General features: G+C 43.4%; 1 protein-coding gene across 7 annotated transcripts; it reads right to left on the bottom strand.

The window, feature by feature from the left end:
• Positions 1–5,048: 5,048 nt before the first annotated feature.
• Positions 5,049–81,216, bottom strand: Atosa (atos homolog A). 7 transcript variants are annotated; one of them, XR_006074213.2, is made up of 14 exons: positions 80,856–80,997; positions 80,329–80,445; positions 52,183–52,356; positions 27,646–27,830; positions 26,081–26,283; positions 25,695–25,820; positions 22,588–24,412; positions 21,084–21,197; positions 18,499–18,578; positions 17,416–17,524; positions 16,431–16,589; positions 12,054–12,217; positions 9,972–10,168; positions 5,049–5,624 (listed from the first exon to the last, which is right to left on the bottom strand). XR_006074213.2 is itself a non-coding variant. In XM_076576693.1 (14 exons), the coding sequence occupies exons 2-14, from the start codon at positions 80,342–80,344 to the stop codon at positions 5,471–5,473; spliced, it is 3,411 nt and encodes a 1,136-aa protein (XP_076432808.1). In that variant the 5' UTR covers positions 80,345–80,445; positions 81,077–81,216; the 3' UTR covers positions 5,049–5,470. The 7 variants fall into 7 exon arrangements, 5 of the variants coding, with proteins under 5 accessions (XP_076432808.1, XP_042137211.1, XP_076432809.1 ...); XM_076576693.1 differs by lacking the exon at positions 80,856–80,997 and adding an exon at positions 81,077–81,216 and having other exon boundaries at positions 12,149–12,217; XM_042281277.2 differs by having other exon boundaries at positions 12,149–12,217.
• Between the last annotated feature and the right edge of the window lie 25,321 nt (positions 81,217–106,537).

Genomic DNA, 106,537 nt, shown 5'->3' with positions numbered 1-106,537 from the left:
CAAAACATTGAGCTCCATAATGACTTTCTTAATTGCCAAGTCCCGTGGCTTCATATCGACTCGTCATTCTACTAAGCATCTTTTACCTGCTGGCACATCTGGTTCCAATGAAAGGTCCCTGAGATATCTTGGAATAAGGTGGCCTTATATGTTCAGCTAGTAGGAATTGGAAGGTAATGAATGCAGTTCTGGAGGGCAGGAGAACAATCAAAAGATCCTAATTGGATATGGAATTTGGAAGCCATCAAAACCAAAGCTGGGCCCTGTAGTATAGGACTGTAATCCCAGCTGTCTGGGAGGTTGAGACAGAAGGATGGCAAATTTATGCCTGCCTAGGCTATAGAGTAAATAAAAGGCCACCCTGGGCAATTTAATGAGGCCTACATCAAAAGGCAGGGCATGTAGCTCCTCAATGGTAGAGGGTTTGCACAGCATGTGCAAATCCCTGTATTCTGGTCTCTCCAGCACCAGAACAATACACACACACACACACACACACACACACACACACACACACACACACACACACAGAACTTAGCTCAGTAGTAGATGGATCATTTGCCTGGAATGGGTTTGACTTCCAGCACCTCATAAAATCAGTGTGGTGGTGCATGCTTGTAGTCCTAGCACCAGAGGGGTAGAGTCACAAGGATCAAGAAGTTCAAAGTCATCCTCAGCTTGAGCATGAGGCTAGCCTGGGCTATGTGAGGCTCTGTCACTAAAATGAAAGAAAACAAGACAACAACAATAAAAGACAAGCAAACACAAAGCCTCAACAAGATGTAGAATCTCAGACCAGAAGACTTACTGAGACCTCAGTTTGAAAAACAAAAGGAGTCTTAATCCTGAGTTCCCTTCTAAGGAAAGGTTGGTTAGTCAGCCTTAGTCACTTAACCAAGTGCCTGTTTAAGATAAAAGGGCTTAAAAGGCTGACCCTTGGGCAAAGATATCCCCCGAGAATGGCTCAGTTTGTTCACAAATCACCTGTAGTGCACACCTAGAATCCCAGAACTTTGCAAGTGGAGACAGGAAGAGCATCAGTCCAAGGCCAGTCTTAGCCAGCTACGAGTGAGTTCAAGTTCAGTCTACACAACATGGTGTTTCCAGAACCAAAACTGCACAAAAAGAACAAAAAACAACAACTGTGTGTTTGTTATCATTCTATACTGGCGAAGGAACCTTCTGATATTTGCCCCACCCCCATTCTGGTTTTTTGGTTTTTGTTTTCAGACAGAGTCTCTCTATGTATTCTCAGCTGTTCTAGAACTCACAGAAATCTGCCCACCTACATGTGCCACACCTGGCTTCGTTAGTTTGAGACAGGGTCTCACTCTAGCCCATGCTGGCTTGAAACTCACAGCAAACCTCTTGCTTTAGTCTCAGTGCTACAGACTGAAGGAAAAATGTAGTCAGGCTAATGGATGCATCTAACTAGTGTTTTTATTAATCAAATAAAATTCAGAGAGAGAGAGAGAGGGGACAGATATGGGGGAGATGAAGACAGAGACTATAAATATATATCTGGTCCTAAAAGATAGTAGAATTCATGTCAGAAAAATCTGAATTTCTGGGGAACAGGGTGACCAAATAAAAAAATTCCTCAGAGGCAATGTCCTGGAACTGTCTAAGAAGCCATCCTTCCCCAAGTAACACTGTCAACAGGATCACCAGCCATAAAGCCTGGCTCTGGTCCCAGTGCAATGCTCACCCACATTAGGAGAAAAGAAGATGTTAGATGTGGTGGTACACACCTGTAATCTCACTACATGGGAAGCAGGGGCAGTCGGAGCAGGAATTCAAGGCCATCCTGAGCTACACAGTAAGTTTGAGCCAGCTTGGGTTACACGAGACCCATCTCTAAAGAAAGAAAAAGTCTTCATCTGTCTTTGTCTTACTCATATCAGTGTTCCAACATAGGAAGATGAAATAGGAGCCAGGAAATACACATATACAGATTTAGCCCTATGTTCAAGATACCAGAACTGGGAGCTAGAAGGGCCAGGGTTTGGGGCAGGCCATTCTCACTCCCAGTGTGTTATATTCTGTAGGAAGCTGGAGCTGAAAAAAGCAACTTTTGACAAATCTTAATTCCCAGGGCCTGTTAGAACATGATTCTGTACCATTACTCATGTACTTTAATCTTTAAAACTGCACATTGATCCCAAATACTCCACCCCTCAAAATACTCTTTTGACCTCTAGATATTGGCCACTCCTCTTCCTTCCTCTTCCTCCTCCTCCTCCTCCTCCTCCTCCTCCTCCTCCTCCTCCTCCTCCTCCTCCTCCTCCTCCTCCTCCTCCACCTTTTGTTTGATTTAAAAACGGGGACTTACTATGCAGCCAAACAGGCTGGCCTTAGATTTGCTGCAAAGCTCAGTCTGGCCTCAAATTAAATGATTCTCCCTCTTCTGTTTGATGCCTGATGTAACCAGAATCTCAAGTCAGCTGTTTGCCCCTTTTTATCAAGAAACAAAGAGAAAACCAAGAAATGGCGGTTGTTTAAAGGAAAAACGTTTTTGTTTCTACTGTTGGGTGCTTTTCACTTTTCAGTTTGGGCCAAAACTGATCGAGAAACATCCTCAGTTTCTCTCCACCTGGACTGTAGCTACCTACAAGTTATGGAATCCACGAAACACAACTCAAGGAATTTGTATGTGTAGCTATAGCTAAACATGGTTGAAATCTTTGTTTGGGAAACCTTGGGGTTTAGGAATTTGGGCTACTCTGGTTCCCAGCACTGGACTTCCTGATACGTTTTTATTCCCTGTGGCCCCTGTATGTGCTATTGCCCTATCACAGGTATGAGCTACCATTCCTGGCTCTGTCTTGTCCTTTGTTGAGATGAGTGGCCTCACTCTATGGTTCAGGTTGGTCTTGAACTCATGAATTTCCTGGGTTCAACCTTCAGAATGTATCTACAACTTACATGATTTTTGACAAAGGGTCTATGTAACTCAGGCTAGCTTCCAACTTACTATGGAGCTACAGCTAAACTTGAATTCATGGTCCTCCTGCTTCAGGCTTTGGAATTCTGGATTACATGAGCCACTATGCCTGCCTTTTTACCTGGCCCTTTATCCAGCTCTTTGTTTGTTTGTTTTTTTGTCTTGAGACAGACTCATTGTGTAGTCTATATTGAGCTCTAATCCATAAGTCTTCTGTCTTGGTCTCCCAAATGCTGGGATTACAGGTCTGTACCACTACACCTGGCTTTACCTACCTCTTAACAAGAGGATTTTGGAGTTAGTGGGATGGTTTAGTAGGTAAGGCACTTGCCCCCAAGCCTAACAACTTGATTGTGATGTCTTCCTTGAATCTCATTCTCTCTAGTTTTACTCACTTCTGTCCTTGTAGCCTGAGCTGCCGTCAATCCAGAATAGGGCTGTTCCATAGCACTTTCTGTGATGATGTGGGTTGTCTACATTTGTGCTAACACAGTGACTACTAATCATATAGTGCTAAATGCCAGCGAGCATTTAATGTGGCTAGTACAAGGAACTGAATGCTTAACGAATTAGTCATAGAGATTAGGAACATCCACATACTTTTGACAGAGATTCTTACAATTAGGTTCAGTCCAAGAACTGATGCTAATCGAAGCTGCCTCCAGTGGTTCTGATGTGAATGTGCACACAATAGTTGGGATTTAGTAAGCATGTAAAAGCTTTAAAAGGTCAGAAGATCAGAATTTTCTTTTCTTCCCTCCCTTTGTTTTTGAGACACACATGTAGCACAGGTTGGCCTCAAACACTATGAATCAGGAATAAACCTTGAATTCCTGATCCTCCTGCTTCTGCCTCCTTTGTGCTGGGATTACAACATGTACCATGCTTGCCTGGTTCACACTGTGCTGTGGGTTGAACCCAGGGCTTGGTGCATGTCAGACAAGCACTCCATGACCGATCTACAGTTCACTGAAGGAGAAAATAGATTTTTAATTTAAAGGATAAATAATAGGAGACTTAAAAATGATCTGAAACCAAGTGAGATACTGAGTAGTTAGAATGGGAACTCTCGAGAATTCTGGGAAGCGGAAGGCTGAGGAGGAGACACTGCAGCCACCTCCATGACCAGCAGCATGTAAAGACTCCGGTAAGCCACCAGCCACGTGGCAAGGTATAGATTTATAAAAATGGGTTAATTTAAGATAAAAGAACAGTTAGCAAGAAGCCTGCCATGGCCATACAGTTTATAAGTGAAAAAAAAAAAAAAAAAAAAAAAAAAAAAAAAAAGAATGGGAACTCTCTCTCTCTCTCTGAGACAGGGTCTATGTAGTTGTGGCTATCCTGGGGCTCACTATGTAGACCAGCTAGCTTCAAACTTGAAGCAATCCTCCAGCCTCTGCACCCCTAGTGTGGGGATTACAGGAGTGTGTCCCAATCCTGATCTGCAATCCAAATATTCCTGTTGTCTGGTGTGCTGCCCATCACCCCAGCACAAATATCAAGGATGGAACACAGGTTCTATCCATGGCAGGAGGCAGCTTCTGATGCATCCAGTCACGCTCCCTTGCTTGGTAGTCTTTCCCGTTGCCAAATGCCTCTCTCCTTGGCAGCTGTAGAGGTAGATGGAAAACTGTCTGATGTCTAATCCAACAGTTAAACAAATGTCTCATCTCAGAATAAAAGGCAAATACACGTTTTAGGGTTTTTTGCATATATTTACAATATAAATATTAATTTGTTTTCAAAGTACATATTCTTTTTAAAAGTGTGAGAAAATTATTTAGCATGGGACAGCCATTTAAAGTAAAACCTCTACAGTTGTGATTCAGGAAAAATAGAACATTTTTTGGGGGGGGAACCTCAGAAGGGATGAGAATGGGCATGAGGCTGAGAGCTTGCCAGGGGGACAGAGCAGCTTTGTCTGACTGCACCGAGGAACAGCATGTTACTCCAGGGACAGCCCCTGAATGGGTGTTGTAAAAACTAACCTGGAGATATAAAAAGCAGACATGCTTGCATAGTGCATTAATCTTCAAGAAGCCCAACATTTCATTCTCACTTTCAGTAGCTTAAATGAGTAGCACTTAAAACACACCACACAAAATTAAAGACTTGTGCATATATTTCGGATTTCAACATTAATGTCAAAAATACATAGTATGATTTTACAGAGGATTGTGCTACATTAGAACACTAGAGACAAACATCACTTGAGTATTAAGGAAAACATTAAATATTAAATAACAGAAATAAAACGTGTAAACACTAATCTAACGGGGGATTTTGCTATTGCAACTGTCCAATGAAGTGGTTTCAACAGTATGGAAAGGGTGAAGACACGGCTGCTTCCAGTCCACACGGAGTCACAGGTCTCACTCACTTCAGGGGTCCTTTAACAAAGTCTGGTCCAGGACAACAGAGGAGTGCCACTCCCCCGCCGGCTCTGATTTGATGGACTCCATTCTGTGGATGCTCACGTTCAAGCCTGGCTACTGAGCGAATACTTTAAATTGCCCCTCACCCCCATCAACATCTTGGTGAAAACTGAGGGTTTGTTGGCGATTCAGTGTAAGATTTGAGTTCATACGCAGCGCCGCTATCAACCTCCATGGACTTTCTAGAGAACAGGAGCCGTACATCTCTATGGAGGTAGATCTTTCCAGATTTAGAACTCTGGAACCTAAGTAAATACAAAGAAAGAATAATAATGTTAGAGAATGAGTCTTTCAAACAAGTAAACCTAATCATTAAAATGTGAAGCAGGAAGAATCAGTGTTGCTGTACTACAAGATTAACTCGTTCCTTATTTAGGGTCTGAATTGTCAAAAACACACTCCTGGTTCATCACACCCTAAACCACACTCCTGTTCTGTAAGGGGACCAAGGCTTCTTTCTTCTGAGTCTGGGTTTCGACTTCACTGCTCCCCTGACTCTGCTGCACATGCACATTCCTCATCTAAGGTGTCAGTTTCCATGACACCAGCCGATTATATGATTATGCCTTGGGCTTTGTGGTCAGGCAGATCCTAGACACACAGACAGACAGTTCATATAAATTAGCTGCCCATGACTCAGGGTAGATTAAAATGGGTTCCATACCTGAAGAATACTAAAAGTTTTTTCTGGCTATGATTGCTTACATCTGCAATCCCACTATTCAGTAGGCTGAGACAGGAGGACTGTCATGTTTGAGCCCATTATGGACTACATATTGAGTTACAAACCAGTCTGGATTATAGTATAATAATTTGTCTCAAAGCAAAGCAAAATAAAACAGACAAGAGTCAAGTTTTTCTTAAATGTGTATCTGTGTATGTGAGCATTCCTTTCTCTCTCTCTTTCCCCCTCCCTCCCTCCCTCCCTCCCTCCCTCCCTCCCTCTCTCTCTCTCTCTCTCTCTCTCTCTCTCTCTCTCTCTCTCTCTCTCTCTCTCTCTGTGTGTGTGTGTGTGTGTGTGTGTGTGTGTGTGTGTGTGTGAGTGACAGTATCAAAGTATCAGGTATTTTCCTCACTCTCCACTTCATTTATGAGGCAGGGACTCTTGTTGAACCCAGAGCTCACTGAATGGCGAGTCTAGTAGCTTAGTTAGGGTTTCCAATGCTGTGATAAAATTCCGTGACACAAACAACTTGGGGAAGAAAAGGTTTACTTCATCTTACAACTTGTAGTCCATCATCCAGGGAAGCCAGGCTAGGGACTCAAGGCTGGAGCCTAGAGGCAGAAACTGAAGCAGAGGCCATGGAAGAGTGATTACTGGCTCGCTCCTCCTGCTTTTTTGTAGCACCCAGGACCACCAGCCCAGGGGTGGCACTTCCCACAGTGAGCTAGGCCCTTCCTCATCAACTCTCTATCAGGACATGCATCACAAGCTTGCCCACAGATGTAGCCAGAGGCTTTTCTGCATTCTGCCTAGTCCCACAGCCGCTTATAAATAAGCACTCAGAGGCTTATATTAACTATAAATAGTTGGCCGATGGTCAGGCTTATTACCAACTAGCTCTTACAACTTAAATTAACCCATTTCTATGAATCTATGCATTGTCACATGGCTGCGGCATTACTGGTCTGCTGGCATCTTGCTCCTTGGGCGGCTGGATGGCGTATGCGAGGCTCTGCCCTTCTTTTCCTGTACCTCTGCTTGGATTTCCCACCTGGAACTATCCTGCCTTGCCATAGGCCAAGGCAGCTTTATTTATTAACTACCAGGAGCAACACCTATTCACAGCATACAGAAAGACATCTCACACACAGGCCAAGCTGGTGGACGCATTTTCTTAGTCTTCCAAAATGACTCTAACTTATGTCAAGTTGATGTAAATACTAGCCAGAACCTCTAGCCAGCCAGCTCACTCCAGAGATTCCATCTTTGCCTCCCAAGAGCAAGGATTCACCCAGCTTGAATGTGTGTTCTGAACCTCAGATCTGTGCAGCAGATGCTTCACCCACCAAGTCGCCCCGCCCCCCCAAGTCCATAGTTTTTGTTTTGATACTGGGTCTCACCCTGTACTCAGGCTGCCTGGAACTCACTATATAACGAATGCTGGCCTCTAACTTTGAGTAATCTTCCTGCTTTAGCTTCCTTGGTGCAGCAAATATTACAGATGTTAAGCATCGTGCTGGGCAAACTTCAAGTTTTGGGACGATCGCTGCTATTCTTAGCAATTGGTTAAATGAAACCATCAAACCTAAACACCACTAGAAGCAATGACGAAAGTTAGTGGGGAAATGAAAGGGGCTATCAAAAGTTGGCTCGGAGCTGGTTCTATCTTCCACTACCCTTCCCCAGCAGATGCCACCCAGTGCTGATTTCTCCTACTGTCCTTGGCATAGCAGAAATGGTCTGTGTTTATGGACTTTACTCCAAAACTAATGGAAAGGCCTGGTGTGGCAGCATGTGCCAGGGCCCATCTCACTGGCTGGCTCACTTCTCCTCCCTTAAGCTTTCACCTTGGAAAGCTTTGGGGAAGATGCCATTTTTCCAATTAGGCTTTGTATAGCTTGTAAGTATTTAGTTGTGTTATGTGAAGACTGAAAGGAGAGGTCGCTGATTTGGGGTGAATGCTGGCTACACATGCTAAGACTGTTCAACTTCAGGAGGATGGCAATGCAACTCAGCAGCGTTCACCAGGCTCTGGGTTTGATCCCCGATGCCACGAAACAAATACTATCAAACAACCAAACAGAAGGCATCAGGACAACGCTGAGATGGGGGCTGAATCAGAGAACTGCCGGACAGACTGACTTTGCGGTACTCAGGACTGAACCCAGAATCTCATACACACTAGGGAAGTACTCTCAATAAGCTGTATTTTCAGCCCTCGTTTTTCTTTTGACTCTGGCAAGGTCTCACTATGCTGCAAAGGCTGGTCTTGATTGGGCACTGTGGCCCAGGCAGAGTTGAACTTGGGATCCTCCCTCCTCAGCCCCCCAAACTGCTAAAATCACTGTCCCCATCACTGGGCTGGGCTGTCACTGCTTTTTATTATTATTTATTTTGGTAGCACTGAAAAAAAAATCCAGGGCCTTCCTCATACTCTCGTACTAGGGAGATAGTGAGCAGCACTGCCCACCACTGGGAAGTATTGCTGTACTATGTGATTTCATTACACGTCTCCTTTACTTATTTGTTGCCATTTTATTACGCATCTCATTTTATCTATTTGTTTTTTAAGTTTCTTAAATTAGGATATCGCCCTGTAACCTAGGCTTACATGGGATTCACTACATAGTCTAGGATGACCTTGAACTCACAGCAGTCAGTCGTCCTTCCTCTGCCTCTCCAAGTGCTTGGTTTAACCATATCAGGAAACAAAGTTCTTTTACATTTAAAAAGAAAATCTGTGTGTGAGGGGAGGGGAGGGGATACTTGCCACCGTGCAAGTAGTTTTCAGAGGACAACTTGTGTGAGTTGGTTCTTGTACCACGTGAGGCCTATCTCACTGGCCCACATCTCTTCTTCTGACAAAGTTCTCCAAGTCTGTGTTTCACAGGCCGTTTTTCATGCTCATGGCTTATGAACATGATGTAGTACGACGCTCTTGTCAGGCAATGCCAGGGTGAGGGAAACACATTGTCTTCTGGGGACAGAACAAGACGGGGCGAGGCCCACCAGGCAGCGTTCTAAGAGGAGCAGTCAGTCACTGCCTCAGGTGTGGACACCGCATGTCTGACTCATTCCCGACCCAAGCATGGTGCTTACACACTGAAGGACAGCTGGGACCCACAGCGTTCCTGAGAGCCAATCACTGACTTCTGCTTTTGTTTTGCTCAGTGTTCCTGAGGGCTACATAGGGATTGGGGGGGGGGGCAGCGCTTAAAATGCAACTTAGGGATGTTGGCAAAATGAACCAGAAGGACAACAAAACCCAAAGCCCTTCCACGACCTAGAGCTCAGTAACTAGGAGGCTAAGGCATCTTGGGAATGTGTCCTCCATGTAGCACTATTACCTCCTAGATGTCTAGAAGCATGCCTTGCAGGAAATGGTCAAGGAGTGACGGAGAGTCCATTTTCAGAACTCCTCTGTCCAATATGGCCACTAGCTACATGCGGCTAACAGCCACCTGAAATGGGACTACTTCAAATCGACTGTGCCGAGTGTAAAACAAATTGCTGATTTAGAAGATGTAAAGTATCTTGGTGCCTCGACCACTCAGATTCGGGATCACAGGTAAGAGGCTCACTCCATAGTCAGCTTTGGCGGTTTTACTACATGCCTGCTGCTAACTGCAATCCAGGCTGATGGCTCAGTTTAAGTTTCTATCAACATCACTGGTTAAAAACTTACTGCCTCAATTATCAGGCTTCACTCTGACTTTTAGCATTTCCCAGTTAACAGCTACAATTGCGAGCCCCTGACTCCAGTAAGCAGCAAGGGTGGTAGGAATGAATGCCACACGTTCTCCATCCGGGCACGTTGTCAAGAGGCCCCAAGAGCAGAGTACCCGGTACTGGTCCAGTCGGTCAAAAAGTTCGCTTACAAAACAAGTGTAACAATGTTAAATTGTTCTGAAGTAATTTGAAACATTACCTCAGATGTATGAGGTAGCGTAATAACTGTGCTGTGTGCTGGACGCTCTCTTTATTAATACTTCTCTTCATTTCTTGTTTAACAGGAACAGAAAATGTTCTCTGTCGCAGGAATGTCTGGTGATTGGCGGGCATACCTCGTAGGTCATACATCACAACAAACATCTTCACCACAGTCTTATTGGGATTGAATAAGGTCTGAAGAAACAACAGAGGGGTTATTCTTCACAATGATGATTGTTTATATGACTCACAACACCATGTCAGTAATTAAACAGACAGTTTAGTAATTTAATTCCACTGGATAAGTTTCATTTCAGAGGCTAATATTAACATTTCAAAAGTTCACAAAATAATACTCAAAATTCTTTCAAAGATTCAACTTCATTTCTTATGTCACAACAAGATAAAATCCTGTAATAAGTCAAAATCTTTAGCCACAAATTTCATATTTAATAGCAAACCAGATACATTTTTCTCATTGTTCAGATTTTCAGAAACTGTTGTTTTAATTTAAGTAGAATACACTTCTTATGGTGTATTTTGTAATCATATTCTAGGTTCCATCATTTCAAATATTAGCTGGTGATATCAACCGCAAATTCTCAAGGTGGATTATAATTTTTCTTATGTTTTAATGAATTGCAGTTTTAAAAATAAAAATACAAGCTCAGAAAAACTAAGTTTAAAGTAGCTGTTTTAAACTACTTATTGTACAATTATATTGCTATAAATGTTCAAAGGGAGACTTTTCTATTGAAAATATTTCCAGGTCATGATATAAAGCTCACTCTCATTAGCTCCAAAGTCTATAACAACATTATGTTTTCATCTACAAATGATCAGACTTCACAAATCATCAGTATCATTAGAGACCAAAATATGAGAAGGCTGAAGTCATTCAGTTGTTCTTGGCTATGAATAATTTATTTTTTAATACACATTTTTAAATAAAAACCCAGGCTACTGAACTGACTTTAACCAAATTACCAACACATCAATCGGTAACTTGGTGCCATGCTTTCAGAAGCTCATCCCAGGGCTGGCCATCACTCACTGAATCAAAATGAGAAATACATCAACATTATGATCCAAGTTTACAACCTAGCAGTGCTAAGATCAAGGCTGATACATTCAACAAGCACAAGCAGACCCAGAATTTTAAACCATGTAAGAAATAAAATCATGCTTAAAATGGACCACTCAGAGGTGGACTTCTCTTTCTGGGTTAATGTCTTATTACTAGGGCAGCTCACAGCTAGCTCTCCAGTGATTCACACACCCTCATGGGTTCCACAGTCAGGGGCTAGAGAACAGAAGCCTATCACTCTTGAACTTTAAAAAAAGTCTGGGATAAAGAAATCACATTTTAATATGCAGCCATTCTTCGGTGGTACACATGCATATTGCTTACTACTGTCTCACCCCTGTGAGATGCCAGATTAATGCACAGGCTCAGCATAGCACTGAGACAGATGTGATAAGGTGTGACCAGGCTGACAAAAGTGCTGACTCCCTGAGGTCACAGGGCTCAGGAAGCCTGTTGGGCTAGACCAGAGGCTGAGTGCAAGCAGCCAGCCTCAGCCAGATTCTTCCAGTCTGCAAAATCTGAAGCAGATTGAGGACTTTCAGTGTTATCTAGGTCAGATAGAAAGATAACGTAGATCAGGTCTGTCCTGGTTATAAGGGGTATTCTGAGTCCAAATTAGATGAATATACAGATGAAGGGATGCCACCTTCTCTGCTCTGGAATCATCAGATTGTATTGGGTCAGTTTTAGAAACCATTACACTAGTAATAACACCTCATTTCCCATATTTTCCTACCAAAGCAATTCTAATATTTTGGGGTCTTCTTTTATATAGGTCAATCTCAATATGGTTTAATATTTAATAGAAAACACCGGTCAGGATCTAATTATATTGAAAACAGTTTAAGTCATGTAAATGATATGTATCATTTGCCTAAAGCATTCACCTCTATTAGATTATTAATCTTTTCCTTTAATGGAGGTCCCCAAAATGGTCACTCCTGGGGCAGAGCATGGCAACTCCAAACAGAGCTGCAGCCCAGTGTTACTTACCAAGGTTGTTGCAGCAGCAGTAGCAGGAGAAAGGGCTAAGTTCTATATGTGTGTGAGAGAATGATTATTGCAATTGTAGGCTATAAAACACATACCACTTGTATCGTTCCTGAAGGAGGTACTCGATAACCCCTTTTACCAAGGGACTCTAAAGTAATCACACCCTTGAAACAAAAGAAGACAAATTGAGTGCATATGTATATAAAAGATGAAAAGTAACAACACAACACGTTATTACACTTGCAGTAAATTTCTATGGTAAAATATTCCAATTGCATTGAGACATAGTCTGTGAGTACGAAACATTGAGGCTCCCCCTTCTAAAGGAACCATTCACTGCTGCTCTCCTGGACATGTTGTAACAATCAGCATACAGCATTACCTAAGACCACACTGCTGGGAACTGCCACCGAGACAGACTCAGGGTCAGGTTTCCTAGCCATAAGGAAATAAAGTGAGGCTATAGGATTAGTTCCCATCATCCAAGAGAAGAGGGGGAATGGAGAAACAAAGAAATGGCTGGTCTTGAAGTAACGAGTATACAAAGTACCATTTTGGGCCCCAAATGGAAGGAATTCTTCAGTGAGGGAGTCAACAACTTAAACATCAATTTTTTCTAATGACAGACAGAAGAAAAGAACTAAGACAACAGGTAGGTGGGACTAGGGTCCGGGTTCCAGTCTGATGAATTTCCAGCAGAAGGGATGTTCTAAGCAAATGTGAAAAATGAAGGTCTACCAGCAACACAAGGCTGCCTGCTCTGCACCAAAGCCACACAAGTCCCTTTCCAAAAGGAAATGCTACTTCAGACACTGTGTCTTAACTTGTATCTTCTTAAGGTGCTTGGAATGTTTTTTTTTTTTCCATTTTTTTGACACAGGGTCTCTTGTAGTCCAGGCTGGTTTCAAACAGACTATGTTGCCAAGTCTGGCCTTGAACTCCAGATCCTCCTGCTTCTGCTTCCCACGTGTTGGGATTACACCATGTCTGTCACCATGTCCAACTTATTTCTGTTTCTTTTGGTTTGCTTTTTGATTTACGCAAAGCCTTGCTATGTAGCCAAGACTGGGCTGGAACTGATGAAAATCCCCTGCCTTGGCCCCTCAAGTGTTGGGATTCCCAGGCTACTGCCCTTTAGCTGTTTCCTTGTTAAGGAATCTAAGACTTTGAACTAGCTCTGAACCAGAGCACAGTGGCTTGAGAGCTGAGATCCAAGGAGAAGTGAAGCACAGTCATTTCACCACCAGCAGTAGCAGCAGCAGCAGCAGCAGCAGCCACATGATCTTGCTAGAAAAGCAGTCTGCCTAGCCATTCTCCAGATCTGCCAAAGCAAATCTGCCTTTCGACAGGACTTTCCTGATGATATCATTGTAAACCAAGTTTAAGAAAACCTTAAGCATAGGCATTTTGTCTGCAAAGTCCAAACAACGGGGAAGAAAGCAGAAATGCAAAGAAAGTAAATCCAAAGCTCAGATTGAACACACAAAAGCTTCTCAGTAACCAGGGCGACCGTATGGCCATAGGTGGTGACAGTAACGTAACACAGGACCGTGGCACTAGGTGACATCTTTGCTGGGTTTGGAAACTAGACCTGGGTTGGGAGTAAAAAGGAGTGGATCACGGTGAAAAGAGAGTCATACTCTGACACATGCTCCTAACTCCACCTGGAGAGCATGGACATTAGACTTAGGCCCCTGCAATGCAACAGTATTTCCTCACAGTGTGCTCAGCATACTCACTGAGGCGTGTGCTCACCACTTTTCAAGAACAAGCAGTGTGGACAGTTACATGAAAAACACACTCTTCTTTCTAGTTCCAGAAAGGAAAAGTAAAGCATATCAAAATGATAGCTACTTTTATAGTCACACTGGTAGAGCCAGGAGTTGCTGCCCTTTCTCATAACTCCTTCCCACACAAGAAGGAGAAAGCTGGGGGGGGGGGGGGGACAGGACGGGACTGGAACTACAACTGTGACTGTATTTCTTTCTCTAATATACACTTCTAATAGTTTTTAGAACATAACAATATTGCAATTAAGCTGATAGTGACTGAAAAAAATTTAAAAGGTCTTTTATGTTTAGTGCAGCACTCCAATACAAACATTTTCTTTTCTTTTCAACTGGGTGTATTTGTGTGGGTATGTGCATACGAGTACAGTACCCTTGGAGGCCAAAAGAGGGCGTTGGGTCCCCTGGAACTAGCATCAGAGACAGTTGTGAGCTACCTAAGGTGGGTACTGGGAACCAAACTTGGGTCCTCTGGAAGAGCAGCCAGTATTCGTAACTGCTGAGCCTTCGCTCTAGCCTCCAAACAACAATATCGAAGGAGAGAAAACCGGCAGAAGCACTGGACAGTTAGGAATTACACAAAAATACCAGAATTTGATTAACATGACTTGATTTGTTTCATAGGCCAGACTGTTAATATTTACACTTAGGAAATTACCCTATTTAATACAAAGAAACATCTCCTCTGGCATTTTTGTAACAGTAAGGTTAAGATGAACTAAATTTGACAGACTCCTAGCACACATAAAAAAAAAATCTTCAAATTATTGAATTGTAGGGTGTGACGACACACCAGAAATCCCATTACTTGAGATGTAGAGACAAGAAGACCAGGAGTTCAAAGCCAGCCTCAGCTACACAGACTTTGAGGTCAGACTGGTATCTCTGACACTGTTTCCCGGCAGCTGAGTGTTGTGGTGCAGCTCTTGGAGAACATTCTTACTGCTGACTCCAACGGGAAGAATTAATTTTTAAAGAATTGTTTGATGCAAAATCTCACCACAAAGACTGTTCTGTCCTAACATTTTACCTCTGGGGACCATTCAATCTGTGAGGAAAGGTCACACAATTATTAGAGTAACATAAGGGTGCATTACTTCTGGTGGTCTGGGATACGTATCATCTAACAAAACATGATCAGTCCTATCTAACAAAACATGATCAGTCCTTTAAAAGAAGACTGAGCTATCAAAATAGAACAAAATTTAGGAAAGATTTGTAGTGGAATGTTGGAGTGAGCTGCTAATAAAAGGAACCCATACCTACTAAGTAAACAGACTAGGGGAAAAAATGATAGATAGTTGAGTGAAGACCATATCACAGAAAAGGCAGCCAGGCATTGATTTTTAGTTGTTTTAGATTTTTGAGACAGGGTTTTCCTCTGAAGGCAAGGATCTTCTAGAACTTACTACATAGCCCATGCTGGCCCCAAGCCTACTGAGATACGAAGGCAGATATCCTTAAAGGATGAACTAACTTAATCCAGTAGGTTGACTTATCCCTTTTCCAGTAACTATTCAGAGTCTTCTGTTTGTACATATTTGTTCTTCTGTTTGTAATATTTCTCTGTTATTTTCTATCAAAGTCTAAAACACTACCCAGGACCTGGACCAAAATTTCACCCTAAAAATGGAGTAAGCCTAAACTAGCCTCGTTGACAAACTGGGTCAACAATGAGGTGGTCAGATTTAGGGACCTAAAAAGTATAGCATCACCTCCTCTCAGGTATAGGGAAATCCCTTTTCATAGCTTTTATTCTTAACAAAAGACATTGTCACTAGTGTCCTTCAAAGCCCTGAGGCAGGAGAGAGGGAGCCACTGGGCAAGTGTGAAGTCAGGCTGCTGAGTTCTAGGCCTGTGTGAATTTCTGCTTCTCACAGAGAGACTTATGTGACCTGCACTTCACACCGTCACTACAAACTTCTCCCTGGTATTTTGAAGAAGTGTTTATATACACTCCGTGTTCAGAAGCACTTCTGCAGGGTAATGCTTATTTTACCCAGAATCCACTGCAACAGAAAATGGGAAAGGTAAATTTACTGGACCTCAGGCTCAAGGCTGTGTTCTAACTCCCAGAAGCTCGCTTTCTTTCCACTAAGACACTGCTGTAGTGAGAAATAGCTCACACTCCCTAGAACCCCAGGATCAAAAAAGAATGTGCCAAAGACAAACCAAACAGGAGAAGGTGGGGTGAAGGGGCCTCAGGCAGCCACGGGTTCCCAGATCTTACTAAGTGTGACTGAGATAAGAAATGCGTGAGAAGGCAGCCACCTGGAATTAGAGTGTACAGTGAGCACTGGGGGATTTGTGTGAACTTAGCAGGCTGGACTGGCTGTGCCAGTCAGTCATCAGTAAGTCGTGTAGAAATGAGTAAATTTTCAGCACCATTTTCAAATGCAAAACAGGTCACCTGTTATTTAAGCCAACTGAGAAAAAGGTCACGGAGCAGTGGTCTGGCTTACTGATCTATATCAGTTTCTAACTTTCTCTTAGCAATTGTTTCATGTTTTCAAGGACAGGACTGAAGCAGACGTGTGAATTACTAGGTTGGCTGATTCTGGCAGAAAAAGACAGTTAAAAAAGTACTTGCCATATAAGGCGAGGGAGCATTATCATCCGAAACACTGTAGAAAGACACTTCCACGGGCAGAGTTAAGTGCGTGGGGCAGAAAGTACCACTGGCTCCTACCTCGGCAGTAAAGCCATCAACTATGCCGAGGGGGTCTAAACGGTAATTCAGAACAGATTCCTGGAAGACAAGATGACGAGGTGTGTTGTAAAGAGACAGAACAATTAGTAATCAATATCATCTCCTCCCTCTCTTCCTCCCTCCCTCCCTCTTCCAACACAAGACAGGGTTTCTCTGTGTAGCCCTGGCTGTCCTGGAACTCACTCTGTAGACCAGGCTGGCCTGAACTCAGAGATCCTCCTGCCTCCGCCTCCCAAGTGCTGAGATTAAAGGCGTGTACAACTACTGTCCAGCTTTAATTTCATTTGCTATTTAAGGAAATACTTGACTATGCTTTCTAGTTCCCATGGTAGCATGCATCTGCAATCCCAACATTTGGAAGGCCAAGGCAAGAGTATTGTGAGTAGCCACTTGGGAGCCAGACTATGCTAGAGAGTAAGTTCAAGGCTACTCTGGGTGATACAGAGAGATCATGTCTCAAAATGAAAAATGATGTTATAGTGACTCACACCTGTAATCTCAGCACTTAGGTATCTGAGGCAACAGGACTTGCAAAAGTTCAAGGCTAGCCTGGGCTATGTTATATAATAGGCTCTACCAGAGAAGGTATTTGCCCATAACAGAGCACACTAGGAAGGTGCTAGAAGGACTTAAACAGGCCACATACAGAAGTTGCGTTAGAAAGCTAAATCAAGCATTTGTCATGTTGGAAAATGATTGCTTTAAAAAAAAATGCTGTTGTAGAATCTATGGTGTTTTGTTTAGTTTAACTGAAAAAATAAGAGTCTAATTTTCTTCTCAGAAAGATTATTATTAAAGACATAATGATACTGTAGTCCTAGTTGGAGGCACTTCGACTCCTAAAATAGTTTCAAAACAACATTACCTCAAAATTTCCTAGAAGACTAAGACTTGTGACCGGTGGAGCACTCGAACTCAAAAAAGGTTTTTCATGAACATCTGGGTCCTCTTCAATATTCAGACATGGTCGAGAGCTATTTTAAAAAAGCAAAGGAAAAAAGAACACATTAACTGCAATATTTTATTTATATCTGTAAAATGAATTAGAAGCTGATTCGAATTAGAGGAAGTTTATTCAAACTAATATAATAAAATTAATATTATCAAATTTTAAAATGCAAAATTTGTAGTTGAAATTTCAGATTAAATATGTATTGCTAATATTTGGTAAAGAATATATACATATATACACACACACACATAATTCACTGAAAGGTTTCAAGGTATAATTTATAATATATCACATAGTGGAAGCTACTGGAAATGGATGATATTCAGAATTTTACAACCAGCTCACTTTCAAAGACTAAATTATGTGACTGTAATTATGGGGCTGCAGATGTAGCCCCAGGGGCAGAATACTTAACTACTCCATATGAAGCCCTAGGCTGGATCCTAGGACTGACAAAGAAGGAAGGAGGGAGGGAGAGTGAGAGAGGAGGAGGATGAGAGGGAGGGAGGGTGAGAGGGAGGGAGGGAGAGAAGGAGGGAATGCGGGCTAGAAGACAGGTTAAGGAGCAAGAATGAATGAATCCACTTCAAACCTTAAGCCAATGTGATTATGGAGGCGACAAGCACACAGTAGGGCTCACTGTCTCACTCTTTACAACATCACGATGAAAATAAGGCTTTGTAAAAATTTTAATGTCTATAAAATGTATGCACAAGGGTGTTCTGTCTGCATGTTTGTCTGTGCACCACCACGTGTGCCTGGTGTCCATGAAAGCCAGAGAACGGTCAGATTCCATCTGTAAGTTACAGATGGTTGCAAGCCACCATGTGGGTGCTGGGAATCGAACCAGGGTCTCTACAAGAGCGTCCAGTGCTCTTAACCACTGCACTATCTCTCCAGCCCCAAGATAATATTTTATTTTACTACACTTTTGACTCAGAGTCAGCATGTCTGCTGCGTCATTCTACTTCACACACATGCACTTGGAGTAATTACCTTCTAGAGGACAAGCTTCTCAGATGCAGCAGCGAAGTGTCTAGATCAAAGCAACCTGACTGCGTTTTTCTTTGAGGAACCTAAAGACAAAACAATTATTTGTATTTTTTTGTTTGTTTGTTTGCTTGTTTGTTTTCAAGACAGGGTTTCTCTATGTAGCCCTGGCTGTCCTGGAACTCACTCTGTAGACCAGGCTGGCCTTGGACTCACAGGGATCCACCTGCCTCTGCCTCCCAAGTGCTAGGATTAAAGGCATGTGCCACCACCACCCAGATATTATTTGTATTTTTCAAAGGACTACCTTTTAAAAATTATGAAAACACTCAGAAAATCCAAGTTAAGCATACTGTTTTAAATGACATTTATTTTTTATATGTGTATGGGTACATGCATGCTGGAGCACACATGTAGAGGTCAGAGGACAAATATATGAGTTAGTTCTCTTCTTCCATCATGTGGGCCCGAGGGATTGAATTTAGGTCATCTGGTTTGGCAGCAAGCACCTTTACCTGCTGAGCCATCTCGCTGGTCCAAAGCATATCCTTAAAGTAATAATATTTCTCTAAAAACAGTTTACTTTGAATAATGATGCTTATCACATATTTTTCTTTCATTCGCATTTTATTAACTAATATGGAAAAAAAACCCAGATACTCATAAAAGCACTTTGACTAGGTTTTAAGTAGAACTAGGCTTTTCCCAAAACTAAAGCTTACTTGGTATCTCTGTACAGGACTCTTACTCTGTGTGTATATGGTTTTTGTGTTCATGTATAAGTGCAAGTATGTGTTTGCAGGTGTGCACATATGTGTGGAGGTCAGAGGTCAATGTCAGGCATCTTCTTCGGTCACTCTTGACCTCACTGTTGAGTCAGGGTCTCTCACTGAACCTGGGGCCCACTGATTCTCTAGCCTGGCTGGTAAACAAGTGCCACAGCTGCTCCATCTCTGCCCCGCCCCCCATCACTGGGAAGACAGATACTTGCTGTGATGCTTAGCTTTTGTGTGGACACTGAGGATCTGAACTCAGGTTCCCAGGCTTGTGACTGAGCCATCTCTCTACCCCAGGACTGTTATTAACTTATCTGAGCAACTTACCTGCTTTGGGGGGATGTGTGCCTATAACACTTAGAGCTTAAATTAAAAGGGGGGGAAAGAGTGCTGAAATCCTACCCACTGTAACTGAGAAATGTAATACTTTACAGAGAATGGCTTTAAAAAACACTGTTCTGAAGTTTCAATCACTAGCATCTACTAGATTGTACTTCTTACAAAACACATTAAAAAATGAAAGTTCTAAGTTCAAATTAAGGGTAGTCACATATAACATAAGAATTAGATTTGTTTTTTGAATTAAAATATGTATAAAAAGTCTGTGATGCACTGGTCTGAGAAGAAACAGATGAAATCATGGCTAGGAGTGATGGCAACCCAGTAAACTGCACAGGTTGCTGAGGCCAGAGGACAGGAAGCTCAGGGCCAGAATGGACAACTCTAGGAGACCCTGCCTCAAAGAAAAGCCAACCATCCTAGACAAAGATAATAATAACAGGGGAAAAGATTGGCAGGATGCTTTCCTAGCATGTGTGTATTCAAATGGGTTCAACCTTTTAATTCCACAGAAAAAGTCTCTGACTCAATTATGTCCCAGAACCAGACCATATAAAACAAACCAACAAAAACAAACAAATAAGGACTTGTCTGTACAATTCTCAGCATAACTCAGCTCTTTCTTCCTTCACTTCATTCTCCATGCCCTGCCAGGTCTGTGCTTGGAACTTCTGCTAGACATCCTGAGCATTTCACTTTGTTGTCTATGGCCCTTTCAGGATTACCATTCCCTCCCCTTTCTGTCCATCAAGGTAGGTTCTTTCTAAATATCTGTCCAGGCACCTACTAAACTTCTACTCAGTTGATTCCATTTTACTATTTTATCCACGTGGAGTTCATGTGTGTAGTTGCATGGGTGTGGACATGCATGTTTGTGTGTGTGCACACTTCAAGGAAAATAATTTCATATCCAGATGTCTTCTTTCAAACATAACCCCACCCTTTGGAGATGGGGGTCTCACCTTATAGCCCAGGATAGCTCTGATTTGCAGTCATCTAGCCTCACCCTCTCAAATGGTGCTGGAATAGAACCCAGGGCCTCCTACTTGGATCTGTTGTCTCTGAACAACATCTCAAACCCTCCAAAGCTAGATTTTAACCATTGCACTTGAAACTACAGATTTACTTTCTAGATAATACTGCGGCTGGTACCAATATTTACTGAGACTAAGATAAAAACTATTTGTATTAAACTTCATCAAGGTATTTAAAAAATTTTTTTTACACTTAAATTCTTCAGCAAAAGAATTTTAGAAAAATTCCAATACCAGTGAAATACATTTTAAATTTGTTCAACTTATACTCCTTTCCCATATTATCATATAGCCGTTAAATGTACTATCAAAACCCACAAGGCTTTCTAACTGAAAATTTATTTCACAAGTTTTGAAATATTTCTATTAACATTAGCTGAAGTGCTTGCAGGCATCTCAGGGGCCTGCAGGTGCTGGGCACGAGGGAACTCAGGGAACTTACGGGACTTGAGAGGAGAGGCAACCCCGTCTGAGGGTGAAAGGCTCTGGTTGATGTCCCATCCAAGGAATGAAAGTTATGTTTTCTCCAGACACTTGGATGTTTCAGCGTATCCCTCTGCAGGAAAAGGACTAGATTTTAGAGGGGATAGTCAAAGAATGGCAACTTTGTAGATTCATTCCTGATGCAGTCTGAGATACACAGCCTTGGTGGTAAGGCTGAAGAGCCCTATCTATCTTACATGTATCAACACACATGTACATACATCAGCACAGAAAACAATGCTTGTTTTTGATATCATGCTTCAAAAGTTCTGAAGTGAGCCCAAATATAACTGCTTTACCAGCACATCCAAATTATGCTTGAAGGGCCTGCATTCCTGCCAGGGTGGCCTTGAATCCGTATCTCTCTTCCCTCAGTTCTAAAAGCCTGCAACTGTAGGCATGAGCCACTGTGCCTCTCCAAAACATCTAGTGTTGTTAAGGCCACAGTAAGTCTTTGTGACAATTTTAGAGTGTACCTTCCTATTCAAACAATATGTTAAAGTTTATGAACTATGAGGATCGATTATCATTTTCAGAATTATATGGTTAGTTGGTATGACTCAAGGACTAAACTGTGAGGAAAAACCAGGAACTAAGTCCTCTGATTAACCACTTGGTGGAACTCCTGCAGACACCCGGCTCACTACTGTGCAGCATTGGTGACAGGCCGCAGCTGCTTGCCCAGCACATGAAGCTGACAGGGATGGATGTCTGCTTGATTCCTGGCTGTTTCCCACCGATTGTTCGCAACACTGAAGTAAACGAACAGGCAGCAGGAAAATCCAAGTTAGCCGAGCACCTACACAGCCCACAGATTTGTCCTTGATTAATATGAGGGAGCAGCAGAACCCTGGGCCACAAGAACCCTGAAAAGGGGGTAAGGGGTACCGATCAGCCACTGCTCCAGGCATATCCAACACTCTAAGCCTCAGTTTCCTCATGTGCTGTACCTGCCCCTTGGCCAAGTACCAAAAGGAACTGAGTGTTCTATAATCATGTGACATAATGAGAGGAGGCTGTAAAAAAGGCAAAAATGAACTGTTTTTATAAAACATCCACTCCTGCATCCACAGGCCAAACACAAAGTCCAGGTGCTCTGAATGGGAGGAAAAGGTCACGTGGCCTTTAGACAGTGGGTGAGAAACTGATGAAAGGTGGCATGACGGACCTCACAGAGCCTTGAAAAATTCAGTGCTATAACTGTAGATTTTAGAGAAGGGTCCGCGCACTGCATTTTAAACCACAAAATCTGTGATCTACTTCTTCTATTACCTAGTGTTTACTTTCAAGAGAGTGGGGTATTGGCAAGGATATTAATAGTTCTGTAGAAGGCTTATCATGCCAGACTGGGTATTGTACAGATAAGAAGCCCCTTGGGCCTTTATAACCGGATCTCTGGGGAATAAAGTTCAAACCACAGCTAACAACTGGGAATTACACTTAGAATATTACATGTCACCTACCAACACGTCTGCACTTTGCAGTCTTTCGCTTGTAGACAGACAGTGCTTCACACTTTTCCTCTGAGGTTTTCCATCAGCGGGATCTTCTTTTTGCTCCTGTTCCGTTGTTTTCAGCTGCTCTGAGGCTGTGCATCTGAAACCGTCAGTACCTTCGCTGAAGTCACTCCCTGTGCTGAGCTGACTGCTTTGCTCACAGGTCTGTGATCTTTTTGCGTCTTTATTTGAACAATTAGTTTTGTACTTATTGAAACAGTCAGACATTTCCGACACAGTAACTTTTATTCTTGAGTCAACACCTTTTGAGTCATCACATTGGAGATGACTGAGAGATCCGGGGTTATAATTCTCATCTTTTATTTTCTCCGTACGTTTATTTGTGCAAATCTGTTTGTCAATACTGTTGCAATGTGAACACTGTTTCTCAATTTCATGGCTCATTTCTTGCTCCTTAAGTTGTGATTTACAAGGTGTACTTTCCAATCTGCTAATCAAACCCAAGTTACTTTCATTGCAGAGAGTCATATTAGAGGAAGTTAGTAAGCCAGCAGCCTTGTTCTGCGGCTCCTGCCTGGCGCTGTGGGTGATGTCATCAGGATGCTTCTGATGCTGAGTTCTTACTTCATGTTTCAGAGACTTTTCCTGAAGATTGTATTTGGAAGAAATGAAGCATTTACTAGGTTTGGGGCTTTTCCCATCCCCTCTGTCTCCCAGTAAGGACACTTCTGTACGAGAAGCAGAAACCGAGTCACTGTCTCTGTTCTTCTTCCACAAGGCTTTGTCATCATAGGAACTCCTGATCACTTTAGAAGGAATGGAATTGGAGTCGTGCTTGCTGAATGCAGGACGGGGAATGTGAGCTGTGGGGTCGATGTGTTCCAAGTGCTGTGCAATCCTGGCTATGACGTCCTGCCGCTCCTGGAGCAAAGAGCCGATCAGCGGGTTGGCCTCCCCAGCAGACTGGCGAGAGTAAGGGCTGTGAGAGGTGCAGGTCTCTCCTGGAGTAGTTTCCGACTTCCCTCTCACTTTCCCCTCACCGGTGTCCTCTGTGGAGCTAATCTCTGGGCTCCCAAAAGAGACTGAGAATGCTTCTTTGCATCTTCTGACACTCTCGCTTTCCTGGGGAACTCGGTGAAGCTTTGCACTAAGTGAAGTGGACTCCTGGGTGCTGAAGGGGTGTTCAGACATGCGAGAGGAGCTGGGGTCACAGTGAATCAGGTGCTGAGCAATCCTGGCAATGACTTCTTGTCGATCCTGAATCAAGGAGTCGATTAAAGGGTTAGGCTCCCCCACTGACTGCCGGGAGCTCTGACAGCTGGAGACACTGGAATCGATCGCAGAGAGTGATTTCAAAGTTCTCACTGACGCCTCCTGTGACCTTACTTCTCCTGTGGTGCCACCGAAGCCCAGGACACTGGCTTGAGATGCCCCGTGGTCAGACTTGCTGCCCGCTCCTGGGCAGAGCCTGACATTTCTAATGGCTGCAGAGTACTCAGGAGTCAAGATACTTCTTACATGCAGGGCACTCACGGGTGCCATGGTCCACGTGTGTTTGCTACACAGACCCTGTGAGCTGCTGGGACAGCGGTGCTCTATTTCGCCAGGGCCACGGTGTTGATAGGCCTTTAGCTCCTGCTCTTGAATTCTCTTCTCATAAAGAATGTTAGTATGAATACTACAGGTCAAAACCGGATAATGAGCTTGTCTGGGTAGGGACTGAACGCTGACTTTCAAGGCCACATTGTGAGAGACGTTGGGAACAGGAAACACATGCTCAGTTGGAGTCTGTGAAAAACTCCACTGCAAGTCGACATCAGCAGCACTGATTCTAGAGCCAAACAACACAGGTCAGTCACAGCTGCCCTCGGGCTCTCTAAGCCACTTGAGGATCAAAAGCAATCCTATACTCAGCTCTGCACTAAGTCCACCACTCCACCATGCACGCCACCGATAAACCAACATACACGGCACAACAGACTGCACTTGGAAGAAGGTTTGTTTTTATTACTTTGTTCTTTAAGAAAGAGTTTCATAGCCAGGCAGTGGTGGTGCACACCTTTAATCCCAGCACTCGGAGGCAGAGGCAGGAGGATCTCTGAGTTCGAGGATAGCCTGGTTTACAGAGTAAGTTCTAGGACAGCCAGGATTACACAGAGAAACCCTGTCCCCCAAAACAAAAATAAAAACAAAACAAACAAGACAGAATTTCACTCTGTAGCCCAGGATGTCCTGGAATTTACTATGTAGCACAGGTTGGTTTCAAACTTGCAACGATCCTCCTACTTTAGCCTTCTGTGGGATTACAGGCATGAGCCACTGTGCCCAGCTGAGGTATCTTTTTAAGAACTCAAAAAGAAAACGTAAACACTAAAAGAATATTATGATTTAATCATATTTACCAAAATAGAAAGAAAAAAAGGACTTTGTGTTTATTATTAAATAAGTGGGTTCTGTTCATTTTATTGAGCAAGATAATTCAGAGACTGTCACCTGCATAAAGAAATAACGAATCGCTTTGCAGTGTGCATGTTTATTTATGCACACACAAAATACATAATCACACACACATGCACACAGGAACTCACACATGCAAATATACAATCACACACAAACACACATACATGCACATAGGAACTCACACATACAAACACATGTACTTTTTTTTTTTTTTTTAAAGATTTTGCTCAGGTTCAAACTCACTTCTCCTAGCCTAAGCATCCTAGCATCTCCTAGCATCCTAAGTAGCTTGGCGCTGTGGGCACACAGCACTATGTCCCACAATGTTTATGTGTTCTAGATAGAAAACTCCAGGTCATCAATAGAAGTCACAAACCCAGGTGACCTCTGTTTCCACTTCATCATGACATTAAGGCTGGATCACCTTCCTAAACTAAGCTTGAATGCTTTCAAAACCTTCCTCTACACCAAATTTAACCCACCAAGCCATCCTAATGAGATTTAACCCAACAAGATTACCCATATAATAGAACTCTCTTAACTTGTTTTGAGAAAAACCTCAACCTTTACTGATTTTCATTTACAAATGAAGGAAATGTGTTTGTGAGAGCTAAGACACCACTCTGCACTGTCCCTTCCCACCCTGGACATACCTGTAAAGAATATTTCGTGGAATAGCACCATGAGAAACACTCAGCCAAGCACTTAACTGAGAAAAAAACACAAACGATCGGACAGCCAGCAGAAGAGCCTTCTCTTCGATGAATCGGTCGCCATTCCTAAGGGGAGGAAGAAGGTACAATCACATGTCAGCAAATATGGAGTGACTGCTTTTGCAGGAGATAAGCGGGAACAAGCATCTCCTGGGACGTGTGCTCTGAGAGTGCACACATGCACTTCCTAATGTCACTTGGTGTCATAAGTACACAGTAAGCATCTCAACTCTACTACATAAAAAAGAGGGATTCAGAGACATGCTGCAGTATTCCAGAAGGTGTAGGGGGTCTTGGAAACCTTGACACCAAGTTTAACAACTCACTGTCGGGGAACTGGCTCCAAGATCCACCTCTCCAGTAACAGTGCATCCTGCTTGATGGCGGGGTCATTCAGGTCCGGGCCCTCGGTGCTAGGGCCCTCATCACTGTAGCAGCAGTCTGGCAGGAGCATCACTTCCACCATGATTGGAAGATTGTTTTTCCACAACAGCGTGACCTCAGATCTGGTCCGTCTGGCTTGGCGACACTTGAGAGAAAATGAAAATAAACAAATGTCTCAATGACTGCTCTAATTTTGTATTTAAATTTCAAAACTGTAATTGCAGACATCTGCATAAGAAGCGTGACCTATATGGTGGTGCTTGCTCAGGTCTGGCGGTCTCACTTTCTTGTTAAGTGATGCACTCCAGATAGAAAGCTCTGTGCACAGGGCTCAGGGTAGAGGTTGGGGCTGCACAGTTTCTGGGGAAGGGCAATTTTGCTCTACTTATGGGAAAGAATGTCAAATGCAATGTCTGACAGGTCTCTGAGTATTCCCAGTGTGCCTACTTTGTCAGTTTCATCAGTTCATAGGAAAGATTCTGAAACCTAAAGACCAAAATACTAAAAAAAAAATTCATTTTCAATAAACAATCAAAAAAAAAAACCAAGATGATTTTTTAGAGATTTTTTTTTTAAGTTTAAAAATTAGAGTGCTGGAGAGATGGCTCAGCATTTGGGAGCACTGGCTGCTCTTCCAGAGGACCCAGGTTCAATTCCTAGCACCCACATGGTGACTCACAACTATCTGAAATTCTAGTTCCAAGAGATCAGATGCTTTCTTCTGGCTTCTGTGAGCACCCAGTATTCAAGTAGTACACAGACATACACACAGGTAAAACACTTGTATATACTAAATAAAATTAAAAAAAAAATTTAAGCCAGGCAGTGATAGTGCCACATGCCTTTAATCCCAGCACTTGGGAGGCAGAGCCAGGTGGATCTCTGAGTTCGAGGCCAGCCTGATCTACAGAGCGAGTTCCAGGACAGCCAGGACTACAAAGAGAAACCCTGTCTGAAAACAGCAACAACAACAATAAAAAATTTAAAGTTTAAAAATATATTTAAGGGGGCAGGAGAGATGGCTCAGAGGTTAAGAGCACTGACTGCCCTTCCAGAGGACCCGGGTTCAATTCCCAGCATTCACATGGCAGCTCACACCTGTCTATAAACCAGATCCAGGGGACCTAACACTCCCACCTAGACATACATGCAAAGCACCAATGCACATAAAATAAAAAGAAAAAATTTAAAAAAGAAAAATTATAGGGGAAACAGGTAAAGTAGGAAAACCATTGTAACCGTTTATCTAATGGGTAAGAACATAAAAGGGAAGGGTCGGGGTAACTCCACAACTAAAGAAAAGGGAGTCACAGCCACCAGGGTTGCCAACCTCCCTTCCTCTCAGTGAGGTCACCTACTGCACTTTCAAGCACCTGCTTGACACAAAAATCACTGTGACAGAGCAGCAGGGACGCAAAAATTGGAACCAGTTTACAAAAACGATGAACCCCAGCAGCAACGGAACCCGAACCGGTTCACAAAGGACGGACGAACCCCAACAGCTCACCTGGGCCAGCTTGTCGCTGCACTCATGTCTAGCTGTCCCTGGGAAGCGCGACTGCGCTGGAGGACAGTGGAAGCTCTCAGCACGACCTTTCACGGAGCACTCGGGTGTCCGTCCTTCTGTTATCAGCAAGGCCAGAGAAACCAAGAACTCCTCTGCGTCATATTCAAAATACTCGTCCAGGGCATCTGGCATTAAGAAAAAAAAAGGAAAATTCTGCATTGTATTAAAAATTCCATCACTTGAATTAATCACATTTTTTTACAGTGTTTCGTTTATTTGTCTTTGTGGGATTGAACCCAGGGCTATACACACACTAAGCCAGTACTTTGTCATGCTAACAAGTGCTCTACAACTGAGCTATATCCCTAGTTCATTAATTTTTAATTAATTAATTAATTAGTTGTAGACAGAGTCTCATGTAACCCTGGCTGGCCTTGAGTTCACAAGTGGTAGAGGTTGGTCTTGAACTCCTAACCTCCCTGCCTCTGGCTCCTTTTTTTTTTTTTCCGGTTTTTTTGAGACAGGGTTTCTCTGTATAGCCTTGGCTGTCCTGGAATTCACTCTTTAGACCAGGCTGGCCTTGAACTCAGAGATCCACCTGCCTCTGCTGGGATTAAAGGCATGTACCACTGCCTGGCCTGCCTCTGGCTCTTATGGGCTGAGATTACAGGTGTGCAGCTCTATGCCTGGCGACTCCAGCTTACTCTGTCACTGAGATACACCTCAAGCCCTAAAGTACTTAACAGGAGCTCATGTGAGCTGGGCGCAATGGTACATGCCTATAATCACAGCACTCAGAAGGCTAAGACAGGAGAACTTCTGTAAGTTTGTGGCCAGCCTGGGCTACACAGTGAGTTACAGGCTACTACTGGTTACAAAGCAAGATCCCATCTCAAAAATCCAAAACTAACCCCCCCCCCAAAAAAAAAACCCAAACCATTACCTCCAACTAACAATAACTTAGTTATCTCTAACTAAGGGTAGGTAGTAAGTAGTCTAGGTCTAAAACCCCTGCACTGGGGAAGCTGAGGCCGCAGGATGACAGCTGATACTTAGTGACTTAATTGCCATCAAGTGTCACCAGCACTAAGTACTCCCTCTAAGTAAGCTCAGTTCTCAGAGCACTGCAGGGTGAGGACTCCTGCCTGCATCTTACAGGCAATCAAGCCAAGGGGTGAGCTGGCCCACACTCACCCCAGACAATCTGCAACGTCGACAGACGTCTGGCTCCAGAAACTAGGCTCTTAACCACCATAATAATGCTGTGTTCACTGTGACTATGAAATCTATTACATACTTTGTTTCATATATATATCTGACCTACACTTTTATTCATTTGGTATTATTGTGATACAGAAATTTCTGTATTTCTGGAAATGGGACTATAAATTATAATAATGTGCTGATTGGAAGAGAGGGTCTCAAATCTCCTTTGGGAATGAAATTAGGTCATAAATCAAGGGTGTTCACAGATAATCCTATAGATATACAATCATACTTCCTACCTTTAAATTTTTGATTATATTTATTAATTTACTTGTGCGTGTGTGCCGTGTATATGTATGTGCAGGCATGTGTGCCGGTGCCTATGGAGCAGGGGTGTATGCCACAGTGCAAACAGAGGTCAGAGGGCAAATTCCACCAGGTGAGTTCCCGGGACTGAGCTCAGGGTGTCAGGCTTGGTGGCAAAGCCTTTACTTGCAGTCATCTTGCTGCCCCTGCTTTCTAATTTTTTAAAGATCGTGTGTTTACTTATGTAGTAGACAGCTTTTCTTCTCAAAAGTGGGTCTATGGCTTTATTTAGCTGTAACTATGGCATGATCTACTTAATCAGTCCCATACTGTTGGATGTATAGGATGATTCAGTTGTTTTCTAAATAGACGTAAGAATCTTTATTAATATGCTGGAAAACTGAACTCACTATCATTTCTTTGGATTAAATTCACAAAAGAACAACTTTTGTTCATATTAACAGTCTGCCCTCTATGAAGATAAAACAAAATTATCTTCTTAGCAATCTCCCAGGTTGTTCCCTGGCCTCCTTTCCATCTTACTGTGTGGTATGAGTGGCCTGGACTCTTGCTCCTACCCTGGCAGGCTGCAGAAAGAAGTGAGACAGCATGTGTAGCAGCCCAGCCAGCCCCCCACCCCCACCCTCATGCTCCAGGACAGAGCTGTGGCTGCCCAACTGTGTGGGAAGGATGCAAAGGGAGCGATGTGTGATGGAGGGTGCTGGTGCAGTCGGAGGCCCTGCTCCCTCTGCGTCTCTCAGGAAGCATGGCTGTGATCTCTCCTAGGGTCTTCCCGAGCTCCCTCTGCCTCCCCTTCCTCCTTCCTTCTTTCCTTCTTTCCTTCCTTCTTTCCTTCCTTCCTTCCTTCCTTCCTTCCTTCCTTCCTTCCTTCCTTCCTTCCTTCCTTCCCTCCCTCCCTCCGTCCCTCCCTCCCTCCCTCCCTCTCTCTTTCTGTAGGTTCATTAGGTTGTTTTTTTTTTTTAAGATGAATTCTAATTTAGTACGGGCAAGTCTTAGACTCACTACACAGTCAAGGCTGTCCTTAGCCTTCTGATCTTCCTGCTTCTACTTCTCAAATGCTGGGACAGAGGTATGTGTTATACCACACACCCAGATCCACTGCTTCTCAAGAGCGGAGCTTCATAAACTCTAGAAAGTCTAATTCAATCACCCACATAAGCACTCAGATACTGCCCTGGCAACTGTCAGCAGCCTGTCCTTGTACATCTAGTGGGGATCTTCCCAAGTGCCTAAGCTGCTTACTTTTCTTGTTGAAGTGGGCTCAAGTCCGGAGCCTCAAGAACATGGTTCTCCAAAGTCCCAGCCCAGCTCCAGCTCCCAGTCAGATTGCAAGCACAGCGCACAAAGGTGAGGGACCCTGTTCCATCTCCTACCCTAGTGCGAACCCACTCCACTATAATCCTCAGAGTACAAAAGTTTGTTGTCGTTCTTCTTCAGGGGTTGGCTTCCTAATTAATCCACTTACAACCCCTCAAGCTTGACCATGGCCGCGGCTGTCACACAGAGCCAACTATTCTAGCTGGCAATATGACATGTACTCTGACAGGGATGCTGCCCGAGTCCCAGGTCAACTCAGCTTTCACAGCTCCCTGAAAAGTCTCTCCACCCCAAACGCCCATCTACAGATCGAGCTCTTGTCCTTCCCATTCTCTTTCCAACCGTCAGGCATGGCTTTCTCCTCTCCTTTCCATCTACCACAGCTTTGTGAAGAACTGTTCCCTGTGTTGTTCGTGAGAGGCCTCTGCCCTACCTGCTGTCTACATTGACCTCTTACTGACTTGCTTCTCTGCCCAGAGCTTGCATAAGCCACTGACTTTGTGAATGGCAAGATGCTGGCATTCAGCCTAGAGTCATGCCTTCCCCATTCACATGGCTACATGCCACCATTTTCAGTGGTCAGACTATTTCAGACAACCTTCTCCAAAACCTGGGGCACTGACCACTAACGTGACCAGGAGAAAGGACAGGCTGAAGAAGCCAAGTGGCGCTACAGATGAACTCAGATGAACTGTCCTAACAGCTTTGTTATACCCAAAATCCACTTCTTCACAGTGAAAATCTTTACACTTCATCCTTGGAACCCATGGAAATGTGAAACAGAGACCCAACGGCCCACAGTTGTTCTCTAACCTCCCTGTGCACATCATGTACACACACACACACACACACACACACACACACACACACACACACTCCCATATACACTGCACATGTACACACAGCACTGTTTTGTTAATTGTAACAAAAAAAACTTTAAATCTTCAATACATGATCATGAGAAACGGCAGTAACAAACGTACCATGGATTGACTTGGCTTTTGTTTCACTGTATCTATGTGTGGGAATGTGCAGGTGTGTGCTGGTGCCTTCAGAAGCTGGAAGAGGAAAGTGGCTCCATTGGAGCTGGGGTTACAGGCAGTTGTGAGTGGTCCAACATGGATGCTGGGAACTGAACTCTGGTCCTCTGGAAGAACCGCAAGTTCTCTAAACTACAGAACCACCTTCCTAGCCCCATATACAAGTTCTTTATCTCAGCTTTCCCCTTATTATTTGTGTTTTGCATGTGTGTGAGTGCTCCTATGTGTGTGAGGGTGCATGTAGGGGACAGAGGTTGTTGTCTGGTGTCTTTCCTCAACTGCTCTCCATTTTCTGTGAGGTAGGCTCTCTGGCTGAAGCCGGAGCTCACCATGGAGGGAGTGCAGCTGGCCAGCTGGCCTGGGGACCTGCTGTTTCCACTTCCTGAACTGGAGCTGCAGGTGGGTGTCGGCCAGGCCTTTACATGGGCCAAGTGCTTCACCCTCCGAGCCACCTCCTAGCCCTCCTGTCACTTCATTAAGCCGAGACAGTAGCATCCTCCAGCCTCTAGTCACAAGGGTTACTTGTAAATTTTTTAGAAAACTGCCAAGCACATAAGGGACACAATGTAACTACTTGTTAAATTTAAAATAAATACTATTGGACACTACTTCCCCCTTTTACGGATGAAAAGACTTTTTTTTTTTTTTTTTCTGAGACAGGGTTTCTCTGTGTAACAGTCCTGGCTGTCCTGGAACTCACTTTGTAGACCAGGCTGGCCTTGAACTCACAGAGATCCTCCTGCCTCTGCCTCCCTAGAGAACACTAAATTTTAAAGTCATTTTCCCAAGCTTACACACACGATCACTAGTAAGAGAACCATCTTAAAGGTCGCTCTCCAACAGTAGTTCTCATGAACTCTGACTTCTTTTTATTTCAGAAAAAAATTCAAAGGCAACCATCCTAACTTATAGCATGGGTTCTAAGAAGTTCTCTGGACAATTTTCAAAGAGTCCTAGTCTTAAATAACTTAGACAGTTCTCTTGTTTCTTTGGTTAAGAAATAAGGTATTGTTTAAGAAACCTGCAGCTCATAATTAGTTCATCTGCTGGTTATATTTTTTATTTCATTTGTTTTTGTTCTCTCTCTCTCTCTCTCTCTCTCTCTCTCTCTCTCTATCTCTATCTCTATCTCTATCTCTCTGTGTGTGTGTGTGTAGTGCATGTGTCCTAGTGCAAGCTTATGTGTCCCACATGTGTGGAGATCAGATGGCATTTTCTGGAGTCAAGTCTCCCCTCCTGCCATGCTACTGTGGCTTCCAGGGCTGGACCTCAGGCTTGCTGGGCAAATGCCTTTACTTCTGAGCCATCTCATTGGCCCGTTCTGTTGGCTTCTGACAAACAATATTTTAAACATTAATTGTATGCACTAAGGGTTAAATAAGATGCCTAAATTATAATTAATTTTGAACCTGGATTATTACAATGTGATAGTGGAACCCTGTGGCACAAACAGTTGTAAGCTCAGCTACTGAGTGAATGAGCAAGCTGAAATGATATTTTCCCAGTGCTGGGGATCAGAGCCAGGGCCTCAGTCTTGATACAGAGGTGTTCAGATACTAAGTCTCATCCCTAGCCAATGAAATAAAAATTCTTACCTCAGAAACTTCTGAGAAAAAAAGAAAAAAATTGCCTCCTTGTATTTTGGAATATCTTGCTATGTTAGAAACTTGGGTTTGTTTTTAGTTAACAGTCATCTATTAAACAGCAAACCCAGTACAGTCAACAGGCACTTACTTTAGAATACACTCTAACTGTACTTGTTCATACAGTTCATACAGCCAGAAAGACTTTCTTAGTGGCTTTTCTGCACAAAGAACAAGGAGTGTGAATTAAGAAACTATAATTTTCATGAGTATTTCCTTTATGAATATTTGGCTAAAGGAATGTTATGAGGAATTATATATTCCTTCCTTCAGAAATGAAGTTCGGGGGTTAGAGCGCATGCTCAGTAGTTAAGAGAACTGGATGTTCTAGAGGACCCAGGTTCAATTCCCAACACCCACATGATGGCTCACAACCATCTGTAATTGCAGTTACAGGAATCTGATGCCCTCTTCTGGCCTCTGAGGGCACAGAAGTTATGTGGTGTACAGACAGACATGCAGGAAAAACACCCACAGAGAAAATAAAAATTGAAATGAAGCTAGAGTATACTCAACAAAACTAGTAGCCAAAGAGAAGCAGAAATAACATTCATATAAAGAACTGTGTAAAGGTGGTTTCTTTTTCAGGGGATTGGGCACGGTCTTACTCTGTACTCTAGGCTGGCCTGGAACCTGCTATGGAACCCAGTTTGGCCTCTCACTCCAAGCAATCCTGTCTCAGCCACAAAATTGGTCTTTAATTAATATCCGTTTTGGAACAATAATAAAAAGATTCATTGGAGAATTCAGTTTTACACAGAGGCAGTAATATCCAGAGAGTCCAATCTTGGGCAAGTTCAGACTTGTTATTTAATTTCTTTGTTTCTAATGGAGGAATGAAAAATGTTATGAGAGAAAGACCTTGTTTGTCCTTGGGGGAAAGTAGGACTTTCCCACAGGCCTTGTCTTCTCTCCAGGGGATACACTGTAGGGAAACCTGATTTCTATGTTCAGCCCTTCAGGGAACTCTATTTGCTAGCCACTGGGCTGTTTCCAGCCAAGGCAGAGGAAGAGGCATGTGGATTACCCTCACACTACAAACCAATTCAGAGGATGGGCATCTCTGACAGGGAAACAGACAGGAGCAGATCTCCATGCTGAGGCACAGGAAGCAGCAGCATCAGCATCACAGTCCTCAGGAGCGAGGGAAAAGCGATGAGAAGGGAAGTCAGGGTGGTCAGCCACAGAGAGCGGAGATGAGAACAGGGAGCAGGAAGGCACCACACAAAACCTTCTCAACCAAGGGACCATTACAAAAGAAAGCAGAAGCCAGGCGGTGGTGGCGGCGGCGCACGACTTTAATCCCAGCACTCAGGAGGCAGAGCCAGGCGATCTCTGTGAGTTGGAGGCCAGCTTGGTCTATAGCGTGAAATCCAGAACAGGCACCAAAGCTACACAGAGAAGCCCTGTCTCAAAAAACCAAAAAAACAAAAAAAAAAGGCAGAATGATTTTTCAAATGCAGCAAGGCTAAGCATGTGTGGTGGCATACACCATTAATCCCAGCACTTGGGAGGCAAAGGCAGGCAGGTCTGTGTGAGTCTGAGGCTAGTCAGCCCTATACAGTGAGACCTTGTCTCAAAAACAAAACAAAACATACACAGCAAACCTGAAATAAATCACCTGCAGAAGACATGAATAACCAGAGATGTTGAAGCAAGCCGTCCTGAGATAATTCACCTGTTGAAGATATGCAAGCCCTCCTGGCAGAAGAGAATTGTATCATCTGATCCATTCAAATAGCACTGGAAACCTCAAAAGTGCAGATTAATGTAAATAATTTAGTCTCAATCCCCAGAACAAAAACAGCTGGAGAGCTGACTTAGTTGTTAAGAGCATGTACCGCCCTTCTAGAGGACCCAAAATTGGTTACAAGTATACAGGATGGGTAGAGCTCACAAATGCCTATATCTAGCTTGAGATCTGATGCCCTCTTCTGGTCTCTGTGGACACTGCATTCATGTGCACAAACACACACAAACATGTATACAAAATATAAAAAATAAAAACAAACTTAAATGTCCATTGAGAGACATGGTTCAGTGGTTATGAGCACCAGCTGCTCTTCTAGAGGACCCAGGTTCGATTCTTAGCACTCACACATTGGCTCACAATGATTTATAATTCTAGTTCCGGGGACCTGATGCCTTCTTCTGACTTCTGTGGGCACCAAGCACACACATGGTACACAGACATACATGCAGAGAAGACACCCACACTCACATTTAAAAAAAAAAAAGGCCCACTGGTGTGTCATGTGCTTGCAATCTTAGCGCCAGGAAGGCAGAGAGAGAGACAGATCTTTGGGGCTTGGGGCTAGCCTACTTGGTGAGTTCTGGGCCAGTGAGAGAGCCTGTCACAAAAAAATCAAAAACTAGACAGCACCTGAGGAGCATGGACACTCCAGGTTGTGCTTTGGGCTCCACACACATCCAGGCACGTAATCCACCATATACTCATCGTAGGCTGACACAGCACAGAGGATCTTGCTAGATTACAGTAGCTCCACAATCTTTAACTTCTTAGCCGCAAAACTGCAGGAGGTAAATCTGTCCCCTGTCTACTCCAACAAGGTCTCGTTATTTTGTCTATGTTGCCCAGGCTGTTACAATTCTCTTGCCTCAGGTTCTCACAGAGCTGAAACTAAGGTGTATACATACCCCTGTGCTAAGCTAAATGTATATTCTTTTAAAGTCCTGAATTCTGAGGGTTAGTAAGATGACTCAGTAGCTACGGGTACTTGCTGGCAGGCTTGATATTCTGTTTCCTTGGGACCCACATGGTAGAAAAAGAGAACTGATTTCCACAGCTGTCCTGAGACTTCCACACATGTGCTGTGGCATGGGTATACCCATGCACCTACACACACATTCACATGAGTTCAAACGCACAAATAAATGTAACAATTTTTTAAATTATGAAGCCTGAGATCTTGACATAATAGTACAAAACTAAGACATCTTGATTCCTTGTTATTTTAACAGTTAATCATCCAACTACTGTCTAGTTATAATGGTTAGAAATAAGGTAAGCCAAGCATTGATGGTCTCACTTAAATGAAGAAGAATCTGTTCTGTGGTAGGATACATAATGAAACTAAGATAAAGATAGGGAGAGCAAAAAAACCATAAAGACTAAGAGGCAGAGGGAAAAGAAAAACAACCACAGTGTCTATAAAGTACAGTATCACCTGCCACCTTCTCCTGCTCTTGTCCTCCCAGCCCCAAACCTGCTCTTCCTTCTACATTTTCTCTACGTTCTAACAATACACATGCTCCAGGAGCCAAGCTCTAGCTGGTTTTCTTTCCTGCTCTAGGGTTAGAATCTCTTCCAGGGTAACACTAGTACCATGGGTGGTTCTCTGCATCTGGTTTCCTTCCATTCTATCCATTCCTAACCTCCTCAAAAGAATTCTCTACACAGTAAATATGATTATGTTGGATCAAATCTCCACAATGGTTCCTATTACTTATTTTTAATGTCCAAATTTCTGTTAAGAATCAGTCTAGCCGGGCGTGGTGGCGCACGCCTTTAATCCCAGCACTTGGGAGGCAGAGCCTGGTGGATCTCTGTGAGTTCGAGGCCAGCCTGGGCTACCAAGTGAGCTCCAGGAAAGGCGCAAAGCTACACAGAGAAACCCTGTCTCGAAAAAAACCAAAAAAAAAAAAAAAAAAAGAATCAGTCTAGCTGGGCAGTGGTGACACACACCTTTAATCCCAAGCACTTGGGAGGCAGAAGCAGGCAGATCTCTGTAAGTTTGAGGCCATAAAGTAACTGTTAAGTTTTTGTCGAAGAGAGAGAGAGAGAGAGAGAGAGAGAGAGAGAGAGAGAGAGAGAGAGAGAGAGAGAGAGAGAGTCTAAAAATCACTGAATACAGGATACAGCACTGTTATTACCAGGGTGTTCCTGCTCTAACTCATCAACCATAATTACTGCAAATGAGTTTTGCTTCTCTCTCTAGTCTTTATGCTTTAACTTGTTTTTCTCGCCATATTACAATGGCTAGTTACACAACACAGCACAGAAGCAGCAATAGTGGGCATTTTATTTCTAACCTTGGCAACAGTGTTTAATATTTCACAACTAAATATAATAACTAGGTGAATATTTTTCACATACATCATTTGTTGGGTCAAGAAGGTTTGTTTATAAGTTATCTTGATTTGATAAATGCCATGTAAAACAGAATCCTCGTGGAAATGGCATCGATTATTCCATACTGCCCAGCTAGTTTATATCTTTTGTATTGAGGCAGAGCCTCATTATGCACCCCAGGTTGTAACTGGTTATGTATCCCAAGCTGGCCTTAAATTTTCCTGCCTCAGCATCCTGAGGATCAGGATTACAGGTATGTATCATGACCAGCTTTCAATTAGTTTCATTTTTTGTAGGGTTCTGGATTAAGTTTAGGGATTTACAGGTACTGGGCAAGTGCTCTACCACAAAGCTACATCTCTAGTCCTAGTTAAGGACTTAAACCATTGCAGTTGCGGCAAGTATGAACATACAGTACTTACCACTGTCTTCAGTGTCTAAAACCAGGAAAGGTTTGATAGTATGAGAGGAGGAAGGGCTGTATCTTGACTACTTGTTACTAGGCTTGTATTGCAAGCAAAGAGCTGCTAAGCAACTAGGGAAGGGCCTTCCTAAAACAACTTACATTCTCCAAGTCTATTATGAACAGCCTTTCTTTTTGTACAACCTCTAATGCCAAATTTCTTGGGACAAAATTCCATGGATTAGAACAGTGGGTATCACATTTCTGTGTTTTGGAAAAATGTCAGAGCACGAATTTTTAAGGGGCAGCACTCCACACTGCAACGTAGCCATTCAGCCTTCTACAAATGCAGTAGTGTAGGAAACACCCCCGGCATCAGGCAGATTTCTGCGGGCTGAAGGACTTGCCTGCAGCACAAAGCTGTGAGAAGAACCCATCTCCTCCCCTGACCCTGAGGAGCACGTGCGCTGTTCTCTGCACTCGTGTGGACCTCCTGCACAGCTTTACTGCTAAAAGGCCGCAGTAATTCACACTTAGGTGCTTTCTGGAGGCTGGACACCATGATACACATTGTATCTCATTTAATCTCACAATGATATTAATACAGTAAATGTAAAGCTATGTGTGCCAGGGCTAGAGCTGGTTCAGTGGATCTGAGTGTGAGCTGCTCTTAAAGAGAGTGAAGTTCTGTTCCCAGCAACCATGTTGGCTAGCTCAGCTCCCAGGATCCCACACCTCTGGCCTCAACAGGCACCTATGCTCACACACAAACCCACACATGTACATATAATTAAAGATAAAAATGAATCTAAAACATGTGTGCCAAGCCCTGGTCACACTGCACCTCCAAGAAGAGGACATTCATTGTTACTTCATCAAATCTGAAATGTCATTAATTTTAAGATAAACAACTTGTCTTAGGGTTTCATTGCTGTGAAGAGACACCAAGACTACAGCAACTCCTTTTTTGTTTTTGTTTTTGTTTTTATTTTTTGAGACACAGGGTTTCTCTGTGTAGCTTTGCGCCTTTCCTGGAACTCACTTGGTAGCCCAGGCTGGCCTTAAACTCACAGAGATCTGCCTGGCTCTGCCTCCCAATTGCTGGGATTAAAGGCGTGCACCACCACCACTGCCCGGCTACCACAGCAACTCTTGTAAAACAAACAAACAAACAAACAAACATTTAATTGGGGTTCAGTTGAGAGTCCTACACTTTGCAGACAAGAGGAAGTTGACTGAGACACTGGGCAGTATCCTGAGCATAGGAAACCTTAAAGTCTGCCCACACAGTGACACTTCCTCTAACAAGGCTGCACTTCCTAATAGTACCATTCCCTGAGATTATGGGGGGCCAATTACATTCAAACTAATACACAATTATTTTATGCTTCACCAGTTAAGAAAAAAAAAAAGTCCTGCCAATTAAAGCATTGTGTTCCATCAAGAATCCATTTAGGAAGACATGTGCCTGTTAAAATCAACCAAGTGTAGAAATGTAAAGTGATGAATTTTATCTGATTCTGATTTACATACAATATGGCATGATTGACCAAAACCAAAGTAAGCAAACTCTATTAGCTAAATATTTTTCAGCTCCTTTTGAAAAGACACTCAATTTTTGAGTGAAACCATTGAGCCAACAAACATTTTATCTGAAGAAAAAAAGCAATAGTTGCAGACATAGATGCTCATAAAAACTGCATTCCTGGAGCTTACAGATTAAGAACACTGGCTGCTCTTCCAGAGGTCCTGAGTTCGATTCCCAGCAACCACATGGTGGCTCACAACCATCTGCAATGAGATCTGGTGCCCTCTTCTGGCCTGCAGGCATACATGCAGGCAGAACACTATATACATCATAAATAAATAAATCTTAAAAAAAAAAATCTAAAAATAAGAACTGCATTCGTATTTCATGAATGTATGTCATGGATGGATATATTCATAGACAGACATATAGACAGACAGATCGATAGGCAGGCAGAGCTCAATAAGTAACCCAGACTTTCCTCAAACTCACCATGGAACCCAGGGTGGACCGGGGCTCCCACTCCTCCTGCCTCAGCCTCTTACCTGCTAGGATTACAGTGAGCACTGCCACACCCAGCTCTTAGCTGTACATATTTCTAAGGAAACTGTGTACATGAACCAAAGTAAAAAATACAGTCATCAGAAAGAATGCTTAACAAAGATAGGTTAAAAAAACAATCATGCTGTGGATATTGCTCTATATAAATAAAACACTGATGGCCAGTGACCAGGCAGGAAGTAGGTTGCCAGGCAGGAAGTAGGTGGGACAAGGAGAGAGGAGAATTCTGGGAAGCGGAAAGCTGAGGAGAGAGACACTGCAGCCACCGCCAGGACAAGCAGCATGTGAAGACGCCGGTAAGCCACCAGCTACGTGGCAAGGTATAGATTTATAAAAATGGGTTAATTTAAGATAAAAGAACAGTTAGCAAGAAGCCTGCCACGGCCATACAGTTTATAAGTGATATAAGCGTCTGAGTGATTATTTTATAAGTGGATTGTGGGACTGTGGGGCTTGGTGGAACCTGGAGAGAAGCTCTCCAGCAACAAATGGTGCTCAATCTAGCTGGGCGGTGGTGGCACATGCCCTTAATCCCTCCGGAGGCAGAGGCAGGTGGATCTCTGTGAGTTCGAGGCCAGCCTGGTCTATAGAGTGAGTTCCAGGACAGGCTCCAAAGCTATGCAGAGAAACCCTGACTCAAAAAACCAAAAAAAAAAAAAAATCAATCTATATTTCAGAATTGGGTGCATACAGCATTGGTACAGTGGCTGCCTAGTCTGGAGGAAGACCAGGGTTCTATATCCACAGCCATCAAGAATGATGACAAATTATGATTTCATGGTTAAGATCATATCAACATTCTGAGTCTTTACTATACTCTGAGTTGTGTAAGCCAAGAAAATAGTTTTTGTCTGTTTAAAGCTTATTTTCCTGAGAAAGATGGTGACAATATACAGCTTACAGCACTGTTCACTTCAGAGGTAAAGTGTGTTATCTGAACATGATTATGAAATACATGCTATTATGTAACAAGATTTTGCTGTTAATCTCAGAGGAAACTTTTGAAAGTTTGAAATCTTGTGTTTTGAGTTTTAGCAACACATGAAATAAACTGGAAATCTTTGAAAAACAAAAATAGTGGTTGGGCATGTAGCTCAGTGGCAGAGTTTGTGATTCATATTTAAGGCCCTGCATCCAATTCTGAGAGCCCAAACAAAAATACAATAACAGAATAATACTAGGACTCCATTTAAGGCCAAGCATTATATCATTTTTTTTCTTTTTTTTTTTTGTTCAAACATTATATCTTTAAAAAAGGATTCCTAGGAAATTTTGAAGTGCAGCCACTCCACTATAGAATAATGTTTAGTGATTCAGAACTCTTGCTCTTGCTTTTCTTAAAAATTTTTATTTATGTGTATATGTCTGTCTGTATGCCATGTGAGTACAGTGTCCATAGAGGCCAGAAGAGGGCATCATATCTCCTGGGACTGAAGTTATATCATTATGAACTTCCCCATATGGGTGCAGGGAATCAAAAAAAAAAAAAATCCTCTGAAAGATCACTAAGTTTTCTTAACCACTGGGCTCTCTCTCCAGCCCCTAAGACTCCCTGCTCTTTTTTTTATTTCTTTTGAGATAGGGTTTCCTTATGTAGCCGACTGTTCCGGAACTTGCTCTATAAACCAGGCTGGCTTTGAACTCAGAGATTTGCCTGCCTCTGCCAGACTCCCTGCTTTTAACGGAACCTTGAAACCAGGTAATGATTAAGAGAGTGACACCCAAGCAAGGGAGACACAGAAAGGGCGGAAGGAGCTGCGTCATCATGAGAGCACCATTGTTACCGTATACAACAGTCTTGTGTCAGCTGTAGTTACAAACTGCATAGACCAACTAATAACACCTAAGTGAGGAATGGGTATTGTTGTGGGATATTTGTACACTGTGTGAAGACATACTGCTGTAATTGGTGTAATAAACGGCTAAATGGTCAATAGCTAGGCAGGAGGTATAGGTGGGACTTGCGTGCAGAGAGAAACTGGGAGGAGGAATCTAGGTGCACGATTTCACCAGCAGACTCCGAGGGAACTGGGTGTATCATACTAAGAAGAAGTAACTAAGCCATGTGGCAGAACGTGGATTAAAAGAATATGGATTAAGTAAGTTCTAAGAGCTAGTTGAGAAAAAACTTAAGCTAAAGCCAAACTTTCATAGTTAATAATAAGTCTCTGGGTCATTATTTGCAGGTTGGCAGCCCAAAGATAATCCAACAAGAAAGATGGATTCATTCAAAATTAATAAAGATCAGATTTGACTAGGGAAGACCTCTTGAAAATCTTGGCTACAGACATCAAGAAAAACAAACAAAAAACAAACAAAAAAACAAAAACCCATAACACAGGTGATGTATATGCTGATCCTTTGATATAGGAGCAGAATACACAGGATGTCTGGATCCTGTATGGTGCTTTGCTGACTTTAAATTTTTTAAATGCTTATGAAAACAAAATCGCTGCTGAGAGACACTGGACTATGGAAACTGCTAAATAAACCAACCTGTATATTTTAAAAATGTCTTAACTTCAGAATGGAAGTCAGAAAAAACATGTTGTGTTGGGGGAGAAGTTTTGTTTTTGTTTCTACAGGAAAAAAAAAAAGCTATGGATTCCTCCAACATTAATAAAGATCAGATTTGATGAGGAAGACCTGAAAATCTTGGCTACAGACATGAAGAAAAAAAAATTCCCTACAAGACAGGTGATGCATTTGCTGATCCCTCAACACAGGAACAGCTCTGAGACTGAGTGAGACATGATAAATCTTGTTGGCTACAGAGTTCTCATGACTTATAATTACATGCTATGGCATGGATAGAGGTCTGGTTATACAGTCCAGATGGACTTATAAAGTTGACAGATAGATGCCTTTCACCTGTTCAAATATAAAAGAAAAAAAATCATTGTTAGCTGACTTGTATACACCACACATTTCATACTTGTATTAATGCAGATATGTATTTTACCTTTAAAAGTGTATATGATTTCAGAAGAAAAAGACCAGGCACCAATGAAAACAAGTATCCCAGGTGATTCAGCCTCTTAAAATGCCTCTGCTGCAGTTTCCTCAAAATTCTGCATCCAGAACAACTTCAAAGCTGCTAGTTGAGATGGTCCAGCCTCACTGACTACTCCAGTCAAAACTTTAGATAAGCTCTACACTTTCCTATTTCACAGAGATTAAACAAAAAATAATATAGCTAGCTCTCCCAGTACTTGACCAGTATCCCAATTTTCTCAGCATCTCCTAAAGATGCTGTCACCCCAGGTAACAGGAAGCAGTCTAGAGAATATGACATCCACATTCCCAAGAGGGGGAATGAGTTGTTTTTGGTTGTTCAATGGATTATGAATGTTTATCATTTAGGGAGGTTGGTTACAAGTTGTTGTTGGTTATGGTCATAGAGAAAGCTGAGCAAAGGAGATTAGATTCAGGAATCTAGTTCTGGAAAGAAATGGGGTATACAGAAATGATAGGCTAAAAGGCTAAATTATTAAATGTACTTTAAACTAAAAAGCAACTATTAATCTCAAATATTTTATATTGGTGTGGATTTTGTGTATTGATATAAATTTCAGGTCATTTTTGTTATACTGCATTATGTTTCTACTCTTGTTTAAGGTATTGAACCTATGCAGCTCATTTAAAAATGTAATATATAATTAAGAAATATAGGTTAGTAGTTAGTTATTTTTAATAATAAACTTGTAGTCATGTTTGTTATGTTTTCAAGGTTAAACAGACTTTAGATAGATAAATGGTCTTCAAGTACTTCAGAGACCTACAGAATGTAGAATTTAATTTTTTAACATAAGGCTTTTCATTACAGTGAGACACATCTGCTCCTGGCAGCGCCAATTTACTTCAAAAAAGGGTGATGTGCATTGAAGAACATCCATATGGAGCTTGTTTTTATTGTGGCAAAGTTAGTCACTGGGCAAGAAATTGAACTTCCCTCTACTGCTGACAATATGTTGTCCAAATTGGTCAAGCAAGACAAGAAAGAAGGTGGTTGACAAACTTTGCCAAGACAAGATAGGACAGTCCTTCAAAATTCCTGCTTCACAGAAAAGTCTATCCAATGTTCTAGTCTTGTAGGCTGAAGATTGATGCCCCAATGTTGCAGAGAAACCATACGTGACCATCCAGGCAACTAGCTGTTTCTGTCATTTTTATAGTTTTAAGTTGCTTGCTATGAGCTTCCTGTTTACTCAGATAATATTATATCCTTCTCAGGTCTCTGATGGGGTTGAAGGCTAGATAGTTACAGTTACAGTCTTCCTGAGTTATGATAGAAAATAAATTATGTACAAAACTTTGGACTCACCAAGAAAGGACAGATAATGGAATATTTTTTCTAATTTTGCCAAATACAAATGGACTGGACATTGTAAATGTAATTCTTACTTGATAATTGTTCTTATTGTATATAGTTTTATTGTATTAGAGTTAAAACCTTTCCTTTTTATTTAGACAAAAGGAGGAAATGTTGTAGGATATTTGTAAACTGTGTAGATGTATTGTTGTGATTGGTGTAATAAAAAGCTGAACCACCAATAGCTAGGTTGGAGGTAGAGGCAGAGAGAGAACTCTGGGAAGAAGAAAGGCAGAGTTGCCAGACAGACACAAAGGAAGGAGGATTGGCAGTAAGGATGAGGTAATGAGCCACGAGGCAGAATGTAGATTAAGCAAATATCAATACATACAGTATCACAAATATTCCTAACTCTGAAAGACTTGGCCCCTAAAACTGGACCAATCACTGTGCTCATACTTTGATCGGTAACTTTATAATTGTAACATGTCACAATGACTTACAGTGTATTGGTCCTGTAATTTGATTTGCTGTAAAATTGTTAGAGGGCCACCTCTTCTGGCCCTTTCCCATCTACAAACCTACAAGCCTAGTTCCAGATGCATTACCCACAAAAAACAGCCACCTTTCCTTGTTAAGTGTAGCTATCAAAGAAGCCTCTCTTTCTACCAAGTGGAAACCATTACAGAAAACGAAAACTGGACACAATGTAGAAATCAACAGATGATGGGAGCCCATCCCTAGTGGATACACCTCCATCACAGCTTCTGCATCTATGGCTCAAGGAACATCAAAGAAAAGGGGACAGAAAGATTGTAAGAGCCAGAACACCAGGAAGTCTGCTGTCGAACAGTCTCTCCTAGAACCGGCTGCATAAAGAAGACCAGAACAATGGCAACATCAGGAGACATGTTAATGTGGAAAGGGGAAATTCCATAGGGTCCTACCCTTAGACATTTTAAAAGTTACAGGCAACTAACAATTCCTGGAAGAGGGAGAATTAGCCTCTCCTAAGAATGAGACCCTTAGTGGGCTATCCAATGCAATGTGATCAGCTCTGAAACCATATACACACCCAGAAATGGATTCAGAAGGCTGTATTTTTATATACTTGTGAATACACATATACACATGCAACAAAAATAATAAAAGAGAAAGAGGCTATCCAATTGGGAAGGGGGTAGAAGAGGGATTACAGAGAGGGTGGCTAGGAAGGGCTAGAGGGGAAAGGGTGGTAAGATAATTCTATTTCAACTAAAAACGTATTAAAACGCTAACACCTTTGGCTTTATAATTGTATGGGGACTATGTATGTGAATGAAAATTTTTTTACTGAGTCATTTTTCTAAATTGTAACTAAAAATAATTTATGCTAGCCACTTCAATTTTATGTGTTTATCCTTAGGCAGTTGTGAGAGGAGAGGCCTGGAAGACACTGAGTGAATAGGCTCAAATATCAATTTAAGTGATGAGAATGTCTTGAACTTTCTATAAACATTTAACACCTTCTCTTCCTCTTACCTTGAAGTCAGTAAAAGTTATACTTGGCTTTTCTAAATATATGGCAGATTTCTTAATATGGTCTGAATGCTTGTGTCCTTCTGAAATTTTTTATTGAAACCTAGCTCCCAATATGATGGTAGTCAGAGCTGGGCCTCTGGGGCCACCCAAAGGATCCTGTTTGTCCCTTTACTTGAGGATATAACAGGAAGGCTTGTCTCTGCAGCAGAGGTGAGCCTTTTACAGACACTAAATCTTCTGGTGTCTAGATCTTTGGACTCCCAGCCTCCAGAACTCTAAGCAATAAATTTCTCTTCATTATAAATTACTCAGTTTAGTGCATTTTGTTATAGCAGCTGAAATGAAATGACAGTTCCTAAAACCAAGCCAATCTCTGTTTGTTTATTAATTCTCCCTGATAAAACATTAAAGAAGAGGAAGTCTAGACAGGTTATGCAACTTCCCCCAAAATACACAGGAAATGTCTCCAACCAGCACATATTGGTCCCATTTCAGTACTTGGCTCTCCAATCAACGAAGTCCTACAGAGGTGAATGCAGACCTCACTACTAATTTGTCTTTAACAACTGAATCAGAGTTGGTCCAGCTGCAGCCTATAAGTCTCAAGGACTTTGTACTGGGTTGATCCTAAATGTATTTGTTACAAACGACAGTAATTTTACACCATTGAAAATATTTTACTAGCATTTAAAAACAAGGAGAAAAGTATTTTCTTATAACCTCACTTTAAAAACTCAAAATATTAACCATTTACACTACTAAATGTGATTCTGACATGAACATGAGGAAGCTGCTGAGACAGATCCAGTGGAGGAAGTTGAAAAGCAAAGTTTAAACCGTGATCCTTCATTTTTAAAATGCATGCAACATGTGTGTATTTTCTCCACTTCGTTATTTATAAAAACAAAATAACATCCTAAACTCAGGGGATGACACAGGGTAATGGAGAGGCCATTTACTTTATATAAGATTCTAATTATGGTTGCTCAATTTCACAAATAAAAATAAAACTTGCCCAATTACATGGAACTTCAGTACAGGATATACTTGTACTAAGAAATTACTCATTCATCTGAAACTCAGATTTAAATGAGGCAACAAAACAACACACATCACATACTTCTAACATCACATACTTCTAACGTCTGAACTCAGACATTATATTTTGCATCTAGGATTGCTGTGCCTTATATATCTACACAGCACCCCAATTCTAACAAAAGTACCTAGATAATGCATTTATTTCCTACAATGTGCAGCTGAATGAGCAAGGCTGGCAGTGTGGCTAAGGAACACGGCATGTGCCCAGCATGCTCAAGGCCCTGGGTCCTTTCCCAAGTACCCAAAAACATGACAAAGCTACTTCAAAAACAACTACATTCCCACATAGAAGACTGTGCTGCAGTTAGGTCAGTATCTCTGCAGATGCACAGTCACTGCTCAGCAGGGAAAGGCGAAGTTGGTGGCACATATATAGTACGGCCTCGTTTTTGTTTTTTACCAGTTGTAAAGCATACAAATGCATGTGAGTTTATGTGGCTAACAAGTGACTAGAAAAACTGGAGGTACATGCATCAAACTGCCTGAGAAACAGAAAAGGAAGTAAAAAAAGCCTGAGAAACAGAAAAGGAAGTAAAAAGGAGTCGGTTCTATTTGATGACATGCTGTCTTGTTTTAATTTTGTTACAAACATTATGTAGCATTTTGTAATGCCTTAAATCAAATCTTGAGGAGCTGGGACATGGTAGACACCAATCACATGTGCAGGTCTATCTGGCTCCAAGGCTTCCAAAGTCACAGACAAATGAGATTTACTAAAGCAACAACAAAAATCTACAACAATACAGACTTTTACATTTTGCTAAAGGTATTTTTAAAAAGAATCTTATTTAGCAAAATGCCTGATGAAGTCCACTCAGTTAAAAAGAAATACAATTTCATATTTCTTATGATTTTTGAATAATGCCTAAAGATATGTCAAGTGTGGTGGTTTATACCTGTAATCCCAGCACTTGGGATAGAGACAGCAAGACCAGGAAGCCAAGGCCTCAGATGCATAGTGAGTTTTGGACTAGCCTAGGCTATATGAGGTTGTCACAAAAATGAAGGAAAAAAGTAGCATTAAGAATAATGTAAAAAATTAAAATAAAATAAACTTGCAAAGTTTCAGGATTAATAACCTTTATTAAAGATGTACTATTTCACTTTCTGAGCAAAAGTACAGGACTGCAAAAAGAAGGAGATTTAAAGTGCAGTGTTTTAAATTTCACTTTCACCATAATTTCATAAATGGAAAGATATTTTAGAATAGATGCTGGGAGGCAGAATCAAGATGGGCTGGCCTGTCTTGCTGTGGACATCAGGCCATCCCTCAGTAAAGCACAGAAAGGTTGAGGCTGGAAGTAACCAGAAGTAGGGCAGCATTACTGTGGGGTCCTTCTGCCTACTCACCCCACCCGCCACCCCGACCAAAGTCAAGAGACCTGTACTCCCCAAGATGGAAAACTGCCAATTCCAAAACAATGGAGTCACGGGGCAGAAGTGGGAAAGGAAAGTTTTCTGGGACTGGAGGGATGGTTCTGGGGTTAAAAGCACTGGGTGCTCTTTCAGAGGACCCAGGTTCAATCCCCAGCACCCACATGGTGGCCCACAACTGTTTGAAGTTCCAGGGATGCAATGCCCTCTTCTGGCTTATGCAGGTACCAGGCACACATGTGGTACACAGACATGCATGCAGGCAAACTATCCCTATGCATAAAATAAAATTTTAAAGAGAACAAGTTTTCTAAAAGAAAAGGAGACATTACAGCAGCATTTGGGAAGAGGAAGCACAGGTTCCAACAATGACTGAACTACTTAAGGCAGGCCATGCCACTTACTAAGCCTTCACTTACTCAAGGGATTCATTCATTCCCGTTTACACACTGCTACAGAGATCAATGCTTTAGGATGAAACATTTTAGCTTAATTACAGTTTCTCTTTTAAAAGTATCACCTTACTATCAGGTTGGTAAGAACTGAAGCCATGCTTTCTCTCTTCAGTTTTTCTCTTCAAACACCATTCCAACTGCCCTCTGGTCCCTTTAGAGTGGCGGAGGCCAGAGGTGGGATCCTGTGCTAACTACAATGGTCAAGTCCTGAGATTTAATTCCAAAGGAACAATTTTAATTGATGTTTTATTGGATCACAGTGGTCACGGTTATCATGAACTTCAGGCAGTCAAGCACAGACTATTTCCTAGAACCAGATTAAACTGGTTTGAGGCCAGTCAATCAAATGTGCAGCTTTTATAATTAAGCAGTCATTTACTGCTCATTAGTCCAAACTATATCTTGACAATAAGTGTGCCAATCTACTTAAAGCCCACATTCCACTTCCAGACTTAGCTCTTTCTCCCTAAAATAAAAAAAAATGTTTTTTTGATAGAGGGTCTCATATCATCTAAACTGGTCTTAACCTTGCTGTGTAGCTGAGATGACCTCTCACCCCTGATCCTTCTGCCACCATCTTCAAAGTGCTCAGATTATAGGCATGTGACACCTCACATGGTCTCTCCCTAAATTTTGACAGCTAAGTAACACATCATTAGGTCTGTACTTGTAGATGTACAATATCTTGAAACTCACAGATCTCTCAAAAAATAACCAAACAACAAAACAAAAAACAAAAAATAAAAAAATCAAAGCAGCATTTCCCACAGTGCTTTCAAGTTACTGAACAGTATGGGAAAAGCTGCTCCGGAGCCACCTGTCAAGCTCTGTAGTCCACGAGCCTCGAGTCCTTAGTGAAGGTCAAACTCTCTGACCCTCTGTCCACTCTGACAATAAAGGTGTGTGAAACTGAACAGGCTTCTTCCAGTTTCAGTCCTTTGCAATCACCAGCAGCACCATTCCATCTGTTGTTTTTAATACCACTTTGGCCACAGGCACAGGCTGACCCTAAGTCTATCCTACCACAACAAACTAAAAATAATCACAGGGGTGCTAGCTGGAGTGGAAGCCTTTGTCCCAACACAGCTGCTTGGCACTTTGGGACTTGAAACCTAAGAATGATCTACACTCCATTTCCATCTTTGTCCCAAGTTTGCCCTCTGTGGGAAAGTCTGATTGCTCTATTTCCAGCAATTGTGACCCATGGCCATTTCCAGGACAGTTGGAGCACTGGATGCCTGAAGCACAGTAAGGAAGCACGGGGTGAAAAATCCAAACCCCAACCTAATCTTTTCTTTACTTAGTGTTTTGTTTGGAGACAGGATCTGTGTATCCCTGGCTGGTCTGGAACTCTCTATGTAGATCAGATTGGCTTCAGAGACTGGGATCTGCTTGCCTCTGCCTCCGGAGTGCTGGGATCAAATGTGTGCACCACCAAGCCCCAGGGCATGGACCTCATCTTTCACTCAGTCTGTCTTAGCCACCTTAGTCACTGCTTGTTCCCAGCACTGGCTCCTGAAGGTCTCATAAGCTACACCATAGAGACCTAGGCAGTCAGAAGGTAATTCATACTCCTGTGCATTGGAAGAGCACACCCATTCTTTAGCATCCTCATCCTGCTTTTCTTGAGATGCTTCATGGACTCATTAGTGGTTCCCTATAACTATAGCTAGTGATGAAAACTACTTCAATCAACTTCTAGAAGCCATGGGGGCTTAGATCTCACCATTTGTGAGAGCCTCTTAAGACACTCACGGGCAACTCTAGGGTCAAGCTCTCACAACATGTAGAGGGGATCAAGCTGGGTTTAAAAGCTACTCTTGCAAGCAGACGTCCCCTTTATATTTCCTAACATAGTTTCTCTTTGGAAGGGAAAATTCCTCATATCCTACACATCAATAAATATGCTATGGGCTAGGTGTGGTAGCTCTCCCATGTACTTTGGAAGTCCCAGTACTTTGGAAGGTGACACAAGAGGATGACTAGCTTAAGGCTACTTCGGGCTATATAATGAGATCTTCCCAAAAAGGGGGTGAGTGGGCATGAACCTCTCAGAAGGTCTCCAATTCGGCTCATAGACACTCTCCTTCTCTGGGTCTCCCATCTCATTTGAAGCCTGTGCCCTCTGCTGCAGCTCTGACTGTCTTGGAAGGACTCACTGCATGCACTGTGTACTTTTCCTTGCTAAACTCAGCATGAATAAAACACACCTTTAGCTGAAACTCCATGGAAAAAAGGTCAATCATCTGTGTTTGTGTATACTATGCACACCTGTGTGTACATGATGTATGTATGTGTGAGTGTGTGTCCATGTGTATGAATGTGCCTGAATGTATGTGTGTGTGTGTGTGTGTGTGTGTGTGTGTGTGTGTGTGTGAATGTCATGCATGTGGAGATCAGAGGATGACGTTATGGAGTAAGTTTTCTCCTTCCATCTTTACTTGGGTTCTGGACATCAAACTTTTCAAATAATGATTCTTATTATCCTCACGATCTTTGTATTTTAATAGTCTTCTACCTTCTATTCTATCAATAAAGTTCCCTCAAATGGGAAAAAGAAACATTCATTTTTAAAATAAGCAAACTGCTTTAGCCAATCACCCATGAAGTCTCTAACACAAGGCTCACAGGCATTCAAATCTATAAAAAAATGAAAAATGAGAGAGCTCTTCCTAGTTCCTGGGCAATCTTTGACAGGACTGCAGATATACACCATACAATTTACTGAATGCTTGTGTAAGGAGTTGGGGGTGACCAAGGCTCCAGGAAAACCCTCTGAACTCAATCAATCCGAAGGATTAGCTTGAAGACTGGAGTAGAAGTGAGAAACTTAATGTTTAGGTGTGAAAAGCTATGAGTAAAATTCAGCTCTTAAGAAAGCAAAAACGCCGGGCGGTGGTGGCGCACGCCTTTAATCCCAGCACTCGGGAGGCAGAGCCAGGCGGATCTCTGTGAGTTCGAGGCCAGCCTGGGCTACCAAGTGAGCTCCAGGAAAGGCGCAAAGCTACACAGAGAAACCCTGTCTCGAAAAACCAAAAAAAAAAAAAAAAAAAAAAAAAAAAAAAGAAAGCAAAAACAGGGGCTGGAGAGATGGCTCAGAGGTTAAGAGCGTTGACTATTCTTCCAGAGGTCCTGAGTTCAATTCCCAGCAGCCACATGGTGGCTCACAACCATCTGTAATGAGATCTGGTGCCCTCTTCTGGCTTGCAGTCACATATACTGTATACATAATAAATAAATAAATCTTTAAAAAAAAAAAAGAAAGAAAGAAAGAAAGAAAGCAAAAACAGAGCAAGGCACCATCACCACCACCTCCAAGGGGGCGGAGCAAACACCATCACAACCCCCAAGGAGAGGCCTATCTTGTGAGGCTGGCAAGGATTGGTCTCATTTGGGATGTGATGAAAGTTAACAGGGACACACATCAAAGCACTGGGAAACAGAAGGACCCGGACTCATCAGAGGAAGTTGTCACTCAGGGAATCTGCTGGTCACTCAGGGAATCTGCTGGTATCCTAAAGGATATAGTTTTGCCTCCTTACAATTTGGGCTAAGAATTATGCTTTCATCCATGTGTCACAGATGCCTGGGCTTACACTGGGGGCTACACAGCTCTGATTCACCGCTGTCCTCCCTGCACTAAGCCCACGTCATACCACTTCTCTGTGTTCCAAGTAAAGCATCGGCCTTAGGATATCGCTCTGTCAGACTGAAATGCTTCAAGTAGATGGTATCCTTTTCACTGTCCTTTGTGGAAACATCCCCACTGCCTGGTATTGTTATTCCACAGCCCATGCAGAAAGAACTTGGAGGCAGTTGCTGAGAGAACACTGTCACAGAAGAAAGCAAAAACCCCTTTCAGAACCACATGCTCTAGATTTAACTGAGTGCTCAGAGAATAGTCTGTGCTAAAAAGGCAACCATCTACTATTCTAGTGCTGTTTTGTTTTGTTCCAGCCTTACTAATCCCTGATAACTGGCACATAACTTTCCAAAATTATCCTTAAGCCTAACCTAATTTAGTCTTGCATTTTTACCTCGTGGGAATATGGTTACAGCATAGGCTGGTCCCAAAAAACACACTCAGTCCTTTCAACATTCACCCCTCTGCCACGTGCGCGACCCTTCACTCCTTAGCACTCTCAGCATTCACATTTTCCACTGAGTGTGTGTTTATATGCGTGAAACCTAAAACTCCTGGAGAAACACAAAAGATAATGGGATACAGACGTGCTTCTAATTACCGCACAGAGCAACTGCAGCTCAGCTGGACCGTCTTAAACAAAGATGGAGGAAGGTGATATTCTTGCAGTGGACCTCCATTTCTAGAACAGGACCTTTTCTGCAGAGTTCAGATGGCAGCCTAAGGCCGAAGGAAGTGTTCTTTGGGCGTCCTGCAGCTCAGAGCTGTTCCAAAGTGGTCTTCTGTGCCTGACTCTTTGCCACAGCTCACCCAGAATGCAGAAGTCAGTGCAAACAATGGGTTTTATCAGGACACTGTGGCACATGCCACCATCTCCTTTGAGGCTACAAAACCCACACAGGTGTTCAAAACCTATATTTTTCTTACATGCATGTCTTAAAATCCTTACTCAGTCTGTCTTAAGCCTGAATTTTGTGTCTGTGAGCATGTGTGTATATATATGATATATATGTATGTGTATGCACATGAGTGTACACTCGTGTGAGTGTGAGAGTACCACACCAGAGCATGCATGTGGAGGTCAGAGGTCAACTTCAGGTGTCAGTTCTCAGCTTCTGCCTTTCTCTTTTGTTGATGGTTACTGCTGCGTATACCAGGCTAACTGGTCCATGAATCTACCTCGTATCACAAGAGTTGCAGATGCATTACTATGCCCAGCTTTACACAGGTTCTGAGAACCAAGACTCAGGTGTTTTACTCTCTGAGCCTTCTTCCTCGGCACTGTTTTGATTTTTGAAGTCCAGGCTGAGGTTGAATTCACTATGTAACCCAAGTTGACTTTTAACTCCTGCCTCTAACCCCAGGTGCTGATTACAAGTATGAATCACTCACGCCATATTTTTGCTGTTTTGGTTTGTTCTTTAAGACAGGGTCTTGTTAAGTGGCCCTAGAGGGCCTGGTACTAGCAACGTAGCTCGAGTGGCTTTGAACTTGTGGCAACCCTACTGCCCCATACTCCCAAATGCTGGGATTACAGCTTCTGAAAGGCTGTGTTCCTTTTTCACCAAGTGCAAAGTAATCCCTGGGCCTGGTACAGACAGCGCCTAGCAGAACCACTGGACTCATCGACAGGGAAAAGATGGGCTTTGATGGAAGGCATCAGCTTCCTTTTTAAATCTGCTTGCTTCTTAGCTCTCAGTAAACTACGTGGTCTTCAGCAGGTTGTAAGACTAACTGATGTTTATGTTTCTGTGAATCATCTCAGCACTAGAGCTGGGTGTAGCTCAGTGGTGAAGTATTTATCTTGCATACACAAGGCCCTGGGTTTGACCCCCATCTCCCCACCTCCACCCCCACACACACACCAAAAAAAAATCTTAGTATTAAAAGAAAACATACAAGTGAGGATGGGACTCATACTAAATCTTGCCTTTAACACAATAAAATTATCATAGCTCAAAACAGTGAAAATATTGTAGTCATTAAAAATCTTGTGAATGAATTAATCTTTTAAAAGAGCATTTTCTGAACATTTTCACTTTGAAGTTTGAGTTTTCAAAATTTAGCCTCACAATAGCACCCAAGTTCTATTCTGGAAGTTTCTGCACTCTTGAGACAGTCTTATTCGACTCATTTGTGATATTCACTTTCTGGCTCCTGGACAGCTGGCAATGGGAGGCAACACCAAGGTCACTCTACTAAGTTCCTGCTGAGGAACCCCAAAGAGAAACAAGTGACTACCCGGAGGCTTGACCCAGAGGTCAGAGCAGCTAGACATTTGCAGAGCGGGGCATGCACAGCACAGGCCACAGCAGACTGCCCTGAGCACGGCCTTGCCTTCCCTTCCCTGACTTCTCTTGCTCTCTAGACCCACTGTTTGAGGTTAGCTTCTGACAGCCATCTTCTCTGATTCCCTTTTCTGATTTAGCCCTCTTGTCCCTTTCCAAAGCATGACACAGCTCAGAAAATCAAGAAATGTATCATTTCTATAAATGTGAAGCTTGGGGCAAAGTCTTAACTGAAAATTGACATCTACCTAATCCTGAGAAAACTTGTTTACACTTGGGGATTTATGTCAGACGTCACTGAGTGTTTAACTGAGCCATTAATCTGGGTACTTTTGTACACTTTTTCACTGAACTCACTACAGAAGAAGAGCTGGTGTCCATGGCCCACCAAGGCACACCTCAGACCCCGAACCTCCACAGGAAGACAGGCTGGATCATTATCATTATTGCCATCACTAGTTGAGACACTGTCTCACGGTGTGGCCCAGGCTGGTGCTGAATTCACAATACAAGTTGGAGAACAGGGCATGTATAACCAGCTGCCTCAGTTCCCTCTTATTCCACACAAAAAACTCCTAGCAAAATCTGAGGCCTGACTGGTTATTTTTGATATGCTTATTATTTCCTGTAATTTGTAATTTCATTGTTCCAGTGTGCACCATTACTCCCTTTGATGTTCAGAATCTGCGAATGAGAACAAGAAGGTAATAATTCCAGCTTCCCTGCCAGCAGTCCTTGGCTGCCAGTTTCGTAACACAGTCTTGGCACAAAGGATTATATAACCAGACCCAATTAATATCACTAACAGGTATATCTCCCTAGTCTCTGACTTTCCACAGTGACGTCTCAAGGCTAAAATAAGACACACTCTGTTCTTACAAAAGCATCAAGTCTATATAGCAGCACAGTTGATGTGTGAAACTGCTCAGCAACAGCCTGGGAGCGGCCATGCTGGAGGCCGGTCTTCAACATGGGAGGCTGAGGCAGGATGGCCATCTCAGACTGGAAATAAACGACACTGTCTCAAGGAAAACAGAGAGAGAGAGAAAGAGAGGGGGGGGGGGAAGGAGGGAGGGAGGGAGGGAGGGGGAGAGAGAGAATGAGAACGAACAGGAGGGGAAGAGAGAAGAAAATGGCCGACCACCTGCCCGTCTAGCTGACTGTGTAAACCAGTCTTCCTTGGATTCAGGCTACCGATAGGAAGGAGCTTCTGCAGGGGAGAGCTGAAGGTTTATCACGAAGCATTTAGGCGGACATTTAAAGGACAAAGAAGCAAACATCTGTGGTGACACCTAGAACAGAAATGATTTCACAGGCCTAAACTAAAAAGTCACCACCGCCAGACTGGTACCCATCTGGCCCAAAAGTTTACATAAGAGAATTTAGGAACCCGGCTGGAGAAGGGGCTCGGTGGCAGCATGCTTCCCTAGCTTGTCCACTTGGCTTAAGCCCCGGCACCACCACCAACCCTCCTCCTTCCAACAACCAGGGACAGAATTTAGGATTAGGAAATAAGATGTATTTACGGATCACAGCTTACAGATTTCAAAACATGCAGGCACATTTCTACATCACTGTACTTGATAAACAGAACTGTGCTTGCTTCAATAAAGCAAAGTGCAAAGGCATAGAGCCAATTTAAGATCTGACACAGAAGGCAGGGGAATTCCTCCCATCAAATAATAAACTCAGTTGAACTAGCTAGCAACACTGCTCTAACCACCGGTGTCTAGCTGTCCGTCATCCAGAGATTCTGACAGTGAACAGGATTCTCAGTGCTCTCAGACAGAAAGCATCTTCAGATGCTCAGCAAGGACTCAGTGGACGGATCTGCCAGGAACATCCCTGTTGGATACAGCGAAGCCTATGTGACGAGGACGTGTGATCAGCTCTGTCTGTGGCCCTGTGTTCTCCCATCTTGTACAGCACATGAAAACAGCCTGCACCTAGAGTTCAGTTCATTCTTAGGAAGTAAACCAAAGGGAACTGGAGAGAGGAACAGTTTAAGTAATGCTCTGGGGTTCTGATTGTGTAATTTAGACAATGGAATTAGCAGTTGATGAGAATGAGCTCAAAAAGAGAAAACAACCAGGTTGACCCCAGGTGGTCATTTTCTTCTTCTTTTAAACACAGGGTCTGGCTCTGTAGCCCAGGCTGGCCTCTAATTTGTGAGTCTCTTGCCTCAGCTTTTCAAGTGCTGGATTACAGGAGTGTGCCACCATACCCAGCAAGCTTTTACCCTGACACAAATATATGTATTGTTAAGAATAAGTAACAAAAGGCACAAAAGCACCAACATGTTTTAAGTTGTTTACAAAGGAAAGAAACATTTTTTTCCTCACTTATCAAAAAATGCTGATACTGGTTGCTATGACTTTCTAATTACAAGGACTTTTTGAAAAGAAAACAATCCTTTTCCAAAGAATGTTTATAAAGATTAAAAAGTTCAGACACAAGTCTCAAAATGAATTAGAAAGGGATGACTTACACAACTACATAAAAGAAAATGTGATGGTTGACAAGGTAGCTCAGACACAGTGCTTGCCCAGTGTGCACAAAGCCTGCCTCTGATCCCTAGTACCACAAGATAAAAGCAAAACCACATCCAAAACCTGTATTAGTTACAGCTCAACACTGACTGCTCATCAAATGGGAAATATGCTAATTGTCCTGCCCTGCTTTAATTAGCTCAAAAGAGCCATCACCTACATCAATCATATAAATTTTAATTTCACAGTATTTGAAAAATTGAAGGGGGGCAGGGGAGAGTGGCGGGGTGGCACATGCCTTTAGTTCCAGCACTCAAGAAGCAGAGGCAGTAGGATCTGAGTTCGAGGCCAGCCTGGTCCACAGAGTGAGTTCCAGGACTGCCGGGGCTACAGAGAAAGCCTGTCTCAAAAAACAAAACAAAACAACAAAAAAAGAACAAACAACATTATATAGGACAGCATTTTCAGATCTCAAACACACTGTACCTTATACCCTATTCAATTACTAAATCAGTGTTGCTTAATTAATAATTTTTTAACATTTGCAATTAGCTCATCAGGTGTAGAATTATACTTAGGAGGCTAACTTTAGTCTTAAAATACTATTGTACACATTGATGGGTTGGCTTCAAAATCTCTTGCTCTATTTTCTAGATGACCATTTACCAGGTTTACTGGTGAATTACATCACTGTCTTCTATCTGAACTGCACAAAACTAGTCAAGAGACCTAATTAAGAGACTACATAATTTTGGGAAGCATCTTCATAAGTGCATTATGGATGGGCAGTATGGATCCCTTCCTGTCAAAAACCACTAGGCTAATCCCTGGTAATTTTGATCTCATTCAGAAATAATTAATTCAACTAAACATATATACCAGATTTTCAAAACACTCCTTGGCAGCTTTTGTTTTAAAATATATTCTGTGCACACAGCCAGGACTCCTGGCTAACCGCCCTCCCTCCCCATGTTCTCATTTCTATCACATTTTTCCTCATTAAAGTGAGCACACTGTATCTGGTTTCTTTTCTTCCCACTCATTGTTCAGATTAGCATTTTAATAATCCTTCAGGCAATGCTGTTCAAAGGAAACAGGCTATCTGAAGCAGAGGACAATTTGTCCCTACGTCCCATGACTCTCAAAGTCCAATCATATCCCTGGACCTGTTTATTAAAAATCCACGTAAACCAGCCGTACAAGCAACAACCACCCCAAACTGGCCGCTTGACAACAAAACCACTGAAAACACCTCATTACACACCTTGTCTTCGGAGCCCTTTGTTCCCACTGAAAACCATACTGGAAGCCTCCGGCTGTCAGTTGCTACACTGTCAGCCACGGAGGGATCCAGATGTCGGCAGCGGTGGAAAACAAGGGAGCAGAGCGGAGCGCAGCGCTTCCCCGGGCAGGCTTCTCACAAAGGCAGAGTAGGGCGCACATAGCAACAGTGCGCTCAGCTGATTGGACGCAGGCTGTGCTCAGCCTCACTCCTGGGTCGGCTCGCTTACTCGCTCGCTCGCCGGGCTTCCTGTCTACTTGGCAGCACGGTCATGTTTTCTTTGCTCCTCTTAAGAACTCAGCTGTGTTTAGGCAACTTGAAAGGGAAGATCAGTGAACTGACAATGACCAGCACGGGGCCCCAACACGTGTACTTCTAATTGCTCTTAAAAGACCAGAAGTGTGTAAGATAAAATTGATCTCTGGTTGGGTTGCACATAAAACCCAGAACAAAGCAGGGAAGTGAGGGGAAACATTTATTACCTTCCACTTCAAGTAAATCAGGTTCTCACCCAAGTGAAACCCTCAACGTGTAAATACAGAAATAGTAACCATGTGAATGTAGCCTGGACCTGAATCTACCTACTCTGAACTCAAAAGCAAACTCCTAGACTGGCACCACCGGAGAGGCACTGAACTGGCAGGTAGGGCCGCCTATCTTTTTGACCTCACAAGTCCCAGTGCCTTTAAGAGGCAAGAACAGGTTAACAGGTCGCTGAGTAAGATCCAAAAGGGAAAAGCCACAAGCTGCTTAGGGAACTCTTACAGTGTAGGAAGGAGGTAGGAATTTCCAGCATAGGTCTCTTGTTACATGAAGCAAGACACATATTCTAAATCCATTTACTTTTATCTTAAAAATTACCTGGACATGGGAAGGTACTGATAATTTTCAGGTTTCATGTATACTAGTCCACATCATCTCCACGAACATCAACAGCAAAAACACCTCCCCAGCTTGCAAAGCTGCTTGGATTTTAAATTTTTTAGTGGTGTTGCTGATTGAACCTAGGGTCTTGTGCTTGCCAGGCAATCACTCTGCCACTAAGACAGGCCCCAAACCCCTGTAAGTGCCTGGGAGACTCAACACAGGTATGAAGGGATAAACAGATCACAAATGGTTTTATTTCAGAAATGCTTTTCTGAACATCTATCTCATCAACCAGGCAGAGGGCTCTGGATGTTAAAGCAATGGAACCTTTTCTGAGTTCTTGGTGGCAGCTTTGCGGTCTGTAGAGCAGCTGCTGCAATCTGCTCTTACTGGGAGCTTTGTTTACCTCAAGTGTCCTAGGTGGGGGAGTGCAGGATGATGGAAACACTGGCCACTAAGCACCCCATGAGCACCACGAGGCTATTTTTACACGAGAGGCCACAAACAGCACGGCGTCAGGCAGTTTCATAACAGCCCCAGAATCCACAAGATTACCACCCCAAGGAAGCGTCTAGACTCCAGGGGTTCACAACACACAAGTAAACACAACCAAAGAGTTAAATCTAACCCTGTTGCTGGCTCCTCCACTAGGCATGGAGAGCTCCCAACTCTCCCAAGGAACAACACAGGGTATGCTTGAGAACACAGAATGAGCCCACGTCACAGGCAACTCAGGGGATGCTACTATAGAGAAGGCAGGGTTTTAAAGTCAGACCAAAGGGTTCAAAACATGAATCTTCTATTCACTAACAGTAGGAGAAAGAAAATTTCTAAGCCACTAAAAACTTCCCTGATGCAAGACTAGTCTCAAGCCCCCTCTAAGTACTGGACCTAAAATGCACATGGCTGCTGACAAATGACTGCTTTATGGGGTCTCCTCCGTTACACTGTATGCCCTTCAAATGGCAGTATCACATCTGCATGTTACAATTGCTCACCCAGCATCATGCCAAGTTGAATCCCACATGATTTAATTTTACTTCCAAACTACTGGAGATGAATAAAACACAAATGAATAGAGAGTATTATTTCCATTGCCCAGATAAGAAAACTGGTTCATCTAAGGGAATCACATTAAAAATCTGGATTAATAAATTTGTATTTCAAAATTAACTTTTTCTCATCTTTCTAAAACAACAACAACAAACCAGAAGAGCCACATAAAACATAGCTGAGCATGGTACAACACAACCGCAATATAAACATTCCAGAGGCTGATGCAAGAGGATCACAATATCTAGGTTATCTTGGGTTATTCAGTGAGGCTCTTATCTTGGAAATAAATCCAATACTAGTAACTCCTAGGTAGAGTGGGACCACTTCCTTTCAGTTACAGCTGTTGAGCACTGTAATTAACAGCTTATGCTACTGGGTGTTTACTGATACTATAGTATGGACTAACAGCATAAAGAATTCCCAAGCCAGGTGTACTGCACACCTATAATCCCAGCACTTGGGAGACTGAGGCAGGAAGAATCAGATTTTGAGGCCAGTCTGGGCTACATGAGACTCTGATCAAAATAAGTAAATAAATAACTACTAAACAAGAAAAAGGGAGAACTCAGAAAATACATTGTTTTTATTTAGTCAGATTATAAGTATAAATTAATAACCTTTTCCAAGAAGAGCATCACCTTGAAAAATAAAAACTAGCCGGGTGGTGGTGGCACACACCTTTAGTCTCAGCACTCGGGAGGCAGAGCCAGGCAGATCTCTGTGAGTTCGAGGCCAGCCTGGTCTACAGAATGAGATCCAGGACAGGCACCCAAACTACACAGAGAAACCCTGTCTTGGAAAAATCAAAAAAGAGAGAAAAATAAAAACTAACCAAACAAAGTTTACTTTACAAGGTTCCTCCCCTGTGCTGCTGGTCCAGTGCATCTTGAAGAGCACCTTCCGTCTTTCTGAAGGAGTCTTGCTTCTCCCTGGGTTGCTAATCTTAGTAAACAAAGCTATGATGGATATGCTTGACAGCGCGCGTCAACTCTGTAGATCTCCATCTGTAGGCCAAGAGTCTAGACACAGAGATGCTACACAAGGGCTGGCTTCTGTCCTTAGGTCTCTACCTCCCCCACACACACCTATACACACTTACACACACACTAGTATGCACTCACTCTATGTGGTCCAGTTCAGGAAGTTACTTTTGTTATCCTCATGCAAGGAAACTGACAGGAAAGCTCATCTTTTATAATGGTTTTTAAAACAATGTATTCATTCCAAATAGAAGAACGTCAAAAGCCAACTGTTTTAGATTATCTGTTTCCTGCTAGCAGAAATAACTGCTAAGATACTTTGGATACAAGCTTTGATACTTCTTGAACAAAAAGGACCTTTCAATGTGGGTATGTTCAGTAACTACCATGCATAGGGATATATTAGGGAGCCACTACACAGGAGCTGCCCCCCAACTTGTTACATATCTACCTCCTCTCACTCTCAGGCAGTTCTTATGCAACTGAGAAAACTGACTTGTTACCTGCCCAGGTAACCAGAGTCAAGTGGACAAAACTAGGGTTCTGATGGAGTTCTTTTTGTGTCTTATGTTTGAGCTTAAACATAGCTATCCTTCCCAGAACCTGAGTGTCGGGGGAAACTGAGGACTGAACTGAGGGCCTTGAGTATGCTGGACAAGTGTATTACCACAGAAATACAGCCACAGTTTTCTTTCTTTTTTTTCTTTTTTTGTCTTGCTATGTAATCCTGGCTGACCTCACACTCACTGTGCAACCAAAGTAGCCTTGAGCTTATAGTGACCCCCGGCCTCAGTCTTATAAGTGCTGGGATTACAGTTGCTCATCACATTGCAATTTTTACTTATTTAAATTGAGACAGGGTCTCAAAGTGTTGCCTACCCTGACCCTGATTTTACTGTAGCACACAGGCAGACCGTGAATGATAAGTAGTTACAATTACAGGCCTATGCCGCCAGGCTAGACAAATGTTTCTTATATACATGCATCCATCTCTATCCATAAGGCAAATACAGCCTCACACAAGGATACATTTTTTTTTTTAGGTTTTTCGAGACAGGGTTTCTCCGTGTAGTTTTGGTGCCTGTCCTGGATCTCACTCTGTAGCCCAGGCTGGCCCTGAACTCAGAGATCCGCCTGGCTCTGCCTCCTGAGTGCTGGGATTAAAGGCGTGTATAACCACTGCCCAGCAAGGATAAGATTTAAACAAAGAATGTTCACATTGGTGTTTTCTATCTACTAACCAATACTTGACACTACAGCAGCCTATTACACACCAAAGCTGCTAACAGGCTGCAAGGGCCAAGCCAGAAGGGGAGGATAAATGCAAAACAAAAAACCAACCAACCATCTATCTTAAAAACACCAGTCCTGACACAGGGAGCCTGGATGCAGCAAGACCATGAGTTGGACACAAAAGGGTCCACTGGTGCACCTTGCACTTCATGACAGAGGCCACTCCCTCCACCCAGGGGAGTGAAGCAAGTGAGGAGGAACTGACCTGAGAGCCCCAGATTTAAACTTGGCCTCCAGCCAGCTTTGTGAATGAAGTGCAGCTCTGGATGCTCCAGGAGCGGCCGGTGAACCAAACAAGACACAAGTGGGAGAGCCGCAAAGTGCTCCACTCTCTGCAACTTCCCACGTCGGACTTCTGAGACAGCCCAGGCAGGGAAGTGCAGGCACCTTCCCACTTCCCTCGTGGGGAAGATCACTTGGGGCAGATGTCCTAGCAAAACTACCTGAGCTTATTTATTTATAAAGTTATAAAAAATGATTTCTCTAATGCCACAAACCATCCAGCCCAGTGCTTGGCTTTCAAGCAATTCAAGAATGTTAAGTCTCTTCTTGGGCAGGGAGACACAGCTCAGTAGCAGTCAGTGCTTGTCCAGTGCCCTCGGATGGATTTCCAGAACCACCCAAGTATTTTAAGTTTCCTTACCTTTGGATACATGAGGTCCATGCTATCATAAAGGAATCCAGAGCCCCCTCCCAAAACACCTCTTCACATGTACACATACACACAGACAGACACATATAGACACAGACACACACTGACAGACACACACACAGACACATATAGACGTAGACACACAGACAGACACACAAACACACAGAGCAATACAGATAAATAACAAATGGATGAAGCTGATCTTGACTGTCAAAGGTTTCTATTCTTATTTTTTACATTGCTTAAACAGCATCACATATAATACCTTAATGATTTAAGTTGCAAGAAAGGTGACAAAATAGTTGAAATTCAACATTGTTAACAGTTATAGCTAAGTCTTTCTGAAAATTAAAAACAATAGCATGCTGTCGGGACAGTTTAGGGCTAAGTCAAGATGCCAGTCACATTCATTTCCTCTTCCATGCACACGCTGAGTTGTGTTTGCTGAGATGGTTTGAGTGGCAAAAGAGCACCTGAGATACTTGTTATTAAGAACCAACAGCATTTTTGACATAAATAATAAGAAGACTCAAAGGGACCTAATTGGCATCCTCATCTGGGCACGGTCTGGGTTATGACGACCTGGATGGGCTGCAGGAGCAGAGCCTTGTTTACAAGACCCGAGATCCTGGAGAGAAGAAAATGTTCTCGCCGGTTCTTTTGGCACCGTTCATACTACATTGTTTAAAATGAGCTAGAACAGGGGTTATTTTAATCTAAGCTACCGGGCAAACACTTTGTCTAATAATATCTGCACACACATTAGTCACATATAATAAGTGTCAAGATCAGGCATAAGAATTCTTTTTAATACCCTATAACACATGGTTAATTTCAGCATTATTACATAAAACGTGTGTCGAGGTGCACATGGATCCCCCTTTACTTCCTCACAGGTGCACTCTGGGGTTTGCTAATGGCCTGTTACTGCAAAGCATGCTACTTTCAAGTCAGCTAGAACCAATAAAGACCTTTTATGCTGATAAATCGATGTTTTTCCTGAAAGCTTTTCCATGGAGCTAAGAGCCCATAATTACCTGTTCTTCTGTTCCTGAAGCAGTATTTTGAAGATTAAGAGGCTGCCTAAAGAAACTAAAGCAGTTGGTGAGTGACAACTCCAAGCCCTATGCCTGTCACTGATGTATATACTGTCACCTTTATTAACAGGGGCTGATGTCAGTGACAGATTCAGTATGTTAAATTCTGGAAGAACCAGCCGGGCGGTGGTGGCGCACGCCTTTAATCCCAGCACTCGGGAGGCAGAGCCAGGCGGATCTCTGTGAGTTCGAGGCCAGCCTGGGCTACCAAGTGAGTTCCAGGAAAGGCACAAAGCAACACAGAGAAACCCTGTCTCGAAAAACCAAAAAAAAAAAAAAAAAAAAAAAAAAAAAAAAAAAAAAAAATTCTGGAAGAACCTTAGCAAAATTCAAGTAAGGTCAACAGTTACACAGACCTCCTGAGCCTAGTGTGGCGGCACACACTTGTAATCTCAGCACTAGAAGCCTGAGACAGGAAGACGGGGCAGGCAGCCTGAGGTCAGCCAGGGTTACACAAAAAGAAACAGGGATGGAGACACAGCTTAAGAGCAGAGGACTTTCCTAGCATGCACGAGGCCCTAGGCTCCTCCTCCAGCACTGCACTGTGCTGCACTAACTTATTTAGTTAACTAATTTTTAAACAACCACAGAGAGCAGATACTACAACTAATGTGTTGAAAAACAACCACGAAACCAAAACTGTCATTTAAAAAAGAAATATTTTTTTTTATTTGTGTAGTGTGGATGTGCTCAGAGGCCAGATGAAGGTGCCAGATCCCCAGCAGCTGAAAATGCAGGTGCCTATGAACCTCCTGGCATCAGTGCTAGGACCCAAAATCAGGTTCTCTGCAAGAACAGCAAGTGCTAGGAGCCACTAAAACATCTCTCTGGCTCCATTTTCTTTTTCTCACAAATAAGGAAAACGACATTAGCCATCACTGCATGCACAAAGGCTGACAAGTGATTTTGACAGCAGAGAGAATGTTGTCTCAGGGCAGCAATGTTGACTATTTATCTCTGAAATTATTTGAATATGCTTTAAAAAAGTGTGCTAATATCTTCATTTTATTTTTCAAGGTACCATATGAACATCCAAGCATAACAACACATGCCTGTAATCCTGGGACTTAGGAGGTAGAGCTAGGATGATCAGGTTAAGGCCACCTTCAGCCATGTAGGGAGTTCAAGGCCAAGCTAGGCAATGTGAGATCCTTCTAAAACACACCAAGGCTAACCAAATCAAACCCCTTACTGCATCCTGCCTACTCCTGTCTAAAGGGAGCGAAGGTACTCCTTCAAGGTGCTGTTGTTGACTAAGGAAGAGATGGGCATGTGAGTGGTTTATAAACACAATATAAAGCCAGTTCTGTGGTTGGAAGGAGAGACACAGCCAAGGGCTTGGATACACTCTCTTCCCTTGGAGAAGACAGGTTAAGGAAGCAAAAAAGTGCGGTCAGTATCTGGTCTTCCTTCAGTTCCTAGAGGAGGCCAGACTCTTCCTAAATTCAGCGCCTATGTACAAGACACCTTGCCCTGGAACATTCTGACCCCACTCCTTGCACAGCTCACTCCCTCTTGACCTCTGTTCTTTCACAGAGGTCTTAACCACGTTCTCTGACCTCAGCCTCTTTTGACCTGTGTACGTTTCTTTCAGAGCACCTGGAATATGTGTTCAACCTGTGTACTAAAGAGATGCTGACATTCACAGCAGTAGACAGAAGAACTACACACTGTTCAGAGTCAAGTTGTAGCTGGACACTTTCCACATCTTACCTCCACCGACTGCTACAACAGCCCTGTCAGGAAGGACGTCCTACAACAAATCTGAGACCAGCTGAGACCAGCTTTAATAGCTGGAGAGGTTACTTCTTTTCTCCAACCTTGTCCTCCCCACCCCTTCCCTCCCTCCCTCCCTCCCTCCCTCCCTCCCTCCTTCCTCCCTTCCTCCCTCCCTCTTTCCTTTCTTTCTGTCCCAGAACTCGCTCTGTAGACCAGACTGGCCTTGAACTCACAGAGATCTGTCTGCTTCTGCTTCCTGAATTCTGGGATTAAAGGCGTGTGCCACCACTGCCTAGCCAAATTCTAGTTTTCTTAACTAGAGTTTCACGTTCTCCAAAAGCCTTTCTCACTTGGGTTTCTAGAAGCTGAATGGCTCTGAGACTAATTTCAGAGTAACAAAAGCACTTTCAGGGGCTAAGATGCTCATAATGGAATTTAATCTGTGCCACTGTGCATATCACCTGAGGCTTTCCCTCTGATCTGAGACATTCAGAGTGCCTGGTAGACACCTGCACTCTACAACCCAAGTTATCAGAAAGGCACAGGTCAAGGTTAGATGAGAAGCTAGAGCACACTACACTCCAGGACCAGTGTTCACTCTGCATAGTCATTACTAAGATGAAAACACTTTCTCAACAGTCTGTCTAGATCCTTCCCAGTTTCTAAGTAGACATGTCCAGAGAAACAACATTTAAGAAAGGAGTTATGAATGAAGGGACAATGAACCTAGAGGGACCCCCTGAAGTCATCTCATCTACCCATCAGATGAAGAGGATCCTGGGTAAAGAAGGTGGTGACTATTGGCACAGACAGCGAGAGAACTAAGACCCAGGACCTTCCTGCTTCCTGCTTTTCCTACCCTAACAAGCCTCCTCCGCTGGCCACCAGCTTCCCTTCCTTCAAGCTGTGTTGTGAGACGATTTCTGTGATTGGGGAAGGAAAGCGCCTATCCTCTCCTCAACACAGCCAGGGAAGCTCACCTGTGCTGTAGGGACGGCCATGCTCAGGGCTCACAGGGCATCTAACTCCACAGACTTTATCTGAGCTTCTGCAAACGACCGTCTAGACTGGGAGAAGGAACCTCTCCCCTTCCCACCTTACCATCTGTGTTTCTCCTCACATGTCAGAACCCGTGGCTGAACAACAGTGCAGCTTACTGCTCCGACACGAGTGAGTATCATAAGATAGCAGACACACGATGATTAGTACTGTGCTCCACACTAGTAGTTCAAGAACTTTCAGAATAGAGAATACTAACCCTTCGTGTTCATAAACAACGAATGAAGGCAAGGGGTAGAACAAACAAAGGAGAGAAAGAATTTAGCCAAGAGCAGAGGTTAGTGCTGAGTAATTTCATAAGTGCAGGTCACAATTCTGCCATCTAAAACATGATTTCAAGACTGTCAAATAGTAGGCTTGCTTATGGCTAAATTAAAGAAACGAAATTCAATGATTCTTCTAAAAAGTCTTCTGTAGTAGCCAGGTGTTGGTGGTGCACGCTTTTAATCCCAGCACGTGGGAGGCAGAGCCAGGCGGATCTCTGTGAGTTCAAGGCCAGCATAGACTACAGAGCGAGATCCAGGACAGGCACCAAACTACACAGAGAAACCCTGTCTCGAAAAACAAAAACAACAAAAAAGTTTTCTGTAGTCATCCCAAAGTACTTACTAGTTAGTGCCCACTGCCAAATAGATTAAGCCCAAAGTCCTTAGCTTGACATTCAAAAATACAATCTCTTCTATTCCTAAATTAGCCCTCAGTCCAAAGATTCTGCCTTCTACCTTGTCTTAGTTAAGGTTTCTATTGCTGTGAAAAGACACCATGACCACAGCATCTCTTATAAAGGAAAGCATTTAATTGGGGCTGGCTTACGGTTTCAGAGGTTCAGTTCTTTATCATCATGGTGGCAGGCAAGCAGACATGGTGCTGGAGAGGGAACTTCGAGTTCTACATCCCATCAGCCAGCAGGCAGCAGGAAGAGAGGCACTGGGCTGGGCTTGAGCATTGGAAACTTCAAAGTCCACCCCTAGTAACACACTTCCTCCAACAAGGTCACACCTACTCCAATGAGGCCACAAATCCCAATCCTTTCAAAGAGTGCCACTCCCTATGAGCCTATGGGGGCCATTTTCATTCAAACCACCACACACCTCCACCCTACAGCTCTCTCCTTAGAGTGTCCTGAGTCTATGTCTATGCAAATATGTGTCTTCAAGGCTCAACACAGCTGCTGTGTCTTCCTAAAGACCATCCATACCTTTAAATCCTTCTTCCTGGCTGCAGTCAAACACCCCAAAGCACTCTGACAGAGACACTGTTCTGACACTCACCCAGCTATCAGCTCATTTCAGAAGACTGTGGCAAGATAGACATTATACAGTCAGAGCTGCAGATGCTCCCCGATGTAACCATAACTTTCCTTAGCAAGACCTCAAAAAACTGAAGGGATTCCTAATCATTTGGGATTTTACAGATGAACTGGCTAGTTAACATTAAACCAATGCCACAAAAATCCAAATTTTGAATTCCACAATCAAGGAAGGCTGAGTTTGTGTGTGTGTGTGTGTGTGTGTGTGTGTGTGTGTGTGTGTGTGTGTGTGTGTGTATTTCTTTATTATGACCTTGAGGGGACTTCTCTGAGACCCCAGCGGTTGGGTACTCTGTACAAGCTCCTACACTCAGGCACAGCTGTTATCAGACCACTTACTGTACTGGCCTTGATGCTTCTGGCCCTTTCTCCATGAGATTCCCATTGCCTTGACCTCATCATCTGTATGGATGGAGAACACACGGGTGACATATAAGCATAAATGCTTAGACACTGAATAGCTCCGGTGCCAGCTGTGGTGGTGAGCCTGTAATGCCAACACTCTGGAGGTGGAAGCAGTATGATAGTGTTGAGTTCAAGGTCTGCCTAGGCTACATAGTAAGTTTAAGGCCAGCTTGGACTATATGCTGAGACCCTTTTTTAAGAAAAAGCAAACAAGCCGGGCGGTGGTGGTGCATGCCTTTAATCCCAGCACTTGGGAGGCAGAGCCAGGCGGATCTCTGTGAGTTCAAGGCCAGCCTGGGCTACCAAGTGAGTCCCAGGAAAGGCGCAAAGCTACACAGAAAAACCCTGTCTCGAAAAACGAAAAAAAAAAAAAAGAAAGAAAGAAGGAAAGAAAGAAAGAAAGAAAGAAAGAAAGAAAGAAAGAAAGAAAGAAAGGAAGAAAGAAAGAAAGAAAGAAAGAAAGAAAAGAAAAGGCAAACAAAAAGAGTAACTCCCTGATTATTTTTTGGTACATATATAGTTCTTCTTTATCATATAATTTCATTTAATCCACAAATAACCTTATAGGAATAAATATTCCCATTTAAAAGAGGGAAAAAAAACCAACACTAAAGTATTTTATTTTACACTACAAAGCAAACAAATCACAAAATGATGCAAAGAAATTCCCATTAATGACCAGTTCTGTGCCCCTCTCCCTGCAAAAGGTTTTAACTGACATTGGCTATTGCTCACAGCACCACAAGACAAGACTGAATTCTGAGCTTAAAGAAGAGCCTGGTCCAAGTCCTTTGGAATCCTAGGTAATGCTGTCAGTCATTAACAGATCATTATTCTGTGTTTTCCACCAAGTTCCTAGTGCCCACCACTGCCCCCAACCTCTCTGCCTTAGTGTTACTCTAGACTGATCACCACCACCCAGAAACAGCTGGATGTGCCCCAGTTACTCTGCTTCCCCTTCCCTGTGGCATCTGCCCTAACACTGCAGTCCAATGCCAGTCTCCACTTCTAGCACACCCAATGTTGATGCGGACGGAAGGTCTGTTGACTGTTAAAACTAGTATTTATAACAGAGTTCTGAAATACTCAGTTCTTCAGAACAGCCAAGGGAAAAACAAAAACCAGAGCTAGCCCTAACTCCGTTCCTGTATCATGCGTGGGCTAGGTCTTGAAACCCACGAGCCAAGTGAGCTAACCATACCCCTGCCTGTGTGAAGCATATGGCTCCTGCCATTGCCAAATTCTCAGTTCACTTTCCAAAAGGCTTCAGGTAGACAGTGTTAGAGCAAAAAGAACTGTTAATCAGACAATGTAACTGTCTAAAGGTCATTTTGGCCTGGCAAATATTGGTATTAGAATATTACATTTATTTATTCTCTGTGTACCACGTGAGTGCATGGAAGTTAAAGAAAGCTGAGTCATCATGTGGATGCCAAGGATTGAACCTGGGTCCTCTGCAAGAGCAGTAACTGCTCTTGACCACTGGATCATCTGGATGACTGGATCATCTCTCCAGCCAGCCCCTGAAGTTGGCGTTTCAGCCCAGATTTGATCATGAAGTTTCAGGTCCTTCACTCTTGTTACATTAGATCACACAGCTCAGGGGGTCCAACTGGCCTGACTACAGGACTGCCACAGTTTAACACTCCTGGGAAAGCATCTAACCAGGCTGTTACTCTGAAGGTGAGGCGAAGGGCAAGTCCTAGCTAGGCTATGAAGATAGTTCAAGGCCAGTCCAAGTGGCCAAATAAGACACTGTCTCAAACCTTAAAAAGAAAGAAAAAGTGTAATTAAATATGCATTTACTAGTCTAAATGACTCTATACTTGGTGTAACTTAAGTCAGGGAACAAGGAGTAATTCATTTTTTAAAATGTGTGAATTGCTATTAGGAGAGTAGCCCCAACTGTGAAGCACCTGACTGCCCTTGGGAACACTTCTGCTACTTACAAAGGATCCAGCCCTCAGGGTAAACCAGGAGTGTTATTATAGCATTCCATGGCTTACAAAGTCCTTTGTCGCATCATTTCACCTGAGCTAAGAAACAATACTGAGCCAAGCACATTTTCCAGATGAGAAAACAGGTTTGGGACTTGACCCAAGTCACAAAACCCAGTAAGTGACAGGATAGCCCCTATCTCAACTCGAAATCCTTCAAGTCTTTCCCCTGCTCTTCTATCTACTCCCCTGCCTTCCTGTGCTTAGAAACAGGAAGTTCACCTATTTACTCCCTCCCCCCTGAAACAACAACAGGAAGAAACTGAGCATGGGATGGTGATCAGAGCTTCCTCTACATATTTGTATGTGGATCACTTGCTAATCAGATAACCCGGAGACCACTGACACTTGACACCAAACAGCCTTCGCCTACTTCTTATTTTATATTGTTTTATTTCAGTTCAACTTGGCTCTATAGCATGCATACACACACACACACACACACGCTTTTTTCAACAGGAAGCTCCTGGGCTGGTAATGTAGCCCATTGGTAGCAGAGGGCTTGGCTAACTAGCATGCAAGAAGCCCTGGGTCTGATCCCTAGCACTGCCTGAAACTGCATGGTGGCCACATCCTGTATTCCCAGACCTGGAGAGACATGATACCCTTTCCCCCAATCCTGGGATGGAGAAATGTTTTTAATGAGTTTAAAAAAAAATCAGGTATAAAGTTGTGATAACAGCCTCAGAGTTATAACTCAAACAAACACCTAGAACAGAAGACTATCAGTTGGTGTCAACAATAACTACCTTCTCTTGCTCCCATTTCTTCCACACTGGTGTGTACTAGCCATTCACTCATTTGTCAGTTCATTTGACAAATGTATATTAAGTACAGGCTATGCACCCACAATACACCTTCCCTCTGAAAAACTGATTAGTCAGGGAATGTAGCTATGGCTTCATGTGTCAACAGACAGCAAACAAGGAAAAAGATAACCAGTTACAAAGTTTGGTAAATGCTACCAAAGGAACACAGAATGCTGACACAGAATGGCAAGAGACATCTAGTTTAATAGACATAACAACAGTAACTAACAGTTAATGTGAGTTGGGAACATTAGGGTAGTGGGGGGGGGGAATTCTCTGAAAAAAATGGCATTCCCTCCTAGAAGAGAAACACAAGGAGCACCATGGGATGCTGGAGAGAAGGGCTTTTTCGATAAAAGGAAAAATGTATCTAAGACCCCGAGTGATAATCAAAATGCAAAAAGGTGGCCAGTGGCACTGGGTATAAACACAGGGAAGACATGAACAAAGCTTGTTATATTTTATCTGGTGAGGAAGCTCCCTCAGACTTCTACCTAGAGTTCAGGTGTCACATGTGGCTCCGGTTAAGAACTGCACTCTTTGCCAGGCAGGCCAACAGGAACCTCAGACATAATCATGGAACTGCTCTGGTTTTATTGTTTGTTTTTGTTCCTTTGGATATAATACCTCCCTCTTCAGTCGAGACTGGTCTGGAACTCATTCTGTAGCCCCAGGCTGGCCTTGAACTTGTGACAATTCTCCAGCCTCAGCCTCCTGAGTACTGGGAGATGTTTGACTTGGCATACTCGTGTCTATTCTGCATTTTCCCCCATCTAAGCAAGGACAGAATCACCTGCAAAGACTGTACCTTGTGTGATGGAAAAGCCCCACAAACGGACAGTAGTATCAGGACAACATATCATGAATGTAATAAATCAATACAATTAATGTAATTAATAAATATCATAAATATAGTTATTGAATGAAGAAAAAAAGAAAGGCAGAGTAAGTGACTCTAAGTTTAGTGTTCTCACTTTAAAAAGAAGGAAGACAGACACCGCCATGATGGGATGTAAAGATGAGAGGGACCAAAGAATAAACAAAGCCAGGTGTGGTGCAAACCTGTGACCCTGACACTCCAGAAACTGAGGCAGGAGGATTGTTCTAAGCTTGAGCCCAGCCTGAGATACATAGTAATACTCTGTCTTAAGAAACAAACAACAAGAACAAGAACAAGAAGAAATATAAATAATGGTATTTGGTTAAACAACTAAAATTCTCCTGGGCTTCTTTACATAAGATGCTCAAAACACACAGATTCATCACTGTTTACAGATAAATGAAATTTTAAATTATTCACTGTACATATACATTAGCTTTTCAAGTCTACCCTCAGATGATTTTTTTTTCCTCATTGGACAGAGAAATGACAGTGTTCAGTCCACTAAATCACCTCCCTTTCACTGGATGACAAGAAAAACACAGGGTACCTCTCTGTCCACCCCTTTATTCCAGCAATTATCTGACAGCGCCTGATGTGTCGAGGCTCATCAGCATAAGTGCCTGACAGACTGGCGGGGTGGCAGGCTCTCAGCTCAGATCACCTCCACTCTGAAGCAGGAGCTCAATCAGCCCCTTTGTTCCGCTCTCCTAGCTTTCTCAAAATGCCTGGCTTCGTCCTTCGAAAATGTCCCAGAGCAACAACAGCAGTTCACATTAGCATGCTCCCTAAGTGGCAGCTGCTGTTCTGAGCACATTATGTATGTTAACTTACTGAATTTTCAGGGTAACTCTAAGCCAAGGTACTGTTTATTAAAAAGCCCATTGTAAAGACACGGGAGCCAAGAGGCAGGCAACATCCAGAGTCACAACGCTCAGAGATAACTGGCTGGTTTCCCCAGCATCTACATTTGTTTGTTTGTTGTGGTGTGCATGGGGGAGGGGGGGTGTCTGTTCCCTCCCTTCACCATGTGGGTCTTAGAGATGAAACTCTGGTTGTCAGGCTTGAAAGCAGACTCCCTCAAGCCTATTTCCCCCACCAATTAAGTTAAATTTTACAACATTTTATGTAAATTACTGTTACCAGAGAGGCTAGGAACACATACTTGAACTCACTTTGAACTCAGGCTCACCTTTTTTACTATCTGGATACCTTATCTAAGAAACTAAAACTCTGACCAGGCAGTGGTGGCGCACGCCTTTAATCCCAGCATTTGGGAGACAAAGGCAGGCAGATCTCTGTGAGTTCGAGGACAGCCAAGACTATACAGAGAATCTGTCTCAAAAAAAAAAAAAAAAAAAAGAGAGAGAGAGACCAAATTCTCTGTGACTTAGTTTCCCTTCTCTACACAACAAAGGTGCTAACAGATACATCCATGAGTAACTGTGCAGATGAAATGAGTAACACCTGGAAGAACACGGAACATGGTCTCTGCATGGAAGGCCCGAGTATCAGCTGTTATTAACACCACTGCTGCCTTCCTCCGGGAATTCAGCCAAAGACTGCAGTTAACATAGCCAGCATTTCTTCTCTTCCGGCATCTGTCATTCCTGCTGTTTGATTTACACAGGCCAACAATGGACCTTTCCCACCACAAGAGGAATGCACCTGAGTCCCCTGCCACACCGTCTAGACCTAACCACGTCTTCCTTCTATTTCAGCTATCTGCAGAGCACCACTGGAAGAGAACAGGACTGCTTGTGTCGACAGAAGCAGGTCCAAAGCCACGGCAGTCCAAAGACTAATGACAAAGTTTGTAAGATAATAACAAAAGGGAGAGAGACAGAGGATATTCCTCCCATTTTAACTTAAAAAATATCAAATTGTTTGAAGTTTTGTTTGTAGATCAAATTTTGCACTTATTTAAGCATCAGACATGATCTGCAAAATGTTTATGACTTGAAACACAGTCTGTTTAAGTAACTGATTTGTTGATACTTCAAGTTTGTCTTACTTTTTAATAAGTTTCTGTGAACCAAAATAGCACTTAAAATAGACAAAATTAATGTATTTTACAACATGTGGGGATATGCTTTAATTACTTCCACACAAAGATCATGTTTGAAAGACTTCCCATGAGACCCTGGACACTCCATATTTGTATAACTGGGGCCAAGTTGTACATCCCTAAGTCCAAGGCAGAGCAGCTTACCCTCTGTAGCTAACCAGCTGGGCTCAGCAGGTAACACCAGTTAAAAACCTATAATCCAGAAAAACTTATTCTAACCACAGTACTCCTCAGACAGATATTAAGGTAGTTCTAACAGCAGGTGATGGCATAAAGAAATAAACTACACACTTATGTCATGTGTCTCTTTGTAGGTTGGATGTTTTCCCAGACAGCTACATATTAAAAGGCTACAGGCTGGCGGAGGTGGCACCTTTAATCCCAGCACTCAGGAGGCAGAGGCAGGCGGATTTCTGTGAGTTCCAGGCCAGCCTGGTCTACAGAGCGAGTTCCAGGACAGCCAGGGCTACACAGAGAAACCGTGTCTTGAAGAAACAAAACTACTGAGGCCAGCCTGGTCTACAGGGTGAGTTCCAGGACAGCCAGGACTGCTTCACAGAGAAATCTGAAAAACAAAAGCCAAACCAAACCAAAACACAAAACAACGGGCTCCCGACTGCACACTGCCTCTTACCGCTGCTGAGCACAGTCTGCAACTGACCAACATGTGAGCACCCACAGTAAAAGTCGGGTACTGAGTTCCTACCATGTGTCAACGGCTCTCAGAGTTCATATGTGAGAAGACGGAAGCGGATGTGAGGAAGAACACGCAGCAATGAGAAAGAAGACTCTGACTCCAGAATGCACGCTAACAATTAACATTAAGGACCTATGTTGCCATTGTTACCCAAGTGTGTTATAAACTGTTTGGAACTTGAAAAATGTTTTTTGCCTACTTGTTCTATACTATTTTGTTTGTCTTCTGACAAATAAAGCTTGCCTGAAGATCAGAGGGCAGAGCTAGCCACTAGTTAACCATAGAGGCCAGGCAGTGTTGGCACACACCTTTAATCCCAGCACTCAGGATGTAGAGACAGGAATATAAGGCAGGAGGAGACAGGAGCTCCCCCACCCCAATTCAGTCTGAGGATTCATAGAGACTAATTCAGATCATGCTTCACCTACTAGTAAAACACTGCTGTACAAAGAGAGTGGAATATAGCTATGTGCTACACAGTAACATGTTAACTGAGTATATAAACAAAACCTCCAGCTTCAACTAACTTAACAGGCAGAGTTGACTACATCTACCTACCATATAAGGTACCTACACATGCATACACTCAACACCGGCAGATAATGTGCATGTTCTGGTTGCCTGAACATTTCTGTTTTGCTACTTGAGATACATAATTTACAAAAATCTAGAAGAATCTGGTCTTTTGCTACTAAATCCATTTGTGCCACTCTCTCCATTAAAATAAACCAAAGAACCATGCATTCAAAAACTGCTACTGTGAAAAGCAAATTGAATGCTTTGGAACAAGTCAGCCAATCTATCTATCCATCCATCCACCCACCCACCCATCTAGCCATCCTCCATCCATAAATATATCCATCATCCACCTGCCATCTATCTATCTATCTATCCACCCATCCATCCATCATCCATTCACTCATCCATGCATCCATCTTTCCACAGAGCAAGCCAGCATATGCACACTGGGGATTGAACTCTCAGCCTTGTAAGTGTATTAACTGTACCACTGAGCTATATACCTCAAACCCCCAAAATACACTTTTGATGAACATAAACTTCCCCTCTCCCTAAAACAAACTTACGATTTATGTACATACAAAAAAACTATAAAATTGTTTGTAAAAATTAGGAATAATTAAAAATGTGAGTTTCCCACCTTCGACTGCTCTGCATAGTCTTCTTCCACTTTATAGAAGTCAGAGCTAGAGATCTTACCTGTGTCTTGGTTTGCTTTACATAGGAAATATTACACCCAACTCGAAAAGCAGACCCATTTCACCCTCCAAAGGTTCACAGAGATAGGGTAAAGCTCAAGGGTACTAAGTGTACAGGCCCTGGGTTTAATGCCTAGTACCAAAAAGAAAAAATGAAGGCTGAGGACATGGCTCAGTGGTTAAGAGCACAGACTGCTCTTGCAGAGGACCCAGGTTCATATCCTAGCTCTTACGTGGTAGCTCAAAACTGTGTGTAGCTGGGGGTACACTGGGGAGGCAGAGGCAGGCAGATCTCTGTGAGTTCGAGGCCAGCCTGGTCTACAAAGCGAGTTTGAGGCCAGCCAGGACTATACACAGAGAAACCCTGTCTCAAAAAAACCAAAACCCAAAACAAACAAACAAACAAACAAACAAAGCCAACTGTGAGTCCAGTTCCAGGGAATCTGATATCCTCTTCTGGCCTCTGCGGAATAGCAGGGACACACATGATGCACAAACATACATGTAAGCAAAACACCCATACACATAAATTTTTTTAAAGAAAAAGAAAACAGGAAAGGAAGAAGAAAAAAACAGAGGATATGAAATGAAAAGAAGAAAAAAACAGAGGATATGAAATGAAAAGCACTGTGATTTTTCTGTGATTCCCACTGAACTGTTTTTATCAGCTAACCAAATGCCACACCCAGTCATAGGGTAAGGGCCTCCCGGTGCAGTTACTTACAGACATCCTAGCAGGTCCCAGGGCAGTGTGGGCTACACAGTGAGCACTTGTCTCAAAATGAGGGTGGACACAGCTGTACCCCACTAAGCAAATAGTTTCACGTCTCTACATTAAAACAGTCACTTTTCTAGTTCTTGCATGCCTGCCTGAGAGCCTCTTTATTCACCTTCATTTTACAGAGATCCTGGCATCAAGTAGGATCATCTAGTTCTCCAGGACACAGACTAAAAGCAGAAAAACTAAAGGAACAAGAATAAGTATATTAGCATCAGAGACTGCTAATACAGGGGGCCATAAAACCAGGTATGAACAAACAGGTAAGAAACAGCGGCGTGGCTGAAGTTAAGAGACACCAAGAAAATACCACAGACTTACCTAGCTTCTCTAGAGCTGCCGGGGCACACAGCTGCAATTTTCAGCAGCTCCCCTTATCATCAACTAAGGTTGAATTATACTGACTGTATTCACCCTTTTTCCTTCTCTCTCTCTCTGGGGGTGGGGGTGGGGGGGCAGGTGGAGAAGAGGGTCCCCTGGAATTGGAGTGACTGGTAGCTGTGAACCACCACGTAGGTACTGGAACCTGAACTCACTTTGGGAGAGCAGCAAGCGTTCTTAACTGCTGAGCCATCTCTCCAGTCCCTCTTGGTGTTTGCTAAAGTAAAGGCCAGTACTAGGCCAGTACTAGGGTGGTAGAGGCAGGAGAGGTAGGCATTCGATGTCAGCCGCAGTGACAAAGGAAGGCTAGCTTGGGCTAAAGGAGACTGTACAAGAGCCCATTGCACACAATAATGAAAAGATCGATGAAAAACTTGCTTTAGTGTTTCTGTAGTAGTTTGTTAAGTAAGACTTTGTAATTACTCTGAATCTTGTTTTTTTGTTTTTGTTTTTGTTTTTTTAATTCATGAACCAGACAATTCATGGTTTGGTTTTTTTGTTGTTGTTGTTGTTTTTTTGTTTTTTTTGTCTGTTTGATTTTGGTGTTTTGAGACAGGGATTCTCTGTGTAGTCCTGGCTGTCCTGGAACTTGATCTGTAAACCAGGCTGGCCTTGAACTCAAGAGATCCGCCTGCCTCTTCCTCCCAAATGCTGGGATTAAAGGCGTGTGCCACCACCTCCCAGTGACAGTTCATGTTTTTCTAGAATAAAATCACAACAGTGGATTTGGGATTACTTCACTTTTTTTTTTTTTTAACCTGAGAATTGTAAAGGGATCAATAACTGTCAAGGGAAAGAAACTCACTCTCACTTCTCTGGGAATCTTGATAAGTGGATTTCTTTTCCGTATCAACTTGTATCAGTACCTAACTAAACCTTTTATTGTTTAGTTACAGTTTTACCTAAGACAAAACAAGCTTTATAAAGTTGCTGTTGTCAATGCTGTTGTTGGACTGCAGTGGCTTTAAAGCAACTTTTTAACAAGAATCCAAGACAAACAGTGACTTTGATTTTATTTGCTTGTTTATTCTGAGATGCAGCTTCTGACCTTGGTACCAGTTTTTCCACAGTCACTGATGTAATCTAAAAATCTAAACTTAGCACGGGACACAGGCAACCCTCTCAGCAGCAATGCACCCGATAGACATGTCTACAGACAGAACTATAAACTTAGCTGAATTACAGTAAAACACTCAAAAACTAATTTAGAGCATGAACTTAAATATAGCTGTCTCCCACTTCTACCTAGTATATTTTAAAAGACATTATGACCAGAAGACATATTTTAAAGTAGACAATTTGTATTTCTAATCATTTTGAAAAATATATATATAGGAAAAAGTAATCGTTTTCATGCACGGGTTCTTGAAAATCCACTTCTGGAGGATATATTGCTTTTTCCAGTCCTGAGATCTCAGATTTGAATGAGTGCTGTATTTTTAGTCCTTCCTCCCAAACACGATAATACCTACTGCACAATTTCTTGGACTCAACTCACACCTGGCTAAGAAGCTCACTCCTATCCACTAATACTTTATCAAACACTCCTCAGAGCTGTCCTTATCCTTAATCAGAAGGCTAATAAGCAACTTTTTAAGTCTTTGAAAAGAAAAACGAGGCTGGTGTGGTGTTGTGGGGCTGTAATCTTGGCACTTAAGAGACTGAGGCAGGAGAGGCTAGGCCAGCCTGGGGTACATCGTGATACGCTTTTTCTTTTTAAGATATGTTTTATTATGTTAAAAATGTTCACTTACTGGGCCTGTATGTGCACTGTGTCCAAATGTGCATGGGTTGAGGTCAGAGGACAACTTTCAGGTTGGTTCTCTGGTTCTCTCCTTCACCTTGTAGGTTCCAGGGTTTGAACTCAGATCATCACGCATGGTGGCACCTTTACCCACCGAACCATCTCCTGGGCTTGTGACACCCTTTGTTTTTCATTCAAAAAATGGGGTGAGGGTGGAGCAAGGTATACACATTATTTTCTAAGTCTTGAAAAATGTAGGTTTAGAGCCAGGCAGTGGTGACTTTAACTCCAGCACTCAGGAGGCAGAGGCAGGTGGATCTCTTGAGTTCCTGAGTTCCAGGCTAGCCTGGTCTACAGAGCAAGTTCCAGGACAGCCAGGGCTATACAGAGAAACCCTGTCCTGAAAATTCAAAAGTAATAACAACAACAACAATAACACAGGTTTAGAATGGAAAAATTGGGCCCTTCATTGTCCATATGAGAGACAGAAGCTGGGGTACTCTAAAAACAATTGGAATTCACTTAGAGCACAAAAATGAACCAATGAAGGGCCACAGTGGTGCATGCCTGTAATGCCAACACTGTGAGTTCTGGGCCAGCCTGGGTTACAAGGTGAGATCTGTGTCAGCCTAGACAACTTGGCAAACCTTATCTAAAAATCTCACAAAAAAAAAAAAAAAAACCAGCTCGTGGAACAGAAATGATTACAAAATAATACTCTTTATCAAGTTCAAACTCGAGTTTCAAAAGTTGGGAAACTTTTCTAAAGTTGGATTGACTTTACCAAAAAAATGAGTAATCGCAACTAAAAAGGATACTAAGTCTGTGGCCGCTCACAAATGCTACTCTTCCCTTGACCCTACATTCTGCCACAGACCAAACACGCTCTAAGGGACAGGTCCTTCCCATCTGACTTCAACCACCTACTCCATAAGCCCATCTATCTCTTCCTGAGCAGCTGGTATCTTCGCAGAAACTGTCCGTCGTTGTCTGACACTGGAATAGTTGATCCTGCGGAAAATTAGGTTAACGCCTCTAAAAGGAGACAGAAACAAAACACAACTCAGGGCCCTACTTAAATAAATCATTTACCTCGGTCCGGCTTCATTTTCGCATCCAATTTCCACCCAAGGCGCTGTAAAACACAGGTGTGGGTTCTTCCAACCGGCACACCGCTGACTCAACGCCTTCGGCTTCGTTTTCCAAACGCTGAGATCAAAATAAAAAAAAAAGGAAACAATCGGGTCTTGTTTTAACCCCCGGATCTTGCAAGAAAACTACTAAGTTAGGCCTCTTCCTGGTGCAGACTGCAGTGACAGAACCCTGGGCAGGTCTGAAGGGAAAAAAAAGCTAAAGTCTGTGTACCGCCTCCCCCGGCGTCCTCCGGCCTAGCACCCCTGTTCCCCGCCCCTGCGCTCTCCAGGCCAAGGTGTCCTCCTCTGACACAGCGTCTCGGAAGCCCAAACAGGATCTATTTATGCCCTGGAGGTACGGGCACGGAGGAGGAAGAGTCGGGCTACAGGAGCTAAGGCAGCCCTCGGTCAAGTATCCTCTGGGCACCGAGGCACCTCCGCGGGGGCCGAGGCGCAGCAGCCCCCGCAGCGCCCCCCGGGCCTCACCTGCGGGGTCTCCCCTCCGGCTAGGCTCGCCGAGGCCTCGGGAGCCGGGTTCCCGCCGGAGCCGGTCAGCAGCAGAGCCCGGGCATGTCCTCAGGCGCGCCGACCCACGCGTGGCGCTGCCCACCCGGGAGCGGCTCCCATGGCCCGCCCGCTCGCAGCCCTCCGGGGACCCCCTCGCTCCTCCTCCCGGCACTGCTCTCCGCGGCCGCCCGGCCGCTCACATCACACTCCGTGCCGGATCCGGGCCACGCCTCCCCGAGCGCAGCGCGCAGCGACCCCGCGGCCGCCGCCGAGACGCCCAGACGCCGAGACGCCGCCGCGCCCCGCGCATCCACCGGCCCCGCTGCCTGCCCGCCTCGCTCGCTCGCTCGCTCGCTCTCCACTCTTTCTCTCACTGTTTGCCCTGTCAAAACACTACCCGGGTCACGTGTCCCAACAACAGCCAACCCACTCTCGTCACTTCCTCCGCCGAGGCTGCGCGCGCCGGTTGCTATGGCAACGCCGCCGCCGCCGCCGCCGCCGCCGCCGCGCGCCCCGGAGCTGGAGTTTGGGGGGACCGCTCTTCCCGGGGGAGGGAGGGTGCCTCAGAGGACGCGGGACCCACAGGGGCCACCTGCACTTCGCACCCACGCAGCCACGGAACCGCGCCCCGAGTGCACCAGGGTCACCTGGGAGATGTCACCCCAGGGCTTACCCCAGACGGGAAGATAATTATAGTGTCTCCTCCTCCACAGGGATGCTGGCCTGGCGCAGAAGAGCTGGAATCCAGCCCTCAATGCATGCTATTCCCCCCATGGAGCCCGTGTTTGATGTGGCCGGGAAAGGAAAATGGGGGCCATACATACCAGGGAAAGGAGCTTGGGGACCAGGGAAGGCCCCTTCCCACTGCACCCTTGGATTTTTGCGTATCTGCTAGGACCCAAGCTTCAGAAGCACCGAAAGAGCTAAAAATAGCTCGTGTAACTTCTAAAGCACTGACTCACCGCCAAGCGGACACTTCTGACACCATGTTATTGTTGGGGAGCTGTAATTTTCTTGTTGTGCTATAACAATGTGACACGGTGACATTGCGTGTTCCGATGTTGTGTCATCCCTTAAACACAAACAGATGTCAAGAATCTGCTGTCGCTAAAAAAAGCACCGCGAGGGCTGCAGCTATTAGCCACTCGGTTTAAGACAAACTCAAATGAAGAAGTACAACATTGCAAGGCTCTAGTTTCATTGGAAAAAAACACACTTTTTTAAGAACTTTTTTTTTTTTTTTTGCATATGAGAATCACAACAGGAAGGACTAAAGTGAACTGTGGTCGACTCTCTCTCTGTCTCTCATCTCTCTATAGTTTCTAAATTTTTAAACGTATGATTTTTTTTGTTTATTTGTTCGAGACAGGGTTTCTCTGTGTAGTTTTGGTGCCTGTCCTGGAACTCGCTCTGTAGACCAGGCTGGCCTCGAACTCAGAGATCCACCTGGCTCTGCCTCCCAAGTGCTGGGATTAAAGGCTTGCCACCACTGCCCGGCTAGAGTGGTTTTTGTAAATCACAAAATTGGCAATTTTATTATTACTACTACTATAATTATTGAAGGTTTGATTTGATTTTTGTATATGAGTGAGGGCTTGGGATACTGCTCAGTGGTAGGGTGCTTGCCTAGCATGCACAAGGCCCTGGTTCAAATCTCTAGTACCAAAGGAAAAGTAAAATAACAATACATACTCAACAGTATAAGTATTTGCTTGTGTTTTTGTCTGTTAACACATGCATGCAGTGCATCCAGAGGCCAGAAGAGGACGTCAGATCTTCTGGAACTAGAGTTACAGAAGGTTGTGAGCTGGGAACTGAATACAGGTCCTCTACAAGTGTTTTTAACTGCTGAGCCATCTCTCCAGCCATCATCATCATCATCATCATCATTTGCTTCAGATCAAATATATGGACTTTCTGTTGTGAATAAGTAATATTTTTCTAGATGATTAGACATGTACCATAAAATAACATATACAACTGAAGTTATTAACTTTAGCTCCAAAGCTGGGTAGAGCAGGGCAGAACATGGAGAGATGCATACTCTAGTCATGACGATGTTCCACCATGAGAAGTGAACGTTTGGGCAATGGAAAGAGTTCTTTGATATGGTGGTGGCTACAAATGTTAACTCCTGGTAGACTTTCCACTATTTAATAATGATTTGTGCAATTTTTAAAAAATGGGAACAGAAGTTTGACTTCTTCTGCAATTGCTTTTCAGTTAACCTTAGTAATGGGAAATAGAACAGTTACAGATAATCCAAAATGATTTAGCATACCAGCTGGGGTCGGATAACAGCTGTCGTAGAAGGCTTGTGGATGAAGAGGTGGCAAGAGGTGTGATTCGGCAGCACCACCCTGCCTAGTGTGTAGGAAGCATAAAGGACAGAAAAACGGGCTGATGAAATGACTTAGGTGGTAAAAGGTGCTGCCAAGCCTGAGTGCTATCACCCCAGCCCTAGGACCCGCGAGGTGGAAGAAGAGACTGACCCCCACAAGTTATTCTTTGATTTACACACACACACACACACACACACACACACACACACACACACACACACACACACCCTTCTGCAATAATAAATATAACTATATACAAGAATAGAAAAATGTTAGCCGGGCGTGGTGGCGCACGCCTTTAATCCCAGCACTCGGGAGGCAGAGCCAGGCGGATCTTTGTGAGTTCGAGGCCAGCCTGGGCTACCAAGTGAGCTCCAGGAAAGGCGCAAAGCTACACAGAGAAACCCTGTCTCGAAAAAACCAAAACCAAAAAAAAAAAAAAAAAAAAGAATAGAAAAATGTTGAGACAACACCTGAAATCCTCGTGCTCAGGGGCTGAGACAGGAGGATTGCTGTAAGTTGGAGACTAGCCTAAACTAGCCTGGACTACACAATGAGTTCCAGGTCAACCAAGGCCACAGAGTGAGATTCTATCTTTTTGCTTTTTTTTTTTTTTTGACAGAACCTCTCTGTGTAGTTCTGGCTGTCCTGGAACCCACTTTGTAGATCAGGCTGCCCTCAGACTCACAGAGATCTGCCTGCTTCTGCCTCCAGAGTGCGGGGGATTAAAGGTGTGTGCCACCATGTCCATCTGAGATTCTATCTTAAAAACCCAAACAAAACATATTTGAAAGGGCTGGAGGTGTGCTCCATGGTAGAGAGCTTATCTGACCTGAGATCCCATCACTGCAAGGAAGAGGTAATGAAGACAAAGGAGGCACAGGCTGGAACTTGGCCATGTGATGAAGAAGAGGTCATAAGTTCAGAGGCTGGTCACTAAAACATGAAGGTCTTTAATACCGCAAAAGTTATTATAAACCAACTGAAAATGTTAAGAAAATCTTTCAGATATCACATGTAAGTCTATGGACTGGAGAGATGGTTAAGAGCACTGGCTGTTCTTCCAGAGGACCAAGGTCATAGCTCTCCATAACTCCAGTTTCAGGGAATCCGATACTCTCTTCTGGGTCTCCAAAGGCGCCAAGCACACAAATGATATACAGACATACATGCAGGCAAAATCTCATATGCATGAAATAAAAATATTTTTAAAGGTAATTCTATTATTTATAGCTAAAGGATGATCATAAAATAATACTTAAGAATCATCACATGCAAATACACTGGGCTTGCTTGTTTGTTTAGAGGCAGAGTCTGGCCATGTATCCCAGGCTGGCCTTGAACCCAAGATCCCCTTTCTCAACCTCCCAAGTGATGTTATTACAGGTTGTGTGCCACTGTACCCAAAAATATACTCTTTTAAATATAGCATTTGGTAGCTTTTTTCATCATAAAGTATATGGAAATAGAAATGCAAAGTTAATTAGAATGTATGGCCAAATCTGGTCTTGCCTGGTAACTAACAACAGACAGACCAAACTGTATAAAGTTTCCTCTCTGAAGTGTAAGCTGTCTTTTTTAAACCATTTCTGGTCATTCATTAAATTCGCCATGTTCATTTCCTTCCAAAAGTGAAGGATTGTGGAGTCATATCCAAGACACCAGCTTCCACAAACAATCCTCTGCCTTTCCTTCCACTGGTTGGCTGCTCTGCCCTTTTGTGACACTGTCTACTCCGTGTGACCACAGGTAGAAGGAAGTGAAACCTGGTTCCAGTTCCTGCCTGCAGAAGTGACTGTGGTACCTAGACACACAAACACCTCTACAGTTAAAGCCCTGGTAACTTTTAATCATTCGGCAGGTTTGCTGAGCTGTGGGAGGTCTCTGTGTCACGGCATGTGTGAGCATGTATGCGAGGTCAGAGGTCAAGCTTGGGCATCATCCCCTAGTCGGCCTTCCACAAATATGTGTTCCATTTGTCTTCCTAAACCTGGATTGTATAATTTAACTTGCTTTTCAGTTTTATCCATTTTCCTACAAATTTCGTTTTTTTCTTTTTGGCTGGATAAAATTCCAGCATGTGTATGTACCGCATTTTCATTACCAGCTCATCAGTTGATACATATCTAGGCGTAGCTGGTGTCTTGCTATTATGAAAAGATCAGCACTAGTGGTGGGTATAGAGACTCTGCGGTAGAGCACGGACTCCTTTGGTGTAACACCCATATTCTTTTAAAGGCTTGTTTTAGTTTTCATAATGTGTCTCCCTCTATGAATGGGGAGCTGGTGTGCATGTGAGTGCAGGTGTCCAAGGAGGCCAGAGGAGGGTTTCAGATCCCCCAGAGCTGGAGTTACAGGCAGCAGTGATCTGCCTCATGTGAATGCTAGGAACTTAACTAGCCCTATGCAGGAGCAGTACACACACTTAACCACTAAGCCATCTCTCTAGCCTCCTAAACACCTACTTTTAATGAGTGAAATGGGAGTTATTAAAAAAATGAAGTTGTGAAGGGAGCATGTTGGAAGACACATGGGAATAGTTGGAGGGAGAAGTAGAAGTAGATATGATTATATTTCATTGGGTGTATTTATAAAATGTAAAGAATAAAAACTAGGTGAAATATAAGAGAACTATCAGGTTGACTGGTGAGGTATGGGGAGAAGGGAAAGGGGGACTAGGAGAATTTTGTTTTAGGCACAATGTGTTTGAAGAACTCATAAGCATCTAAACAGACATTCAGAAACAGAAAATTATTCTGCCCTGGGACCTGTGGCCGGGGTCTCACTCTAAGCACACCATGGTGGTGATTCTATGGGAGAAGAGATGAGCAGGCCTGTGGGGTATCTAGAAAAATGGGTGCTCAGTTACATCAGCTGAGGCAGAGACGTCAAATAAGGTAAGTACTGAAAAACGTCCTTTGATTTGGCTGTCACATCACATATAAAGGAAGGAACAGTTTTGAAACTGCTTTTACAAAGAGAGAGACGGGAACTGGGTACACATTCAGTGAATAATCCATGTTTGGGAAATTTACCACGCATTGCTGTGAATGTGATTGGTATTTCACATCAGGTCAGTGTGATATAAACATGAGGAGATAATGTGTTTATCCTGATCACATATTTTGGGAATTCAACATCATTTGTACTAAATCACAGGAATTCTATTATCTATTGTCTGGTGAAATGTTCCAGCAAAGAAAAAAAATTGAACATGTTGGGGCTAGAGAGATGGCGTGGCAGTTAGGAAAGCTTGCTGGCTGCTATTGCAGAGGACTGGAGCTTGGTCCCCAGCACTCACCTCAAACACCTCACGGCAGCCTCTTATTCCAGTTTCAGGGGACCAGATGACCTCTTCTGGCCTCCATAGACATCTGCATGCACACACACACACAATTAAAAATAAATCTTTGGGAAGAAAATCTAACATCCAGAAATTTTACAGCAAGTGTTTTTTAAGAGTGATGTACTTGGGAGATGTTTCCTGGTGTATTAGAATGCCACATTTTGAAAGCTACAGGATTCCTGCAGCTCTCACTCACAAATGCCTGTGGGTGGGATTTCTCTTCATGGTGCTACATGTACTTTCCTCCCAGTAGATTCTGACTCAAGTCTAGCTCTTCATCAGAACACTTCAGGATGATTCCCAGGAACGTGGCTGGGCATCCATGTCCTGTTCATCCAGTGATCATCTCACCGCAGAGTTATTTTGTGAAGATATGGGTACGTCAGGAAGTCAGCATGGCTCTTTGGGTTGTTGACCTGGGTACAAGACATGTGCCCTGGCTCTGGCCTTTAACAGGAAGGCAGCACTCATCCATGCAAGATGCCCCAGAATACCTGCCTTGCTTGTGACTCTCTCTGTGCCAGAATTCCGATGCTCCCGGCCACTGGCATTGATCCAAGGATCAATGCCTGACCTGAAGCAACCCTCTGCAACATCAGTGGCCTGCAGAGTGGCCTGTTGCTAGAGCATTGAGCCAGATAGGGAGTGTATCGTGCTGGTTAATGACTGGCTAAGACAGACAGAAGTCTGTTGTGCTGTTAAGTGACAGCTAAACTAAAGAGACCAGGGTTATACTGGTTAGTGACTCGCTAAGCCAGATAGGAATGTGTTACACTGGTTTGTGAATGGCTAAGGCAGATGTGTATTATTCTGATTAATGACTAGCTATACATATTTGTCTTGATGGTGGTGGTAGGAGGGCTGGGATGTGCTCCAGACATACACAGACAGTCCCAGTTAACTCTCCAACACAGAGCCCTCCCTGAGAGTAGGCAACAGACAAGGGAGCAACAGCACCTACTTCTCAAAGAATACCAAGTGATCTTTAAAAAAAAAAAAGAATGATTAATTTTTTTTTTTTGGTTTTTCGAGACAGGGTTTCTCTGTGTAGCTTTGCGCCTTTCCTGGAACTCACTTGGTAGCCCAGGCTGGCCTCGAACTCACAAAGATCCGCCTGCCTCTGCCTCCCGAGTGCTGGGATTAAAGGCGTGCGCCACCAACGCCCGGCTAATTTTTTATTTTATGTACATGAGTGTGTGTCTGCATGTGTATATATGCACCATGTGCATGCAGTGCCCATGGAGGCCAGAAGAAGGCCTTGGATCCTCTGTAACTAAAGTTACAGAAGGTTATGAGTAGCCATGTGTGGGTTCTAGAAATTGAACCCAGGTCCTCTGGAAGAGCAGCCAGTACTTTTAACCCTGACCCACCTCTTCAGCCCTGAAACCAATTGCTCTTAAGCTAAGAGCTTCCACCTTAGGCTACTGGAGGTGCCAGGCCCAGATGGTGATGATGATGGATGATGGTCCATTGTTCTGTGGCTTGGATGCTGTAACTACTGAGCATCTTGTGTCTCTTTCTTTTAAGACACCATGAATCCTTTCACCAAACCCCAATAAAAAAGGCAGCCTGAACATCTCTGATGCCTGAAACTTGAAAACATCTGAACCAGGTATGGTGGCACACATTTGTAAGCCAGGACTAAAGAGTCTGAGGCAGGAGGGTCGTGAGTTAGAGGTCAGCTGTGCTATATAAAGAGACTATGTCAGCCTGGCGGTGGTGGCGCATGCCTTTAATCCCAGCACTCGGGAGGCACAGCCAGGCGGATCTCTGAGTTCGAGGCCAGCCTGGTCTACAGAGTGAGATCCAGGAAAGGTGCAAAGCTACACAGAGAAGCTCTATCTTGAAAAACCAAAATAATAATAATAATAATAATAATAATAATAATAATAATAATAATAATAGATAAAGAGACCATGTCTAAGTAAATAAATATAAGTAAAACAATTTTACACAATTTCTAGTTATGAGTGAAAAAGTTAAACTACACTCCTGAATTAGTTCTCTACACACATCTGTTATTCAGTCAGCAATATGTTTGGTTGCCTACTATGTGGTAGTTACCTATACTCATTAGGAATTTAGTAGTGAATGAAATTGATGTAATCCCTGCGTCCTGGTGCTACTGTCTGCAGGAATGTGTAGGCTATGAACCCTGGGGACCATCCTCAACTTATCAGAGCTCAGAATCTAGGCATATGTACTCATTTACTTTTTTCCAATGTATATAGTTTTCTAGACACATCCACAGCATATTATCAAGACTCATGTCTTAGAATACTTCTACAATCACTATAAAACTTAGCCAAGATTTTTCTGAAACCCAACATATTTGAAACAAAGCAAGCAGGAGAAAGCAGCCTCAGTAAACCTGTAGCTATTAACTAGACCATGGTCCCTCAGTAGAAACGGAAGTATAAAATATGATGAAATTTGCAGAAATCAATTACGAGCTAACTGACGACCCTTACTAGGGCTAGCATTTTGTATCAATGGAAAAGTGCCACTGACAAATGAAAGGGAATCCAGGGAGTAATAAGTCTTCCTTCCTCATCCTAAGAATGAGATAAACTGAAAATTAATGGCATGGATTGCCCAAGATAACGGGCTGAAAAAATAAAGAGATGGGTAATTCATTAAACTAGATTAAGGAAGATGGAGGAGATGGGATCTGATACTTGGTGAAATTGAAACGTCCAGGGTCTGACATTGATGCATTTCAAGATGACCCTGCTGTGATTCAGTAGCCAAGCCAAAAATCTAAATGTTCTGTTTCTTATAACAACAGAATTAAGAATGTTTTCCCCAGAGGAAATAAAGTAGCCCCAGGGGGTTGGGTTCCAGTACTCAGGGGGTTGACATACAGCTTTGAAGAGTTGGGGTACAGCATCAGAGGTTTGGGGTGCAGCACTAAGGTCACCCTGTGAAGCGGTTCATAGTTGCTCAGACTCATCAGCTATTAAACTATTTGAGCTTCGAGGGACTACAAATGCTCTTAGTTATATCCTTTCTTTCTAAAACACCCAAATCCCTAAACACCAGTGCTTTTAATTGCTGCATGAGACTTAATCTGCCTGCGACAGTAGCACTGTGGGAATTCTCTCTTGTCGCTTTTAATTAAATAGGTTGCAGTCTGAAAGTCTGCATCATTCTACAAAGAGAACACAAATATTAGAGATGAGAGAGATGAGGACTGCTCACTTTAATTATGACAATGTCATTTATAATGTTATATATAAGAATATTGGAAAATTAAGGTGAATGAGTGAAATGGAAATCATAAAACAGGATCAAACTAGGTAGAGGCAAGTGTGGTGCACCTGCATAATCCCAGCCCTCAGGGAGCCTGAAGCAGGAGGACTGAGTTCAAGGTCAGCCTGTGCTATCTGTCAAGAGTCTCAAAAATACAGCAGTAGTGTATTACCTGAGTATTACAGGAGTACAGAACTGCTTAACAGTGTGGAGTCCATTCATATAAATTCATATACATCACTGATGCATTTGATAAAAGGAAAGGGAAACCAAATGACCATCATTGCCTTAAAGTACAGTTGGCAAAATTTAATATGCATTCCCTTGGAAGATCTCTGAGAGATCTCATGGTAGAGCATACAAGAGGATCATGAGTTTGAGGATAACTTGGACTACATAGTGAAACTCTGTCTGAGAGAGAGAGAGAGAGAGAGAGAGAGAGAGAGAGAGAGAGAGAGAGAGAGAGAGAGAACATATAACAATCAGGTTTACAAGAAAGATACTAGAGCTGGGCAGTGGTGGCACATGCCTTTTAATCTCAGCACTTCGAGGCAGAGCCAGGCATATCTCTGTGAGTTTGAAGCCAACCTGGTCTACAGAGCAAAATCCAGGACAGTCACCAAAACTACACAGAGAAACAAAACAACAACAACAACAAAAAAAAGATAATAGAAAAATAGGCCTGCTGTACATGTATGCCTAGCCATTTAAATTGTTCTTTTGTTCAATAAGGCAAAGCTTCTAAATTAGGTGCACTATATAACATGACTGTTTTTCATTTTGAGGCAGCCCCTTCACACACACAACATGGTGGCTCATGCTTGTAATCCCGAAGCTCAGGAGGCTGGAGCAGGTTGCTGTGTGTTTGAAGCCAGCCTGGGCTATACAGCGTATTTTAGTCCAGCCTGGACTTGAGAGTGTCCAGAACAAAACAGCATCAACAAAAACAACCCCTGCCCCCAGCACACAGCCCAAATACATCACTTAGAATTTTGCAACTTTAGGTATCAGTCTCTGTATGCTCCTCCTCCTTTCCTTGTTTTTCTTATTTTTTGAAACATAGTTTCACGTATTCCATGCCATCCACAAACTCCTCATGTAGCCGAGGATGACACTGAACTTCTGATCCCCCTGCCTCTATCTCCCAAATGCTAGGATTACAGACAATAGGCACCACCATGTTTAGTTTATATACTGCTGGGATGGAGCCCAGGGTTTTGTGCACGCTAAACAAAGACTCTCCCAGCTGGAGCCACACCCTCCACCCTTGCATGGCCTTCTTAAGGCCCTGTATCAAAAGTCTTTGATATGGGGTTGCTTAGAATTAAAGCAGGTATTAGCATTTTTCCTTTGAGATCAAATAATTCACGGAAATTTGACCTGCATCTTTGTATTAAATGACTTAGGGGAAAACACACACACACACATACACAAGGAAGGCCAAAATAAACCATCAATGACACAAAAATGTCACTGTTTTACAACACCAGTGCCAAAACATTAGAAAAGACCCTACCACATGCTTTCAAATTGATTTCAGAAATACATTTTCTCTTGCCAGGCATGGCGGTGCAGGCCTATAATCCCAGCACTTGAGAGGTTGAGACAGGAGGATCAAGAGTTCAGGATCAGCCTCCTCTACATAGTGAATCCAAAACCAGCTCACTAATGTTTTCATGATGATCTGCTGCCAAGTTCACATTCCTAGCCCCTGACCACCTATCCTCTGACCTCCAGACTATCCAGTTATTGAAAGCAAGGTTTTCTCCTTCTCCATACATTTAGCAGTGTGGAGGAGTGTAGGTATACTGGGCATGCGCTCTATCACGGAGTTACACCCTTAACCTAAAGAGGCTTTTTCAGGTAGGGTTGTCAAGACTATGTCTCAACTGGAGTGAGTTGAAGGAGGTCAAAGGTACAGATACCCTGGTGCGTTAAGGGATACAGCAGAGGGTTCTTGGCAGGAACTGTCCCAGACGTGGACTACTCCCTTGCAAAGGCTTAAGGGCAACAATGATGGAGAAAACTTTGGGAAGGAGAGTGGAGGACAGTTGGAAATGAGGTCTGAGGAGACAGGGGTCTAGATCACCTGGGGTCTCAGTGACAACGGAGCTGACTTTGACATTATATGAGCTACTTACTTTGCAGAAGTCATTCTAACTGCTGTGTTGAAATTAGACTCCAGTAGGACAAGGGCCGACCCAAAAGGCAGGTTAGTAGGCTATGACTAGAGTCTCTGAATGACCTGGTATGGCTTGACCTGCCATGCCCCTTGTTACCCAAGCTAGAAACCTCAGTGAGCAATCCCAGTCATCCTTCTCTGCCGTTTACCCAGCTACCTCCCATCTGTGTTAGTCACTCTCCTGTTGCTGAGACCAAATACCCATGACAGCATCATAGGGTACTAAAGATTGATCTTGCTCACGTTTCTGTGCGTTTCCATCCACCAGGCTGGAGGGTGTGGTGGAGCAGAACAGATCACTGTACAGAGACAAGGTGCAGAGGAAGAAGGGATTGGGGACCAGGTAGGATCTTCAGAGGCATGTCCATAGTGACCTACTTCTAGCTAGGCTTTCTAATCGCTGTTACACCTCCCAAAAGATGAATACCATCATCTGGGCACTGCGTGTTCAACTCGTGAGCAAGTTGAGGACAGTTTATATTCAAACCATGACACCAGCTATCTTCCAACCCACAACCCCCTGAGTCCACCCACTGCCTCGATGCTGTCCTGAATCAGCCTCCACTCAGACTTATCTGGACCACTGAGGCCTCCTAACTGGCTATTCTGCTTCCTGCTTGTCCCCACTTCTGGTAGGCAAAGGTGTTCTGATAACAGAGGATCTGAAACTGGGATGTGTGTGTGTGTGTGTGTGTGTGTGTGTGTGTGTGTGTGTGTAATATACACAGTCTGTAAGAGAGGCTCGGTTTCATTTTTGTTAACATAGAAATGAGAACTGAATTTCTTTTGATTATGTGTATATGTACCAGACCATAGCATATCAGCAGTTCCTGCCCCTGTCACCAGCAGGTATGATAGATATCCTCATATCACAACGAAATTGTCACTTTTGTCCCAAGAAACTGCTTACTGTCCCTTGGAAATTATAACATTAGATCTGTGACTAGATTTTCATATGCTTATAATGGAGCAACTATCCTAGGAGATGTTTCAGAGCTGAGCGTGGTGGCATGTGCCTGTAATCCAGCTCTCAGGAGCTTGAAGAAGAAAGCTGGAGACCACAGGTCAGACCACCTGATGGAGGGAGTTTGAGGCCAGTGTTGGTTACATACTGAGATCGTCAAAATTTTTTTTTGTGTGGAAACATTTTTGCATGTCTTTAATTTTTTTTAACATTAATTGTGTGTGTGTGTGTGTGTATGTGTATGCATGCCACAGTATGCCTGTAGATGTCAGAGGACAATTGTAAGTTAGTTCTTCCATATGGGGTTAGATTTAGGTTGGCTTGGTTGCAAGCGTCTTTACCTGCTGAACCATCACATCAGCCCTTTGTATTTCTTTCTTTCGTATGTCTTATACTATATAGCTCTGACTGGCCTGGAACTTGCTATGTAGACCAGGACGGACTCAAACAGAGAGATCTTCCTGCCTCTTCCCTTTGCTTCCCTAGTAGTGGGATTACAGGTGTGTAGCACCCCAGCCAGATTGTGTTTCTTTTAATTTCTATGTATTTACTTACTTATCAGAGAGTCTCATGGAGCTGAGGCTGGCAATGAATTACTAATCCCCCTACCTCTACCTCCCAAGTGCTGCAATTATTAGAGTGTGCTACCACACTCATCTTGTATTTTGATTTGTATATTTAAAAATAATATCAACCAAGGATGGTGACCAATGCCTGTAATCTAAGTACTTGGGAGGCTGAGATGGAGGATGGTTGTGACTTCAAGCCCAAACTGTGCTACATTATGAATTCTAAGCCAGCTTGTGCAACTGAATGGAATCTTATTTCAAAAAAAGAAAAACATTAAAAAAAATAATAACAGAGTTATATCCTGTGGAACTTAAGGACTTTACCAGGTTGCCAAAGGAACTCAAGTTGTGTGACAGTCACTTCAAATCTCTGCTGGCCTGATCTTAGCAGTGCCATGCCTGGAGCTCCTCGGACACTTGCCCGTGTACAGGACGCAGGCCTAGATTCTTTTGCTTTCTTGTGTGAACTCGGGATCAAAGCCAGGGCCTCACACACTAGGCAAGAGCTCGGCCGCTAAGCCATAACTCTTGCTCTTATACACTATTCCATTTTATGTCTGTACCACATTCAAAAAATTATCCAGCTGTTTGGCCTAGGCCAACTCAAATGATCCTCCTGCCTCAGTTTCCAAAATCGCCACCATAGCTAGCAAGCCCCATGCTCTTCAATGCTGCCAGGGATCTCCACATCTGCACTTGGTTTACTTGTATTTGATAGAAGTATTTCTCCTTTAAATAAGTCCTCACACGGCACTCCGTGGGTGTTCTTAACTCACAGCATCAGATGGCTAAATCCCACAGTTCTCAATGTGAGTGTCCTTGCCAGAAGTCAAATGTGAGAGGAAAATAAAACTACTCCAATTGCTTTGGAAACTCAGTAGGTTTCAGAAGAGCCAGAGAAGCTTTGCTAAGTCGTCCATCAGTGCTTGGCTCTTGTAGCTACAGGAAAACAGAAATAAATGAAGACTCTTCTGGCCATCTCGGATCCCTGTCGGCCCTTGGCCACTTTGTTTCTCTGGGTGTTTCTGGTGTTTCCTGATCCAGCAAAGCCCGTCCAACCATGGACAACTCCTGTAGCTTCCAGGGTTCTCCTCTGCCAGGAGTGCCCTTTCCCCCGCCCACTTAGGATGAGTTAGTCTCGGCCTCTCCTCTTCCTCCTCCTCTCCTCCTCCCTATATCACATTATGCACGCTCTTTAACATCCTCTTCAGAGTCCTGGTTGACCTACTTGCCTATGCTTGCTCAACAGTAACACCTCATGGAGAGAAACTCTCTGACATGCCTTGGAATCCCTAGAGGTTATCAACAGATGTTTTAATGGTGAGTGGAACTGAATTAAACTATGACCTTTTAGATAATTGATTCGAGGACATGATTCAGTTCCTGTTGTGTGTGTGTGTGTGTGTGTGTGTGTGTATGTGGGCTCATGTGTTGTGTATGAGTGTTTGTGGGCATGTGTGTGCATATACATGGACATGCATGTAGAGGCCAGTTGACGTTGGTTGTCATCCTCCATCCCTTATCACTTATATGTTGAGGTACAGTCTGTGGTTTGACCCAGAGCTCACCATAGCTAGTCTAACTAGCCAGCATGCTACCGTGATCTCATGTGATTACAGGCAGCTAAAAATACTTGACCCACACTTCTGTGGTTGCTGGGGATCTAAACTCAGGTCCCCATGCTTGCAGGACAAGTGTTCCACCCACCAAGAAATCTTCCCACCTCCCTTGACTCACTTCGTTAGCTCATAAGGATACGGTGGACTGCACCTCATAGTATTTTCCCTTTCTTCTTCTTCTTCTTCTTCTTCTTCTTCTTCTTCTTCTTCTTCTTCTTCTTCTTCTTCTTCTTCTTCTTCTTCTTCTTCTTCTTCTTCTCCTTCTTCTTCTTCTTCTTCTTCTTCTTCTTCTTCTCCTCCTTCTCCTTCTTCTCCTCCTCCTTCCTCCTTCCTCCTCCTCTTCCTCCTTTTGTTTTTTTGAGACAGGGTTTCTCTGTGTAGTTTTGGAGCCTGTCCTGTATCTCGATCTATAGACCAGGCTGGCCTCGAACTCACAGAGATCCGCCTGGTTCTGCCTCCAGAGTGCTGGGATTAAAGGCGTGTGCCACCACTACCTGGCACCTATCTTCTAATATGCAATCCTATTTACTGTATAAGTAAATTTTTATTTGTAAAACATAGACTAGAAGAAGGTGGGGATTCATAGGATTCACTGCTTGTTTTTGAGACAAATCTCAAAGTCCGGAAAGGCCTCGCACTGGCTGTGTAGTCAGCCTGGGCTACAGAGTGAGCTCCAGGAAAGGCGCAAAGCTACACAGAGAAACCCTGTCTCGAAAAACAAAACAAACAAACAAACAAACAAAAGCAACAACAAAAAAGAAATAAAGAAAATCAGTCAAGTACAAAAAGTGGGCAAGGGGGTGTGGTTCAGTGGTAGAGTGTTCACTCTGTGTGCTTGCAGCCCTGGATTCAGTCTCCAATACTAAAGAAAACTTAGGCAAAAGACTTGGCTGGAAACTTGGAAAAAGAAACTTTTCACATGGCTAAAAGAAAAGACAAGAAATAATTAAAAAAACAAGTTAGTGAGGGTCATCCAGTCTTACAAATAACTCAGAAAATACAAAAGAAGATTGAAGAAACCCAAAAGGCTAAAATTATAAATATTGACAATATCAAATATTTTCAAGGATGTAGAATTCATATCTGTTGCTGCAGGTATGTGTAAAAGGATGTTATATTTTTTTCCAAACTACCCGTTAGTTTCTACTATAGTTAAACCTGCCTCTATTTTATCACCCAATAATTCTATTTAATGCTGAGAATCAAACCCACAGCCTTAGACATCCTGGGCAAGCACTCTACCACTGAGCCACATTACCAATCTTCATTTTTCTTAGTAGTTTCAGACGGGGTCTCCTTGAGTAGCCCAGGCCAGACTTGAACTCTGTAGCCCAGCCAAGCCTTGAACTTGGAATCCTCCTGCATCAGCCTCCTCAACAGCTGGAACTAGAGGCCTGCACCCTGAGGCCTGAATCAGCAATTCTATTCTTTGCAGTCAAGAGAACTGAATACACATGTCCTCTCATTTGTATAATACTGTGGCCACAGCTTTATTTAAACCACCCAAAAGAAGAAATAATCAATTTCATCAGAAAACAAACGATAGTAAGTTTACAGAGAAGAACAACACGACATCATTAAAGATAAATGTCCTGAGAATAGTGCTATGCTTTTGTAATTCTATCACTCAAGAGGCAGAGGCAGGAGAAGCAAGAGTTCAAGGTCAGCCTGAGCAATCTGATAAAAGCAGGCTTAACACACCAAGAACTGAAGATTTAGCTCAGTCCTAAAGTATTTGCACAGTGCACACAGGACACTAGGTTGGATCTCCTAATTGGCACAAACAAGCAAATGAATAACCCAGGAAGAAATAATCAGCTCCAGCAAGATAAAGAAATCTTACAAAGACTGAGTGCTCGCCAACCACGGGAAGAGTGATAAGAGAAGGGAGCAAGTTGGGGCAGAGAAAGACAAATATCACATATTTTCTTCCATATGTGAAATCTACATTTAGTAGCATATATATGTATATGAGAAAGAAGATCAGAGACTATTTGGAGGGAGAAAAGGGACAAAGGAGTGTGATGGGGATGAATAAAAAGTACACGATACATGTGTCTGCAAAAGTCTTAATAGAGCATATTTTCTATTTCCTGTGCCAACTAAAAATGATAATGATGATGAGACCCTACAGACACGAAAGAGTTCTAGTCTATGATTCCTTTTATATAAAAGTTAAGCAAAATCAGATCTAAAAGATGTTCATGGAAGCCATTATAGGGGATAATTCTTTCAGGGCACAGAATGAAAAGGACACAAGGGACTCTCGTGGATGCAGAATATGTTCTGTAGTTTATCTAGATGGTGGCTGTCTATCTAGATAGAGAATGTGGACTGGACATGTAGTCACTTTACTATTTAGATGCTATTACTCGTGCAGCAACAGAATAAATAAACAAGTCAGCAGCAGTGGTCATGGTTTTGGAGATTCATGTGTGGCAAAATTTGGGGGAAGGGTTTTGATATAGTCCAAAACAAACTGCCCTTTGACCTAGTGGAAAGAATAAGAAAGCTATTCTTGGATGGGTAAAACAGGGGAGTGAAAATAAAAGTATTTTGAAAATGGAAGCACTGTATACATGTGGAGTATTGGCAGAAACTTTCCCTGGCCCTGGGTGAACAAGAGCTTGGTTAAACCCAAAGGCTCAGTCACCAAGCGCCATGGTAGGCTGGCCTCCTACAGTGAGCTACCAGCATTTTTTTCTAGCTATCTACCTTTTATTCCTCTTTCTTGTCTGTGTCTTCATACTGGCAGTGTTTGGGTTTGAAGAAAACCATATCCTTGCTGCTGTCAGGCAGGAGATGGGAAAATGAGAGACATCCTTGGGCTAGAGAAGAAGGCCTCTCCCTGTGTGACCTCCAGGTCTAGAATGCTCGTGTCCTTCAGTGTAGCTAATCTTTCTGTTTTGGTTTCGTTTTTTGAGATAAAGTCTTACTATGCCATCTGAGATGGCCTTAAACTCACTATTCATACCCTGCCTCCGATGCTTGAGTTCTGGGATTGCAAGTGTGTACCACTATGCCCAGATTTTTTTAAACATGTTTTTGAATTTACATCCTTATGCTTCACAGACTGAACTATCTCCTTGTTCCCAAGATGTGTACTATTATTTCCCCTTTCTGTATCAGTCTGATTTAGTATTTGTAAGAATCTGAAGGACACTGGAGGCATCAGTGCAATTAGATTTTGCATTCTATTTGTTTGTTAGAATAGTCAGCTCTAGAGCAAGATTTTCCAACCAGAGAAATGTGGCCCACTAAGCATGAGGCATTCTAAAGCACAATTGTCTCTTTTTTTAACATTCACAGTATGTACATTCTCAGTGTACAAATCTAAAATTTAGATTCCTTAAGTTTCTTTCTTTCCCTCCCTCCCTCCCTCTCTCCCTCCCTTCCTTTCTTCTTTTCTTCCTTCCTTCTCCTCCTTCTCCCCTACTCTCTCTCTCTCTGTCTCTTTCTGGCTTTCTCTGGTGTTGTAGACCAAGCCAGGGCCCTGTGCATGCTGGAGAATTACTCTAACGCTGAGTTATACTCCAACCCCTAAAGTTTAGATTCACAATTTAACTCTCTGTGGAAGCCCAACATAGATGCTTCTTCTCCTTCTTCAGATGATGCCAAGGTCTACTGTCAACTTGAGCAGTAGATGGGTCCATTTGAAACATGGCTACAGTGACTTCTGGGTGCTTGGGCAGCTGAGCATGAGGGAACACTTCCATAGGTGGTCCTTTGTGAGTGGGGTGCCTTTGAAAGTATTCTTTATCCTCTGAGAAAACTGAAAGTTTCTCAGATTAATTTAATTTTCTATACCCTTGAGCCTGGGACAGGTATGATCTGGCTTATTATTGAGATTTCCTCTAGGCATTTCCCCTGTTGTCCTGATGAAACTTGGTTGACTTCCTCTTTTTTTTTTTTTTTTTTGGTTTTTCGAGACAGGGTTTCTCTGTGTAGCTTTGCGCCTTTCCCTGAACTCACTTGGTAGCCCAGGCTGGCCTCGAACTCACAAAGATCTGCCTGCTTCTGCCTCCCGAGTGCTGGGATTAAAGGCATGCGCCACCACCGCCCGGGTTGACTTCCTCTTAATAGCCCTCCTCACTTTTAAAATCACACTGCTTTTTTTTTTTTTTTTGGAGCTGAGTATCGAACCCAGGGCCTTGCACTTGCTAGACAAGTGCTCTACCACTGAGCTAAATCCCAAACCCCAAATCGCACTGCTTTTAGCCTCTACTTTGTATGAGTACTTTTGACCAAGCTACAAATTTTCAAGGCCTTCTCCTCTGTCTTTTGCCACCAATCTCACTGTGAATCTAGCTACAGCCATGCCACAGTCGGGATACTAGGCTATTTTGAAATGTCTTCTGCTAAGTTAATTCATTTGCCACTTTAAAGCTCTTTTTCTGCAACCTTCTGCAAAGTCTTAGGACATGGAAAAGATGTCAACAAATTCATTGCCTCATTGTAGCATTAACGGCCCCTGGCAGCTGAATTCCTTGCCGAGACCTTGTTCCCATCTGACGGCCTCAGAGGCTGATTTTCAACTGTCTGTATTCTTATAGGTAGTCTGGCCTTCTGGGCTTCCACCAGAATCACATGTCAGTCTGACCTTGTAGCATTCTAGGGTCTGTCTGTTCCACTCCTCCAAATACCCCCAAACCAGATCCACCATAGCAACAAACCCACTTCTGGTACAAATTTTCTGTATTAGTTATTTTTTTCATAGCCATGACCAAAACATCTGAGAGAACAACTTAAGGAAGGAGACATTCAGCTCACAGTTTCAGAGGGTTCGGTGCATGGTGGCTTGGTCCCACACTCTTGGCAGGAGCATATGGCAGAAGAGAGTCTTTGACTCATGGCAGATGTGAAACACAGAGAGATACAGGAAGGGCCAGGACAAGACACCCTCGAGGGTCTGTTCCTAGTGACCCATTTCCCTCAATTATCTCCTACCTCCTAAAGTTTCCAGAAACTTTCAAAATAGCACCAACCACCTGGATACACGCCCCTTTAGTAGAATATTTCACATCTGAGCCACAGCAGCAGCTTTCAGTCCAATGCTGAGCGGGATTCATGGTCCCTTCAAAAACAAACAAACAGGCCTTGGGACTGGTCCCATTATTTATACCCAAAGTGATTATTATTCATATTTACCTAGAACACACTAGAGGAAATTATATCCAACAAACTTCAGCCCAAAGTGCTTATAGTTTCTAAACATAACTAAAGGCAATTCAAGAATGTTTATTACAATCATTTGCATCATCAGAATTTGGTGCTGGGGGCTGAATCCAGGACTCTGTGCATGTTAAGCACAACCATTGGAAGGTGACCATGTTTATAGCCATCCAGGAAAGATTGGTTTGGATGAGAGTGGATGCTGAACCAGAGGGGACGCTCACACGGGGAGCAGGATATTTGTATAACCTTACTGCCTCTACAGCTTGCTTGAAGACTACAAGGGAACAAGGAACAGATACACAGAGAATCAGGGACAGTGACTAAAGGTAAAGGAAAATGACATCCTACCCTAAGGACTGACAGAAGCCCTGTGCCTCATCAGTGACCTTCTGAGGACACAAAACTACCCATCCAATTTAAGAACGCATGAAGTCACTGGCCCACAGCCTTCAAAACTGTCAATGTCATGAAAGACAAGAAGCAGGAAATATTCCAAGTTAAGGGTGGAAAAGAGACATGATCAAACGCTACCCTGATGGGAGGGAAAAAAATGATCATTTGGGCAACTGACAAAATTGAAATATGGACTATAGTTTATATAAAAACAATCAGTTGCTGTAAAAAAAAATTAGAGTTGGTGCTCGCGTGGCATGTAAAAGACTGTATTTGCTGCTAGGGAGATGTCTCAGTGGGAAAAGTACTTGCCATGTAAGTGTGAGGACCTGAGTTCAGATCCCCAGTGGCATGTAAAAAGCTGAGCACAGTAGAGAAACTACCCTCCCAACACTAGTGAGGCAGAGACTGGCGGGTGGCAGGTCCTTGGATTTGCTAAGCAGCCAGCCTAGCTGAAATATGGAGCTCCAGGTTCAGTGAGAGACCTTGTCTCAATGCATAAAATAAAGATGTAAATGGGGGAGGACATCTCAACACCACCACATGGGTGAGCACACACTCCCCCCACACACACACACACAGAGGAATTTCCTTATCAAAAAATTAGACTGAGGGACCGTATACTTTCCATCTGCTTTCAAGTTATTCAACAGCGAGCAAGCAAACAAACAAAACAGAACAGTGGTAGTGTGGGTGAGCAGAGGAGAATCAAACCCAAGGCTTTCTACCAACTGAGCCACATCACCAACCAACCCCATGTCTGCCTTTTATAGATGAGCCCCTGAGTACAGATTTGCTTTGGGTCGCCTGGAAAAATCCTGTCCTGATTCACTCTCTTCCCATGCCACAGCACCTCTGTTACAAGAGGTTGATGTCACAGGAGGCTCAGGATTTTTTTTCCCCCTGGGACTTCAAGAAAGGAGAATGGGGTTGGGTGTGGTGGTGCACACCTTAAATACCAGAATTTGGGAGGCAGGGGCAGGCAAGGGGTCAGCCTGGTCTACAGAGAGAGGGAATTCCAGGACTGTTAGGGCTACACAGAGAAACCCTTGCTTGAAAAACCAAAACCAAACAAAACAACAAAGAAGGAGGAGGAGAAGGAGGGAGAATGGAGTTGTCCTGGGAAAATAATTGCTATGCATATTAATTTAGAACTTTAGAAGGGTCATAAATAGGAAAAAATGAATGAACAGAACAAAGGAAAGAGGTTAAGTGAGCTCCTGACAGCGTGAGTCCTGCTTCATGTAAACTGACTCAGTGTCAGCACCCTACTTCTAGAAAGCAGGGACTTCACTGGGAGAGACTCCAGGCCTCCTTTCATGACAAATGTGACACTTCAAAACAACCCTGGGATTAGGGGCAGAAGTAGAATTCTGATACCTTTCAATTAGAAAGGGGAAAAGTCAACCACAATGTGGGTAGGTTGGGTCTTTGTGTGTGTGTGTGTGTGTGTGTGTGTGTGTGTGTGTGTGTGTGTGTGTGTGTGTTTAGTTCCTTTTTATATTTTCTTTTCCGAGGCAGAGTCTCACTATTGTCCTTGAAACTTGCAATCCTCCTGCCTCAGCTGTGTTGGGATGAAAGGCATTGGACACCTAATCCTGTAACAAAGCTGATCAAATCTTCCATCTTGGTCAGGTTCTTTGACCTCTTTACCACATTCCTGACTTTCATCTCCTTCCCCCATCAGCCGACTGCAGGTCCTGCTTTCTCTAGACTCCTACCTCCTAGGTGTCCACCACAGCAGCCAGGGGCTGTGCTGTGGAGGAGAGCTGGGGGCCTGAGAGCTGAGAGGACAGGTGCAGGACAGCAGCCTCCATTGTGAAGAGGGCAAGGCTTCCAGGGAGAAGCCCAGAGGGAGGTAAATGAAAAGAGACCTGCTCCTCAGGGAACCCTGGCCTGCCTGAAGAGAGAAGGCCCTTGACCGTCCTAGCCTGGCTCTCCCAAAATAGTTCTGCTGTTCAGGCCCAGCTCCCCTAAGACAGTGGTTCTCAACCTTCCTAATGCTGCAACCCCTTAACACGGTTCCTCATGCTGTGGTGACCCCCCAATCATAAAACTGTTGCTATTTCATAACCGGAATTTTGCTACTGTTGTGAATCACAATGTAAATATCTGATATACAGGATGTCTGATATGGGACCCCTGTAAAAAGGTTGTTCTCCCCCCTCACAGGGTCACGACCCGCAGGTTGAGAACCTTTGGTCTAAGTCCCTCTGGGATGTGTTGTTGTTGTTTTTGAGGTAATGGTGTTGGGTTTTACCCTGATACTTGCGTTGATGAGTTGATAGTCACCCCACAGAACTACAAATGCCCGGAGCTACAGAAATGCTATGTATGGGGTGCTGTGCTGTATTGCTGGCACTGAGCCCAAAGAGAGGCAGCATTAAAGTGTCCTGAAGTGCCAAGGCCCGGTGGGAGGCTTGGCAGTTAGTGCAGAAAACTGCGGCTGTGAAGTCGCATTTCTCCTCTCCCCTCCTCCCTTCCCCTCTCCCCTCCTCCCTTCCCCTCTCCCCTCCCCTCCTCTCCCCTTCTCCCCTCCCCTCCCCTCCCCTCTCCCCTCTTCTGTCTCTCTTCCCTTTCTCTCTCCTCATTTCCTCCCCCTCTTTCCATTCCTCCCTTTCTCTCCTTTTCTTTCCTTTCTTTTCCTTCCCTCTTTTCCCTCCCTTCCTCCCTTTTCTCCCTCCCTCCCTCCCTCCCTTCTCTCCCTCCCTCCCTCCCTTCCTCCCTCCCTCCCTTCCTTTCTCCCTATTCTCTTTTCTTAAACTGTACCCCTGGGAACGCCAAAACTGAATCAAGCTTATAAATGAATAAAAGGATTTTATTCTCAGAAACTTGATGGGACCTCGTGGAACAAATACCCACATTCAATTTTCAGACCCATTTTCTACCAAGAAGTTTAGGTGAAACTCCCATGGGGCCAGGCTGGTCATGACAGCTAGTCTGCAGACTTGGGCAGGAGGATGACAAGATCAAGGCCTGCGGGTCCACAGAGTGAATCCAAGGCCAGCCTTGGCAACTTAGACTCTGGCTCAAAATAAACAGTAAAAAAGACAAAAGTAGTATGTGAGAGCTGAGAACACAGCTTACCGGTAGAGTGCTTGTGTAGCATGCACAATGCCCTGGAGTCAATTCCTAGCATCCCCTCACTGGAAAAAAAAACTTTTTTTTTTTTTCAGTAACACAGGACGCTAATGAAGGAGGGCCAGGAGCCCATGGCCAGCTCCAGCTGTAGTACATCCTGCTGGTGAGGCGGATCATTTGACTTGGGAATAACCTTTGAAACCATATTTCAACACCCAGAGAACACAGATACTGAGAATGTTCTAGGGCTCTGAGTGTCCCTTGGAGCTTGTGAAGGAGATCTGGCAGGAGGTAGGGATTGCAGGAGGTCAATATGCTGCCCTTAAAGCTCCAGGAGAGGACCAGGACAGGCTACATTGCTCCAGGCAAAAGCACCTGCCAGTCATCCCGTTGAAAGCCTCTTTCTTTTTCCAGGTTTCTGGGTCTCCATATGAGCCGGTGCCAGTCTGGCTCCTCAAGGCTTTGGCTTTGTGAGCCATTCTTTCTAGATACTGGGCCAAGCATCATGAGCACTTTAAGACTTTGAATTCTTTGGGAAGTTTCTGTTGAGTTGCAAGTGAACCATCATTTGTGTCCTCTGTCTCCTGAGGAAACTCAGACCTTCACGTGCTGGTGACTTGGCAACATTCTAAAAGCCTTCACTGAGCTGGGAGTGGTGGCTTACACCTGCAGTCCAATCATTTGGGAGGCTCAGACAAGAGAATTTCCTTGAGATCAAGGCCAACCTGGGTTATATACTGAGCTCCAGCGTGGGTTCCAGTTAAAATTTCTGTTTCAAAAATCAACACAACAGCCAGGGAGTATTATCCGCAGACAAACTGTCTCAAAAAACAAAACAAACAAACAACAACAAAACCATAAAAACAAAAAACAAAAAAGTCAATACTACTTCTACTACTAATAATAATCAGGAAGAGAGGAGGCAGCAGAAAGACAAGAAGGATGGAGGAGGAGGAAGAAAGGAAGAAGAGGAGGAGGAAAAATTCTTACTTAAAAATCAACTTCTAGGATGCTGGGGTTATCTCTCTGACATCCCAAAGATTCATAAGATTACACTTCTGGGCATATCCCTCTGAATGTCCTCAGAAGGAATAAATTTTCATCTTTGATAGTTTGTTTAGTTATAATTGTTTGCACAACAAACCATCCCCAAGATTTATATATAAAAGAATGGTTGTTTTTCTTTGTTTTGTAGTGTAATTTTTATGAATTCTTTGAGATTTTTTCCCCAATATATTTTTATTAATTATTTTAGAATTTCATACAACATACCCCTATCACACTCACTTCCCATTCCTCCCAGGTCCATCCTCCCACTCTTGTGCCCCCTCACAAAAAAAAAAAAAACCCACCAAGTCCAATTTGTGTTACCCTTATACTCATTGGAGCATGATCAAACTCCCAGTGGCCAGTCCCTTAAAAAAAACATGAATCCTTCCCCACCCCCCACCAGAAGCCAAAGACTGTAAAGAGCTACACTCCAGCATCTTCATCACAATTTTTAAGGACTCTCTTCAATAGCTTCCTGTCTTGGATGCTTCTTTTTTGGGGGGTGGGGGTGGGGAGAGGTTGTCGCAGAATCCTTCAATGTCTCTCACTCTCAGGTATGAATCTTCAGTCAACACCACTGCAAAAGAGGCTTCCTTGCCCATAGCAGTTGGTGGCAGCATGAATCACGGACTTCCACATGGTTTCCAGAAGCGACTTGGGTCATTGACATCAGTCGTCCCCGGGGAAGAAGGCACAGATCATGGACATCGCTATGGGGTAGTGTTCCTGTTCTGTGCTGGACTGTTGACTTGTTTTGTATATGCTTTCTATATGTACAATCTTGTTGTATAGCCCAGGTTGGTCTCAAGTGAGCAATCCTCCTCCTTCTGCCTCCTGATACTTGGTTTACACACATGCGCCACCTTACCCAGCAAAGGACTGATTGTATTGTCCTTACAGATTCTGTGTTAGGAAATCTTACAGAGAAGAAAGGGCATGGCCCGACTCTGTTTTGTGAGATCTGGGTCCTCCACCAGGAAGAAGGTGCATGAAACAGAGGCTGAAAGCTGGAAGCCACTGGTGACAGCTTCACACATGTTTCTGGCAGTTGATGGCTGGACATATCTACTCATGGTTTTTCAGTCGCGTCTCTGCTCAGAACTGTTTGGACTTCAGAACATAGCAGCTGGTTTCCAAGAACCAGTGTCCCCAGAGATGAGGGCCAGAGGCATGTGAGATATTTCTGTCCAGGCTTGAGGTCTCATGTTAAAATCGGAATGTGGGGTGAGATGATGTATTGCAGTCATCCTTGGTAGAGCAGAATAAACAACTGTAGATTTGACTTTCAGAAACACTAAAACCCTTTGGGAGTTAAGCTTGATAAAGAATAGAGAGGAATGAAGTTGTTTGGATTATAAACTAAGAATTATGGGCTGAGGATGTGGCTCAGCTGGTAGAGTGCTTGCCTACGATGCACAGGGCTCTGAGTTGAATCCACACTACTGCATAAACCAGGCCTGTTGGCACATGCCTATAATCCCAGGGAAGGGTGGGGATGTGCTCCGGGCTAATAAGATCCTGCCTCAAAACAAACAAACCAGACAAAACACCCACACCCACAAAACTTTTTAGACAAAGCGTGGCACTCCAGTGGTGACTGTGGCCACTTTGATCTCGCCCTGTCCAGACCTAGGATCCTCTCAGGAGCACTTGAAGAGCTGCCCGGTGGACTAGCACATTCATGCCGC

Source organism: Peromyscus maniculatus, chromosome 7 (assembly GCF_049852395.1).
Source record: "Peromyscus maniculatus bairdii isolate BWxNUB_F1_BW_parent chromosome 7, HU_Pman_BW_mat_3.1, whole genome shotgun sequence".
Classification (NCBI taxonomy): domain Eukaryota; kingdom Metazoa; phylum Chordata; class Mammalia; order Rodentia; family Cricetidae; genus Peromyscus; species Peromyscus maniculatus.
Note: the sequence above shows the minus strand (reverse complement) of the source record. Positions and strands in the feature narration are given on the sequence as shown.

Bases quoted from the DNA above. Each gene is read 5' to 3' on its own strand.
- Atosa (XM_076576693.1), bottom strand. The intron at 21,198-22,587 runs GTAGGTGACATG...CTTTTCCTGCAG, and splicing joins TGCAAAGTGCAGACGTGTTG to AGGGATACGCTGAAACATCC. The intron at 12,218-16,430 runs GCAAGTACTTTT...TTTTGTTTCAAG, and splicing joins ATGCTCCCTCGCCTTATATG to GGTGTGATTACTTTAGAGTC.